The following is a 144,179-nucleotide window of genomic DNA, read 5'->3' as shown; positions in this document are numbered from 1 at the left end:
TTCCAAGGAATTCTCAAGAGTCTTCTCCAACACCACAGTTCAAAAGCATCAATTCTTCGGTGCTCAGCTTTCTTCACAGTCCAACTCTCACATCCATACATGACCACTGGCAAAACCATAGCCTTGACTAGACGGACCTTTGTTGACAAAGTAGTGTCTCTGCCTTTTTTTTTTTTTGTCTCTGCTTTTTAATATGCTATCTAGGTTGGTCATATCTTTCCTTCCAAGGAGTTAGTGTCTTTTAATTTCATGGCTGCAATCACCATCTGCAGTGATTTTGGAGCCCAGAAAAATAAAATCTGACACTGCTTCCACTGTTTCCCCATCTATTTCCCATGAAGTGATGGGACCAGATGCCATGATCTTAGTTTTCTGAATGTTGAGCTTTAAGCCAACTTTTTCACTCTGCTCCTTCACTTTCTTCAAGAGGCTTTTTAATTCCTCTTCACTTTCTGCCATAAGGGTGGTGTCATCTCCATATCTGAGGTTATTGATATTTCTCCCAGCAATCTTGATTCCAGCTTGTGCTTCTTCCAGCCCACCTTTTCTCATGATGTACTCTGCATATCGGTAGTCATAGTTAAAAGTAATCCCATATCTTCTCTTTTCTCAGGCTTTAAGAGTTAACAGTGTGTCCCCTGGTGTTACGGTATGAAGTGAAGAAATGTTTTCCTGCTAGACAAGAACACTGTTTTGTAGTCTTCAACTATATTCCCTCTAGGTCTTTTGTAAAGTTTTTTTTTTTCTTTCTTTAACTGAAAACTTTTTTTTTTTTTTACTCCTCCTGATCCCTTTTAGCTGTGTTAAGTCTCCTATGAGAAGCCATGACTAGACTGTATATTGCAGATGGGGAGAAATTGTGGTTTTCTCTAGCATAGAAATATTTTTGTAGTTTGCTTCCAAGACCTTCTCTTTCCATTAATAGTTGCACTTTAAGTGACCACACAAAATTTAAATGCCTTTAGACAAAAACATTAAGTTAGTGCCTTTAGACAAAAATTTGACTGAATTTTTCAATCTTCCTCTTTAGTCAGAATGTATAGTTAAGAACAGATTTTCCTGAAAGTTCTTTGCTTATTTTTCTGTTACATAGTTATTTTGTTTACCAAAATGAAGCACATTTGCCACTTTGCTGCCTATACATGACCTTTGATAAATCCTACTGCAGTCTCTCCATTCACTACCTAAAAGAATGGGTAGCCATATGCAAATTGAAGATTTTGCTGTAACAGCCTTGCAAATAATTATAATTTTTTTTTTAAGTAAAAAATAACTTGGCATAATTCTAACTATTTGAATGCTTCTCCAACCCCCTGGGTGGTCTACTTACCTCCTCTTTCCTTAAGCATTCTGGATGGCATTAACCTTTAAGAAACAGTAGTAATAAGTCTTTAGCGATGTCATTGTTATATTCAGAGATTTAAAATAATTTTGGTATCTCGTCAGTTCTAGTTTCCTTTGAGTGGCTTTTAATATCTTCCATTACCCATTCCCACTATACCAGATTTATTTCCAGCAATTCTTCCTAGTGCATTATCTGTTTCTGTTAGTTTTAACTTCTGAAGTCCCTTTGGCATTGCATTCATCATGTTCATTCTGTTTCTATGTGCTTCAGATTTGTTACCTAATTGTTCTGTAATGATGAATGACATAAAGCCAAAGAGATCTTAAAAGACCATCAAATTTAATTCCCTCCATTTATAGATGAGGAAGATAAAGCCTAAAATGTTAATTAGTTGCAGACTGTTAACCACAGACTTTCAGTAAAGTTCCAAGCCCTTCCATGGTTTCTTTCTTGTCCACATTCCTACTTACCCTGCTCACAAAATTCTGAAAGATTTGTCTTGATATTTTTATTATTCTTGTTCTGAGGGAATTTAAAAATAAATAATGTATTAAGGTTTTTATTGTACTTCTCTACACTGTGCAAACTTAGGCACCAATGATGCAGAGGTAAAGAAAGCAGACTGAACTCCCTGCCTTCACGGGATTATTCATTACAGGTGACATCAGACTTTTCCTGTAAAGAGCTGGAGAGTAAATATTTTAGGCTTTGCATATGTTAAGTTCTTTTGAAACTACTTAGGTCTGCTGTTGGTGTGTAAGAGTTGTCATAAACACTATGTAAATGAATGGATATGACTGTGTTCAGTAACATATCATCCACAGAAATAGATTGCCAGCCCACAGGCCTTAGTTTGCTGACCTTTATTCTAGTGACTCAGTAGCACTTCATAGTTCATAAAACACTTTGCTACTCATATCCTGTACAACAGCCCAGTACATAGGTCATGTATGATTACATGCATTTTATAACTAAAGACACTAAACCTGAGAGAGATAGGTACTTAGTTCAGATCTAACCTCAACCCAATGTCGCTTACCACAAATGTAATCCCATGCCATTGAGCTCAAAAATGACTTAGGGAAGGCGTGAACTCAACCTCTGATGATATGCAGGCAGACGAAGCTAGCAGATAAGCCCAGGAACTTTGCGAGCTTATTATAGCTCAGCTCTAACAGAAGGGTGATAGAGAAAGTAACAGGAAGCTTCAGGAAGGTATTTCATTATTAGGTCCTAGTTTGTCTTTCAGATATTGCCATAGTCATAAAATAATCTTTGTCAGCTTTACAGTTCAATCTGTGTTCAGAAATTCTTTTGTACTCCTTGTGATTGACATCATCCCTCTTCATTTACAGCCTTTCTGATTTTAGTTGGGCCACTCTGATCACTTGCTTACAATTTCTAAAGTTTTAAAACTGCCTGTTGGTCCGTAACATTTACTGGTGTAAAGCCCTCACACGTTTTCCTACAGACATTTAACCAAAAGGAGCTTTCGATTTAAATGTTAGCACTGGGATTAATGTAAGAGAAAATTAGGGTATACTTGCTAATAAAGCCTTATAAATTTAACCTCAGTCAGTTTTAATTTTCAGCTGTTTTTAGTATAAGAAAATAATTATTGTTTCCCTCAATTTTAAGGGATTACATGGATCGTCTTCTAGACGAAAGTGAGAGTGCTGCTTCCAGTCGAGCACCATCTCCTCCCCCAACTGCCTCAAACAGTAGCAATAGCCAGTCTGAGAAGGAAGATGGCACTATAAGCAGTAGTAATCAGAACGGTAAGCAAGCAGAGAAACACTTGTATTTCTTCATAATGATGGGCACTTTTCCTTCAATAGCCTGGGAAATTCGGTTTCCATGTCTGTTCAACCCCCAAAGCAGACCTAAAGTCATAAATTCCAGATGAAACATAATATCAGGGTGCATATATACTAACACAGAGAATATGTACCATCAACAATGACCATTTCTTTTAAGAAAATAGCATCTATTTTCTTATCAGGTTGGAATGTCTAGATGTAAGTATTCTTATTTGTTAAGTCTTAGACCAGAACTCCAGCCATTTCACATCAGAAGTACACAGATATGAAATACTTTGAGTACTTATAACAGTCTAGCAGGAAACCACTTTAAGCATATAAATGGAAAAAAGCAGATAACAAGGGCACCTTTTAAATATTTTTTCTCCTTGATAGCATAATAACCTAGAAAGGTAAGAAAAGATAAAACAGATGTGTCAGCCTGTGCATTAATATTATACAGAGACATTCATTTTTATGCCCATGAAAAAGAAACACATATTTGAGATTAAGATAGGTTCTGGTTTAAAATATACAGTGGACTGAGGATCAGTAAGGCCTGGTCAGAGAATTTTCTAGATTTCTACTTTAATTAAAATAGTCTTAAGGAAGACCATCTCTGAGCAGAAAGTAATAAATCTTCTCTGATCCTCTTTAATAGGAAACTGGTAAATTAGAGATAAGCTCTGCCCACCTGCATTCTGATGTAACAGTTTTAGGGGAGGGCCAGTGGAGAGCTAATTCCTTCCCCCCCTCAAAAACTAGAAGAGGAACATTGAACAATTTGACCTTTCTTCTGATCTTTGCTCTCACACTGGCATTTAATATACTGTGGTGAATATACTTTTTCACTTAATGATCCCTTTCCATTCCCTCATTACTTCCCCTCTAAGAACAAGCCAAACAAATATTAGGGCTCAGCAGCCATTTCCTGATTCAAGAACATTCAGGTTCACTGACATGATTTCTAACACCAGTCACAACTATCCTAAAGTTGAATAAGCAGCTGAGATTGACCTTGGGACTAGGGTGGAAAGTCAGGTAGGCAGACGGTTGGTAGTACAGTCAACCCTCTGTATCTGCAGGTTCCACATCTGCAGATTCAACCAAATGCCTATCAAAATACTTAAGGAATAATCTCTAGAGTATATGGAATACCTAATAAAATGTAAACACTATTTAAGTATTTGCCAGCACAAAGTAAATTCAAGTTTTTGCCTTTTGGAACTTTCTGGAATTTTTTTTTTTTAAGTGTTTTGATAGGCAGTTGGTTGAATCTTTTTAACCATTTGATGATAACATGCAGTTAGCCTAGGAAGAGTGGTTCATGAATGACTTAACACATTACCCCGCCCAGAAGTGATTCACATGCAATACAATTAAGATTTCCAGGCTTTTCAAGGAAAGGAAGACCTTTCCAACCCAATTGTCTTTTTTCGTAAGGGGCTTTAATTAGTGTCTTGAAATCTAATAGTGATTTTTGACCTAATGATCGTTTAACCTAGCTTCTTGTGCTTACTATGGAAAAATCACTCCTTTTATATCATATGGTGTGTAATCCCATAAGCAATTATGGTTTGAGTGCATTTCTGAGTTGAGAAAATAGAATACTTTCTTTCACCAAAATGTGTATTTGAGGCTCATTCTTTATAGTGAATATTTTTCAGGTAATTAAATTTTCATTTTCTCCAGTAGCACATTCTGTATTTTACATTAAGCATGCACAAAATTTGTCTTCCATTTTGCAGTCAACTGTAACATGACTTTTTGTTACATTATTAATTATGCAATTTCTTTTCTCAGTCTATTAGGAAGGAATTTGTGTTTGCCTTTAGCATTTTCAAGTGTATCCTTGTATAGTGCAGGCATTAATTTAACGTTATGACAGATTAATGTTAAGAATGAAAAAGTCATGTCATCTTGGCTTTTGTAAGGCAGTTAGAAAACTCAAGCTTCTATAGAAAGAATATAATTTTTTCATTGTTTTAGAAAGTTACAAACTGCTAGACCTGAATAATTTATGAATATCTTTGCTTTAACTCAGCTTATTTAGACTGCTGTTGGATCCATTGCTTATTTGTTGCCATGTAATACCAGCATGCTATTAATACATACCAAATCCTGGTCTTAATTGTTTACATTCATTAGCTTAATCTTCACAGCAACCCTATAAATTTGTTATCCTCATTGTATATGTGTGATCAGACTGAGGTACAAGAAAGTATAAATAATTTGCCTAAGGTCACACAGCTACTAAAGTAAATAGAGCCAGAATTCAAACTATATATATATATATACACACACACTCACATATTTGATACCTCACTTCCTTGATAAAAAGTTATATAGCTGTTTATAGCACTTTTATAATAATTTATGAATTTAGCTTTATAATATTAGCAGTTTCTTTCATGTCTCTTCCAACCAAGGGGTGTCATCTAATGGACCAGGTGAAACATTAAACAAAGAAGAAGTGAAAGTTGAAGGATTACATGTTAATGGACCAACAGGTGGAAGTAAGAAACCACTCCACACAGATATGGATACCAATGGTTATGAAACAGATAACCTAACCACTGACCCAAAAGTCGCCCATATGACTGCAAGAAATGAAAATGATTTTGATGAAAAAAGTGAGAGACCTGCCAAAAGGCGAAGGGTAAACAGCAATGGAAAAGAAAGTCCAGGTGGTTCTGAGTTTTTCCAAGACACAATCTCACATGGAAAATTTGAAGAACTTGAGAACACAGATGACTAAACTTTACTTTCTTTGGAGTAAATTCTGGTGTGACTAAAATTTTCAGGGTTGATGGGTTACCTTAAAAAGTTGATTTCCTTGAAGCAGTTGGTTAAAATTTGAATTGAGTCCTAACTTGAGTAAATAAGATTTCATAATTCTGCCTTTTGCAGATTTTTTGCTTTAAAATTGTAAAGGCCCTTTTAAGGAAATAACAAATAGTTTAATAAATTTGAATGAACTACAGATACATCTGTACCTTCTCATTTGATGTATTAATCCTAAAATTTCACTACAAGGTACTTTTGCTTAGTTTGATGGCAGAGAAGAAAAAAAGAAGTTCAAATTTCTGGTTAACACCAATTTTTCAGAGTTTCTTAAAATGTCTTTTAAAACAGTTTTCTCTCCATACAAATTGAGTATCATTATTAAGGAAACCCTATGAATCCTGAAAGTTATGCTAGCATGATTTTTTTTATATATAGAAGTTTAAAAATAAACCAAGTCAGGTTTGTATATGTAAAATTGTTGACATCAATGATGTCTTTCCATATTCTTATCTGGACTTAAGAAATACATTCTGTATTTTTCCAGATTCTTTGTAGCCTTTGAAAGATTTTTACAGTACATATGTCTTGACTGAGCTGTCCTTTCTTAACACAAAAGCTTGTATAATTTTCTTAACTTGTACAGTTGGTAAACTTTTATGAGAGGAATTGATATTCTGAGTCTGTCAGCTTTCATTTTATTTTGCTAAGGTTTTTCTAATGAATTTTTAAGTGTTTGTGTAGTAACTGAGTCATGTTTCTTATCCAGGTGGTAAAAGCATTCATAAAGGATTGTGAACATTTGTTTTTTCAAGTTTTTACTTAAGGACAAATAGTTTGAGAACTGAAATTAAGCATGATACTTAGATCACATAGTTTGTTTTGCCTTTGTTATAATTTTCAAAATTATTTTTGAAGCAAAACAGAAGTTTAATGTTGACTTCAAGTGCTTAAATGTATCATGCTGACCAGAATCCCATTCAGTTATTTTTATATGCTTTATAAAATTTCCCATTTTTGCATTAAACAGGGGAAAAGGTCAAGTGATACTTAGATACTGGCACACACAAGGAGTTGGCAGGCAACGATACTGATTTTATGAGGAAAAAGTGATAAACTTAAAACTTATCTGGTGATAATAGATCACCAGATAATTAGATTTCCAATTACAATCCAGCTTTTCATATTTGATAGTGCATTTCCAAAGTGAAAATAAGCTATTCAGTAACCATTGTTCTGTGTGATTAGAAATAGGATCATCCATTCACAAAGAGTTGGACACGACTTGAGTGACTGAACTGGACTGATTTTGCATCACCTTGCAAGAGTGCCATTTTATTTTTAGTGCAAAATTCTTATTTTAAAAAAATGTAGTTTTATACAGCTGATAGACCAACCTATATCCAAACTTTTATAAAAGATTATTAACTACTCTTATCACACAGACATATCCCCAGATACTTCTAGCAGTTCATTTTCAGCCATCAAAGAGCCAATGTCTTTTTAGAATATATCTTCTGTGGTCTTGTTTTTAATGGCTCAACTGTCTAATGCAATTGAGTAGAGGTTTGCACTGAGAAATTATGGTTTAGGCCTTATTCTCCATGAAGTATTACTATTAACCTATGTTCAGACTGCTTCCCTCACCAATGTGAACAACTTTTTTCCCCCAAACAGTGTTAAAAGCCACTTTACAACACTTGACTTTACATGATGTAGATTCACTGTTATTACGTATAGATCCAAGTAAATCAAAGTTTTGGGTGAATGTGGTGAGAAGCGTGAGCTTTTTGTTGTTTTTGTTTTACCTAGAACATTAATTTATCCAGAATGGCAGCTTTAGCAGATGGTCACAATCCATTTTCTAAATCAAACTTTATTATATGAATCCAAAGTATCCTAGCTCTTTTTCAAAGATGGTCTATAGAAATAGTGATGATGTACTTTTTTTAAGTTGTTGCAATATTAGAGATGCCATTTTCACCTTTTTTTAAAAGATGCATTTTGTTAGCAGGTTTGTGAAGTTCTTGCAAACTGATGTTACAGGAACATTTTAAATAAATTCTCAGGCATGTTTGCAAATACGGCACATGTTGTATACATGTTAGGAAATTTTACTTTTCTTAATCTTTTTAAAGTCTGCCTAATGAAAAACATTCCACTATTATAATACATAATGCTCAGCTTTTCATAGAGAAATATTTAATTGTATTTTATGTTTATACAGGTATTTGACACAGTACATTGTTCTTTATAATGCAGCCACTATAACTTGATAAGTCATTGCACTACTTTAAAAAATTTTAGTAATATCATGAATTTAATTTGCTTAAGATTTAGTACATTTCATAACTCTTGACAAACTGCATTGGGAAAAGAAGCCTTCAGTAATAGTTACTTAGTCTCCCTCACCCCATACCTACCCCCAGCAAAGCACTATCTTCATTTGGAATGGTATTCTGTTCTATGACGTGTTTTCAAATAGAGTTCAAAATTTGCAACTCAGTTCAACAAAACAAATCTGTTGAGCTTTAAAATGTATTTGAAATAATATTTAAATAGGCATTTAAAATTATGGATTAATGTTTTTAAATTTATGCATAATAATTTTGCACTGTAAAATAATTCCCTTCCCCTGTTCCCTGTCTGCCATTCTGAATATGCTTATTAAAATATTTTTTTAAACATATTTGCCTACATAATGTTTTGTGAATGATTTTTAGTAGATTGAGTAGGTGTTAATTATAGATTTTAAGTTTGAATGATGCAGTTTACAACGTGAATGTATAGTTTGTTCTTTCAGCTCCTAGACAAGGGTGTGAAATGGTGTTTCAGTGGCTCCTGACCCCTTTTACCTCATGGGTAAATGGACAGATGTTTTTTTGTCCTCCAGAGAGATCCTTAGGTCTGTGGACCTCTATTCACCCATTTCTCTTTCTCTGAACTACTTAAAAACATTTTGTTTCCTTCTTTTACAGTGCAATTTATATCACATAACAGTTTTGCAAAAAAAATTTCACTTTACTCTCAACAGAAAATTGAGTGGGCATTTTGAAAAGTGGGGGCTGAAGAATTTTCCAGGCAAGAAGTGTGCTGATGACCCTTGGGGTGTGTAACCAGCTCTGCTAAATATCAAATGTAACCATGGCTAAATACCAAATCAGAAATAAAGGTTTTTCTAACTATAATCCATATTTATGCAAAGTACCAGTGAGGAAAACCATATAAATCTCTCCCTAAAAATGACCTTCCTGTATCATTATGCTTACTGATTATTTAAACTTTTTATCATAAAATCAACTCTGCTGTTTAGTAATCAGGTTTATCCCTTGCAAAATCTTATCTGCCCCATGTTATGGACTGACTTTATGTATTTAAATATTTGCACTAATCTCTGTCTTCTAATACCAATTATCCATAACCTTATTTCTTTTTTACCCTTAGTATTGTGCTGGCATCTTTGACATCTGACATCTGTGTTTTTTCTTTACCAAACATGATTATTTTTTATCTCGTTTTTATACTAGGTCCTGTGACTTTTTTAGAATATATAATATACAGTTGACCCTTGAACTACACAGATTTGAACTGCATGGGTCCATTTACATGCAGATTTTCTTCAGTAATAAATACCACATGACCATGCTTGGTTGAATCTGTGGGTAATGAGACATTGGATGACAAGAGGAATACTATACAGAGGGCAGACCGTAAATTACACACACAGTTTCAACTGGGTGGAGGGTCAGCACCCCAGCCACTGTTGTACAAAGGTCACCTGTAGTCAAAGTGTCATTTTGCTTGTTCCAAGAAGTGAACTTGAATGTGCATTTAAAGTCTACTTATTCCGTGAAGAACATTGAGGAATTGCCATATAAACTGGGGTTGAACTTCTAATTCTCCTTTGTCCAAATTGATGGTAAAACCTTCTTCACATTTAGAAGTCAGTGATGACAAGTTCTCATCATGCTTCCATATGCAATATTCAGCAAACGTTGGGGCCTGTACTTGTGCCAGCTACTGTGCTTAGCTTATGGCGTCAGAGATGTAGCATGTTCTTCCCAAGGCATTAGGTACGTACAGCAGTGTGAGTGTATGCTGAGCCCAAGGAGGGCACCAGAACAGAGTAGACATGAGCTCAGGGCAATAAAGAGCTAACCACTGTTGGCCCATAATTCTAGCTAGTAAGGTCTTCCTTGAACTTACTGTATTTGTTAGAAATTAAGCAACTATAAGAGGAACTGAACAGCCTCTTGATGAGGGTGAATGAAGAGAGTGAGAAAGCTGGCTTAAAACTCAGCATTCAGAAAACTAAGATCACGGCATCTAGTCCCATCACTTCATAGCAAATAAAAAGGGGGAAAGTGGGAAACGGTGATAGATTTTCTTTTCTTGGGCCACAAAATCACTGCAGATGGTGACTGCAGCCATGAAATTTAGAAACACTTGCTCCTTGGAAGAAAAGCTATGACAAACCTAGGCAGTGTATTAAAAAGCAGAAATGTCACTTTGCTGACAAAGGTCCATATGGTCAAAGCTGATTTTTCCAGTAGTCATGTATGGATGTGAAAGTTGGTTCATAAAGAAGGCTAAGCGCCAAAGAATTGATGCCTTCAAATTGTGGTGCTGGAGAAGACTCTTGAGATTCCCTTGGACTGCAAGGAGATCAAACCAGTCCGTACTAAATGGGAATCCTGACTATTCAGGATATGGGAAAATGGGAAACCCTGACTATTCATTGGAAGGACTGATGCTGAGACTGAATTGTCAATACTTTGGCCACCTGATGCGAAGAGCGAACTCACTAGAAAGGACCTGTATGCTGCAAAGATTGACGGTAAGGAGAAGGGCAGCAGAGGACGAGATGGTTGGATAGCATCACTGACTCAATGAACATGAATTTGAGCAAATTCTGGGAGACAGTGAAGGCCTGGGGAGCCTGATACACTGCAGTCCATGGGGTCACAAGGAGCTGAACATGACAGCTACTGAGCAACAACAAGCAACATAAATGTGTGAGTCCCATAGAAGGCTTTTGTTTTTACCATTTCCTGCAGGGCTGACTATAACAGCTTGTGGCTTATTCAGGACTCACCCCCCATTATTCACTTTCCAGGGAGCACTACTATAAGGTGAGGAGACTTGATCTGAAGTTTGAGAGAGGTGAAGGCTAATGCACATTTGGCCTGATTAAAATTCCACTTTTTGCTATTATCACTAACACTTATGGTTGACTGTAGAGTTGGCTGAACATGTCTTTCTGCACACCAACTAGAAAGTGTGTTTATAGAGTTCAGTAAGTTTTAAATGGTCTTCCTCCTTTTTTCTGAAAGACCAATTGAATTAAGTGTATAAAAAGCTTAAGGTCTTTAAGATAAAAAGAGATCTGGACCCTGAATTGGGGTAGTTTCTTTCAGAACCGAAAGAGATCAAGTAGAGAATGGCATCAGAGCCACTTCTCCAAATTGCTAACCAGGAAATCTAGGTTTAGGGAGAGAACCTGCCCTTAGTCTACTCCTGTCACTAGGATGCTTTAGCTGAGTGAACGTGAGAAACCAGTTCCAGCTACAAGCTAAAGAGGTGCCAGTCATCCTGAGCATGGATACTCCGTTAATCCCCTCTGAACACAGTTGTAGACAGTGGGAGTTTATCTGGTTGGCTGGTGGATCTGAGTTTTCAAACACCCTGAATTACCTGCTTCGTTAACTGCTTTGCCTTGTGGCCTCCTCACTGCGTTGCTGTTTGCATCTGCCTCCACTGTTTAGTAGGCAGGCATCTGCATTTTAAAAACACACTCTAAAGACAATTGGGCTGTGTCCACAAATTTCATAAGTGGCTAATGCTAGTAATAATACTGAACCTAAAATGGCCAAACGGCTCCCTTAGCTGTCTTGCCTGCCACAATCCTCCGTCACACCTTTAAGTGAAAAGAGCAGGGTCTTCCCGGTTTTGTTAAAGGGATATGTTTCATGTAAATATTTGGTTAGGAAAATCAATGAAGGTCATACGCCAAACATAATAGTTATTTCTAAGTGCTGGGATTATGGTGGTATTAAAAACAAGTCTTCTATGGAGCGCTTGCCACAGGTGCCATTTTGATTTTGTAGGGTTATCCCCTCCTGATCATAAGTCTCATGAAAGAGGTCCATGTCTATTTTCTTCACCGTATACACAAATCCAACCACAGTGCCTCTTGCCTTACAGATAACTCAAATATTTGCTCACTGGGCACGTTAAGCTGCTTTTCCAGTTACTTACAATAACCACTTTTCCTATGTGCTTTTAAAAGGGCCAGGCCCAACTGATTAGACTCAGGAGATTTTCCCACTTGATTTCCCTGTACCTTTGGGGATAAATCCTAAATTGTACATGAAATATTAACCCCCCCCCCCCACCTTTCTTCATTTGTGAAGGTACATTTTCATTTAGACACTCCCATCAGTTAATACCATTGCTGGTAAAGACACTACCACTTGCCTTAGGACTTTGTTTTAGCTCTGACTGCAAGAATTTTGAAACTTATTTCCTCAAAAAGTTTCTAGTTAAAATTATGAAAACAGCATCTCCCATTGCTTTTGTTAACTCTATATACCTCAACATAAGGGCTTCCCAGGTGGTGCTAGTGGTAAAGAGCCCTCCTGCCAACGTGAGAGACACAAGAGACGTGGGTTCGATCCCTGGGTCAGGAAGATCCCCTAGAGGAGGGCATGGCAACCCCCTCCAGTCTTCTTACCTGAAGAATCCCATGAACAGAGGAGCCTGGCATGCTACAGCCCATAGCATTGCAAAGAGTCGGACATGACTGAAGCAACTTAGCACCCATACCTCAACGTTCTCCCTCTTCCTAAAGTCTATTGATGAGGGGTGGGGGTGGGAAAAGGTAGAGGGGTTACCTGGGTGAGTGGAAGAAACATTCAGCATGAATGTCAGTGGTTACATGGCTAGCCTGCATCACCATCTGGGCTCCACAGAGAACCCAAGTCAATATTTGTGGCTTGACTACTAGCAATATAACAGCCCTTCTTATGCTCTTTAGTTGAATTTTAGATTAAGTATCCTGTTGAAAAGTCATTTATAGTTAAAAGCTATTTCTGAAGCAGGGTCAGTATATCCATCACTGACTCAATGGACATGAGTTTGAGCAAATTCGGAGATAGTGGAAGACAGACACCTGGCGTGCTGCAGTCCATGGGGTCACAGAATCGGAAAAGATTTAGCAACTGAACAAAGCATTTACATGGTATATCCCCTAGGCCAGCAGTGAAAGCAGTGAACTTAACCTGATGGCTTGGAGCCTCACTGTTTTTAATCAGTACTTCTAAATATTTCTTTTCAGAACAAATAGCTGAAAGCCCCTCAGTGCCTGGCCTTATTTCCTTTATTTCTGTTTATACCTCATACTGTATCTCATTTCCACCAACAGACAGTCTAAAATGTGCACAATTGACCATTAACACAGATTTGAACTGTGTGGGTCCTCTTATATGAGGATATCTTTTTCCAATAGAGTATCTGCATTTTCATTTTGCAGATCTTTAACTGTGGAGAAAAATTTGTGTTTGATTAGAGATCACAATACCTGGAATCAAAAGAACTAGGGTTTGAGTCCTGATTGTATCCAAACTGGCTCAGCTTCCTGCCTTTGGGTAAATCATTTACTAATTCCTTTGTTTTTGAGGCAGACACAGCAGGACTCAGGTTTTCAACTGCTCAGGGTTGGGGTAAGCATCTCTAATAACTCCATTATTCAAAGGTCAACTGTGCTTAGAATCTTCCTGTTCAAACAGCAATTTTTACACCATGCCACCTCTTTGCATTCTACCCATCCAAATTCAGCCATATTTCAAGATTTCTCCTCTTGATTTGGCCATTACTTTGTAATCTTAAAGCTTCCCTGGTAGCTCAGATGGTAAAGAGTCTGCCTGCAATGAGAGAGACCCAGGTTCAATCCCTGAGTCAGGAAGATTCCCTGGAGGAGGAAATGGCAATCCACTCCAGTATTCTTGCCTGGAGAACACCATGGACAGAGGGGCCTGGCAAGCTACAGTCCATGGGGTCACAAAGAGTCAAACACAACTGAGTGACTTCACTCAACTTGTAATCTTATGCTAAAGAAAACACTAAAACTGCCCATCTGTAAAGCACAATACCCACAGTGATATCACAGATACTATAAATCACACATGGGAATGTTTATCCCCAGAACCTACTAGATGCTCAGTAGTTGCACAGATTTATAATCCCTTATCCAAAATCTCTGTAGCCCTAATTTTTCAGATTTTAGGGAGGTAATATGTATATTTTATAAGAGATCCATAGCAGAGTATAGAACCACTTAATGTCCACAATAAAACGTGTTCATGGCTTCCCTGGTGGCTCAGCGGTAAAGAATCCGCCTGCCAATGCAGAAGACATGGGTTCAATCCCTGATCTGGGACAATCTCACATGCCACGGAGCAACAAAGCCTCTGTGCCACAGCTATTGAGCCTGTGCTCTAGAGCCCGCGGGCCACAGCTTCTGAAGCCTGCATGTCCTAGAGCCTGTGCTCTGCAACTAGAGAAGCCACTGCAAGGGTAAGTCTGCATCGCAACTAGAGCAGCAATTTGCCGCAACCAGGGAAAGCCCACGCAGCAACAAAGACCCAGCACAGCCAAATTAAAAAATTTTTTTTAAAGTTGACTTTTAAAAAACATATTCATATTCATACAAATGTCAGGTCAAATATCATTGCCAAATGAGTCTGGCAATGAACTCAAGAAAAAAAGAAAATGATTTTCAGAGTAATGTGAATTTCAGAATTACAAACTGGTAGTGGCTTCAAATTTGGTAGCAGTCACTTAGCAGTTGATTCCAATTTCCTTTACTTTGTTATATAACGGGCCAAGAGGCAGGTAATCAGGAAGCCAAAAGTAAACTAGCACGATGTGCTCTGATAGGTACAACAGCTCCAACAGAACGCTGTACACCGGCCCTTCTGCAGAGTCAATAAGAAGCCTATAAATGAAGCAGCAGCCGGATGAAAGGAACCTGCCAGAGCCCAGAGTCGGCAACGATTTAGCACCTGGAACCTCCCACTCAGTCCTCACATTTTTTGGAAGGGAACACGTAAGGCCTAAAATGGGGAAATGACAGGTCTAAAGTTCAACAGGCTTAGGCTGAGCTTAGATAAGCTTCCCTTTGTTCTCTTCCTTCACAACGTTTAATAGTTTATGTATTCTTGGCTAGGACCATGGGATCAACCCTTAGCTTATCAGTTCCTCTGGCCAGGGGAGTGAAGTCCTATCAGCCACCTTGCAGGCAACTCATAAGGTGGCAGCCCCTTTTGGATTCATTTGGCTAGGATGGTTGGTGAAGAGCCATTCATTCAAAAAGAGCACATGCTGGTCACAGATGAAGGGTCAAGGTGGCTGAAACAACACTATTACAAATAATACTGTGTACCATATTGAGTGGTTGCCATTTCATGCACTGGGATCAGTTCAGTTCAGTTCAGTCGCTCAGTCGTGTCCAACTCTTTGCGACCCCATGAATCGCAGCACACCAGGCTTCCCTGTCTGTCACCAACTCCTGGAGTTTACTCAAACTCATGTCCATCGAGTCGGTGATGCCATCCAGCCATCTCGTCCTCTGTCGTCCCCTTCTCCTCCTGCCCCCAGTCCCTCCCAGCATCAAGGTCTTTTCCAATGAGTCAACTCTTCGCATGAGGTGGCCAAAGTATTGGAGTTTCAGCTTCAGCATCAGTCCTTCCAATGAACACCCAGGACTGATCTCCTTTAGGATGGACTGGTTGGATCTCCTTGCAGTCCAAGGAACTCTCAAGAGTCTTCTCCAACACCACAGTTCAAAAGCATCAATTTTTCGGCTCTCAGCTTTCTTCACAGTCCAACTCTCACATCCACACATGACCACTGGAAAAATCATAGCCTTGACCAGATGGACCTTTGTTGGCAAAGTAATGTCTCTGCTTTTTAATATGCTATCTAGGTTGATCATAACTTTCCTTCCAAGGAGTAAGCGTCTTTTAATTTCATGGCTGCAGTCACCATCTGCAGTGATTTTGGAGCCCAGAAAAGTAAGTCTGACACTGTTTCCACTGTCTCCCCATCTATTTCCCATGAGATGATGGGACCAGATGCCATGATCTTAGTTTTCTGAATGTGGAGCTTTAAGCCAACTTTTTCACTCTCCTCTTTCACTTCATCAAGAGACTTTTTAGTTCCTCTTCACTCTCTGCCATAAGGGTGGTGTCATCTGTGTATCTGAGGTTATTGATATTTCTCCCAGCAATCTTGATTCCAGCTTGTGCTTCTTCCAGCCCAGTGTTTCTCATGATGTACTCTGCATATAAGTTAAATAAGCAGGGTGACAATATACAGCCATGATGTACTCCTTTTCCTATTTGGAACCAGTCTGTTGTTCCATGTCCAGTTCTAACTGTTGCTTCCTGACCTGCATACAGGTTTCTCAGTCAGGTGGTCTGGAATTCCCATCTCTTTCAGAATTTTCCACAGTTTATTGTAATCCACACAGTCGAAGGCTTTGGCATAGTCAATAAATCAGAAATAGATGTTTTTCTGGAACTCTCTTGCTTTTTCGATGATCCAACGGATATTGGTAATTTGATCTCTGGTTCCTCTCCTTTTCTAAAACCAGCTTGAACATCTGGAAGTTCTCAGTTCACATATTGCTGAAGCCTGGCTTGGAGAATTTTGAGCATTACTTTACTAGCATGTGAGATGAGTGCAATTGTGTGGTAGCTTGAGCATTCTTTGGGATTGGAATGAAAACTGACCTTTTCCAGTCCTGTGGCCACTGCTGAGTTTTCCAAATTTGCTGGCATATTGAGTGAAGCACTTTCACAGCATCATCTTTCAGGATTTGAAATAGCTAAACTTGAATTCCATCACATCCACTAGCTTTGTTCGTAGTGATGCTAAGGCCCACTTGACTTCACATTCCAGGATGTCTGGCTCTAGGTGAATGATCACACCATTGTGATTATCTGAGTCATGAAGATCTTTTTTGTACAGTTTTCTGTGTATTCTTGCCACCTCTTCTTAATATCTTCTGCTTCTGTTAAGTCCATACCATTTCTGTCCTTTATCAAACCCATCTTTGCCTGAAATTTTCCCTTGATATCTCTAATTATCTTGAAGAGATCTCTAGGCTTTCCCATTTTGTTGTTTTCCTCTATTTCTTTGCATTGATCGCTGAGGAAGGCTTTCTTCTCTCTCCTGGCTATTCTTTGGAACTCTGCATTCAAATGGGAATATCTTAAATCAAAGTCACATCATTGCTTTCCCCAACCTACAAAATGGGAAACTAAGCCACCTTGAGAAGACGAAAGACCTTTCCAATCATTTGGATTTTGTCCACTTACTATTTTTCCAAGTCAGATCTTTGCATTGCTTTCAGGAAAGAGGTGCTGTGAGGTAAAAAGCACATGTTGCTCACTAACATTTTCTCCTAGACTATTTCTCACAAGTCAGTTCTGAAAGAACAAAGTCCCCAAACTGGTGGAGGGGGGAGGAGGCGGGGATGAGGATATGGCCCATAGGCTCTGGGAAAAGCTGGAATGCAAGACTCATTGTCTAGCAAGACATCAGAGGAACGCAGGGACAGGACAGGCCGCACACAAGGCATCGGAACAGGAAGAGAAACCACCTCTGTAGCAAAGTTTGGAATCTGTGCTGTCACCCGCCTTCAAAGGACACCTTAGAGTTAGTCACTAAGAGCGGCCATGAGGGGCTGAAGGTGAGAAGGTGCCCCGTCTACATTCCAGGCATCATACAACTCCCTCAAATCTTGTCTAACCTTAGAGAAGGACTAAGATTGAATGTTCTGGTAAGTGGCAAGATGGGGACTCATCTGATTTGATTTAAAGGAATATCTTGACACTCCCTCCACACCCAAACATTACACCCTACTGCAGCTCTAGGAACTCAGAGCATAAGGCAGGCCGTACACGAAGGCAAGTGTATATTCTGTGAAGCAAGAAATTTCTCACAATTTCCACCTTCCAGCAATGGGAACTTTCTGTGCCTGTTTTTTCACCTCTAAAATAAGTTTAATAACATGATACTTTAGAGATTAAAATGTATCAATATGTAAGATGCCCACAAAAAATGCCTACCTAGCACTTAGCAAATGCTCAGTAAATTTATTTTTACTGTGGATAATGCAAGTACTCTATTTCATTGCTACACACCAAATTTACCTTTGTGGAAAACACTTGGAAACCTAAGATAAATACCTTAAATATGTTCATGTTTGGTCTCCTGAAGCCAGATTTAGGTTAAAAAGAAAATAACTCACCAAAGTTTTACTTATAAACAAAAAATAGAAACAAATTTCATCATCACCTACTAATTCTATCTCCTAAAATAATGCAAATCCTGTTTCTCTTCCATGCTTTCACAGCCACGTTAGGGCCCCAGTTTCTCACCAGGACCATGCATCCTTCGCTAGCTGAGGTACTTACCTGTACAATCCCCCACTTCTTTGACCTTTCCCTCACAGCATCCTCATCTGACCTAAAGTAGTTCCTTGCTTTAGGCACAGTGGCAGCCAGTGGACCAAACCTGGCTGGCAGATCTGTTTTTTCATTTAAATGCCTTTAAGCAGGTAGGTACCACAAGCCCTACCGCTAACTATTATGTGTATTGATTGCGATTATTCAGATTCATAATTTTTACCTGCCTGGCCCCTGTAAGATTTGAATTCATCAGTCTACAGTATACAATCCAAACACTGCAGCTGGCGTGATCTTCCTAAAATGAAGAAAAGGCCATGTTTCTGCCTTGCTGTGCTCAATAAATGTAGCTACTGACTGGATGTATTCAATTCAATACTGTGTCCCTACAAACATATCCAGCACTGCTCTAGGTACCAGGGACACTAGAGCAAACAAAACAGACCAACATCTCTGCCTTCGTTGAACTTAAATTTCATCAGAGGAGACAAGTGCCGTGGAGGTGAGGAATGGGAAGAGGTCTGGGGTGTGGTGGGGTACCACTTTAGTCAGGCTGGCCAAGACAGGATGCCCCAGAGAGATGGGGGCATGCATTACAAGGACATGGGGAGAGGGTGGAATGCATTCCAGACAGAAACAGATACAATGGCCCTGGAATGTTGGAGGCCTGCACCTCCAGTACTTTCTCAGTTGAATCCTAGCTGTCCTTTAAGAATCAGCTCAAATGCTCTTTCTCCCAAGAGATTTTCTTACCATTCCCAGTTAAGATGGCATACTTCCTCCCACAGCTTCTTACATATAGCTCAGATAATTTCATGATTCTGTCATCATTTGTAGATATTGTCCTCAAAAATATTCGTTGAAAAAAAATAAGCTACCTGAAGGATAAGCAGATACGATGAGGCACTCTGATGAACTCTCCTGCTGCAGTCTCCTAAAACAGGGAGGTTATCTGCAATTCTTTAAGTAGGCTTTGGAATCAAAGTTCAGATTTAAGTTTATCAGCTGAGGGACAAATCCCTCAGCCTTGGTTAAGGTACCATTTGTACGGCAATACTGTAACGTGAAAACACATGAGATGATGTTTTAACTCCATGAAAGCATATAGTAGGCATAGTATAATAAGTAATACTGCTTTTCCTTCTTGTAAAAAAGAAAAGGTGGCTCAGAAGGCAAGAATCTGCCCGCAATGCAGGAGACCTGGGTTTAATTCCTGGGTGGGGAAGAGCCCCTGAAGAAGGGAATGGTTACCCACCCCAGTATTCATGCCTGGAGAATTCCACGGACAGAGGAGCCTGGCGGACTACAGTCCATAGGGGCGCAAAGTCAGACACAACTGAGCGACTGTTTCACTTTCCTATCATATAGCCCCCAGAGGCAGCTGCTGCCACAAGGGGGCACCATCAGCACAGCTGAAGAGCATGGCGGGTTGCTCTGCCTTCTCAGATTGAACCAGCCACCAGCTTCACCAGCTTTAAATCCACTGTGTATGAACTCTGAAGAATGCCACCAACAGACAGGCCTGTGGTGGGGATGAGATAGGTACCACCAAGTTCATTACAGGCAGACTAGGAGAAGGAAGAATCTAGTTTGAGAACTTCCCTGGTTGTCCAGTGGTTAAGAATCTGCCTTGCAACAGAAGGGGTGCAGGTTTGACCCCTGGTCCGGGAACTAACACCACGGGGAGCAGTGAGGGGGAGGTGGGGGGCGTGGCAACTAAGCCCCAAGTACTGAAATTGCACACCCGCATCTGGAATCCACAACTAGGGAGCCGTACAGAAGGAAAGATCCCACATGATGCAACTAAGACCCAACACAGACAAATAAATCAGTTCAGTTCAGTCGCTCAGTCATGTCAGACTCTTTGCAACCCCATGGACTGCAGCACACCAGGCTTCCCTGGCCATCACCAACTCCCAGAGCTTACTCAAACTCATGTCCATTGAGTCGGTGATGCCATCCAACCATCTCATCCTCTGTCATCCACTTCTCCTACAACCTTCAATCTTTCCCAGCAGCAGGGTCTTTTCAAGTGAGCCAGCTCTTCCCATCAGGTGGTCAAAGTATTGGAGCTTCAGCATCAGTCCTTCCAGTGAATATTCAGGACTGATCTCCTTTAGGATGGACTAATTGGATCTCCTTGCAGTTCAAGGGACTCTCAAGAGTCTTCTCCAACACTACAGTTCAAAAGCATCAATTCTTCGGCACTCAGCTTTCTTTATAGTCCAACACTCACATCCATACATGACCACTGGAAAAACCATAGCTTTGACTAGACGTACCTTTGTTGGCAAAGTAATGTCTCTGCTTTTTAATATGCTGTCTAGGTTGGTCATAACTTTTCTTCCAGGGAGCAAACGTCTTTTAATTTCATGGCTGCAGTCACCATCTGCAATGACTTCAGAGGCCCCCAAAATAAAGTCTGTCACTGTTTCCATTGTTTCCCCATCTATCTGCCATGAAGTGATGGGACTGGATGCCATGATCTTAGTTTTCTGAATGCTGAGTTTTAAGCCAACATTTTCACTCTCCTTTTTCATCAAGAGGCTCTTTAGTTCTTCTTGGCTTTCTGCCATAACTGTAGTGTCATCTGCCTATCTGAGGTTATTGATATTTCTCCCAGCAACCTTGATTCCAGCTTGTGCTTCATCCAGTTCAGCATTTCTCATGATATAATCTGCATATAAGTTAAATAAGCAGGGTGACAATATACAACCTTGACGTACTCCTTTCCCAATTTGGAACCAGTCTGTTGTTCCATGCCCAGTTCTAACTGATGCTTCTTGAACTAATTAACTAAAAACAAAAAGAATCTCGTGTGGTGGTGAAGAGCAAAGACTGATCAGGATTGGAATGTGGGTTCTACAACTCCAGTGCACAGCTGTGCCTCCCTGAGCTTCATCTGTAGAACAAGGTTGTGCCAGGTGTCTGCTAGAGGCTGGGTGCTGGTCCCAGAGTGAGCTCAGTCTTACTGCACAGATGGATGGATGGACAAGAAGATGTGTGTCCCTTCTTCTGCTGGAAGAAGTCCTGAAGGGCCCTGGTTTCTGCTCACCTGCTGTGGATACGCAAAGGCCCCAATTCTGTGCTCTACCTGTCTTGGTAGCACCTCTTCCACGCTGCTCCCCAGTAACTGATGGCCCTGTGAGTGGAAGCTGAGCAAGATGATAAACCAGCAGAGGAAGGGCTGTGTGAAAGAGCACATATCTCACAAATTAGAAAGAAAAAACTCTGAGAAGATATTAAAAGTTGATTACAACAAACACCTTAGGGACAGTCTCTCAAAGCTGGATATTCAAGCTGGAAAAAAAAAATGGAGTTGGAAGTAGAACCATATACAAAAACTAACTAAAAATAGACCTAAGATGTAAAATTATACAACTCTTAAAAGAAAATATAGAGAAAAGGCTTCTTGACAATGGACTTGGCAATTATTTCTTGGATATGACAACAAAAGAATAATCAACCTAAGTAAAAGTAGACAAATTGCACTATATCAAAATTTAAAACTGTACATCAAAGGACACCAGTCAATAAGAATCAAAAGGCAACCTACAGAATGGGAGAAAATATTTGCAGATAATATATTTGATAAGGGGTTAAAATTCAGAATATTTTATAACTGCAGAATATCTCTACAATTCAAGAACCAAAAAAATCCAATTAAAAAAAAAATGGACTTGAATAGACATTTCTCCAAAGAAAGTATATTACCTGACCAACAAGCATAGGAAAAAATGCTCACCAGTTGTCAGGAAAGTACAGATCACAATAAGATGATATCAGCTCACACTAAGCAGGATGGCTACCCATAAAACAGAAAATAACAAGCGCTGACAAGGATGTGAAATTGGAATCCTTGTGCACTACTGGTGGGAATGTAAAATGGTGCAGCCACAATGGAAAACAGTACAGCCACTCCTCAAAAATATTTAAAATAGTATTATTATCTGACCTAGCAATTCCAAAGAAGAATCAAAAGCATATTTGTACAGCCACTCCTATAGATTTTGTGTCCCATCCCCTGCTCCCAATTCATCTGTTAAAACCCCAATCCCTGACAAGATAGTATTTGCAGATATGGTCTTTGGTAGGTAACTAAAATGAAGGTGGAACCCTCAAGATTAAGAGTCCTTTTAAGAAGAATCAAGACAACTTGATTCCTCTCTGCTCTCTCCCATGTGAGGCTATGAGAAGATGGACATCTGCAAACCAGGAAGGGGGCTCTTAGCAGCTGCCAGATCTGCTGGCATTTTGATCTGGGACATCCCAGCCTCAGAACTCTGAGAAATAAATGTTTGTTATTTGCCATCTATGGCCATTTGTTACAGCAGCTCAAAGTGACAGCTTGGCATGTTTAGCAATTCTTATTCACAATAGCCACATGCTGGAAGAAACCAGTGTCCAGCAGTGGATGGACGGATATACAAAAGCTAGCATATACATACAATGGAAAATTATTCAGCCTGGGAAAGAAATTCTGACACGTGTTATGACACAGACAACCCTCAAGGACATTATGTTAAGTGAAATAAGATAGTCACAGAATGACAGATACTGTACGATTTTACTTGTATGAATTATCTAGAATAGTCAAATTCAGAGAGGCAGAAAGTAGCATGGTAAGTTGCCGGGGTCTAGGGGGCAGTGGGAAATGAGCTCTGTAATGGTTATGGACTTCAGTTTTACAAGATGTAAAAGGTTCTGGAGCCTGGCTGCAGAACAGTGTGAATATACAGTATTATTCCTGAAGTGGACACTTCAAAAGCATTAAGACAGTAAATTTTACATTATGTACTTTACCACAGTTCTTTTTTAATGCCTTAATGTACTTCTACCTGTTTTTGCCAGTACCAATAAATGCTTCTTGAATAGCATGCTTTGTATGGGGGTTATTTCCTAATAAAGTTATTCAGAGTCTTAAGCAACTGATTAAGGAGATGAAATGTTTTAAAGGCAATTTTTATATACATTTCTTTCCTTTCAGTTTACCACAAGTACACCAAAGACACTGAATATTTAGTCATATGTGCTACTCATGCAAAGTACTGTAGAGCTGTAAAGGAGAACTGCTCCCAGGTCATCTTCTCCGCGCTGTACTCACACTCCTGGTTACCAAATATGTGTTTCTGCCCCGTACCAAGCCAATCTGCTACATGGGTGACATGAGCTACAATTCAGTTCTGACACTGAACTTGGAGTTAGCATCAGATCCTGCAGCAAAAGGCTGAGTCCCACAAGACTATTCCTTCAACCCATTTCCAACACAAATCACAAATCCAGATTGCCACCTGTGCTTCTGACTAAACAGCTATAAATCACACTCTTCTTGGGTTCCATTAATTTGTGGGAGTGGCTCACAGAACTCAGAAAAACAGTTTACTCACTAAACTACTGGTTTATTACAAAAACATGTAACTCAGGAACAGCAGATGCAAGAGATGCAGAGGGCAAGGTGTGTGGGGCATGGTGCCAAACCTGCACACTGTTCCAGGAGCACCATCCTCCCAACACCTAAGCATGTTCAGTAACTTGGAAGCTGTCCAGATCTCATAGTTCATGGACTTTTATGTAGGTTTCATTATGTTGACACGATTGACTAAATCAATGGCCACAGATTTAACCTCCAGCTCCTCTCCCCTGAACTCTCTTCTCTTCTCTTGGAGAGAGCAGATGTATGGAGGCTGAAAGTTCCAATATAAAGCTCTCAGTTGGTTCCCCTGGCAACCTGCTCCCAGTCTTAGGGAGTTTCCAAAAGTCATCTCATTAACATAATCTTAGGAATGGTTAAAATTTAGATGCTAACAAAAGACACCCTTTTCACCTTTATGGCTCTGGAGCTATTTCATGAACTGGAAACAAAACTACATACTCTAATAGAAGATTTCCCTGTAGCTCTTATATAGAAAATTACACGGGTTTTAGGAGCTGTGTGCCAGGAATAAGGACAAAGACCAAATACATATTTCTTATTATAAATCATCATATCACACTGACAAACAGTATTTCTCTATTGTGTCTCAGTCAACTAACTGGGATGCCATCCTCTTAAATTCAGGCAGACTTACAGCTCTTGACCGTCTTTGCAGGCACTTAGAAAGAAATCTTAATACATGGGTTCAAGAAAAAGTATTTATTTGACACCTTTACAAAAATATTTAGGCACATAATTTTCATATTTATGTCACCTGATTTACATATCTCAATCCTCCGTACCTTTTAAAAACACTAAAATGGTCATTTGGTAAATAGAATCTATATTGAAAAAATACTGTGACAGGCCAACATTTGTAGACAAAAATCAGTTGATTATCACCATGAGAAAGAAATGCTTATGAACAAAATAATCTCTAAAAACATCTTTGTGAGACAAAAAAAAATCTAACCAGTAGATTTCTTTTTAAAAAATATTTTCAAAAAAGGAAGCTTAAAAAAAAAAACCCATCATAGAATATCTCCTCATACCATGATGAAGTGGCATCCTAACAGTAAGAACTAGAAGGTAGGCTTAGAAAACAGCGATGGTGCCAGAGGTTCACAGATACCAACAACTGACAAGAGCCTGGACGCAGAGGCAGCATGAAGCCAATGCATTTAATTCAGAGATGAGAAGAAATAAAGTCCAACCTACGTTATGGAAATGAACTGGGGCAGTTTTAACACAATCACCATTCTGAAGTGTAATTATTTATTTTTCTCTGAGATAGATACTAAATTTTTTTTTAATTTACCAAAATAAGAGTTATTTCTCTTTTCTTTTTTAAAGAATAGAATCTTTTGTGAAGGTAGAATCACCTGCATCATACAATAGCCCAACTATACCCACTAGATATTTTAAAAAGTTGACCGTGAGCAGAAACTCTTCTTTAACCATTCTAGAAGCAACTAAATTACAGGGTCACATTCAAAAAGAAATACATTGCCCAGGCCTCTAGCATTTAAGGAGCACAAATTAAGACTCTTAATCTTGGCCTACAGTCTAACCCTGAAATCATGACGGTAACATTTGCTGAATGCCTAATATGCATGAGGCATTGTGCTGAGGAGTTTGCATCCCTTATCTTATTTATTTTGAAGATTATTATTTTTCCCTCAGGGAGAGAAAAATCACTTACAGCCTTGTTCACAGGGAGGAACCAGTAGTACACAGCTATGTGGAAGCAAGAATACATGCAGGAGGGAGCAGAGGGACCCGGGTAGTCACAGAATTCGAATGGCCTGGCTCTCATCTCAGAGCTGGAGGACTAGTCTAAGTCCTCTTAGATTAAAGAAGTGCTTCAGTCAACTCCATGGGTGAGACACCCCTAATCACCAGTGCTGACAACTGTGCAGACAGCTTCTACTCATAAATCGCTGACTCCTTTCATCTGCTTCTTTCTCTCAATCAGGGTCTGGCTAAAGAATTATTCATTCCTTGAGAATGAGAACCATGTCCTCTTCACCTGAGCTGCCGCTGAGCTTCACATAATGCCTGGCATAAGATAGTCAATCTCTGCTTACTGAAAGATGCCATAAAAACCAAAATAAAGGGAGGCCTGCCCAAAATCCTGGGTACTACTCCAAAGTAGTCAAAAGTGAAACTCGACTCTTCTCTCCATGAAGATCCTATATCAGTGTTACTGCTGTGAATTTTTCATGCAAGGCTGATACAATAAGAACTACAAACAACAAATGGAAAACATACTTCTCTTTCTTAACCTACATGCAAGCTGGATCCTACAAATGACTGACTCCTACAGTCAACAGTCACATAAAGGAATTAAAAATCACTTGACATGCTGGCAACGTGTAGCCTGACCAATCAGGTTATTCAAATCAATCTGGCACTGCCTTAAAAACAGACTGGTCAAAGAGGGCATCGCTGTCATTAACTCAAAAAAAGGAGTCATTAGTCACAAATGTGTTTTCAACTTCCTCACCACAGCTCATCTGTCTCAAAAGGCAAATTCAGGATTTAACTATATCCTGCCTCTTTTGCTCCCAGGAAGTAGTTTAGTTAACAGATCTAAGAACTTTTGCCTTGTAAGATGCTGGAATACCAGGTACATCTCTTCATGTGCCATAACCAAGTCTGCACATAACTGAAAAGAAACTACAAAAATGGTGGGTCAGTCTATTGAATCTCCAACTTCCCCAGGCTTCTTGCTCTTAAGATGTTGGTGGCAGGTGAAGGGGAATCCAACAACCAACATGAACAGGGCAGAAAGGCTGAAGCTGCTCTACTGCTTCTGATCAGTCAGAAAGCTCAGTATAGGCCACAGGCCCTAAGGTCATGTGCATTTAGTGAAGTTATAACTAAGCACGATTTTCTCAAATAAGAACTGGAGAGATGACACTTCTTCAAGGAAACTGACTCTCCAAGAGGCAGGTCAACACTTCGTGAGGCAGGGGGACAGGGTGGGGGGGGTCTTGTGTGCACCTCTAAATGCACACAAACTACTTCTAATGTCAAAGTTCCCTCCTCCCAGTAGCTCAAAGAAGAAGGAACAGAACTACCAAAATTAGCTCCAAAAATGCCTTTCCTTTGTCCCAGGGTAAAAGTGGGCAGGGGCAGCAAAATTCATAGGCAGAAGTGCGTGTCATCCATGGCCAGCCTGGAGTAAGACAGAAGCTCACGCACGCACAGTGCCCATCACTCTCCCTGATGCACAAAGCCTACTCCTTGCTGACTCTAAATTCCATCAATCACTCACCTCCTCAAAAGAGCTCAGGCTAGCTCAGCTGACACCCCTACCTCCTCACTTCCTCAGAGGAGAAGTGGGGGTTATCAATGGCAGCACAGTTCAGTGGAAAAAAAAAACAGGAATTCTGACTTATTAGTGAGTCATCTTTCTCCGAGTCTTGCTTTCTTATCGCTAAAACAGGGATACGATGACATCTTGCACAAGATAATATCCTATTCTCCCACTTAAATTTTCTCAGCTCACATAATGTTAGGAACAGTGAGTCTCAGGACCCCTACATGGAGCTACTAACTTGAGAGTTGGCTATGAGGCTAATTCTAGGGGCCCAGCACCATTGGCTAGGCTTTGACAAACCAAAAATAAGGGAAAGATATGAATATGAAAAGGACCTCAATATAACTCTTTTTCACAAATAGGAAGAAATCAAAACCTTCCAGGTTCCCTGCTGAGACACCAGAATACTAGCTGTTTGGGTCAGCGAAGGCCAGTAGATTGCAAACCTAATGTAATGAAAGCCAGCATGTACACCAATGCAAAGGTAGCCAGCCTCTTCCACACTGACTGCACAGCCGGCCTGAGCAAGCGTTTATCTCCAAAGTCAGTGGATGGCTCTAAGCCAAGTCACACTGCTGTGTTTGAGTTAACACCCGACCTGCCCAAAGAGGCAATTCAGGCGAGACCCATCCACGGCTGCTCTCCCAGGATGCAGCATTGACCTTGAGAGAAGCGTGCCTGCTCATTAATGTGGGATGTGGTGGGAGTGTCCAAAGGAAAGAGGTATGCTCAAGCCATTGAAGGAAGAGGAGGGAAGGTGATGGCTCTAACACTGACAGTGCCAGCATCACAGTCCAAGCCCCGACCATACAGAAACATCTAACCAGCCTTTCCCCTCAAATCATACACTCAGAAATCTAAGACTAGTCATACTGATTCAAGCAGGAGTAAAAAGAGTAGCAACCAAACCCTTGCGGGAAGCAAGGGGTAAGAGATGAAGGTCATGTGCCCAGCATGCCAGTCACTGGGGGCAAGAACAGCTGAGCTCATGGTTTATGATGGCAGGGTTCATATGCATTTGATGTACACTGCAGCATTTGGTTTCACATCGCTGTGGAGCTGGTGCTTCTAACCCCACATACAGATTTGCAGTTTCTGAGAGCTGAGAAAAACATCTAAGACTTGTTCACAGTCACGACATCTTCTGAATAAATCCATGGAGCTAAATTCTCAGTCTTACGCTTGGTCACTATAGCAGGAGCGAGATCAAGCAACTACCTCCAAGAACATCTCTCCACCCCCAGCACTCAGCACAATGCCTGGCATGTATTACATGCATGATACATTTTAGTTGAATGAATGACTCTGACAGATGAATAAAATGAGTAAAAGGTCTACTTCCTTCACCCCTTCATTTTCCTCATCCTACACAACATAGAGGGAATAGGACATTTTCAAGGAATGCACCCTGCTCACCCCATGAGCTCTCAGGAAAGCCAATGTAGAAACCAATACACTTTGAAGCCACACACATTTCTTTAGTGCCAAAGATGTTCTCTTTGGCCAATGCAGTGATGATAGCCTCATGAAGAAAAGGCAATCGTTAGGAAAGAAAATTCAAAGAGTAACTTCAGATCCTCAGCTGCATTTCCAGCAGAAGCAAGGCCAAACTGCCTCCAGACTCAGCAACGACATGAACAGTGAGGCTCCTGACGGAACAGTTTAGATATGTGGCTCTCAGGGACACCTGGATATTAAACTATGGAATAAAATATTTTCAAAACGTGGATGTTTCACTGTCGGCATAAAAGAAAAATAAATTAAAAAGCCCAGTACATTTTCCAGTCTGATATAAATTAATTCTAATGGCATATTTAAAAGAGTCAATTATAACTGTCTCTCATAAAATTTTAAAAGGCAGCAATCAATCCTCAGATTGTACAAGTGCAAAGGAATGGTATTTTCTCCATGATCAAGACACCTCAGTATCTGTGTAAGAACTCCCAGTGTTCCCATCTGATCGAAAACTTGGGCCAATGCAGTTGATGCAACCCTTGTCATACTGCTCCTTTCCCCTTAATGTCCAGCTTGCTACTGGCTTCTGATTGTTTGCTCAGCTGCTCTTCAGAGAAGGTGATGTAGGAATATACCAGGCTCCCAGCAATGCTGCAAAACAGAAAACCACCATCAGGGAGGAAGGAAGGAAGGAATGGCAAATAGAAGGCAACCTGGAGTGAGGGTTGGAGCTACCTTTATAAATCACCACCACATAAAATGAAAACATACAGCATTTTCATTTACCAAACTAGAGACATTCCCTCATCATGGTACTATCCACTGTCGTTGATGCTTTGGAAAAACAAATGTTTGCATATACTTGTCAGCAGGAGTGCCAATTTTATACAGTCTTTCTTCATGACAATTTGTTGAAATAAAAACCTCAGAATTCTGCTTATCCTCTGACCTAGCAATCTATTTCATGGATGGACTGTATACATCTTCATAGACTTATTGACAAAGCATTTATCACAAAATCTGTAACTGCAGAAAATTAGCTAAAGGATAAGTGTCTCATAATAGAGTATTATATAAATTCATACAATAGAATATTAGGCATTCATTCAAATGACAGTAAATAAAGAGCTTGCCATGACCTTTAAAATGAAAAAATAGTTCAGCATTCTCCAACCCCATTTTATTTAAATGAACATGAGTATGTATATTAATGCATCAGAATAAAGTCTGGAGGGGACAAAATAAGAATATTAATGATAGTTACATCTAGACTGAGATTATAGGTGATTTCTACTTGTATTTTCTACATTTTCAAAAATAATCATTCGAGACAGAAATACTTTTTAATAAGAAAAAACATCCCAATAAGTAAGAAAACAGGCTTTCCAGGTGGCTCAATGGAAGGAATCTGCCTTCTCAACGCGGATTGTCAAGCAATCTCCTGTCAATGCAGGAAACGCAAGAGAAGCGGGTTTGATCCCTGGGTCAGGAAGATTCCCTGAAAATGGCAACCCACTCCAGTAGTCTTGCCTGGAAAATCCCATGGACAGAGGAGCCTGGCAGGCTGTAGTCCACGGGGTCACAAAGAGTCAGACATGACTGAGCACACATGCACACACACAAGAAACAAAACATGCAGACCCGGGGAGACTCAGAGCTGGGTTCTCTCCAACCAGAATCAAGTGAACAGTGGAGAATCTGCATCCTCTGAGCCCTCGGCCTCTGAGCTGGCTGCTGCCACCACTCACACACGTCTACCACACCTACCACCAGGAGGGTTCACTCTTCTAGGACAGTGATTATTTTGGGGACCTCAAGCCCACCTGGGCTACACAGCCTCCTGAAAGCTCTTTTGAGGGAATGTATTAAAAGTTACCTATCATGTGTGTGTTTAGGAATACATGAACCTTCCCAACTAGATTACAAATTCCCTTAAGGTAAAAATTAGTCTATGCCTTTGCATACTAATCAGTTACCTCCTTAAGGAGACAGGAGAATAAAGACAAGCCATTGGTAAGACAGGAGGTAAGCAAAGAGACTGAAAACGTTCAAAACAAAGTGGAATTATTTTACTCTTATCCCATGTGCTCTCACATGACTAAATCATGCAGCAGATTTTTATAGTCAGATCAGGGTTAGAGTCTCAGCTCTGCTTCTTACTATGGTGGCTGTGTGACCGTGGGAAAGTTATTTCACCCCTCTGAGTCTCAATTTCGTTTTCATGTGAACTCGGGGATGATTAAATGAAACAGTGTTGTAAAGGTGGCCGTCATAGACTAAGCACTCAACAAATACTAACTCCCTATGTTGCCTTCACAGATATCTATGTCCTTTCTATGTCAAGGTGAGTGTCGGTCTGTGCATATACTTTATTTAGTTTTTATTGAAGTACAGTTGATTTACAATGTTATGTTAGTTTCTGGTGTATAGCAAAGTTATGCAATTTCACATATATACACATACACACATTCTTGTTCATATTATTTTTGTTATGATTTACCACAGGACATTAAATATCGTTCCCTCATGTGCACATACTTTAAAAATAGAAGTGCCTCAGTCACAGAAGTTTGACCAGGATGTTTGTTAACCATTCTATCTGCCTAGGAGTTTTAGGAATTTGGCCAGGAGTAAATTTACAAAAAAATAAAAGGCTCCCAAACCTTGTTGTGATTTCTTTGGAATTCAATGGCATTGATAAGGATATTATTTGTTCTATTACTTGATGTGAGTCAGGTAGATGCTCTCTTTTAAGATCAGAATTCTGATAAGATTGACTTCATGTACAATACAGTTTTATTTTTTTTAAGGACTCAACTAGAGAAGAGCTAAAGAAATAGAATATGAAGCTAAAAACTTGCTTTCTACCTATTCTTACCATTTAATATCAGTGTTTTTGGAAAGGGGGCATTTCTCTCACATATTTGGAAACAGGGTTTTAGGGGTTTTTTTGCTTTCTTGATATCTCTAATACTCTTCCCCAACTTGGGGCTGAATCCAAACTACTCAAGCATTTCCATCATTTTCTCCCCTACTTCTACTCCTTTTTCTTTTCTGTCTCTTTAAACAAACAAACAACAACAACAAAAAACCCTTAAAATGTAGGTAGAGGACTCCTGTCAGAACTTTTAAAAAGGTAATATATATGTTTCCCACACCTGGAAGAAGTTCCTTCAAATGTCATTAGTCTCCTGCAAAGTAACTTTAGACCTCATGACCAGGGTCAATCAGAGAAGTTTGGCAGCCAAACTAAAACAGACAACCCTAGCTTAAAAACTGAGCAAAAGAAAACTGAGGTTATGAAAAGTGAACTATAAATAGCTAGTGGCTACCCATAATGGAACACAAATCTGCTGCTATATTCCATTTCAGTGCTCTTCTATAAGGAATTATAATATCGCAAAGGGCCAGCTAACCTCCCTACATCCTTTGAAAAGTCAAAGTTATTCCAGTGAGAAGTCAGTTATTTATCTCCATGAAAAGCCTGGTAATTATTACAGCAGCAGCAACCCACTGATAATGCAAAACATGTCCTTCTCTCTCTCCAAATGAGAGAACCACTAAGAAGAGCTCACGTCCTTACTTCAGGAGAAGGCTGGAACTATGACAGTCTGCTAGGATGGAATTATGCAGGAGGAGAAGTCTGGAACCAGGAAGCAAAACCTCCTTTTAAGGAAACAGGTAAAGGAGTCCCAAATGCAGGAACAGGGGACTCAGGAGCCAGACACAAGTGGCTAGACTAAAGTCCTCAGGACCCAGCTCTGGAGCCAGACTCTGAGCTGCATCATGGCCGACCCCAGAGACTGTACAGACTCTGGTTTGATGTCAGAAGGTACAGTAAAATGGGGTGTGTTACACAAAAGGAGGCTGACTTAAGAGTTTTGTAACCAGTGTGATGACATATACTGAAGGGTATGAAAATAGAACTAATGTATTCCTCTATTCACTTTTACTGGACTGCAGTTAAGTAAACTTGGAAGGCAATCATGGACTGACTATTTCACCAGCTGGATATTACATGGCAAGTTTCTCAGCCCCGCTATGAAATGAAATACTCACAGCACCTATCTCAGAGAACTGTTAGATTAAGTATGGCATACTTAGGGCAATGCCGAGGATAAGACTAAGCATAAAAAAATAGTCTGCTATCTGGTTATTATTATTACTAGTTGGATGCCTGTTACAGACCAGGCACTGATAAGTACTGACACAACTATAAATAAGACAAGTGATTTCTGCCCTCAGATAGCTGAGAATCTAAAGTGGCAATGGCAACATATGGTTCACTTAGGCTACACTGCAACTAATTAGTCATATACTGAATGATAATTCATTAAAGGGTGAGAACCTGGACTCTGGAGTTCAACCTACCAGGGCTGAAATCCTTCAATGACATGAGTTGTGTGACCTCAGCAGAGCTATGAGTGAATGCACCACATCTCTCTAGAAACAGGCCCAATGCATGTCTTCAGAATGCATTAGACTGAAACTTCCTAAGCTTCAGCCTCCTCATTTATAAAACAGTGATAATAAAAGAACTTCAGGGCTTCCAGGTGACCCAATGGTAAAGAATCCACCTGCCAATGCAGGAGACACAGGTTCAATCTCTGATCTGGGAATTCCATAATAGAATACGACTCAGCGGTAAAAGGGAATTCCCCAATGGCTCTGCAGGTAGAGAATTTGCCTACAATGCAGGAGACACAGGAGACTCAGGTTCTATTCCTGGGTTGGGAAGATTCCCTGGAGAGGAAATGGCAACCCACTCCAGTTTTCTTGGCTGGAAAACCCCACAGACAGAGGAGCCTGGCTGGCTACAGTTCAAAGCATCACAAAGAGTCAGACATGACTGAGCCACTAAGCATTAAGGGATGGACAGTCAGCAGCAGCAGGAAAAAGGTACCAACTACTGACAGGTGCATACCACAGAATCTCAAATGCAACATGGAATCTCAAGCAATATGTTAAGTGAAAGAGGTCAGAGGAAGAGCTGCATACATTTTGTATCATTATACAACATTTGGGACATCATATAGATACAAAATAGATCTTTGTAGGGAAGAGAGGTTCAATGAGAAAGGACACAGGGAGATCTGGGAGGTATTACATTTATTTTATACCTTGAATATAGTGCTGGTAGTTATATAACTGTATGCATTTATCAAACTCCCAGAACTGTACAGGAAATGAAGGGGATTTTACTGTATTTAAATCATGTTAATTTTTTTTAAATAGAAGGAAAAAAAAGAATCACAGATAAAAATAAACTCCAAAAGTTCTATGAATTCTAGCCTGAGCAGTTATGGAGATGCTGCTGTCATCTGGAAAGCCTGCATTACTTGGGCCAAAGCCACAGGCCAGCGCCCAACTTCTGGTCAAAGTACAGAAGCACACTCTAATTGTCACCACCCTTCATTATTCATTCCCCACTCGCTCTGTTGCTTTTTTGAGCTTGAGTGAACACGCAGTAACTGGCCAATGGAAAAAGGCACTTAGGGGAGTTGGAGACAGCCAGGCTCTTAATAGAGGCCTCCTACTAGAGGACAGGGAAAAAAAAATAATAAATTGGAGCCTGAGAACCTACCAATACAAACCTCTTACTTCCTAGAATTGAATCCTATCAGAAGGCACTATTTAAACTTTTTCTGAAACAGCAAAAAGAAAAAAAAAAAAAACCCAAGCAGGATGAAGATAAGCTAGATTCATTGGAGTATAATCAGAAAATTCTTTATTAGTGATTTCTTTCAAAGTACAATCAGCCAAGGATGGACTCACACCATTTCCAATCAACATGAAATCTACTAAGTAGCCAATCTAAGTTTGGTTTTTCACATTAAAAAAAAAAAAAAAGTAATGTTCGCAATCCATGAGTCCACTTACTAACTAGTGTAAGATGTAAAAATACCCCAAACCATAATTTTTACTTTAAAGAGAAAAAATCAAAGGAAAAAAAAAAAAAAAGGCAACATGTACTTTCCTTTACAGACACTGAAACGCAAGTTGTAATGGAAAGAAATGGTATTTGAAACACAAGGTCATCTTGACTCTAATCCTAACTCTGCAAATAATTTGAATGCTGACTGGCAAATAAGTATATTACTTACTTTCCTTAACCCTGTAATGAAACAGAGATTAAAGAGATATGGCCTGTAAAATTTATTACAATAAAATGTGAAGGCAATTAGAAATTATTAAAAATACTACATAAGGGAAGAGTACCAATGACTTCATTATCAACTAACCTTGCCAGCAAACGGTACTGTTTAGCCAGAACTATAATCACTACTTAACACAAAAAGAAACTTTCAAGACTTTAGATTTGACATATGTTGGGCTGACACATGAACCATTCCAACATACTCAGGCACTAAAGTTTTGTTTTTTTTTTTAAATAGCCTGCATGTGGGAAAAAAATATATATTTCTAATAAGATACTATAAGAGATTTAAACTGCAGATATCTGAAAATGCAAACAGCAGCTCTTACTTCATTTTAATCATCAAGTTCTTGCTTGAAAGAGACCAAAAAAAAAAAAAAAAAAAAGGCATTTCTGAATCAGGCCCATAATGTATCATAAAGCTTCTTTAATCTAGATTTTTAGAAATGAAGGAAGCTTAGGCTACATGCAAACTCAGAACTACTTCACCATGTTGATCCTTCCATAGTTGGCCATTCCTCACAACAATTAATGAAAGAAATTGATTATCTACTAAGCATAAATATCAAGCAATGAATGAATTGGATTATTTCACTCCAAAAACTCTAAAGATATAGGTTTCTAATGGAAATATGTAAGAAAACTGAAGCTCAGAAAGAAACAACGCTTTTGAAATCACACAAGTGTTAAGTATCAAAACTGCAACTGTGAACGCGACCTGAGACTCAACTGCTTGTCTTCCTTCCAGAACATGCAATCCTCAGGCATGTTTACAGATCCAAACTCCGATCAACATATCCAAACCCCACAAATAACAAATAATTTTTCCTCTAAAAAGACAAACAATAATAATGACAAATAAATGTCACGGAAGGGAAAATAAGGAATTATTATCTTATTAATAACATTAGTATTAATACACTGATTCATAAGAAAGGTGGAATAGGCATTATCACTTGTTTACATTTAAAGATATAAGAGCTCAAGAGAAGTTATATAATTTATTGTAAATTAAAAAGATACTACCATTAAAGACCTTTATAGTTTTCAAAGTGGTTTTTTTAATCACCAACCCATACAGAATTCATCAAACAAACATTAAGCAACGACCAGAACTCATTCTAGGAGCTTGGAAAGATGAGTGAACAATACAGGCAGAGATCTATACCCTCATGGAACTTACATTTTAGCAGGGGAGATAGAGAATGCATAGTATATATAAACATAAACAGAAATATACAATAAAAGGGCCTCAGAGTATCAGAAGAGGAAGAGCAGGTTGCAATTTTAAATAAGGTGGTCAGGGTAACCTTCCATGAGTAGGTAACATTTGAGCAAAAATATATAGGCCTAAGGGAACCAGCCAAGCAAGTACCTGGCAGTCCAGTGTTCCAGGTAAAGAAAATATTCTGTCCAAACACCCTAGAGAGACAGCATGCCCTGTATTTGAAAAGAATAGCAAGGAGGTCTGTGTAGATGAAATAGTGAGGGAGAAGAAAAGCAAGAGCTGAAATTGAAGGACAAGTGAGAGACAGACTTTGTAGGGCCTTATCAGGAAATTGGGACATGGAGAGGGGAGTACAAAGAAGAGTGACATGTTCTGCCTTAGCGCTGACAAGGAATACACTGTCTACTCTTGAGAACTGACTAGGGCTGAGGTGTGGGGATGAGCCAAATCAGAGACGCAAGTATAGAAGACTAGGCAATAATCCAGGCAACAGATGTTGGTGGCTGACATAACGATGGAAGGAATGCAGATGGTGAAAAGTGGTCTTTTTTGGATGTATTCTGAAGGTAGAACCAATCAAATTTGCTAACACACTGGATGTTGCGTATAGGTTGAAGAGTTGAGGATAACTCCAAGGCATTTGAATAGAGAGGCTAGAAGGATGGAGTGTCACCAGTTGAGATGTTCAGGCTGTGGGTGGAACAGACTTTGAAGGAAATACAAGGAGTTCAGTTTTGGACATATCAGCTGGAGATGTCAAGTGAGCTAATTAGATGTACAAGTCCAAGTTCAGGATGGAGGTCTTTAAAATTTGAGGGTTTCAGAGCATATAAATAATATTTAAAACCATGAAATTCAAAATTCTCAAACTGAAAAGCTCTTTCAGGCAAGTGACCCTCATCATTGTTAAAGATGAATGAAGTCTAAAGAAATGGAGTTACGTGTCCAAAGTAAGATGCATATAAAGCAATATAAAGACAGCTGGTATTTAGCCTGGAATTCTCTTAAGAACACTGCACTGACATCTAGCACAATAAATAAAAGGTTATTCTTTCAAAGCTAAACAAAAGGAGTTCAACGTCCAGAAAAGACTCCCCAAAAACTGTGCATAAAATATGAAACCACTTTCTCCCTTTCTTAAAAAGCATTATCAAAAAGACATTAACTATATAATGTACTGTAGGAACTCCACAAATGTCTGTTTAATAACAAGTGAATGAATCTGCCATTAAATAGCCCAAGCTAACTGTGACTATTTGACAATCTAAATCCATCTGTCAAAGTGGTTACAGTTAAATATTTCTACTTACCTGATATTTAAGCCAATGAAGTTTGTCCAAGTGAAAATATAATCTCCACCAAAGACCATTCCAATATAAGTTATTAATATATTCTAAAAAGAAAAGTGGCAAAACACTGTTACACAGATTTGAACTTTTTCAGTATTCAAATAAAGTCATCCACACAATGACCCAAACAAACATCCTTAAATTACAAAAGCAAATAAACAGAAACTAACAAAAACCCAACGATCCTAAAATGAGTGTAGCATGAGTATGAACATCAACTAACAAACAATAACATCAGTCTCTTCGTGGTCTCTCTCCAGAAGCTAAATGCTTTCACCAATACTGAAGAATACTAAAAAGATCATCAAACTTTCCCCTTTCTTGTCATATGGGCTGACATTACAAATCTAAATAAAGAATCACTGCTATTACCAGGGGTGTTTCTACACATTTAGCCAACTTCAAAAGGAATGTTTTTTTCCTCCCACAGAGGTAGCAGCTGCCTTTGTGAGGGGAGAGTGAAGGAAAATCTGCTTACAGGCAAGTATCTTACCCTGTTTTTTGAAAGGGAAAAAGGGGATGATGGAGAATTTGCCAACTCAAAGACTATTTCTAGAGGACTCTTTGTTGGTATCTTAAAAAAACACAGGGGAAGTCATCTCAAAGCATCACACCTAAAATCACCTCTCCCAACTCCCTTAATCTCTCAGGTGTAAACGTCTGCTTATCTCACTCCTTTTTCAGCTTCTGAGATCTTAGTTCCTCAACTAGGCCTCAAACTGGGCCCACAGCAGTGAAAACCTCTGACTCCTTTTTAATTATCCTCAGACCACAAAGATAAAATAAAAATTTCCAAAGTTTAAGCTCTTATTCAATTCCTCCCTAATCTTTTTTCCCATTCCTCAGTCACTGACTCCTTCAGTGCTATTACAACTGCCAAAACGGTAAATGTCACAAATATTTTTAGTACCTGGGCTCTCTTAGGTTAGGCCTACAAAGCAGAAAGTAAAGGGCTATCGTGTTTTGAAAAGGCCAAAAATAAACTTCAAAATTATTCTTATAGTGGAGTAGTACCCTTTGAGAGAGCATTCAAAATTATGTCAGCCTCTTCCAGGTCTAAATATAGACAAAGAAAGTCACTTTAGAGCAATTTTCTTATTATTTGAGAGGAAAAAAAAACACAAACATGTAACCGTAAACAAGGCTGGTAGGCAACTTGGGAAAATGTGTTAACAGGACCCCTCTTGGAATACAGAGATTCAGGGAAAAGAGAGATTAGTTAGCATAAACTGCCCAAGGAATTTCAGAAAAGGAAAGAACAGAGAACCGAATTTTTTGCTCAGTATCAGTCAGAAGTTAGAAAAACTATATATTAAACCATCCTAACCAAGATACTCTATCAGAAGACACACTCGTGCCCCCAAAGTAGAACTCGCCAGGAGGCACAGAAGAGTCTGTGCTGGTAGCTCAGAACTAAGGCTGCAACTCTGAGCCTTTAGTTTACCAGAGACTCAGCTGGAAACCCTGATGACTTCCATGCCCTACTTTTGAGATTCTGATTCAAAACATCTGAGGTGGGCCTAGGACCCTCCATGTTTAACAAGTTCTCCTAAGTAACTTTCCCACCACACTTAAGAGAAACAAGGAATGCTGACCCAAGGGTTTAGGGGGTTAGGATCCTCAAGCACAGAAGGCAGCTTAAAGCCTGCTGGAGAACAGTGACTGAGCTACACAGGTTGTAGCTGGGAGGCTAATGAAAGAAGCTCCACTCTGGCCCAACTCCAAACCAGCAAGAATATCAGGGTACTCCCATCTGTCTGAAGGTATAAGACATTCTTCAATAGCATAGCAGCTGTGAGAAGCAATAGCGATATAAACCACAGCTGACCCTTGTGCAAAGCTGGGGTTGGGGTGCAGTGAGAAATCTGAGAATAACTTATAGATGTGTGTGTGTGCATGTCAGTTGCTCAGGTGTGCCCGACTTTGCAACCGCATGGACTGTAGCCCACCAGGCTCCTTGTCCATGAGATTCTCCAGGCAAGAACACTGGAGTGGGTTGCCATTTCCTTCTCCAGGGGATCTCCCCGACCCAAGGATCCAACCCGGGTCTCCAGCATTGCAGGCAGATTCTTTACCATCTGGAGGTATCAGGGAAGCCCAACTAATGGATGGCCCTCCTTATCTGAGATTGGGCATCTGTGGATTCAGCAACACAGATGGTATAGTACTGTAATATTTACTACTGAAAAAATTCTGCATGTTAATACATTATTGACTGGGGGATTTCTGCAGACACTAGCGCCTATGGCTGGCAATTTGTTATGTAAGTGAATACAGAAATGTCTCTGGCCAATAGTTTTTGGGTAACGAAACGTTAACGAAACAGATTAATATGTCTCTGGTCAATAATGAGTACAGTGGACCCTAGCAGTTGAAACCTGCTTTGTTCAAGGGTCAACTGTAATCAGATACTCCAGTTTTTTTTCCCCTCCCTCTAGAGTTTAGAAGTAAAACTGTTCCCTTTGGACTAAGTTCATATGATTCTGTGGAGAGGCAGAAATATCAAAAGAAAAGCACTGGACTTAATGCTGATGAGAGCATTACTGTATCTGTACCCCACACTGATGACAATGAAGAATGTACACTAGGAAATTCTAAGCAATTAGGTTTAGTTATTTGCTAAATAACTTTCCCACACCATCCTTCTTCTTGGTTAAAAATAAGGCACCAACTCTCCTGTGTCTCGTGTTCCTGCTGTTTTTATTCTGAAGAGGCAAGCCATCTACTTTGCTCTTGAACTTTACAAAACCCAAACAGGGCTGGACAGGTCATTTGGGGCTAAACTGTCTCAGCCAGCTCAGGCCTTCCAATGCTTATCTCTAGCTTTCATAGAAGTCACACAGTTATTACAGCTTAATTTAGAATTCTATTCACACCAAACGCTTCAGTTCCATGTTTGACATCACAGACCTTCTGAGGCTTTAACCCAAGTCCAGTTCTAAAATGAGGTCTGATCAATGTATGACAAAACCCACTGAAAAATAAAAAATTAAAAAAAAATAAATAAATAAAAATAAAGTGAGGTCTGGTGTCTATGAATACAGTTCCATGGCGGGGGGTGCACAGGGGAACACAGCAACCAGGAGGAACCCTACTCTGCAGCCCCTTCCCTCACCACTGACAACCGAGGCGCCAGAAGTCAAGTCCCGAGGGGAGCTGTACTGTTTCCTCCCAAGGATCAAGGACCTACCTCTCTCTATTGTGCTCTTTTAGAAAGCAAGCCTACCTCACTAATGCTTTTGGAATTCAGGGATGCTGCAGCCTCTTGGATCTTAAAGTACTAGAATCACAAATTCAGAGGGAGGAGGCCTCAGGCTTCAAGCTGCTAACTGCAGCTCAATATTCAAGTCAGTGTGGCTCTCCTAGCTGAAGACAAATGAGCCTCTCTCTAATAAAATGGATTGGGAGGAAATGACATCACTGGTAATGTCAGACACAGCTTTTAAAAGTGGGCCATTTGAGGCTTGGCTCATGCTTAGGAAAACTCCCTTGATTAGCTTCTGGCAGGCATCCTTCTACGACACAGCCAGAGCTCAGCGAGGAAGAGAACAATTCTCGTCAGGAGTTAAAGGGACAAACCCACCAGTACCGAGCTGGTCACCTGCTCTGTCAGAAACAGGGCTGAATATCAGTCTCCTTCCTCCCCTCTGAGATGACGCATTCTCCTTTCCTCATACTCCTCAGACCTAAGCTGTCTCAAAGTAGAGATCATGTTCTCCCTGAGTTCTTCAGGACTGTTCTAGAAACCATCACCACACTTTGTCAAACTATCAAGGCAACACGTGAGGAAATAAGAATGAAAGGGTGAAGGCCACAGTCAGACTTATTTTAGAAGAACACTTATCAAATAAAGCAGGCACCCAAAAGAATACACTACCTTTTCAACTCACCTTAATACAGCCAACTATTGTAGTTGTAAGAGCAGAATTATACTGAGTGCAAAGTACTGTAGCATACATCAAGATAAATCTGGAAAAAAGAAGGAAAAGGTATCTTATAAGTAAAATCCAATTGCTTATTTTATAGTAACCCCTAACCAAGGGACAGAGAAGGCAATGGCACCCCATTCCAGTACTCTTGCCTGGAAAATCCCATGGACGGAGGAGCTTGGCAGGCTGCAGTCCATGGGGTCGTGAAGAGTTGGACACGACTAAGTGACTTCCCTTTCACTTTTCACTTTCATGCACTGGAGAAGGAAATGGCAACCCACTCCAGTGTTCTTGCCTGGAGAATCCCAGGGACGGCAGAGCCTGGTGGGCTGCTGTCTATGGGGTCGCACAGAGTCAGACACAACTGACAAAACTTAGCAGCAGCAGCAGCCAAGAGAAATGATCAGTGTTGGCCATGCCAGTACATTCTACTAGACACTGGCTGTGAGCTTTCCCAGCTCACTGCTGCTTCTATTGAAGCTTTGGATTTTTTTTTTTTTTAATTTCATTAAAGAGAAACACATATCCATTTAATGATCAGGTGCTTTTCCCAGCTATTGCACCAAAACCTTGAAACCACCGTTCACAATCATGAGTCATCTTTTTGGATCATAGTCCTAATTCACCTACCTGAGATACAAGGCTCAGGGCTTACAGACCCTGGCTCAGGTGTATATGTAACGTGAGGGCAATATGATTCTGGACCAGGGTGAAGGCAAGAGATACTTTAAGGATGGAAGAAAAACAAATGAGAACTACTTTAAGAGGGGATATAGTTCACTTAACAACAGTGGCAGCAGTCAGCACTCCCAGATTTTACAATGAGGCTTCGGAGCCTGACTTGGTACCAAACTACCCTGTCAACTTTATTTTGAAGCATCCAGTCACCATGTAGCAAGCCTGGGCTAGATCCAGTCACTAACATCAACTGAAATAACTGGTTGAGGGGAAAAAAAACCATTAGGGAAATTTGGAGGTAAGGAGAAGAGGCACATTTGCAGATACCCTCTTGCCTTCTTCAACATGGTAGGGAGAAGTCAGTCCCAAATTCAAAAGCTGCTACTGTTGCCTACTAATTCTGCAAACTTAGACAATTTATTTGAATTCTGAGCCTGTTTTCTCAGGCAGTTAGGAGTAGGGAGCAACAATATCTGTCAAATGGGTAATGTAGAAATAAAATTAAATAATGCATGTTGAAATACAATGGTGCTTATCACATACTAGCTTATTGAATAAATATTTAGTTTTTTTCCTTCATCCTTCTAAAAGCATGACTTTGAGATCAGTTTGGTAGCCCTGGGGGTACATTCCCAAGGATGGTGAAACCACTAGAGTCTGGAGGTTTATCCTAAGCAGATACATTCAAGAGATAAGAAAGAGGCAGAAAGACACCAGACTAAATTTCTTTAGGAAAACTATCTGCTAACAAGGCAGCAAAGGCTTACCCCATCACACAAGAGAGGGTGAACTGCAGAAGAAAGAGGGTGTCAGCCCAGCCTTCAAAATCCAATGCCTGTAATAAACAAGAAAGCACCGGATTTTAGAGCAGACCCTCCAGGTCGGCTGTGTTGTTCGTTAATGAAAACCCTGTGCGGTTTCTCCCATCACACAGTCACACACATACACTTCCATGCATCACTCCAAGGATAGAGAGTGATGTTCAAGAATCTCATATATATGGAAATGAATCAACTAGCAGTTTTGTATGGTTTTCTCCTTTCCAAAATGTAACATCAGTGAGATTTTATACTTCTCCATGTTGGTACAAAGAAACTGCTATTTGCTTGAAGGCACAAGCCTTGTCTTGCTAATTTCAGCAATCTTCCCAGATGGCTGGTTAAATAACGGCATTCTCAAATGGTAAAACATACTTCTTCCTTGTAATGTGTGAAAGCTCAAGTATAGTCTTAGTTACCTAAATTCAGCTGAGGCCTGTCCAGGAAGAATTATTATTTTAAAACAGTTGATTTTATAAAAGCAAAGTTTCTGTTGTTCCCCTTTGTTTCTAAGCCAGAAGTCAAAGGAATAACCAGAAACGACAGTGTGCACTGATCATCTATCTCTCACCCGTGAGGGAGGGCTTCTCTCTCAAGTACATAATTTCTCTTGCAATATGAGTTTGTCAAGCAAATGTGAGGAACATTCCACTTTTTAATCTCTCTGCCAACCTGTCCAACTTCAGCTCTTGCCACTTCAACACAAATCTCAGAGCTCCAGGGCTCCAGCAATACCAGGCTCCTCGTGGTTTATAAAACATAACATGCATTTCACACTCACATGCCTTTGCCTGGAATGCCCTGCCCCTCGACAGTCACCTGACTCCTGCTCACCCATCAAACCAGAAGCCAAGCAGTTCCTCTGTGGAGCTTTCCCGGATCAAGAACTCCTTCCCCTGTGCCTCAGCACTACTTCTCTCCAGCATTTCTCTCTCTGAACTGCAAGTCTTCCTCCACCGTGTCTACAGGCTGGGAGCTCCCTGCTGGGAGGACCCACTTCACATTATCGGCATCACAGCATTTGATAGACAGTAGACATTCAACTTGTTTGTGATTCTTTGTTGAGGTGTAACATAAAAAAAATTAAATTCACCAATTTTTAAGTGTGTAATTCAATGAGTCTTGACAACTGTATAGGCATGAAACCACCATTACAATCATGATAAAGAAAGTTCGGCCTAAAACCATAGAACCTAGAGGAAAACGGAGGGGAAAGCACCCTGGCCCTGGTCTTGACAATTTTCTGGCTATGACACCAAAAGCACAAACAACCGAAGCAGAGCTAAGAGGGACGACATCAAACTAAAAGGCCTCTGCACAGCAAAAGAAACAATCCACAAAATGAGACGGCAACCTATGGGATGGGAAAAAATATTTGCAAACTACGTATCTGATAAGAGGCTAATTGCCAAACCACACAAGGAACTGATAAAATGCAACAGCAAGAAAAATCCCAAACAATCCAATTAAAAAAGGGGTAAAGGAATTGAGTAGATATCCCCCCCCACAAAAAAGGTATAAATGGATAACAGGTACAAGAAAAGGTGCTCAACATCACTTAAAAAGTGCAAATTAAAACCACAACGAGATAGCACCCCACAACTGTTAGAATAGCTGTCATCAAAAAGACAAGAGATAAGAAGTGCTGACAATCGTGTGGAGAAAAGAGAAGCCTTGTATTGTTGGCAAGAATGTACATTTTACAGTCACAATGAAACACACACAATGGAGCATTATTTAGCCATGAGAAAGGAAATCCTGCATTTTGCAACAACATAAATGGACCTTGAAGGCTTTATGCAAAGTGAGATAGATCAGACGGAGAAAGACATATACAGTTTGATCTCACATGTAAAAATCTAAAAAAGCCAAACGTGCAGAAACAGAGCAGAATGGCAGTTGCCAGGCACTGGCGGGGGAAAGTGAGATGTTGGCTTTGTAACTTAGAAGATGTGCGTGTTCTAGGGCTCCAATGTGCAAGCACGGTTTTATGGTTAACAATACTATAAAGTTTACATACTTGAAAGTTACTAAGAGAGTAGATCCTAAGTGTTTTCACCACAAAAAAAGAAATGGCAGTTATGTGAAGTGACGGTAGGGTTAACTCATGTTACTGTGGTAATCATTTCCTAATATATAACTATTAAATCAACCACTGTACAAAAAACTTACACAGTATTAAATGTCCACTCTATCTCTGTAAAGCTGGGAAAAAAACATTTGCCAGCCTAGAAAGGTCCCTCCTGCCCCTTTTTAGTCAATCCCTCCCCCATTTACAGCCTCTGGGAACCTCTGATCTCCTTTCTATTACTGGAGTTTTGCCATTCAATAATTTCATATAAATGGCATTGTACAGTATGCACTCTTTTATAGGTGCCTTCTTTAACTTGACATAATACTTTTGTTTCCTTCAGTAAATGTATCTTTTTATAAGGAAATGTCAAATTGTTTTCCGAAGTAGCTAAAACATTTTGTATTCCCACCAGCACTGTGTCAGAGTTCCCACTGCTCTACCTTCATTTGGTTTTAAAAAACAAAATAAATGGAACTGGAGAACTTGATACTGTTAATCTGTTTGTTAGGGCTCCTGCAGCAAAGTACCACCAACTGAGTGACTTAAAAAACAAAAATCATTTATTACAGTTTTAAATGCTAGGAGTCCAAGATCAAGGCGTCAGCAGGGTAGGTTCCTTCTGAGTGCCGTGAGGAACAATGCCTCTGCCCTAGATGCCGGTGATCTGCTGGCAATCTGTGATGCTCCTGAGCTTACTGAGGCATCATTCTGATGTCTGCTTTCATATTTTCATGGCATTCTATGCTACTGTCTGTATCCAAATTTCTTCTTTTTCTAACCACACCAGTGATACTGGATGAGGACATACCCTACTCCACTATCTTCTCATCTTAATGAATTCTATCTGTAATGACCCTACTTCAAAGGCACTGAGGTTCTGGGGGTAGGACCTCAACATGACTCAGAGGAGGAACACCACAGTGCAATTCAAAGTACATTTCAAGTTAATTTTTGTGTTATCTCCTGAGGTAGGGGTCAGGTTCATTTTTCTGCATACAGATGTCAAACTGCTATAGCACCATTTGTTGAAGAGATTATCCTTTCCTCATTGATTTTTAAGGCAACTTCAACAAAAACAACTGACCACATGGTCTATTTCTACTTCTTGATTCTCTGCTCTGTTTCATTGATCTATTATTGTTTTGTAAAGTTTTCAGGGCGCAGATATAGACATATTTTGCTAAACTTTTCCCTGAGTATTTCATACTTTTGAAGCTTTTGTAAATGGTACTATTTAGTTTCCAAAAGTTCACTGCTGGTAAATCACAGTTCAGTCGATTTTTACATGATGACCTTGTTATCTTACAACTTTGTAAACTAGTTAGTAGTACTCACTCTTTTCTAGATTCTTTTTTCTCTACATATATGATTATAGTTTTTATAGAGGTATTTTAAATTCTTCCTTTATAATCTCTTATTCTTACTTTCTTGCACTGATGAGGTCTTCTAGTACAATGCTGAATAGAACATTATATAAGAGTGGACATCCCTGCTGTGTTCTCCGTCCTAGAGAAAAGGGACTGAGTCATTCTGCACTAAGTACGATGGCAACGTATTATTTTGGTAGATGTCCTTTATTGGATTGAGAAAGTTCCTTTCTATTCCAAGTTTGCTGAGAATTTTAAACCCATAAATTGGTGTCACTTTCATCAAACACATTTTCTCTAACTATTGACATGTTTCTTCCATTCTTGCTGTTGTTTACTAAGCTGTGTCCGATTCTTGTGACCTCATGGACTGTAGCCTGCCAGCCTCCTCTGTCCGTGAGATTTCCCAGGCAAAAATACTGGAGTGGGTTGCTATTTCCTTCTCCATCGAACCTACATCTCCTGCATTGGCAGGCAGATTCCTTACCACAGAGCCACCAGAGAAGCCCTTCTTCTATTTTACTCTTGCCAATATGATGAATTACACTGATTAACTTTCCAGTTTTAAACTAACCCTAATTCCTGAGATAAACACAACTTGGTCATGAGATAGTGTCCTTTTTATGTACTGCTGGATTTTTTTTAGACTACAGTTTTTTTTCCTCTCCTTATCACTTTTTTGTCAGCTAGTGGTAGAGGGTATACTGGCCTCATAAAAAATTATTTTGGGAAGCGTTCCTCCTTTTCTACATTCTGGAAGAATTTATGTGGAATTAGCATTGTTTCTTCCTTAAACATTCCAGTGAAGTGATCAAGGCCTGAAGTTTCCTTTTTCAGAAGGTTTTAAACTACAAATCCAATTTCTCTAATAAAGATGGGGCTAAATAGCCCTATTAATTAGGACTTTTTATTATTTTAATTAAATCAAGCAAGCTAATTATTTTCTAGAGTAAGGCTATTCATGTTACCTATTTCTTCTTGAGTGAGCTTTTACAGCTTTTCTTTCAAGAATTTGTACACATCTCAGTTTTTCAGTTTATGGCATATTGCTCATATAATTCTCTTATCCCTTTAATATACACAGGCTCTGTAATCATGCCCTTTGTTCATTTCTGATGTTGGTAATTTGTGTACTCTGACTTTCTATCCTGATTAATTGACCAGGGTTTAGCAATTTTATTGATCCTTTCAAAGAACCAGCTTTTATTTACATTGATTTCTCTGCTGCTTTTCTGTTTTCTATTTCACTGATTTCTGCATCTTTCTATTTACTTTGGGTTTAATCTGCTCTTATTTTCTAATTTCTTAAGGGAGACGCTTTAGATCACTGAATTTAAATCTTTCTTGTTTTTAATTTATTTTAATTTCTAGTTTAATTCTGTCCTGATCAGTAAACATACTTTGTATGGTTTCAATTCTTTTAAACTACCAAGACTGGTTTTACGGCCCAGAAAGTAGTTTATGTTGGTGCATTGTTCCATGTGTACTTGGAATGAATGCGTGTCCTGTCGCTGTTTGACATAAGTGCTCTGCAAACACCAATTAGACTGCGCTGGTTGATGGTGCTGGTCAAGTCTTCTCTATCCTTAGTGACTTTCAGTTCAGGTATTTTTATCAATTACTTAAAGGAGAATATTAAAATCTCCAACAGGTTGGTCTATTTATCCTTTCTGTTCTATCAGTTTTTGCTTCACATATTGTGAAGCTCTCTCACCAAGTATATACACATTTAGGATTGTTATATCCACCTACAGTAACCCTTTTAGCATTATGACATGTCCTTCTCTATGGTAGTTTGCATTATGTTTATTCTATTTGAGGTTTATTGACTTTCCTGTGTGTGCAGGTTTAGAGATTTCATCAAATTTGGAAAAAATTCAGCTATTATTCCTTCAAATTTTTTTCTGCCCCCCACTCACCCCTTTTTTAGGACTCTAGTTACACAAATGTTAGTGCTCTTAATATTATCCCACACGTCACCAATAATTTGTTCATTTGTTTTCTAGTCTTTTTCTGTCCTTCATTTTGAAAACTTTCTATTGCTGTTTCTTTAACTCACTGAACTTTTCTTCCTGCATAGTACCTGATCTGTTGCTTGATACTTTCTGCTTTATTTTTTAATTCTGATTACATTTTTCATCCCTAGAAGTTCCACTTGAGCCTTTATATATATTTTTTTTTTCTCTCTTTCTCCTTTCTCTCTCAACAATCCTTCACTGTTTTCAATGTACAATTTGACATCTACTAAAATTCAGTCATGCTCCAGACCACACGGTGGGCCTCAGAGCACTGAGCTGAAGATGGTTCAGTTGAATTTGTTGATAATGAAGGGATAAACAGTGGCAATAAAAATGTACTGCCTTAACAGCTAAAAACGTACTGCCATGTATCATGGAGCACTTTATAGTTGGCAAAGTGCTTCTATATACACCCCATCATTTGATTTGTACAACAAGCCTGTGAGGTAGAAAGGCCAAGTCTTATTATTCCCAGAAGACAATGAGTGACTGTCTTTAGGTAACACAGCTAATCCGTGGTAGACTTAATATATTTCAAGCCCAAAGTTCTCTACACTGAACATTAAACTCTATTCAGAAAAATGCCGCAAATACATAGGGCACAGTGCCCTTTGGGAATATAATAGCTATATCTGTATAATACTAAAAATAAACCTCATGGACATAATTCCATTTATATATAATTCAAAAATAGAAAAATAATACTCCTAAGATTTTTTTTTCTTTCCCTACATACTCAGCCTATTTCGGGAGAAAGCCAGTCAATGGGTCAGGCGGCCTGTTGCATCCCCCCGCTCTGCCACAGGAATGGGTCCTGGCTGAGACAGAACAAGCAGCCGTCATCTGAGAGTACAGCTGCAGGATAAATGCAACCCTAACAGCATTACAGCACAATGGAGTCCACTCTCCCTACCACAAAAACAGCATTAAAAAAACAAACAATAAAATCTACAACTTATTAAGCTATTATGCTCTAGGCTAAGAAATATTAAGTAACTTTCTCCAAATTACTCAGCTAGTAAACGCCTATGCAGTTCTATAACCTATCATCTTTCCATCTGTACTACTGGCGAAAACCAAAGACAAGGCAATATAGTCTGAATTTTTTTCTCCCAGATGGTTCTACATGGCTACTGAGTCAAAAAGCCAAAGTTCTAATTCCAACTCTGCCATTAATTTCCTGTGAGGCCATTAGGAAGTCATTAACCTTTCTAAGCCTCTACCTATACTACAAATATAGAAAACTGCTCCATCTATCTATCTCTTGTGAGAATCAGTTGAGAGAATAAAACACAGACACTTTAAATGTATACATAATTTACATTCAGAGAGAATATTCACTTCAACTTCTACCACTGTTATCTCTCAGTGATAGATGTGCAAGCAAATTTTTCTTCTCTTGAAGACAGGAAGTAAAGAAGGCACAGTGAGAATGTACTTTGTTATTCAGGGAAAAAAAACTTTAAAACAAAACGTCTGCCACTAGAAAACACTGATAAAGAGCCATTGTGAAGAAAATGACTTGCTTGGTCATTCTGTGTTATACAGAAGTAGATGGGCTCTCTGCCACAAGGCCGGCAATCTTCAATCCTGGCTGACTGGGGGCTATGATTACAGATCGAACATACAAAGATGCTTTTTTTTCGTCCTGTTTTGCACATCTAGCTCTTCAAGTGCTGGTAGTATAATGTAATACACACCACAGGCATGGAAAGAATTCTGCGGCCTAAGTTTAACTCAGATGACCATTATATTTACTACTATGGGCAAGAATCCCTTAGAAGAAATGAAGTAGCCATCATAGTCAATAGGAGCCCGAAATGCTGTACTTGGATGCAATCCCAAAAATGACAGAATGATCTCTGTTTGTTTCCAAGGCAAACCATTCAGTATCACAGTAATCCAAGTCTATGCCCCGACCAGTGATGTTGAAGAAGCTGAGGTTGAACGGTTCTATGAAGACCTACAAGACCTTCTAGAACTAACACCCAAAAAAGATGTCCCTTTCATTACAGGAGACTGGAATGCAAAAGTAGGAAGTCAAGAGATAACATGGAGTAACAGGCAAATTTGGCCTTGGAGTACAGAATGAAGCAGGGCAAAGGATAATAGAGTTTTGCCAAGAAAATGCACTGGTCATAGCAAACACCCTCTTCCAATAACACAAAAGACTACACATGGACATCACCAGATGGTCAATACAGGTTTCAGATTGATTACATTCTTTGCAGCCAAAGATGGAGAAGCTCTATACAGTCAGCAAAAAAAAAGACCGGGAGCTGACTGTGGCTCAGATCATGAACTCCTTATTGCCAAATTCGGACTTTAATTGAAGAAAGTAGTGAAAACCACTATACCATTCAGGTATGACCTAAATCAAATCCCTAATGACTATACAGTGGAAGTGACAAATAGATTCAAAGGATTAGGTCTGATTGAAAGAGTGCCTGAAGAACTATGGACGGAGGTTTGTGATACTGCACAGGAGGCAATGATCAAGATCATCCCCAAGAAAAAAAAATTCGAAAAGGCAAAATGGTTGTCTGAGGAGGCCTTACAAGCAACTGTGAAAAGAAGAGAAGCAAAAGGCAAAGGAGAAAAGCAAAGATATTCCCATTCGAATGCAGAGTTCCAAAGAATAGCAAAGAAAGATAAGAAAGCCTTCCTCAGTAATCAATACAAAGAAACAGAGGAAAACAATAGAATGGGAAAGACTAGCGATCTCTTCAAGAAAATTAGAGACAGCTAGGGAGAATCCCAGGGACGGGGGAGCCTGGTGGGCTGCCGTCTATGGGGTCGCACAGAGTCAGACACGACTGAAGTGACTTAGCAGCAGCAGCAGGGAACATTTCATGCAAAGATGGGCACAATAAAGGACAGAAATGGTATGAACCTAACAGAAGCAGAAGATATTAAGAAGAGGTGGTAAGAATATACAAAAGAACTATACAAAAAAGATCTTCGTGACCCAGATAACCAAGATGGTGTGATTACTCACCTAGAACCAGACATCCTGGAATGTGAAGTCAAGTGAACCTTAGGAAGCATCACTACAAATAAAGCTAGTGGAGGTGATGGAATTCCAGCTGACCTCTTTCAAATCCTAAAAGATGAAGCTGTGAAAGTGCTACACTCAATATGCCAGCAAATTTGGAAAACACAGCAATGGCCACAGGCTGCAAAAGGTCAGTTTTCATTCCAATCCCAAAGAATGGCAATGCCAAAGAATGCTCAAACTACTGCACAATTGCACTCATATCACACGCTAGCAAAGTAATACTCAAAATTCTCAAAGCCAAGCTTCAACAGTACATGAACCGTGAACTTTCAGATGTTCAAGCTGGATTTAGAAAAGGCAGAAGAACAGAGATCAAATTGCCAACATACGTTGGATCATCGAAAAAGCGACAGTGTTCCAGAAAAACATCTACTTCTGCTTTACGGACTATGCCAAAGCCTTTGTGCAGACCACAACAAACTGTGGAAACTTCTTAAAGAGATGGGAATACCAGACTACCTTACCTGCCTCCTGAGAAATCTGTATGCAGGTCAAGAAGTAACAGTTAGAATTGGGCAAGGAACAACAGACTGGTTCCAAATAGGGAAAGGAGTACGTCAAGGCTGTATACTGTAACCCTGCTTATTTAACTCATACGCAGAGTACATCATGAGAAATGTTACACTGGTTGAAGCACAAGCTGTAATCAAGATTGCTGGGAGAAATATCAGTAACCTCAGCTATGCAGATGATACCACACTTTACAACAGAAAACAAAGAAGAACTAAAGAGACTCTTGATGAAAGTGAGAGAGTAGAATGAAAAAGTTGGCTTAAAGCTCAACATTCAGAAAACTAAGATCATGGCATCTGGTCCCATCAGTTCATGTGAAACAGATGGGGAAACAATGGAAACAGTGATAAACTTTATTTTGGGGGGCTCCAAAATCACTGCAGATGGTGACTGCAGCCATGAAATTAAAAGACCCTTGCTCCTTGGAAGAAAAGTTATGACCAACCTAGACAGCATATTAAAAAGCAGAGACATTACTCTGCCAACAAAGGTCCGTCCAGTCAAAACTTCTGAATAGTGGTATTGGAGAAGACTCTTTAGAGTCCCTTGGACAACAAGGAGATCCAACCAGTCCATCCTAAAGGAAATCAGTCCTGAATATTCATTGGAAGGACTGATGCTGAAGCTGAAACTCCAATACTTTGGCCACCTGATATGAAGAACTGACTCATTTGAAAAGACCCTGATGCTGGGAAAGATTGAGGGCGGGAGGAGAAGGGGATGACAGAGGATGAGATGCTTGGATGGCATCACCGACTCAATGGACATGAGTTTGAGTAAGCTCTGGGAGTTGGTGATGGACAGGCAAGCCTGCAGTCCATGGGGTTGCAAAGAGTTGAACATGACTGAGCGACTGAACTGAACCAAATGAAGATAATGGCAATATCCTTCAAAAGGTCCCAAGCATGCACTGATGCATTCGGTGCCCCCAACCCTGCAGCAGGCCACTGCCAACCCACACCTCCACTGGAGGCTCCTGGTTACTCAGAGGCAAGTCTGGGTCAGTCTCTTGTGGGGTCACTGATCCCTTCTCCTGGGTCCTGGTGTGCACACAGTTGTTTTGTGTGCCCTCCAAGAGTCTGTTTTCCCATTCTTGGGGCACTGGAGCAGTGGCGGCACGGTGCTGGAGCAACTTTGAGGAGATACCCCATGTCCATGGGCAAAGGAGAAGCCCCAACAAGACAGTAGGAGGGGCGAAACTGTCTTTAGAATCAAACTCCATACCTGCCAGAGATGCTCAGAGGACTCAAATAAACCTTGTACACACCAGGACCCAGAGACCCCACAGAGACTGAAACAGAACTCTGTTTGAGGGTCCCCTGGGAGGTACGGGTCAGCAGTGGATGGCTACAGGGCCAAGGGGCTCTGGGTGCATTAGACCCGGGTATGGCATACGCCCTCTTGGAGGAGGTCGCCATTAACTCCATCATACAGAAAGATCTAATCATTTGTAAATAAAGAATAACTGATCCAGTCCACTCATGTTATGTTTGAGAATACCAAGGCCCAGAAAAAGCAGAAGGGCCCTGTCTCTATGTGAGAAAGAACACTTCAGGGTTTGAGAGTCAGTCTATAATGGTTCACAGAGTGACCCAGAAAAGATTAATAACCCTGGACAGGTTTAAACAACAGCCTAATAATTCTTCATTATTTAGTAGCAATGCTTAGTAAGAGATACCTTCCGGTAGATAATCTGTGCAGGAACTTTTCCTGTAAAACTCATCTGAGCCATGTAATTTAACCAGTGATAGAATGAAGACAGTATACAGTGTACCAGGGCCCACAGTGCTGGCCTTGTGAGAGCTACAGCAAAGGGTCTGTTCTCCCATCCCTACGTGAGAACACCTAACTGGGTGTGCTGTCAGAAAGCCAGGCTCCAGTTCCCGACACTCTGAATCACCGGCTTTGTGCTGCACACATTCCCTTTTGGAGGCAGCGACTAACAAGTTTAAACACAGTCCTTTCTATCTGACACTTCAGAAAGTCATTAGTTAACTAAGCTGGCTTTACCACAGTTTTTGTTTTTGTTTTTTTCTAAGGAGTATGTTTTAAAGTTAGAAGATATATGTTTAGAAAAACTAAATGCTGAATATATTGGTTCCTTGGTTTCTGGTAAGCCCAGGACTTCGAGAACTTAAGCTTTTTGAAAAATTACACCACACACACACACACACGGCTTCTCAGAACACCTTACCAAGGACTAGTATTACATGCTCACTGGGATGAGTTGTACAACTGGATCTTGCCTTTCACTTTTATGGAAATTTAGTTATTTTCTTCACTGGCTTTCAATTTTTCCTTAAAAGCTGTGCCAGTCCCATTAACTGCTCTGTGTAACTCCTGCCTCCCTGGGGTGTTGACCTTTCAGAGCCCTCTTACTGAATTCTTGCTCCAACAGAGGGATGTCTCCCCTTTTCTCCCTACTAAAGTTAACAGTGGGATTTTCAGAAAAATAATTTGGATCTGATTTTGCTTCAATTTGAATCCTGGGTCAGGAGTCTGAAACTCTGAAACAGTGAAAACAAGTTAACTTGCCCCACTTCACCCAGTGATTTTAAAGTTTAGAATTCATACTGGATAGCCATTATTTACAGAAAAAACTTTTTTTATGTTCCTTTTATAAAATGCAATTTAAATAAATTCTTACAGTTGTACAATCAGAAAAAAAGTCAGTAATGAAGTCTCCCTCATATTTCTGTTCTACACTTTCCTGTTCTATCTCTCAGAAGCAAACTGGTGATTACTTTATTAGTTTCATGTATATTCTTCCATAGTTTCTTTACTTAAATAATAAGTAAATTAAATGAATGTGTACATATATTTTTATTTTTTCCTTTGTATTTTATTCTAAAGCTAGTACACCAGATGCACTATTTTACACTGCACTTCTTCATTTAACAATTTATCTTGACAACCTTCATTCAATAGAGAGCTTCCAAACAAAATAGCTCTAGGTCAGGAAAGCCGTAAGCCCAATAGACGAGAGTTTATCGGCATAGCTTCCCAGGAGTCAGGGAGCAACTGGGACTGGGCCAGCTGTCAGGAGAAGCAGCTCAGTCTCCACACTGGCATGCCCTCTACGCCTCAGACACGCTGTCTCAGCCCTGAAGAGGCCCTACCTACAGAACCCATCAACTCAGTGGATCCACCCTACTCAGTTACCGCATGACAAAGCAGGCCTAGGGAGCAGAGGGCACCTGCCCAGAGCCAGATGGTGCTCATACACAGACCTGGAGGTGGCTGGTCTTCTGCATTCTGGCCCCAAGTTCTCTCAGCTGTACCACTTATGTCACAAACTTTTAGGGATGTGTCCTTATCAAAATAGTAAATTTCAAATTCCTGTGCCTAGCACTGGTTCCAACTTAGAACGAAGTGGGGTGTGGTGTGGCAGGAAGAGGGAGACACTAGCTGTAGAGTCAGGAAATCTGGGGTCTAATCCAGAGCCCTTTTTGGGCCCCAGTTCCCTCATCCGTGAGATAAGAGGCTGGAACCACACGCTCTCTAAAGGCTCTCTGCTAAAAGCTCCAAAGTCCTTGACTAACACCTTCTAACCACACGGAAGATTTTGGTCCTTGGGGCTGTGCCTGTGCTCAGGTTGTCAATCCCACCTGGAACGTACCTTTTGTTTCTCTACCTTTACATCTTTCAAGGCCCACTCTGACTTCTCCTGATATTTACCTCTTCAGAAAACGTGCCCTGTGAACAAGCTCCTACCTCAGCCCTTAGAATACTTGGCCTAGACTACCCCTTCTAAGGAGCCACACCAACTGGTCTCTGAGTCCAAACATTCAGTGTCTGCTCAAACGAAGCCTATAGAGATGCTTTCCCTAATCATCTTATCCAAAATAGTACTTCTCTAATCACTCTCTTCCTTGTTTTATCTCTCTTTATAGCTCTTACTATATAATTTATGAGTAGTCTATCTTACACCATTGGAATGTAAGCTCCTTTGAAGGAGCTTAACTTAAAACAGCACCTGACATATAAGAAGCACTCAATAAATATATGTTGAATGAAGTCATTATTTGTAAATAATTAACAACAAAGCCAAGCTGCAGAGAGTCCACTTCTGATATTAATCTGAGACATTTCTTCCATTCAATAACTTGTTCTGTATGCATAGTCCCGAACAGGGGAAAAAGTCAGTCAGGGAGTCAGCAAATGGCTTTGGGAGATAGATGTGGTCAGGCAAACAGCAAGAGATCTCCTTGGAGTCAGAAAGACGGTTTTAGGGAATTCCCTGGTGGTCCACTGGTTAGGACTCTGCGCTTCCACTTCAGGGGACCCAGGTTTGATCCCTGGTCAGGAAACTAAAATCCCTCAAGTTGCATGGTATGGTCAAACAAACAAAAGGCAGAGTGGTTCTAGTACTAAACTCTGTCATCAGGTAACCTCAAGCATGTCTTTAACCTCTACAAACCAGATTAACAACCTACCACACAGGTACACAATGAAGATTAGGGAAAAATGATTAACACGGAAGCATCTTATCAGGTACAAAGCACCATATCCTACAGGTGAAGTATTACTTGAACACCAGAAGTAGACTGAAATTGTTAATACGGAACAGTTCTATTTAAAGCTAAACTGTCACACCAATAAGTTTCCACTCTTTTTAAAAAAAAATACATGCACATACATGAATGTTTGCCCACTTATACATATACATATATTGAAGGGGAAATCCAACCTAAAAGACACACACTGAACATGACCTGGGCTTAAGGGAAAACACTTACTTGAAATCCTGCCACGTATTCTACTCTGTAATGTGAACTCTTCTGCCAGAACTTCATACAAGCAGTCCATTGACTATCAAACTGAACCTTTCAGTGGAAAGAATCAACTGCAACCTCTGGTAGGATACCATGAGCCTGTGGAACATGTTAAGGCATCTATGGCTTCCCCTCAGTGCTTCTGTGCTGATCAATAAAAGCAAACCATTCGACCACTTCTGTAAGTTGTACCTCTCATGATGACACTCACAGAACAGGTCAGTGTTACTTGCTGCAGTTGGTGGATCAGGAAACCAAGCCCTATCTTCTCTAACAAGCCAAGCTTGATATTTCACCCACACCTGCATCTTCCTACAATATTGACAGCACTGACTGACTGGCACACACTTTGGGGCTGGATCTTACACACCTCTGTAGCATGTCAAATGTCTTCCTTGAGTGGCAAAGACGGTGTTGTATTTCTCACATATCCCCAAGAGAACTTAGCACAGGGCTTTCACAGCACAAGAAATATGCTCAGAAATACTGAACTGACTGAATCTGAACTGAATTTTAAATTGTAGTTATAAGCATACAAAAGTTTAGAAACAAAGGAATTTAGAAACAGAATCAAAATCAGAATTCTTGGAGTTCCTAAGTGCCGAATTTAATTCAAAACCTACCAAAGAGTACTGATTATTCATATCATTTGTATTTTCATTCTATTTGTAGGCAAAGTTCCATAAGATAGTCATTCCCTCTCCAGCAAGGAGGTGAAATTGATCCACTTACATTTTTCAACCCACAATGCCCCCAACAGTTCTCCCACGGAACCTGTTTCACTGATGACTCTGATGCTGACAGGTCTGCTCCCCAAGACAACTAAATGATCCTCAGAGGCAAGAATACCACCTAAGTCATCTTTCTTTCATATCACCTGAGCCCAAAGACACAGAACAGCACTAAATAACTACCCGAGAATGTCAGAAGGAGAGAAAGTTAAGAAAAAGAGCTCGAGATTTTAAGCCTGCCAGCCAGTAAGGTCCATCTGTACTCCAATAAATACTTTAAAAGAATCATAGTAATTGATAATAAGAATGAGGATGAACAAACATGTGAAACCCAAAAACACTGATGGGGTTGATCACAAAGTAAATGAGTTCAGTCTCCCTAATTAGTTTATCATCCCAACTTGAAAGCATTTAGATAAATTCTGTCATTCTTTAAAAGTATTATTCTTTCAAAAAAAAACCTTTCGTGACCTTTGCCTGGCATTTTTATTAAGAAAAACAAAAAGATTACTCAAATTCCACTCCTCTGCCTTAAAAAAGAAGAGTAAAATCTAAATCTCATCCCAATATAGGAGGCAAAGTCATTTTTTCCACTATAAGTAAACACTTATATTGAAGCATGTAAAATTGAAAGTATGTTAGTGAACTTCAAAACATGCATGAATTTTGCTACAACCTAGCAGGCAACTTCTAGTTAAATGATCATCACTCTGGAATGAAGAAATACCTCCTTCAGTCAATTTTTTCAAGTAGCTACAAGCTACTAGTCAAAGTTTCAAATTAATGAAAATTACATATTTTCATTCATGTAGAATGCCTAGCCACATTAATTCTTCCAACTTTCTCATGTACAAATTGGTCTGAAGATTTGGAACATTTGTACTGCCACGAGGTATTGAGTTATTTTACATTACATTCTTGCCCCAAAGCTAAAGGGTGGAGGGGTGCTTCTGCTCGAGTTAGCTAGAGGTAGGCAGAGCACTGAAGAGACCATGGTCCCTGCAGTCAGGCTTGGGTTTAAGTCCTGACTCTACTACCCTGATGACAGTATGATGATGGGCAAGTTATTCAATCTCTCTGAACTTATATTTCCACAATGATAAAACAGGGTTAACTCAGGGACTTCCCTGGTGGTCCAGTGACTAAGACTCTGAGCTCCCAACGCAAGGGACCTGGGTTTAATTTCTGGTCAGAGAACTAGATCCCACATGCAGCAACTAAAGATCCTGCATGCCATAAGTAATACTGAATATCCCACATGCTGCAACTAAGACCCAATCCAGCCAAATAAATAAAATAAAAATAAATTTTAACTTTTTTTTAAAAAAATAGAGTTAATTCAAACTTCCCATAGCTGTTACGGGGTCCATAAAGTGAAAGTCGCTCAGTCGTGTCCAACTGTTTGCAACCCCATGGACTATACAGTGCCTGGAATACTGGAGTGGGTTAACCTTTCCCTTCTCCAGGGGATCAAATCCAGGTCTCCCGCACTCCAGGTGCATTCTTTACCAGCTGAGCCACAAGGGAAGCCCAAGAATACTGGAGTGGGTAGCCTATTCCTCCTCCAGGGGATCTTCCCGACCCAGGAATAGAACCGGGGTCTCCTGCATTGCAGGTGGATTCTTTACTGACTGAGCGATCAGAGAATCCTTGGGGACCATATTACATTATATATACATAAAGTGAGTAGCACATAACAGGAACTCAATAAATGTTAGTTTCTCTTCCCACTTTTATCACAGCCACAAAAAAAAACTTAAACACTCTATTCATTAAAACATTCACATATGTTCTATGCCAGTTTTATGAGAAAGAGCTCTTGATTTAAAAAAAAAAAAATAGCTTTATAAGCAGTCACTCTTCTCCTACTGAGAAGAGTGATTTTTTTTTAACAGCCTAACTATTTCCAAAAACCTGTGCTTTACTTTGGTTCTGACTGATTTGTGGAATTTGTCACTGTCATTAGAATAAATAATCAACACATTTATTCTGAAGAAACTACTAGCCAGGGGAATCATTAGAAGGAATTCTGGTACAGAAATCCTTGGCAGAATTCTAGATTTCCATTAAGTTCTCAAAATTTTGTGAATTCTAACAAAATGTTACCAATTTTTATCCTATGAATATGCATTTGTTTCAGAGAAAAATTCCTGTCTGGATTTAGCTTGTTATGTTATTCTGGATTTAGCTAGACATTTGCAGAAAATGAGTTAACTACTATATTAGTTGCTATTTATGTGGTTAAGTCACCACTGCGCTAAATATCTCCTGAGGGGAAAAAAAACAGTCTGGGATTTAAGCCAGCATAACAACTGTCACCAAAACGGAGAGCTTCTGGAGATGCCAAGCATCTTGTTTAGGTTTGATGAATTCTACTACTTCAGGATGTTTTGTTTTTCAAGGATAGTTGCTACTATTCCTACTCTGTAGTTCAGCAGAAATGTAAAAGTTACCTTCCTCTAACCTTCTGGCATATAAGAGAAGGACGACAAACAGCATGCACTATTTTTATGTTGACAGCCAGAGCTATTTTAAGCTATTTTACTACTATCCAAAAAGGTTAGCATGACATTAGTAAGCTAAAAAGTAAATTCTTGGTTTTTGGTCACTTAATAAGAACATTACCTTTTAACAACCCAACTGTCTATCTTTTGGTCATACAAATAAAAATAAAATTCCAAAACATAAGGCATGATTGAAGCCATAATTAGAAAGTCTTACCTTTTGGGCATCTCCCGTAAAATATGCAATGGCCAGGGTGGGCAGAATCATGAACAGGGCATTGTAATAGAGCAGACCATATTTTCCCAGCTCCTAGGAGAGTAAAAAACTAGGTGGTTCATTTGGTTCCAGCAGATAGATCGAGACAACCCTGAACAGAGCACCACCCCCATTATACACACACACCACTCTCCCCACAGTATACATAGCACATTAAGTCAGAAGTTTTGCAAACACTAAGAAATAACCTAAGCTTTCAAAATAAAAAAAAAAAAAGCAAACTTACAAGATTTTTAGTTTATTTGACATAAGTTCCTTGAGTACTTAAAATCAGAGAAATAAAAATGATATCAAGTGGCTGTCTCAAAACAGCAAGAAGAAAAGAAGTCATTTTGAACAAAAAACATACATCTCTATAGAGACATGTCCCTGGAGCCCTTCCCTTTCCAGAACGGAATCAAAAGTCCCCAGGTTAGTCCTGGGCTGTTCCAGAAACATAACAGTGTGATTTAAGAGAGAAGGAAGGCCAGATCCACACAGACTCACACCTAGAACAACATAGACAGACATAACTTCCCAGTATTTCTGAAGTTATTTCTGAAAATGTACATGGGAAATACAATGAAGATCAAGATTACTCAAAAAAAAAAAGGAGACAAAAAGAAAAACTTCACCATTACCCTACAATTCCCAAAACATGGTATGATTAGCTGTGCCCTCAGCTACTTGGGAGCAAAAAAGGACTGCACACATCTTCAAACACAGGGAACCTATGAGAACTCTGGATCTACTTGTGATTCACACAGTTCTGGGACATTCAGCAGGAAGCCATCACCTGAAAAAGCAGTCCCAGAGTTCCGGGGATAAAGGAGTAGTGAGGAGAGGGCCATAATATCTGCCTAACTTCTGGGATTGAAAGATCACCAACTGATACGAAAAGTCAAGCTACTTTCTCAAAAGCAGATTTTTTTTTCTTCAGTGATTTTTTAAAAACTTTTTATTTTATACTGGCATATAGTTGATTAACAATGTTGTGTTACTTAGTTTCAGGTGTACACAAAGTCATTCAGTCATACATATACATGTTATATCTATTCTTTTTCAAATTCTTTTCCCACTTAGGTTATTACAGAATATTGAGCGGAGTTCCCTGTGCTTTATCAAAAGCAGCTTTGAAAAACTGGAAACAAAGATGCAACGATAGAAAACTAGTCGATTAGACTATGATACACTCATACAATGAAATATTATGCAGCCATTAAAAATGGTTAGTAACACTGGTAAGGAAGGTGTTCATGAAACAGTACTAAATGAAAAATACAAATTAGAAAAAACATTATTTATCACCTCTCTTTTAAGTTTTTCTCATAGTTAAGTGTGTACATGCATATATAAACACACACATTCCTACAAAAGGGTATCTACCGAAACAGTGCTTCTCACTCAATGGTGGAATTAAGAGAGATTTATATTTTCTTCCTCTTGTTTATCTATGTTTTCTACCACTTCTATTATAAATACATGTTATTTGTATGAATTCTTTAAAGTTAAAAATGCTTTAAATTCAGGAGCTGCATTCAGGTCTGAAATACAGCACTAAGTCCTTAGGCCATGGGATTCATGCTCAAAGAACCATGATTACAAGTAGTTCTGAAATTATAGGTAATAAAACTCCAGATATACTGAAAGCATCTCAGACAGCAAGACAGCAAGAAAAAAGCCACAGTAGGGCAAGGCAGCCTGTAACATCAGGCGCCCCCTCAGCAAGAGCTGTGTTATCCAGGAAGTAGAGGATGCCTACACACACACCCCACCCAGACAACTGACAAAGGCCAAACTTGTTTTTTCTTTTTACTTGCTGCTTTGAATCTCTTTTCTCCTGTCCTCTTAAACAGAGCACATCGACTAAAATTTAATTTAGGGCATCATCATAAATATGCATTATATACTGTGTTTTTACATGATGTTGCCATTTTTGAGTAGCCCACCTGACTGTCACAGTTTTCCTGTTTCTCCTGTTATTAGCCAACCTTTTATACTGCTGGTAAGCCTCTTCCTCTAGAAAGGACTGTTGCTCCTAATCCATGAACTATGAAAAACAGATCAATATGCTTAAAAGTTCTAATATAAGTAAGTCATAAGTCATTTCTGAATGAGGAACTAAAGGACACCCCTTGGAATAAAATAAAATACAGAAACCATCTTCGCTTTTTTCTACATTCTAGGACGTAGTCCAGTAGTCATGTATGGATGTGAGAGTTGGACCGAAGGATTGATGCTTTTGAACAGTGGTGTTGGAGAAGACTCTTGAGAGTCCCTTGGACTGCAAGGAGACCCAACCAGTCCATCCTAAAGGAGATCAGTCCTGAATATTCACTGGAAGGACTGATGCTGAAGCTAAACTCCAATACTCTGGCCACTGGATGCAAAGAACTGACTCATGTGAAAAGACCCCGATGCTGGAAAAGATTGAAGGTAGGAGGAGAAGGGGATGACAGAGGATGAGATGGCTGGATGGCATCACCGACTCAATGGACATGAGTTTGAGTAAACTCTGGGAGCTGGTGATGGACAGGGAGGCCTGGCATGCTGCGGTACATGGCGTCCACGCAGTCCAAAGAGTCAGGACATGACTGAGTGACTGAACTGAACTGAGGTTGTACTCTAGGTTGTGCTATCTAACACAGTAGTCACAGGCCAAATGCAGCTATTTCAATTTAATTACAATTACACTAAACTACTACTGCAGTTCCTCAATTAGGCCATCACGTTTCAAGTGCTCAACAGCTATGTGTGGCTAGGTGCTACCATTAACGGACAGGAAGAAATAACACATTTCCATCATTACAGAATTGTACTGGACAGTACTGTTTTAGACAGCTAAGGCTGGTGGACTAATAAAATGTTATTATTCCTACCTATTTCCAAAGCAGCAAAAACACAGAGCAAAACTAAATCTCAAACTGCTCCCTTTTCTCTAGCTATAGTACAAAGATAAAAAAGTTTTAATAGTAGCTTCCATTAAAATGCAACCATCACATAGTCATCAAGGCAAATAAATGGAGAAAAAGACATAAAAGGTGTGTTCAAAGAAAAGTTGTTGGAAATAGCGATCTGTACTGTCCCTAGATCTTCTAGGTTAATTTAGAAATGATTTAAAGTATATGGGAGAATATGCATAGGTTACATGTAAATACTATTTCATTTTATATAAGGTACTTGAGCATCCAAGGATTTTTGTAATCACAGGGGTTCCTGGAACCAGTCCGCCAGAGATACTGAGGGGCACCTGTCTGCAGGACAAATATGCAAAGTCCATTCTTGTTATGCAGCTCCTTCTAAATCACATCTGAAATCTGCTCAAGGGCTTCCAGATACTTCTCTCTTGTCCAGGTCCCTAACCAAGTCTTCCAGGACATAGCCATGAACACTCATGACACTTTTCTCTAATGAACATTTCTTATATCACTATCCCACTCAAAGTCAATATTCACCCAGTCCCTTCCAGAAAAGCCAACAGTAAAATCTAATTGCTAATTAGAAAATAAAGTTTCTTACATGAGCACCAAGGTCCAGGCATTTTACCCTCAGAGATTCCCTAGTCTTTCTCATCTTTCCTAAGTATCTTCCTTTATTCTCCACTTTTTCCCTGAAGGACTGACATGACCATTCCCAGTATCAGTAAACATCTCTTAAAGAAGCGTTAGATTGTTACCTACTTTTGAATCTAATTTTTGTTTTACGTAGGCACCATTTGCTGCTGTCAGGACATCATTTATCAGAATAAAAACATATCCTTCAAGATCAAATGCCAAGTCAGAGCTGCAAAACAAAAACAACACTTTAATAACAACTAACATTTAAGGAATATGCATTAAATTTTAAATAGATCTGAACTACAGTATTTCCAAGAACATATGCTTATCTCTGTAAGTGAATATTACACATTTTATCAGCTACTAGTATTTCCTGGCTCCAGGTTACAGTTTGCAATTTCATAATCAGTAAGGCAGTCTGCAGAAATGAGAAGCACTAATGCTTAAACACAGTCATTAGAAATAATCAGCCTTGTCAGTTAATAGCACACTATTCTTAATTCAAAGTCGGGCAAGACAGAATCAACCAAATTTACCATTACAGTACATCTGAAGCAAGCAGAAGGCATCAGAGCTCAATTTCACAGATAAGGAAACCAAAATGAGAATGAAGTTGTTAACATGTCATTTTTCAAAGGTTCACACAAAAGATAGGGTTATCTTGCATAGATGGCTGGGCCACTGGGTGGAATTTCTGAAGTGTGGATTGCGGTTAGTTCTGAGATCACGTTACACTAGTGTCTAAGTACACAGTGTAGACTCAAATACTTAAAATAATTTCCCAGTAAGCCTGCTACATATAACTAGTGAGACTAGGGAAACTGAAGTTTCTTAGTATTTTGCAGAGCACCAGGCAGAAGAACTTAGTAAACTGAAGAGAATAAGTGAAAATCTAAGAAGAATACGCCATCAGCATACTTTACCACCCTAGCTAAAACAGGGGCCCCACATTCTGTGATTCTGCAAAGGTGTTATCTCTTTGGAGTTCAACTACTCCATGGGACAGACTTCTGAGCAGCTCTATGCCACTGCAATGTCGGGCAGAACTACCTAATAACCACTCCCTCTTCCAAGCAGCCTGACAACTCTCTAACTCTTCCTCCAAATTTCTTTCCCAAGTAAAAGGTTCTAATGAGATAAGGCTGGGCCAGATAGCAATCTGACTCAGAAACTTTTTGCAGGTTAGAGTTATCTCGGAGAAACTCCTGTGTTTGGTTCAATTTTGGATCCCACCAGCTTCGGTGGGATCCAAGCTTAGCAGGGCACTTTTAAAAAGAATGGTAGGCGATTCACACAGAATTTTTCTCCAAGAAGGCAAGATTACCTAGAGGGAAAAGCAGTCAGAGCTATATAACAAAATTCTAGTAACTAATTACTTTTTTTTTTTAGAATAAAATTTAACTTGGAGGGTTAGGGTGGAACAGAATTGACTTATATTCCCCCACACACGCACCTGTATTACAGGGATATGATAAAGGTCAATGAGCCAATTCAAGAAGCACACTGGAACTCCCGGATGGAAAATATATGTCAGGTAGAATCTGCAACATTAGCAAACCCATACGTGCAAGCTCTGGGCTGAGTAAAATGTTGTAGAAGACTTCTACTCATCATTTCCATTTTCTGGGTCTTTGTATATGTGCTGCCAAAGCGAGTACTACTTTCTGAGTCTCTGGATATACATTTTCTTCATTTTAAAATTAAAACTTAAGAACAACGGAAAAAAGCTTTAATAATTTAATAGAATATCCAACTTTGGCATTTGTGACTCCTTAGGTGAAGCCAAATAAAGCAATTCTGTTATTTATTATCCCATAAGGCAAATAATTCACAATCATTTGCCTTCTCTCTGACACCATTTTCTTTAGCAGCATGCAAAGGAAAAGAATGCTACACAGTTTATAAAAGAACACAGGCTCTGCAGTCAGGCATAGACTCAAATTCCAGGTCTGCCATTTAATAGCTATGTGACCTCGAGCAAGTTATGGAACTTAGATTTTCATTTCCTTAACATAAATAGGAAAATAATACCCATACCGTTCAGTGTAGTTGTGAAAAACACATAAATAGTATGTGTAAAATACCAACATATGGAATGGCATATGGTATGCACTCAATAAATAGAAGACAGCATAATAAACTCTAAATTACATGAATTTAACTTTTAAGAATCCCAAGAATCTGATTTTGCTAGCCTTAATCTTCATACAACCAAAAAGATTTAACGTTTTGAAGTCTCTGAATACCTTTCAAAGACATGGTTCTTATTTAGTCTATAAAAAATTCTTTTCATTGGTAATTAATCATTTATTATCAATAAGTATTGACAAATTCTAAAGCACTCTCATAGGTTTTATATGGGCCCACATCTTACCTTGCAGCTACAAAGGCTCCAATAATCATTGCAAATACAGTCATCTTAATACCCCAAGAAAAAGTCTTCCTATAAAATAATTTAAAAATATAAATGTGGCTTTAGTTATTTACAAAGACTCATTTTCCAACAAAAATATGTTTTCTTCCCAAAAAAACTATAAACAAATGATTCCAAGGAATTGGATATTTAAAAGAACTAATGAAGCAAAAACTTATTTTCTTATATAAATAAGTATGCTTATTTCCTATTCTTATGTTATTATTATTGAGTTTACATTTTTGCAAATCAGATTTCTTTAGGCAGAAAATAGTCACACACATTTGTAGTAAAGCAGCGTAGTCATGAATATGATTTAAAACCCATACTGAACTTCTGACTCAGCTTCACCCAGTGACTTCAGTTAGGTATAGGAATTCTTGAAAGCATTTCTCATGTTCAGACAGGCTTCCATAAGGAAGTCCTAAACAATTAATTCCTATGGCAAAGGAAGCAAGCTGCTTAAACTCAAAAGATAAAGTAAAACAACACAAACAATTGGAATATCTTACATATGCTGGACACCTTTTCAGGGAGCTAAAAACTTGTTAAAGGCTAAATGTATTAGAAATTTAGCTCACTTGAGTAGAACTCCTTCAGCAAACATTGTAAACAGGATGGAGAACCTTCTCAGAACTGTAAACATAGGCAAGCTGAAAAAAAAAACAAACAAAAAAATACTTAGGTAGAGTAAAATTTGATTCTCCAAAATTAGTATTTTAAAATAATGCTAACCTTTTCCATTATAAAAAGTCCATGCTGATTATCTGTCACTAAATCCTTACTTCTCTATGGAAAGTATTTAAAAGTCTCAAAGGGTTGCTTTTATAAAACTACTAGAAGCGAAAAACTAATTATAAAATGGTAGAAAATATACATATGTTATCAGACTAGTAACAGTCACTTTTTAATTTTACCCAGCTTATTATGTTAGACACACTCATGTTGGTCTTTAAAAGATCTTTCTTTTCTAGACTGATCTCCCTTCCAAGCCCTAACCTTCAAACAACATTGGTGATCATTTTACTCTATAAAACATTCCTTGATTGTCCTTTTGTGGCAGTAATTCTTTCTTCCTCTAAATTCCCAGAGTATTTTGCTTGCACTAATCAAACATACAGCTTCTTGCAATATAATTATTTCTGACTCTATCATCTCACTCCAAAGTGCCTTATACTTGGCTAGCAATCAAAGATGGGGCATGAATAGATGGAGAGATGACTGACAATGGAAGAAAAAGAGCAAACTCTATACACAAGTAGCACTCTGCAGCAGGTGTGTATTTCTTTCCAAAATGGGTAATGAGATGTATGGATAAAAGGATGCCCCACACACGATAAACATGACTTCCATAGAACCCTCCCCAGAAATATCATCGTGGTCATTCTGTCAAGTTTCTTGGGTCTGAGGAAATGAAAAAACCTTGGTCTCTGACCCTCAGAGATCTCTGCATTCTGTTTTACAATCACCCATTACACCAGAGGTTTAACTCACGTGGCAGTGGTGAAACCTTGGGTTTCTGTTAAATGGTTTCCCCGTGTGTATATTTTTAACATCACATGTTCCATAAACTCCTTAAGTGGAGAAGACAAGAATTGGGAACTTACAGGGTAATAAGAGTACTGTCAAGGAGTAGACAGCTATTGCTTCTTTCTAAAAGTGAAAATGCTGCCTCTACAGTCATATGACCATGGAAAAAAAATTAATATTTTTATCAGGGTTCTATCAGATGTTATTTTAACTACCTCATGTTAATGAAAAGCTACATCTAATCTTGTGAAATTTGCCTAAAATATAATATTTTAAAATTGTACTAAAGAATTGAAATCTCAGAAGCCTAACATATATCCTTCACTATTATATGTCTGGAAAAATAATGAAAATCTCCCATCACGGTATTTTATAACATTTTAAAGCTTCTATCATCAAAGTGAAAGGGAAAAAACCCAAAACAAACAAAAAAGTCCTCTTCCTCTTCAAACTTAAAGAGATTAAACTAAAACCTTTGGTGTAATCTTTATTTAGTAACAGAAGCTTTCTGGTCCTTTCTTTTTCCAGAATCAGTAACAATGTGTTAAACATTTGACATTCAAGTACAATTTTAAGAATACATTATATTAACCTCATTAGTAAAATAAAGTTATCCATACTTCAGTTTCTTTGTGCTGAACAGTCCCGTGATTTGGTTCCCAAAATATAGTAGAGGTAGTGGAAACGTCTAGAAAATTTAAAAAGGGATAACAAAACTCAATAATAAAGACAGCTACAACAAGGTCCTTTTCAAACAGAAACAGTTTTGTTTATATGATCAAATTCTTTCCACATAAAACATAAGATTAGTTCTCACACACAATTTTGGCTCCTATAAAGCACCCAAACAACATTACTCCTGGATAAAGAGCTCTGTGTAGAAAGAGAGAGGGAAGAATGGAGGGAAAAAAGAAACAGAAATATGAATATGATCAAATCATACAGGACAACATCTTTGCTTTAAAAAAATGATAATGTAGAGCCAATGGGTCTAATGTTAGCAGAAAAAGGAAAGGTATTGCATCTTCAGGTGAAGTCAAGCAAAGACAGACAGACCAAGGAATAAGAAAATAAACCCAAAGAATAATGACTGCAGGATACACCAGCTAGATTAGATAGACAAATGCAGAAAATGCAAAATGGCTGTAATCCCAACAAGTGTTTATTAATTAAAACAGAATACAAGATCTAGGGGCTTCTTTTTTTCCTTAACTTTAAAGAGATTGTGGGACTTTTAAAAACACTTATTACTACATTCATTCTTTACCTTCCTTATACCCACTTTGGACTGGGCAATTTCAAGGGTGCAATTTTGAAATATGTAAGGCACCGATGGAAAATATACATAGTGACTTCATTTTGAAAATAAAAGTATTATTATTATTATTATTATTATTATTTTTACCTTTCGAGGTACATTTCTGTCAAAGTCAGGAAACTTGACCACCCTGAGTGCCTTTCCCACCCAGAGAACTGCCACTGTAGCCACCATCTGCAAACAGAGAAGACAGGTTCACTGTTCCACACAGAAAGGCACACTCAGAAGTTCCAAGGACACAAACCGCGTAACGCTGAAGGTTCCAACTAACCTGGCCAAGTCCAACACATAGTGAAGAGGGAAATCTACAAAAATGGTAGAGAGAGGGGAAAAAAAAAACACACAGCGTCAGAAAAACCCGAACTCAATCTTACAAATGCAACCTTACAATGCATTTTGATACAAACACACCGACGTCCGCCCCTTATCCAAATGACAATCGGTGAGGAAAATCACTGATGGTTGTCAGGCAACACCGCTGATTTTGTAGCTTCGGGCTGCCACTTGTCTCATCTTGTTCGTTTATACAATTTCAGTCCGTTTTCTGCAACGGATTTTTCTTGGAAGTTAAGACATACATCTTTTAAATGGCTTCGCACCTTTCTAAAAAGGTACTTCTGCCTAGGGGTCCCAGTGGCAGCATCACAATTTTAAATGGGCTTGAGGAGGCGTAGGTCCCCAGAGGCTGTCAGCGAATTCGGGGAAGCTTGAAGCCCCGGACCCTGGCCCAGGCTGTGGAGAAGGGCGGCAGCCCCCTCCAGCTCCCAGTCAGGCATGCACAGGAGTCGAGGAGTCACGAAGCAACTTCGCTCCGTCGCTCGGAAGAGCGGGGTTTCCAGGGCGCTGCACCGCGGGCAGGGCAGGAGCTTTCCGAACGCACGCCCGGCGGTCCCGAGCTTCGCGCTCGGAGCGGGACCCCCACTCCGGGCCGCCGTGCAAGCCGGCTCCGCTGCCGCGGCCGCGTGTCAGCCGCCTGCCCGCCCTCCCCGGCTCCCGCCCAACTTTGTTCAGCTCCAACTTTGCAGCCAAAGTCCAGGCAGCCGGCGCCCAGCCGCTGCCACCGCCCGCTCCTTTCCTCTCGGCTCCGCGGCCTGGGCCGCCGCCGCCTCGGCCCTACCTGTAGTTGGTGAGCACGCTCTTGTTGACCACCACGATCAGGAAAGAGCTCACGCCGTAAAAGCCGGCGGCCAGCAGCTTCAGGAATACGGTCAGCGTTTCGGCCGACGCCATCCCCAGCTCCTCCTCATGTCTGTGTGTGGAGGATTTCGCGGGGGCTTCTCCTTTAACCCGGGCATGCTGACGTCTATGAACTTCCGCCATGGCTGCGGCGGCGGGGCCTGCGAGGGAAGCGGCGGGCAGCGGGCCCGAGCGGCGCAGGGGTCTGCGGCGGCAGCTCGCGGGGAGCTCGCGGGGCCGGGGCCGGTGCTCTAAACCGGTTGCGCTCGCCGCCTCGGCTCCCCGCGCCGCCGCCGCCTGTCTCCGCCCAGGGGCAGGGACACTGGGGTTCACACGCCCGGGGACTTTGGTCGGGCATTGTGCAACGCGGGGTCAGAGGGTAGGGCCCGCTTCTGGCTCGGCCTGGGCAAGGGCTGGAGAGGGCTCCGGGAAGGGGCACTGACGACCCTGAGTCCCGGACCGAGAGGGAGAGGAACCTTAGGGGAACCACTCGGGGACACCGGGGCTGCCGGCAGCACAGCACAGTCGCGGAAAGAAGCTGCCTAATAGCGCCTGCGCGCAAGCCTGCTCCGGGTCTCTCCGCGGCCGCGTACCTGGGATGCGGAGGCTGGCGGCTGAAGGGCTGAAAGCCGTATTTTCTAGATAACTCCGGCAAGTGAAAATAAATAAATAAAGACCCGCCTCCAATAGGTAACAGGTGGTCGGCTCAGTAGTTAACAAGGTGCCTGTGTCTAGACTCACTTGAATGCCCTTTTGGTCTCTCTTACAGAAGGTCCACGCTCTTAAAAATTAGCAGATATGGAGCAAGTGTAAACATTCAACAGCTATTTTAGGCATTTCTGCGTTGCCTCGGATTTCTTACGGTTTCTGAATCCAGAAAACTGTACCATACAATGCAGTCTTATTTGCAGATCAAGGGAGATTGTTTAAAGAAAAGTATTGCGGTATCCAAAAAGTAGAAAGATAATCAATTGGCTTGCGGATTGGTGAAAGAGCAGAGTATTAAGAGCTCAGTTCCTATTCTAGGTTTCCTAGAAATGCCCCCTCACCAGCTGTGTACTCTTGGGTCAGTGAGTTGACCTCCCTAAGCCTGCCTCGCCTCATCTCTGGATATAAAGCTAGTTTTCAGTAAATGGGAGACATTATATATAAGAGAAACAAATCATTATTACCAGCTTAAGCAAAGAAATGACATACCTAATTTTAATGTCAAGAAAGAAAAGTAACTTTGAATTATTTACCCCAAAATTTTGTCTATAACTTTTCAATTTTTTCCACATTTAAAAATTATAGTAAAATTTACATAACACAAAACTTACCATCTTTACCTGGTTTTTATACAGTGAAATATGCTTAATATAAAATTTAGTATTTTAACTTTTTTTGAGTACACAATTCAGTTTAACTTTTTTTGAGTACATAATTCAGTGCTGTTAAGTATATTGTTGCACAACTCTTACTGCTACCCTTCTCTAGAACTTTCACATCATCTCTAAGAGATTATGAAACTACTAAACAGTAACTCCCCATTACTCCCTCCCTCCATCCTCTAGTAACCACTATTCTATTTTCTGTCTCTATAAATTTTATGATTCCAGGTACCTCATATCAGTGGAATCATACAGCATTTGTCGTTTTGTATCTTCATTTCATTTAGCACAGTATTTTCAAGGTTCATCCATGTGTAGCATGTGTCAGAATTACCTTCCTGTTTGAGGCTAGATAATATTCATTGTATATACATCTTTTGACCTGTATGTTTTAAATTATCCTGATAACACCTGTGTTCTTTGAATGTTCCTTAGTGAAAACTAGCACAAGAATGAAATTTTTAACATGGTCTACAAGGGCTTAAGTGACATGGCTCCTGCCCTCCCCACATATTCCTCCCTAGGTTTTGGCTAACTACACCCAGTTCCCTGAAGAATATCGTAGGTTCCTGTTGCCTGTTTTCCATCCTTACTCCCATATTCCCTCCATCTGGAATGCTTTTTCCTCTCCCTCCCCTGCCTCCTGAAGAACTCTTTACATTTCCTTCAATATTTATGCAAAATATTATCTCCTCTCTGGGTACCTTCTTTCATACTGCCTCTCCTTGCCCTCCATAGAAATGTCATCTCTTGTGCTTCTCCCACCCCAACTTTGTTCATCCCCTTTTATAGGGGCTCTGGAATTAAGTGTTTGCCTGACAGTTTGTTCCACTTCACAGTGAGCTCCTGGGGGTTGGGTGAAGCAGGGACACCTAGCACTGTTCGGATGTTTTTGCTAAATGAATCAATGATATAACTTCAATGATGAGGAAAAAAAATGGTCAAATTTCTTCCTTAATGCTGGCAGTAGAAGAAAAATATTTGGGAAGTTATATTTTGAAAAACATCCCTTGTGAAAAAATTATTTTGAAAATAATAATGTCCCTCATAACAAAAGCAAACAAGCAAAAGAGACTTGTATCACATGTTCTCTTCCTCTCACCCCAACCCACTTTTCAGAGAAAGTGACTGCTAACTGTTCAAAGGCTGTGCACTTAGAGCCACTCTCTGTGCTTACATGCACACATACATATACAGTTACATGCATACACATATATTTACATATGTGTATTGTTATACATCTTTTAACATAAATGAAGAGAATCATGTGAGAAACACTGATGATCAAGCCAGACACTATCTCTGATGCTGGTTTTGCGACCTTGCGCAAGTTACTTGACAATATGGTGCTTCAGTTCTTTTGTCTATAAAATGGGGATAACAATAGCATCCACCTCTTAGCGTGGTGATGAGAATTAAATGAGTTAAGTTAAATGTTTAGACTATACACTTTACAAGTGTTCCTAATAATAATAATCAAGGAGATCAAACCAGTCAATCCTAAAGGAAATCAACCCTGAATATTCAGTGGAAGGACTGATGCTGAAGCTGAAGCTCCAATACTTTGGCCATCTGATGCGAAGAAACAACTCATTAGAGAAGACCTGATTCTTGGTAAGACTGAAGACAGGAGGAGAAGGGGCCAACAGAGGATGAAATGGTTGGATGGCATCACCAACTCAATGGACATGAGTTTGAGCAAACTCAGGGAGATGGTGAAGGACAGGGAAGCCTGGCATGCTGCAGTCCCTGTGGTCACAAAGAGTCAGACACAACTTAGCAACTGAGCAACAGTATAATAATTACTATTAATACCATTATGCAACCTCTCTCTTTTCACTTAGTATTCCTTGATGGCCTTTCTGTGGCAGTAAAGAGACTACCTCATTCATTTTTAATGGCTGCCAAGAATTCTGTTGGCTGGATGCACCATAATTCATGAGGTCCATCCCATGGACATTTAAATTATTGCCATTTTTTCAGTTTATAAACAATGTGTCTTTGATTATCCTTGTCCATTTCACTTTTGCAGGTATCAGTTTCTAGAAATGGAATTGCTTAAAGACTATTTTTTTAAAAAATTAATGAACAAATTTTTCCCCAAAGAGGTACCAATTTTATATTACCACTAACACTCTAAAATCAGATGGGGATAATGAAAACCACCAAAAAAGTACAGATAATAGTTCAAGTGCTACTCTGTGGAAGATGAAATGCCAGGTACAAATTTCTGCAGTAACACAAAATGAAATAAAAATAAATTGCTTAAAAAGTACCAATCTGAGCAATTACTATTGTTTTTCTCAGCATGTTTACATACTTCATTAACAAGTATTTACTAAGACCTACCATAGGCCGAGAACTGTGTTGGATTTTCTCAACTCCAGTAATGATGTGGACACTCAGTAAAATGCTATTAAATCTAATAGAGTCACACATTCTCAGTACATGCCCATAAAGATAAGATCAGGTTCCAGTATTCTAGCAGGATTTTTATTATAGGTATTTAGACTTGTAGGCATTTTAGGCACTCAAATCTGTTTCCTAACCTTAGTAATATTAATCACAGAATTATATATAGGAAATTTATGCAATGTCTGATAAAATTTGATGAAGTTTGAAACATATCTAAATAAACTGTACAAGATTGGAAAACCTAGATTTAAATGTTCTCATTGATATACATGCTTACTCTATAAACATCAACACTGTAGGCTGATATATTTTATATCTTGCAATATGTGATTACCAGTAGAAAAACCTTCTTTGTATTTAAATCATGTCTTTTGCTTTAGCCATTACAGTTCTCCATGGGGGAAATTGATCTGTATCCTATTTGTTAACATGACTCATATTTCTGTGTTTCTTTTCCCTACACTTCTCCCTTTCTGTAGTTCACTTGCTCTTCTGATACTGGAATTTATTTAGCCCTTTTTGGTGTTTACTTTTGTTCACCAATTTCTTGTTTCACTGCCAGCCTAGATCACACCCAATAACCACTATATTGCATCACTGATTACACCATAGCCGGGGAGCAAAGGTTTTAGGTGTCTCCTAGCTGAACAATGCTTTTAAAGTGCATGGAAGAAGCATGCAGCTTCTCTGCAGGGCCTCATCCTTTTCTGTGTTGGGTTGGAAGGAGATCTTATTGACAACCAACCGTGAACCTGGCAATGTGCTGCAATTTAAATTCATTATCTCCTTTCCTCCTTACCACTTTAGGAAGTAGGTATGGTGAAACAACGTAATAACAGGAAAACAAAGACCTAGTGGAGGTCCTGAGTCCCACAGCTCTGCTGCTGCTGCTGCTAAGTCGCTTCAGTCGTCTCCGACTCTTAGCGACCCCATGGACTGCAGCCCACCAGGCTCCTCCGTTCATGGGATTTTCCAGGCAAGAGTACTGGAGTGGGGGTGCCATTGCCTTCTCCGCCCACAGCTCTAAGTGACTGTAAAGATTTGGCCCCAGTCCATTCAACTTTTGGCTTGTGCTTCTCCACTAGACACCCCTGTCTTATACAGGGTAGGTGGACATACTTGCTTTTAAAGTTCTCACAATGCCATTACTTCCTTCAATTACCAAGGTTAGTGTTCAGTAACACTGTGAAGAAGAATAACCAGGATATAGAGACACCAATCTATTAAATTAATTATCACTCATGACCTATTCACAAACACCATACCAGATATCAATTTATGCATTGAAACTACAGAGACATTTCCAACTCAATTTATTTACAATGGAAGCTTACACAAATTTATTCAAAGTCAGTTGCTTTGAATATTCTGTCTCTGTGAACTGGCCTCACTATCCACCTGTTCACTGGATCTATAACTCCCTCCAACCACCTTCAAATTCACACCAAATTAGTTTCATCCCCTCCAAAATCCTGAAGCTAGTCACTCCTAAGCCACCAGTGACCTGCAGGGAAGCACACCCCACTGACTCTGTCTTCTCTTATCTGTGACCACCTCACAGCATCTGCACTACAGACCCTCTCCCTTCCTTTAGCTGCATTCTCCTCCCCTAACTCCTGGGACACCACACTCTCTGCTTCTCCTCCTGGTTCTCTGAATGCCCCTTCTCATTCTTTGCTGGCTCATTTTCTTCTACCATATTTTTAAAATAAAGTTTCATATCCTCCAAGTCTCTATCTTGAGTCTTCTCATTTGATTCCTCAATAATCACATCCCATTCCATGGCTTCAGTTATGATTTAACATTTTGTCAACACTTCCTAAACCTACTCATGTGTGTTCTCTTGAACTCGTGATTTGTATATCCAACTGTGTCCTGAACATCTTCACTTGGATGACTCTCTCTGAGACTCTTCAACATGTCTGAAACTAAACTCATCCTTACCCATTGAGCCCCAGCAGACAACTCTGTTTTCCCCTATTGTATCAAGTAATAAATCCTGACCAGCTGAGATCCTGGCTTTCTTACTTAGCCACCCAAAATGTTTGCTACTTCATGTTGTTCAGACCCAATGAGTATAATTCAATCCCTGTATTGAACCAGTTGATTTTGTAAGAGAATGTGAAGATGATTAATATCTCTGTAGACTATATTATGGTGGAGAGTAGATTTGATATAATCCCGAGGCAAAAGTGTGATGATGTACTCCTGACCCTGCCACTGAAGAAGTAAACTGCTTCTAGTTGATCCTTATAAACTGATGAAGAAGAAAAAGCATTTGCCGCATCAATAGCTGTGTGCTAGGTGTCTGAAGCTGTAGTGTTGATCTGCCTCAGTAGAAATGCTACCTGTGGAACATTAACTAAAATTGGAGTCACTTCCTGATTACGTTTATAATCATTCTCAGATATTGGTCAAGATTTGCCTTTTGTATTGAACGAACAGGTGATTTAAATGGAAATGTGTTAGGTATCACCACCCATGCATCTTTCCAAGTCTTTGAGGACAGCACTACTCTCTGCAGTTTCCCTAAAGGTATGCGATTCCCTTTTGTTACTATCCTGGAAAGATGGGAAAGTTCCAGAGGCTTTCTCTTTCTACCATTATGGTCTTTATTCTGTGGGTCAAAGAGCCAATATAAGGATTTTCCTAGTTGCCAAGTATATCTGTTATGTTTAAATGTATATTTCTTCTATTTATACATTCACGAATCAGATAAGGCTCAGCTGGTAAAGAATCCACCTGCAATTCAGGAGATGTAGGTTCAGTCCTGGGTTGGAAAGGTCCCCTGGAGAAGGGAACATCTACCCATTCCAGTATTCCGGCCCAGAGAATTCCATGGAATGTATAATCCATGGGGTCACAAAGAGTCGGACATGACTGAGCAACTTTCACTTTCATTGGATCTACAGACTCACCAGGCCCACTGCGTTTCAGATTTGGGCTAAGACTCCAATTGTTACCTGACTCAGCCCCCAGTTTCACTGGAGTCCTCCGTAATATAGGGGCCCAGGAATTAGTATCAAGTAGCCAGTGTTCCATAATCCCCAAAAGGTCTGGGTATTTCCTTTTCCCCAGTACATAGTCACTCTCATCAATGACTGCAGGCCCTTTGAGGAAGATTTGGAGGAAGTTATACAGTGTATTCAGTGTTGGGAAGACTGAAGGCAAAAGGGGAAGAGGGTGGCAAGAGATGGTTAGGTAACATAACCGACTCAGTGGACATGAACTTGAGCAAACTCTGGGAGACGGTGGAGGACAGAGAAACCTGGCGTGCTGCAGTCCATGGGGTTGCAAAGAGTCAGACACAATTTAGTGACTAAACAACAACAATACAGTGTATCCCTGTCCCATGATACAGGAAGGAAATTTGACTCTCTCTTCAACGCAAGAGTTCTGGCTGTTATTGGCTTATGTCTAAAATCTGAGTGAGAAACTCCATTTCAGAAACTTGTTAGATTTTTAAATTTTATTATTTATTATTGGGTCTTAATTGTGGTGCGCAGGTTTCTCTTGTTACGGAGCACTGGTTCAAGGCATCCGGGTTTCAGTAGCTGTGACTCTCAGGCCCAGTTGCTCCAAGGCATTCAGAATCTTGCTGGATCCAGGATCAAACCCATGTCCCCTGCACTGGCAGGTGGATTCCTAACCACTGGACCACCAGAGAAGTCCTCAAGTTGGATTTTTTTTGTTGTCAATCTGTTTTCTCCTGTTATATAGGTTAAGCACTACTTTAGTAGACTGCCATGCTATTAACATTCTTAGGGATGTTGTAATCAATTAACCACTGCCAAAGATTCCTGGGGATTAAAACATTCTGGTTACCACTATGTTATTTCTTTCCTTTTATGGTAAATATGCCCCTCTCACCTATGGTGGTTAAAAACTGCTACTTGTCTCTGATACTCCAGGATTTCTATCATAAATATCATAAACAGCGAGTACACCTCAATAGTGAAATTCCCCACCTTTATGCCTGGTTTACGGAGAACAGCCATAATAGGACTTCTTGAGGACATTTGTACTCTACACACAAATATGTTTTTCAACATGCTGACAATGGGCATTTCCTCTGGATCCTCTCAAGATGTAGTAGAGAGATGGGTATGTAGATCACTCATGATAAAGGCACTCCAATATTCCTATCTCCCTATAAACCTTGGAATTCCTTCCTCTACAATGTAATGGGGGAAGTTCTGGCCTCTCAGTCTCATTAAACAGAGGCCACTTTTGAGCCCAGTTCTCTGTCAGCTAACACATTTTTAGACTATTCCCACCTTTATGAGCTAAAACATTAAATCTAGAATCTCAGGTAAGAGCACTCATGTCAATACATTTAGCTCAAACCAGTACTATAGCTCATCTTCCTTAAAACTCATTCCTTTACATATTCTCCAGGTTTACACTGATAAAAATTAGGAAATTCTTGCAAATTTTTGGTTTATAAACTGCTTCCTCCTGGGTCAGACTTTGTACTTGCACCCCTGGAGCATAATGATATCTGACCATAGTAATAGAGATATTAGATAGTTTTGAAGCAAGAAAAGGTTGTTAATATCCTCAGGCACAGGAGGACAAGCTTCTTCTACTGTTAGAAAGAGTATGACCCGGGAATTGAAAATTCTCAACTTAATTTAAATTTGGCCAGATAGATCCTTATTTCAAGATTTAGTGTCCCTTTGCTTCCATATCATTTTTCCTAACTTCTTCATGAGAGAAATAACAAAGCTATAAATTCAAATAATGTAAATTCTGTAAAATTGACAACTAAATATTTACTCACTTTTAGCAATACCAGCCCTGTGGCTATGAGAAATAAGACATTCCTTTAGGACTGCAATAGAATCTCTCTAGCTCTCTCATGAGACTTTAACAGAGAATATAAGGAGTGTAAGGACCCAAGTCTGATACTTCTTTCTGTGTTTAAGTCTACTCAGAAGAATCTGTTTCACACTGCAGTCTTCATGGTCACTATTACTGCTGAACAGGCAAGTACAACAGGCACATGCTCCAAGGCACTTGTGTCAGCGGGCACATCCTCACAATTAACTACAGTGATTATTGAATCAGTCGTGCTACTTCTGCATGATATGGGTTACCAGCATCCATTTCGCATTAGCAAGGAGCTCAGCAACTACATTGAAACCTGAGGACAAAACCAAACCAATCCCCAAATCCCATCTTTTGGAATCATTACGAGTAACAATTTCTATATGAATCAGATTTCCATTAGGAGAAAGAAACCACACTAGTTATTTGATTAAAGACAATCTAATATAAAGAAATATTAACTAGATAAAATGAAATGTTAAAAAAAACAAACAAACCCATAAGGTGTCATGGAGGTAGCAACTCCAGGAAGGGAAAGAGTAATAAAGGAAGAGACTGGAATTATGAAAACCAATAAGAGGGAGACCTGTGGGTCCAGTAGTTAAGAATCCTTCTGCCAATGCAGAGGACAGAAGATTCCACATGCCTTGGGGCAACTAGGGTCAGGCACCACACTACCAGAGCCCGTGTGCCCCAGAGCCTCTGCTCCACCACAAGAGAAGCCAGTGCTATGAGCAGCTCGGGTGCCATAAGTAGACAGTAGCTTGCATTCTCTGCAACTAGAGAAAATCTGCCAGCAGCAATTAAGCCCCAGCATAGCATCCCCTCCCTCAAAAGGAACAGTGTGGAAAAACTGGTGAAATTCCAAGTTAAGTCTTAGATCAGTGAAGTTTTTTTTCATGTGTCTTTTTTGACCAACCTACCTAAAATATCATACCTCCTGTGGCTTTCTGTTCTCTAACCCTACTTTATCTTTCCTTGCAGCTTTGCCACTTCTTGATCATGTTGTATTAATTTATTGTCTGTCTCCTCCCAGTAAAATATCAGCTCCAAGAGCAAGAGTGGAGGCAAGTTTTATGAAACCTGAAGCTTTTGTGGTCCTCCTTAAGAAAAAAAAATGCAAGGGTAAGAATGTAAAAATAAGGTATCAAAATGGGTATCCGTTTAATGTATCAGAATTAACAAATTTTTAAGATCTGACAAGAGGGTGATGGACCTGTTTGGGCTCAGAATTAGGAAGAACTATGAGATGGTCCAGGAGAGGGAGGTCGTAGATGGAAACTTGGGTAGAGTAAAAAGAAGAAACTAAAGTGAAGATGGAAGTTTTACATATATATGTAGATGCAAACAGGCATTTCTAAGAAAGGTTGGAGTATTTCAGGCTTCTTCTGATGATCCTGAAAAGGGCAGGTAAATAACACAGCTGTGTGTTCATGCTACCTCATTGTTCCTACTTCCAGTTGATATTCACTAGCAACACACCAGCATTCAGTTCAGTACAGTTCAGTCACTCAGTCGTGTCCAACTCTTTGCGACCCCATGAATCGCAGCACACCAGGCCTCCCTGTCCATCACCAACTCCCGGAGTTTACTCAAACTCATGTCCATAGAGTCAGTGATGCCATCCAGCCATCTCATCCTCTGTCGTCCCCTTCTCCTCCTGCCCACTCTTCAATTAGAACATAGGAATATGTCTATAAATGCTGATAAACAGTAACTTCCTCAGATCCTCTGAGACTTGACCTACTGCTAATGGTCACCTTTACCCCTCCTCTGAAATTCCTCAAATTTCCCTACAAACCAGCAACCAAGTCTCAGTTCAATTCAGTTCAGTTGCTCAGTTGTGTCCAACTCTTTGCAACCCCATGAACCACAGCATGCCAGGCCTCCCTGTCCAGCACCAACTCCCAGAGTCTACCGCAACTTATGTTCATTGAGTCGGTGATGCCATCCAACCATCTCATCCTCTCTTGTCCCCTTCTCCTCCTGCCCTCAATCTTTCCCAGCGTCAGGGTCTTTTCAAATGAGTCAGTTCTTTGCATCAGGTGACCAAAGTATTGGAGTTTCAGCTTCAACATCAGTCCTTCCAATGAACACCCAGGACTGATCTCCTCTAGGATGGACTGGTTGGATCTCCTTGCAGTCCAAGGGACTCTCAAGAGCCTTCTCCAACACCACAATTCAAAAGCATCAGTTTTTTGGTGCTCAGCTTTCTTGATATTCCAACTCTCACACCCATACATGACTACTGGAAAAACCATAGCCTCGACTAGACGGACCTTTGTTGACAAAGTAATGTCTCTGCTTTTTAATATGCTGTCTAGGTTGGTCATAACTTTCCTTCCAAGGATTAAGCATCTTTTAATTTCATGGCAACCAAGTCTAGGAGTGGCATTTTGCTTAAGCTATAAGTTTGATTGGCCAGTGCCTATACTGTGCTCATTAATACATCTTCTGCATATACCCCTGGTTCTACTAAGCAGCTGACATATCTGCATGGGAGAAATCATGAACTGGGAGGAGGCTTAGTCTCACCCTCCTGGTACCCATGGATTAGCCTAAGAACAGAGCAATGCAACCTTATAGCTTGGATTGATTTTTCTCCTTAGGGCTGAGCTTTCTCGGAGTAGAGCACTGAACAGGTGCTTCACTTCCCAATCAGACTACATGTGGGCATAAGCCAAGTCTGTCCCAGTTACTGTTGCCTTTCCAGCAACTAGCACAATGATGGCACATAGACATTTTTTATTAAAAAGCAGTAAAGAGGAAGAAGGTAGAATCTTAAAGATGACCACCTGGAATGGTCATCTAAAATATTACGAAAAAATCATTAGAAGTATTCTCTGGTATGCAAGTGCGAAATCTGAAGCTGGACAGGTTAAAATAGGACTGGTTGTAAAACTCTGGCCTCATTTATCTTCATCCAGTATTCTTTTCATTGCACTGGGCTCCCTGTTATCTCCAAGGATACTCCACTATGAATTTATTATAATATGGAGAAATTCAGAGAAAATCAATACTGTCATCCACATAGGAAGTGGAAATTTTAAGTAAGCTTTAGGATTACACAAGGATGTCATCTCATACCACAGCTGCAGAGTGTAGTTTTCTTCCTATTCTTGGAACTGGTGGGCAGAGTGAAGTCATGCATTTGAGTAGAGTGGGAGAGTTTGGAACAACCACTATGGAACATGCATGCTGAGAGCTGAGGGAATGAGGTTGGAATTAAATAGGATGACTGTGCGTGAAACTACTTAGCATGTTGAATGAATTTCTCAGCGATGTTGCAACGATAAAGAAATATTAAACCCAAAATGTTAATAGTGCTGAGTTAGAGAAATCCTGCCCTAGAAACGTTTTAAGTGTTTAATGGCCACATGTGGCTGGCAGTTACTATACTGAACAGCACAAATATAGAATTTTTCCATCATTGTAGAACATTCTACTGGAGAGCTCTGGTCTAGAAGGTTTTCAAGATCCTTTTTTAACCTCTGAGATCCTAAGCAAATCAATGAAAGAAAAGAACAACATAGTAAGTATTGAGAGAAAGAAAAATAAAGGAATGTAATGAAATAGAATTGTCTTTGGAGGCATCAATTAATTATTGACACTAAACATAAGTAGTTCATATCTGAAACACAGAGGGTGATATTTTGATTCTGCTTCTCATGTAGCAAAGTATAGTGTTTGGATCAAATTAACTATTGACTAAAATTAATTAAGCATGTTGACAAACTAAATGCCACTTTGGAATCTACAATGTGATAGTTGTCTGACTAGTTATTTGTTTTTTTCCTCTTGTCATAGAGCTGCTATAATTACATATACAGTGTCCTACCTGTTTGGGAGGCAGAGAAAATATACAGTGAAAGCTTTCTTTAGAGTGAAATAGGCAGCAAATAGGATTTACATTTAATAATATACCCCAGTTTTAATAATGAGTTGTTTTGAGTCTCCCTTTTCAAACTGAAATAAAACACCTGCTTGTTCATTACCACACCTGCGCCTAATCCTGAGCACCTGACTCTTGGAGATAAATGAAATGAAGCTGGTGTCTTTAAACAGCCTGCAGGCAGAGGAGAAATGTTTAAAAACATTATCAAGTGTAGAAAAAAGGGAAAGTGAAAGAAAGTGTTCTTTCAGTGGAGCACTGGGAACTGTTGAATGGATCCTTGGAAGATTAATTGATTCTATGGTAGTACCCACGTTTGATGGGCTTTCTGCTTAGAAGAGGTTGGGACTTACCTGGTGGTACAGTGGATAGGAATCTGCCTGCCAATGCAGGGGACACGGGTTCGATCCCTCATCCAGGAAGATTCCACATGCTGCACGGCAACTAAGCCCCTGTCCTACACTACTGAGCCTGCAATGTAGAGCCCGAAAGCCACAACTATTGAGCCCACGTGCCTGGAGCCTGAGCTCTGCAACGAGAAGCCACTGCAATAAGAAGCCCGCCCACGGCAACTAGACAGTGGTCCCCGGTTTTCACAACTAGAGAAAAGCCCAAAGAAGACCCAGCACAGCTACAAATAAATAAATAAAATTATTTTTAAAAAGGATAATCCCTCGTTTTTTTCCTTATGGGATGTTAATAAGCTTGGTATTTATTATGAGCATGTTCACTTTAGCATTCTTTTGGCTGATATATAAATCTGTCTTCATATTTTCTTTTGAACTAGTTTTAACATCTCATTCTTTACTCATTAATTGTTATTGTTCAGTTTCTAAAATTGTGTTCGATTCTCTGTGACCCCATGAACTGCAGCATGCGAGGCTTCCCTGTCTTTCACTTTCTCCAGTAGTTTTCTCAAACTCATGTCCATCAAACCAGTGATGCCATCCAACTATCTTATCCTCTGTCGCCCCCTTTCTCCTACTGCCCTCAGTCTTTCCCAGCATGAGAGTCTTTTCCAATGAGTCGGCTCTTTGCATCAAGTGACAAAGTATTGGAGCTTCAGCTTCAGCATCAGTCCTTCCAGTGAATATTTAAGGTCGATTTCCTTTAGGACTGACTGGCTGGATCTCCTTTCCTTGCAGTCCAAGGGACTCTCAAGATTCTTCTCCAGCACCAAAATTCAAAAGCATCCATTCTTCAGTGCTCAGCCTTCTTAATGGTCCTACTCGCACATCCTTACATGACTACTGGAGAAAATCATAGATTTAATTAGAGGGACCTTTGTTGGCAAAGTGATGTCTCTACTTTTTAATATGCTGTCTAGGTATGTCAGAGCTTTTCTCCCAAGGAGCAAGCATCTTATAACTTCATCACTGCAGTCACTATCTACAGTGATTTTGAAACCAAAGAAAATAAAATCTGTCATTGTTTCCACTTTTTCCGCCATGAAGGGATGGGACCAGATGCCATGATCTTAGTTTTTTGAATGTTGAGTTTTAAGCCAGCTTTTTCACTCTCCTTTTTCACCTTCATCAAGAGGCCCTTAGTTGCTCTTCAATTTCTGCCGTTAGTGTGGTAATTATCTGCATATTTGAAGTTGTTGATCTTTCTCCTGGTAATCTTGATTCCAACTTGTGATTCATCTCGTTAATTATGGATTGATAAAATCTTTAACCTGTGTTCATTTCATATTTCTATGAGAGTCACACTTTTTAACTTCTTGAAAGTTATACTTAGGAGAAATCTAACTTGCTCAAGCAATGCTGATGGATCAAGTCTAGTGAATCAAGTGGGTTCAGAGGAAGCCATAGATTTTTGTTTATGACCACACTACATGCTTACAGGATCTTACTTCCCAGGGATTAAACAAGGGCCCAGCAGTGAAAGTTCTGAATCCTAAACACTGGACCGCCAGTAGAAGTTAACCTGAAGAACTTTCTGACAGTGTGTACTGAGTACTTCCAACTGATCCTCAAATCTGCTCACCACCCAGCTCTGGACTCTGGGAGGTTGATTTCTGTGGGTTACATTATGGGCTCTCCTAACTCAGGGCTGGGACTAGAATGAAGCAAGAGAGACACCTAGGGCACCACATACAAAAAAACACTCATTCTCAGACCCTGACAGAAAGTGCTTCCTTGAATGCGGTGCCCTAGGCACTTCTCTAGCTTCACTCTTGTCTCTGTGCTATGCTTAGTTGCTCAGTCCTGTCTGACTCTTTGTGATCCCATGGACTGTAGCCTGCCAGGCTCCTCTGTCCATGGGATTTTCCAGGGGAGAATATTGGAGTGGGCTGCCATTTCCTCCTCCAGGGTATCTTCGCTTTTCAAGAATCGAACCAGCATCTTCCACATTGCAAGCAGATTCTTCACCACTGTACCACCTATGAAGCCCCCACTCAAGGCTCAGCCTGTCTTAAACCCAGACTTCACATTGATTTTAGCCAATAGCATTATAGTCACAAGAGGGAAAGGGGAGAGTGAGGTAATGATATTTATTATAACCCCTGTAAGCAGATGAGTAAAGTATGCGGAAGATGTGGATTCAATCCCTGAGTTTGAAATGAGCACAGTAGTTTGAACGTTCTTTGGCATTGCCCTTCTTTGAGATTGGAATGAACACTGACCTTTCCCAGTGCTGTGTTTACTGCTGAGTTTTCCAAATTGGCTAGCATATTGAGTGCAGCACTTTCACGGCATCATCTTTTAGGATTTTAAATAGCTCAGCTGGAATTCCATCACCTCTGCTAGCTTTGTGCATAGTAATGCCCACTTGACTTCACACTCTAGGACATCTGGCTCTAGGTGAGTGACCACACCAATGTGGTTATCAAGGTTATTAAGACCTTTTTTGTGTAGTTCTTCTGTGTATTCTTGCCACCTTTTCTTAATCTCTTCTGCTTCTGTTAGGTCCTTGCCATTTCTGTCCTTTACTGTGCCCATCTTTGCATGAAATATTCCCGTGGTATCTCCAATTTTCTTGAAGAGATCTCTAGTCTTTCTCATTCTATTATTTCCCTCTATTTCTTTTCATTGTTCACATAAGAAGGCTTTCTTATATCTCCTTGCTATTCTCTGGAACTCTGCATTCAGGCAAATATTTCCTTTTCTCTTTGCCTTTTGCTTCTCTTCTTTTCTGTTATTTGTAAGGCTTCCTCAGATAACCACTTTGCCTTCTTGCGTTTCTTTTTCTTTGGAATTGTTTTGGTCACTGCCTTGTGTCCAATGTCCACAGTTGTGGACACAGAAGAAAAGTCCACAGTTCTTCAAACACTCTGTCTACCAGACCTAATCCTTTGAATCTATTCATCATCTCCACTGTATAATCATAAGGGATTTGATTTAGGTCATACCTGAATGGTCTAGTGGTTTTCCCTACTTTCTTCAATTTAAGCCTAAATTTTGTGATAAGGAGCTGATTATCTGAGCCACAGTCAGCTCCAAGTCTTGTTTTTGCTGACTGTATAGAGCTTCTCCATCTTCCACTGCAAAGAATATAACCAATCTGATTTCAGTGTTGACCATTGGGTGATCACATGGATCACAGCCTTGTGTAACCTAGTGAAGCTATGAGTGATGTCATGCAGGGCCACCCAAGATGGATGGGTCATTATAGAGAGTTCTAACAAGACGTGGTCCACTGGAGAAGGGAATGGCAAACCACTCCAATATTCTTGCCTCAAGAACCCCATGAGAAGTATGAAAAAGCAAAAAGATATGACACTGAAAGATGAGCCCCTAGATTGATAGGTGTCCAACATGCTCCTGGGGAAGAGCAGAGAAACAGTTCCAGGAAGAATGAAGAGACTAAGCCAAAGCAGAAATGATGCTCAGTTGTGGATGTGTCTGGTGGTGAAAGTAGTCTGATGCTGTAAAGAACAATATTGCATAGAAACCTGGAATATTAGGTTCATGAATCAAGGTAAATTGGACATGGCCAAGCAGGAGATGGCCAAGAGTGAATATTGACATTTTAGCAATCAGTGAACCAAAATGGGCAGGAATGGGCAAATTTAATTCGGATGACCATTGTATCTGCTGCTGCTGTTGTACTCAACAACAGTACTCAAGAAACCAAGCACCACACTCAGAGAGTTGGAGAACTCAGGTTTGTTATGCCAGAGGGCCCAGAGGCGTTAACACTCCAAACTCTGAGCCCTGAACAAAGGGGTTACAGAACTTTTATACATGGACAGGCATGATTAAGTGGGTTTGCAGGGGCTGAGGTGATCGCAAAGAGTAGGAAAAGGATGAGTTTTTAGTACTGTGAGTCCCCACTTTCTGAGACCTATGTGATCTAGACTTTGCAAGGAGCAAGCTGAGTTACAGAGAAAGAAAGAGCAGGAGGTTACGTAAAAATTTTAACTTTCCTCTTCACTGTGGGCAAGAATCACTTAGAAGAACTGGAGTAGCCACCATGGTCAACAAGAGTTCGAAATGCAGAGTTGGATGTAATCTCAAAAACTAACAGAATGATCTTGGTTCATTTCTAAGGCAAACCATTCAACATCACAGTAATCCAAGTCTATGCCCCAACCACTAATGCCAAAGCTGAAGTTGAACACTTCTATGAAGACCTACAAGAACTTCTAGAACTAACACCAAGAAAAGATGTCCTTTTCATCATAAGGGATTGGAATGCAAAAGTAGGAAGCCAAGAGATACCTGGAGTAACAGGCCAGTTTGGGCTCGGAGTACAAAATGAAGTAGGGCAAAGGCTAATTGAGTTTTGCCAAGAGATTATATTAGTCACAGCAAACACCCTCTTTCAACAACACAAGAGACAACTCTACACATGAACATCAACAGATGGTCAATACCAAAACCAGTCAGTTTCTTATAGGGGTGGGTAATTTCATACTAATGATTGGGAGGAGTATTCCAGCTATTTTGGGGAAGGGGTAGGGATTGCCAGGCATTGGGCCACTGCCCACTTTTTGGCCTTTATGGTAGGACTTGGAGCTCTCACGGAGCCTGTGAGTGTGTCATTTAGCTTACTGGTGCATTTAGCTTACAAAGAGCATACACTGAGGCTCAGGGTCTGGTGGAAGTTGCCTCATCTGCCATCGCGGACCAACTTGGTTCTAATCGGTTTATGTTGTGTCCTCAGGCTAGTCCATTCTTTTAAACATTGTGCCCTGCCCCCTTCCCTACTGTTTCAGAGTTGCTCACCCAATGGAATGATTGAGTCAGCAGAATGCACACATTTACCCAACTTATTGCTGCTCCCCCTGAATTGGGTCAAAGAAAAATCAGTTCCCTAGTGTTTACAGTCTTTTAACAGATTAGTTCTATGCAGCCAAGACACTTGAACTAATTACTAATACCCCTAATGAAGCTTCTCATTGCTCTTAGTAGAGAAAAGTGGGGTAGTGAGTAGGGCAGAAAACCATGGGTATTAGCAGAGAGAAGTCCCTCTCTCCATAGGGGAACAAGAAAAGCAGGGAAACACGTGTTCCTGTCTAACTTTCCCTTGCCTTTTGAATTTAATCATTAAGTTATGTTTAATCAGGGGTGTGTCTAGCACTCTTTAGAGAGAATTCAGCTATCAGTGAAGTCCTGCTCCTATATTTATGAGATTGCTCCAACAGTGTACCTTTTTTTGAATTCTCCTGGGAATATCACTTAATAGTGTTAATTTTGTGTTCAGAAGGCTCTAGAATATACAGTAATCATTACATAACAGAGAAGAACAAAGTGATTCAATATTGGATCTGTTCCTTCAGCTCCAACCTTTGCGCTCTGTTGCCTGTGCTTAGTCATGCTGGCTCTGCACCTTTGAAAAACAGTGTTACCTATAACCTTAAGTATACATGATAGCCCATTCTCAAAGTTCTGCCTCCCTTGACCTTTAAAGGTGTAACACCTTTCATTCATATAAAGTTGCAAAACAGATAATAGCAGTTGTCTTGTTGGAGGTTTATAGGAACCTCATTACCAGACCTGCGCGGACAGCTGCAAGAGCAAGGATTATCACATCTTCTCAGTTTGCAACAAGCAGCCACCTCTCCTCCCTTTTCAGTATAAAGGAAACCTGAGTTTTAACTCAGATAAGCGGCAGTTTGGGACATTAGCCTGCCACCTTCTCAGTCTGCTGACTTTCAGAATAAAGTCACTATTCCTTGCCCCAACACTTTGTTTATTGACCTGTTATGCAGTGAGCAATACAAGTTTGGACTCAGTCACAATCATATTTATTAAATTAATTCCAAGACCAAGATGTATCAAGATTAAAAATTTCATTTCCTATTTTATTTCCCATCTCAAATTATGGTCAGCCCACTTCCCAGTATAAGTCAACAGAGGTGCTGTTATGAGATTAATACACTTTACTAATGAAATGCTAACACAGAAATGCCCAATTTTGAATACATTGCCCCCCACTCTAAAATTTCTTGTGAGAAATTAAATTCAAAGATTAAAGTCCAAAGAGACTGTAATAGTCTGACCTTGTTACAGAAACAGTTTTACCTTGTCTTGCTGCTGCTGCTGCTGCTAAGTCACTTCAGTCGTGTCTGACTCTGTGTGACCCCATAGAGGGCAGCCCACCAGGCTCCCCCGTCCCTGGGATTCTCCAGGCAAGAACACTGGAGTGGGTTGCCATTTCCTTCTCCAATGCATGCATGCATGCTAAGTTGCTTCAGTCGTGTCTGACTCTCTGTGACCCCATGGACAGCAGCCCACTAGGCTCCTCTGTCCACGGGATTCTCCAGGCAAGAACACCGGAGTGGGTTGACATTTCCTTCTCTTAGTGACCAACGATATCAAAAACTTATTTCTTGATCATGTTACATGAGGGCTACGGGTTGGCTGAGGCTCTTCTGGCCTTTGTAGGATTCAACTTGCCTTGTTTGCAAATGTCTTCTCATAGTGGACCTGGATTCAAGAATGACCACTACTTGAGACATGCTGTTCTCATGGTGGAGGACAGGAGCAAGAAGAGCAAAGCTGAATCTTCTGAGTCACATCTACTCACATTCTATTGGTTAAAGTAAGTCCCACGACCAAGCCCACTTCAGTGGAGTAGGGAAGTACACTTCAACTATGAAGATGGAAAAGGTATGGAAGAAATCAATAACTGTGAACAAATTGGAAATATTGTAAACAAGTGTTTAAAATTTTTGCCTTTATGAATTAAAATCTTCAGCCTCTACTTCTCTCCCATCTTTCTTACCTTCTCTTCTGCCCCATCTCTCTGACTTCTGCACTCTTCTGCTTTTAAGAGATCATGTGATTATATTAAGCCCACCAATAATTCTGAATAATCTCCATATTTGAGGTCAGATGGTTAGTAACCTTAAATCTGTCTTCAAAGTCCTTTCACAGTTGTATCTAGTTTAGTGTTTGGAAAACAAAGGTTGGGAATCTTGGGTAGACATCTTTGAAATGCTACTTATCACACTGGCTTCAACAGTGAAATAAGAAGTTATTTGTGAACTCATCTAGTCCTGGGGCATGTCACTGCCTTCTAGGAAATTAGTTCATTCAAATTATCCACTTCTAGGGGTCAATTCTGAGAGTTTCTTTCTTGATAGGAAATCAATCCTTTTTATTTTTTTTTAGATTTGCAAATGTGTTGGCATAAATCTGCATGTAATATTTCTTATGCTTCTTTTGCTTGCTCCTATATCTCTGGTTATAGGCGCATAAACTAATCAAACTGATCACATGGACCACCCCCTTGTCTAACTCAGTGAAACTATGAGCCATGCTTTGTAGGGCCACCCAAGACAGACGGGTCATGGTGGAGAGTTCTGACAAAACAAGGTCCACTGGTGAAGGGAATGGCAAACCACTTCAGTATTCTTGCGTTGAGAACCCCATGAACAGCATGAAAAGGCAAAAAGAAAGGACACTGAAAGATGAACTCCCCAGGTCGGTAGGGGCCCAATATGCTACTGGAGAAGACTGGAGAAATAATTTCACTTATTTCTGGAGAAAGAATGAAGAGATGGAGACAAAGTGAAAACAACACCCAGTTGTGGATGGGACTGGTGATGGAAGTAGAGTCCGATGCTGTAGAGAGCAATATTGCACAGGAACCTGGAAGGTTAGGTCTATGCATCAGGGTAAGCTGGAAGTGGTCAAACAGGAGATGGCAAGAGTGAACTTCAATGTTTTAGGAATCAGTGAACTCAAATGGACTGGAATGGGTGAATTTAATTCAGATGACCATTATATCTACTACTGTGGGCAAGAATCTCTTAGAAGAAATGGAGTAGCCCTCATAGTCAACAAAAGAGTCCTCAATGCAGTACTTGGGTGCAGTCTCAAAAATGACAAAATGATCTCTGTTCATGTCCAAGGCAAAGCATTCAATATCACAGTAATCCAAGTCTATGTCAAAGAAACTGAAATTGAATGGTTCTATGAAGACCTACAAGACCTTCCAGAAGTAACATCCAAAAAAGATGTCCTTTTCATTGTAGGGGACTGGAAAGTAAAAGTAGGAAGTCAAGAGGTACCTGGAGTAACAGGCAAGTTTGGCCTTGGAGTACAAAATGAAGCAGGGCAAAAGTTAACAGAGTTTTGCCAAGAAACTACACTGGTCATAGAAAACACTCTCTTCCAACAATACAAGAAATGACTCTACAGATGGACATCACCAGATGGTCAATACAGATATCAGATTGATTATATTCTTTGCAGCCAAAGATGGAGAAGCTCTATACAGTCAGCAAAAAAAAAAAAAAAAAAAAGACCGGGAGCTGACTATGGCTCAGATGAACTCCTTATTGCAAAGTTCAGACTTAAATTGAAGAAAGTAGGGAAAACCCCTAGGCCATCCAGGTATGACCTAAATCAAATCCCTTATGCTTATACAGTGGAAGTGACAAATAGATTCAAGGGTTTGGATCTGATAGAGTGTCTGAAGGACTATGGATGGAGGTTCATGGGATTGTATACATGGCAGTGATCAAGACTATCCCAAGAAAAAAAATGCAAAAAGGCAAAATGGTTATCTGAGGAGGCCTTACAAATAGCTGAGAAGAGAAGAGAAAGGCAAAGGAGAAAAGGAAAGATATTCCCATTTGAAAGCAGAGTTCCAAAGAATAGCAAGGAGAGATGAGAGATAATTGCAGTGATCAATGCAAAGAAATAGAGGAAAACAATAGAATGGGAAAGACTAGCAGTCTCTTCAAGAAAATTAGAGATACCAAGGGATTATTTCATGCAAAGGACATAAATAGTATGGACCTAACAGAATCTGAAAATAATAAGAAGAGATGGTAAGAATACACAGAAAAACTATGCAAAAAAGATCTTCATGACCCAGATAACCATGATGGTGTGATCACTCACCTAGAGCCAGACAACCTGGAATGAGAAGTCAAGTGGGGCTTAAGAAGCATCAATACAAATAATGCTAGTGGAGGTGATGGAATTCCAGCTGAGCTCTTTCCAATCCTAAAAGATGATGCTGTGAAAGTGCTGCACTCAATATGCCAGCAAATTAGGAAAACTCAGCAGTGGCCACAGGACTAGAAAAGGTCAGTTTTGATTCCAATCCCAAAGAAAGGTAATGCCAAAGAGTGTTCAAACTACCACACAATTGCACTCATCTCACAAGGTAACAAAGTAATGCTCAAAATTCTCCAAGTCAGGTCACAATAGTATGTGAAACAAGAACTTCCAGATGTTCAAGCTGGATTTAGAAAAGGCAGAGGAACCAGAGGTCAAATTGCCAACATGCATTGGATCATAGAAAAAGTGAGTGTTTCAGAAAAACATCTATTTTTTCTTTATTGACTTTGCCAAAGCCTTTGACTGTGTGGATCATAACAAACTGTAGAAAATTCTTAAAGCGATGGGAATACCAGACCTCCTGACCTGCCTCCTGAGAAACCTGTATGCAGGCCAAGAAGCAACAGTTAGAACTGGACATCGAACAATGGACTGGTTCCAAATTGGGAAGGGAATTCGTCAAGGATGTATATTGTCACCCTGCTTATTTAACCTATACACAGATTACATCAACCGAAATGCCGGGCTGGATGAGGCACAAGCTGGAATCTAGATTGCAGGGAGAAATATCAAAATAACCTCAGATATGCAGATGACACCACCCTTATGTCAGAAAGTGAAGAGTAACTGAAGAGCCTCTTGATGAAAGTAAAAGAGGAGAGTGAAAAGGTGGCTTAAAACTCAACATTCAAAAAACTAAGATCATGGCATCTAGTCCCATCACTTCATGCAAATAGATGGGGAAACATGAAAACTGTGACAGACTTAATTTTCTTGGGTTCCAAAATCACTGCAGATAGTGACTGCAGCCATGAAAGTAAAAGATGCTTGCTGCTTGGAAGAAAAGCTATGACCAACCTAGACAGCATATTAAAAAGCAGAGACTTTACTTTGCCAACAAAGGTCCATATAGTCAAAGCTGTAGTTTTTCCAGTAGTCATGTATGGATGTGAGAGTTGGACCATAAAGAAAGCTGAGCACCCAAGAATAAATGCTTTTGAACTGTGGTGTTGGAGAAGACTCTTCAGAGTCCCTAGGACTGCAAGGAGATCCAACCAGTAAATCCTAAAGGAAATCAGTCCTGAATATTCACTGGAAGGACTGTTGTCGAAGCTGAATCTCCAACAATTTGACCACCTGATGTGAAGAACTGACTCATTTGAAAAGACCCTGATGCTGGGAAAGATTAAAGGTGGGAGGAGAAGGGGACAACCGAGGATGAGGTAGCTGGATGGCATCACCAACTTGTTGGACATGAGTTTGAGCAAGCTCCAGGAGTTCGTAATGAACAGGGAGGTCTGGTGTGCTGCATTCCATAGGGTCACAAAGAGTCGGATATGACTAAATGACTGAACTGAATCTCATATGTGGTTGTTTCTTTTCTCATTCATAATTATATTCCTTTTTTTGCTCTTTTCTCTTAAATCAGGTTTGAGAATAGCTTATCCATTTTAGTGTATTTTACTTTATTTTTTAAAACAGCAGAATTTATTTATTTATTTATATGTCTTTCATTTATGGCTGCGCTGGGTTTTAGTTGCTGTGTGGGCTTTCCCTAGTTGTGGTAAATGGGGGATACTCTCTAGTTGTGGTGCAGAGGCATTTCATTGCAGTGGCTTCTCTTGCTGTGAAGCATGGGCCCTAGGGCACTCAGGCTCAGCAGTTGCCACTCCCAGGCTCTGGAGCATAGATAGCCTCAGTAGTTGTGGTACATGGGCTTAGCTTCTCCATGGCAGGCATGATCCTCCTGGACCAGGGATGGAACCCATGTCTCCTGTATTGGCAGGCAGATTCTTTACCACTGAGTCACCAGGGAAGTCTCATTTTAGTGTATTTTAAAAACGAACACACAAAACAATAACTTTTGTTCTTATTCACCCTTTTATATTTTATTTTTTTATGTGTTTTCTATTTTCCAAAATGAGAACCTTGGGATCCTTTTCATTGAAATCTTTTCATTAAGAAAAACGATGTAAAAAGGAAGAAAGAAGAAAAATAATAAAAGGAAGAAGAAGAAGAAAGGAGGAGATGAGAGAAGAAAGAAAAACAAGAAATGTAACTTTTGTTTTAAGCTATTGTGCCATAAAGTCTGAAATGAAGTGGCTTCTTTTTCATTACTTTTTACTTTATAGTTTGAATTTTGTTTTCTTCCTTATCCTTTATTTTTAAGCAGTTAATATATTTGGATTCTGTTTCATTTTGATTGCTTTTTATTGAGTTATTTTTTTTAAGTTCTCTATATTCATTAAAAAGAAAAAAAAACAAGTGTTTCTGTGTAGGCCTGCACATAATTCATTTTCTATATACAAGCTCAAAAATTTATTTTCTCTGTTTCAGAAAAACAAAGAAACCAGAGTCTATATTCATTACATTAATTTTATTAATTGCATTATATAATTACTCTGTATCCATACTTTTTTTGTTTTACCCTTTTTAACTCTTAAAGAAGGGAATTTATGCCTTCCACAATAATTTTATTTTTATTACATTCTCCTGAGATTTCTAATAGCTTTTGTTTTATATAATTAGCTGTTTTGTTGTTTGGTACATATATAGTGCACTAAAGATGCTGTTATATCTTTTACAGATAGTGTGTTTCTCTTATTACATAAGGTGTAAGGTCCTTCTTTGTCACATTTATTGTTTCTAATCTTAAATTTTAACATGTGATATTAATAATGCCACTGCAGTTTCTCTTTGTTTCATTAATCTGGTATCTCTGTCTCCATTCCTTTATTTTCAAGCTTCTTTTTATTGCTTTAACTATATTTATTATAAACAGAATATATTTATCCCTTTGTGTCAAAGGGATTGGTTCTAGGACCTCCCACAGATACCAAAACCTATGGATGCTCGACTTCCTTATATAAAATGGGGTAGTATTTGTGTAAAACCTATGTACATCCTCCCACACACATTAAATCATCTCTAGATTACTTACAATACCTAATACAATGTAAATGCTATGTAAATATTTATAAATATAACATAAATGATATGTAAATAGCTGCTGATGCTAGGCAAATTCAAGTTTTGATTTTTGAAGCTTTTCAGAATTTTTTTTTAAATAAGAATGTCTATCTGTGGTTGGCTGAATTCACAGATGTAGAACCCATGTATACATAGAGCTGATTGTTTAATTGTTATTTTTTTTAAACTCAGTCTGAGAGTCTCTGTTTTTTAAAGGGAAAATTCAGGCATTTCTCTGGTGGTACAGTGGATAAGAATCTGTCTGCTAATGCAAGGGACATGGGTTCGATCCCTGGTCTGGGAAGATTGCACGTACTTCAGAGCAACTAAGCCCATGTGCCACAACTACTGAGCCAAAACACAGCAACTATAGAAACCTGAGTGCCTGGAGTTAGGGCTCCTCAACAAGAGAAGCCAACCGCCATGAAGGCTTCACACCTCAATGAAGAGTAGCCCCTGCTCGCTGCAACTAGTATAGCCAAAAATAAATGAGTAAGTTTTTTAAAAATAAAAGGAAAATTCAAGCAATTCAAATATAGTATGACAGATATTTGATACCAATATTTTATGATTTTATATCATATTTGTTCTTTTTCATTTTTATTATATTTTAAAAATTGCATTTCCCCTTATTTTGGAAGCTTTCTTATATTTTCTACTCAATTAATACTTACCTATTCTATCAGTTCAGATTGGGATTGAGAGTCATACATACAACCAGTATTTTGTGTGTGTGTGTGATATACTTGAATCTACTTAAGTGCTTTTTATTATTTTTTTAAATCAAATTATCCCTGTCTACTCCAGAATCTTTATCTGTTCTACTTATTTTATAGCTGATTGCTAAATGAGCTGGACTTGGCAGGATGAGCAAACAGGAAATACTTTTTTTTTCAAATTTTTTCTTACTGCTAATCCTACAAAATTACCACGTTTGCTTATTCCTCCCCATCCTTAGGTGAAACCTCTGTTAGTTCTCACGCCCTTTCCCCTGTTATGTCCTGCCTGGACGGCCACCATTTGCTTGCTGTGACTCTTTAGATGGGTTGCTATTTTTCTCATATGGCTCAGAGAAGCTTAGGTCTGTTCATGGCAGTATTTAGTGACCACAGCTGTGTAAATGGTAGAAGGTAAAGTCCTTTTCATTATGGACTGGTTCTATAAAAGCAAGCAGAATATAACCCTCTGCTGAGGCATTTAAAGGAAAAATTCTCTGAGTTCCAGGTTTTTCATAGGTTTAGTGTTTTCTTCTTAGTCTCCTGGGGACCAACGAGACCAGGAACACTTAGAGAGGACCAGAGACAATCTTTCCCTGGGGTAATCTACAGATTCCAACTGCCAGCCAGTCCCTAGACACAGCACAATTTCCATTATTGCCTTCTAACTCAGAGACTGGTCTCCAGAGCCATATTTAGATCTCAGCATTAGAACAGAAACCTTGTCTGAACTTGCACCCCACTTTCTGCAGATCCCAGCATCTGTTTGGCTAAGGAGATAATAGATTAAAGCTGAGAGTAGAAGAGAAAGGTGGTGAGCTTATGTCACCATCTTCCCACAACCCACTGCTCCCAGCTGTCCAGCTATTTCAATGGCCAATCCTCAGTGAGATGGAATTTTTAAATTGAGTTAGTGCCCTTCTGAAGAATAAAACTCACATGCTGCAGCAGAAACTTCCAAAAATAACATACAAAATCCTCAGTTCCAATTTAAGTTTACTTTGGGCTAAAGTCTGAAGACTGACTGTAGTTAGGTTTAGCCTCTAATTTAGAAAAGGTTGTAGTGAGAGACCTTTGGGAACATCTTTTGAGAAGTTATACTTACATTAAGAGCAGGGGAAAGGATGGGCTTCCCTGGTGCCTCAGATGGTAAAGAATCTGCCTGCAACACAGGAGACCAGGGTTTGATCCCTGGGTTGGGAAGATCCGCTGGAGAAGGGAATGGCAAGGCACTCCAGTATTCTTGCCTGGAAAATTCTAAGCTTAGAGGAGCCTGGCGGGCTATGGTACACGGGGTCACAAAGATTCAGGCACAACTGAGTGACTAACACACACACTTACGTTAAGAACAGGAGAAAGGATGGGAATAAAAGGGGAATTTTAAATAAATGCTTACCATACTCAAGAGACTCCACATTGTTTATTTAATCTTTAAAACGAAAGTGAAAGTCATTTAGTTGTGTCTGACTCTTTGGGATCCCGTGGACTATACAATTCATGGAATTCTCCAGGCCAGGATGCTGGAGCGGATAGCCTTTCTCTTCTCCAGGGGATCTTCCCAACCCAGTGATCAGACCCAGGTCTCGCATTGCAGGCAGATTCTTTACCAGCCGAGCCACAAGGGAAGCCCAATCTTTAAAATAATCATACTGTAAAACAAGGTATTGTTGTCCTCATTTTAAGGCAGGAATATAGGAAAGTGAGACTCAGATAGTTGACATTATTTGCCCAAGTTGACTCATAACTGCCCAGATTTAGGGTCTACACCTGTTTCTCTTGTACTGAATATCAGGAAACCCTTCCATCATCACTTGTGCTATTACTAGGTATATTTTCTATTTCTTGTCATTTTTACTGTTAGTGGTTAAGAGTCTGTGTTTTTTCTTCTGAGACCGCAGGGTAATTAGGGAAACTATTTTGCTTTGCAGTAAGCCATTGGGATTACTGCAGGGAATATGGTGGTGGGGTGGAGATTGGGAGAGAATGGATGAAGCAAGCAAAGAGAGCAAGGTCGATCCCTGTTTTCTGAAAAGATGACTTCATGACTTTGAGCTGCAGCTGTTGCTGCTTCTCCTCTCCATGTAACCAAAAGAAAGGTAATTAGCCAGGAAAATTTGTGTGTTCCCGCTCTATTACTCCCTACATAACTGAACCCACTACCTTATCTTGAGTTCTTTTTCTCTGGTTCTTCTCTCATTTACAGAGTCTCCAGTTAACATTCTCTTTCCTCCATCTTCATTTTCTCTCCTTGTCATCCTATTTGAGAGCCAAAATCTGCTTCTACTCATGAAGAGACGCCCAAGAGTAACACTGATGACACATAATAAAGAAAACCTCCAGTCGGTGGAAAGAGAAACACCTGAACAAGTTCACTTCCTTACTCTTGAAAGTTTCCCAAAGACCTCCAAAACCTTCCTTTAACTGAAATGCTTCTAAATTAACCTACTTCTCCTCAAGTACTAACAGTTAAGACTTTAAAAAGGAAAAGTCCTTAAACAAGTAGATTACCAATGAACTCCTGAATTGCAACTTGTTTCTGAGTTCTGCTTTTTTACTGTTTGAGTTAATGAGAAATTAATAAATAGAATAGCAACTGATTTAAAATTTTCAATCTTTTATAGGACTTACTACCAAAATTATTTACTTACTAAGGATCAGTTGTGCTTTTAAATTGTTTAACAATTCAGAAAAAAGTCAAAGTCACACTTGAAAAAGGCATTCTATAGTAAAGAAGTTTCAACATTGACTAACAAAAAGACATTTGAAATTTTGCAAAGCCTTTTAATTTCATGAATTGCTAATGTAATATTGTAATAGTTTCCATCAATTATCCAAAGTGCTTTTATACAATTAATTCCACATCTATCAAATTAATGTCATACTGTTTTATTTGATATCTAGTTATGTAACAAAGTTTTGATGTTATTTGGCTTCCAATAGCAAATATCCAGAATCAGTCTATACCATTCTTGGTCCTGAATCATACTTAACTGTAGGAATGCTGATGACTGAGGAATCAAACTGAGATAATAGAAATTTCTGAACTAGTTCCTCTTGGTGATCATTGTTTCCTAATTTTATCCTCTTATTTACTAAAAATATTATATCACTGTTGGTTTGTAATTTCAACTTCTATTCTTTGTTCTCTTCTACCACCCACTAGAATATTACCATTTAGACAAGAATTTCTTCTATGATCTTCTAACTTCGTTATTTGCTTCTTGTTACCCCCAAAATGCTGAATAAACAATATTTTATGAGGTGCTTATTTTTCACTTGACAAGTTTAACAAATCATCCAATGGTGTTACATTATTTATTTTATGGACTTTGAGTATACTTCTTGAAGGCTTTGAGTAATATTTGACAGGTGAGGCACTGAATTTGCTCACTGGTTTTACTGTAGAAAACATTTTTTCAAATTTTCCAGTTTTAGCACTCATTTCTTGAATAACAGTTTTATCAAGGAAACCCACAACTTTTTTTTTTTAAGCTGGAAAATGTCTGTGACAAATTATAGAGTTTATCCCAAGATATGTTTTCAAATGTCTGCATCCTAGTTTTCTTCCTTAGTTTATCATCTACAATACTATGGTTGACTTCAAAAGATAATGCTGGTATATCTTTCTTCTGTATTGTAGGCAGAGTTCTTTGGGTTTTGGAAGGAGTAACATATTGATCTCTAGATACAGATTTAAGCATTTCACAATTTCTTTCTAAAACAACATTTGATCTTTCATATGGGCAACCATTTCCATTTTCCATAGAATGGGGAGGAAGCCTATTTTTTGTCAAAAGTAACATTTGTACATATTCAGCCTCATGGAAAATTATGGGGTTTGTATCATTTTTCCCCTGTGGATTAAAAAAAAGAGTCTGTTATCTGTCTATTGAGGCAAGAAGGCTAAGTAGTTTTTAAAACATAAAATAAAATGGCAAGATATTCTAAAAGTAACTACATAGAAGCTTTTAATATAAGCAGTAATAGTATTTAAATATAACAAAAAGATGTCCTTGTATGTTATACACTTCCTTCTCTTAGTACTCTGTTGCAATGTTAGGGGTAAAATCTGAACTTCTGGTCTCCCAAAATTCTTTTTGAAATAGCGTGAAATGTAAAGATATGTTTGGTGCTGTCACTGGAAAATATGATATTTGGTAGCACGGAACACTGTCCTGGCATCTCTTAGGTTTCCATGGCCAGAAGTAAGCAGCATACCAAACAATAGATTGAGTAAAGATCAAAAGAAACTGATTATATAACTGATTACAAGCTAAAATTATAAAGTCTGAATAGCCTAATAAATTCAGAAAGTGTAAAATTTTTCTTTAAGAGACTTACATTTATTATTGTATCCCAACACATAGCACAATTTAGCACAATAAAAAGTGCTCAATATATTATATCTGTGAAATAAAAGAGCCAAAGCAGTAGACTGACTTAAAAATAGAGTATTTTTTATCACAATAGTAGCCAAATCTCTATGGAAGATCTACTCACTGAACTCTCTTACACATTTCCATTATAAGGAAAAAAAAAGATTAAATCCACAGATTACTCATCAAATATAAATATTACCAGTATTTAGTTTATAAACTTTAAGTCAATGATTGCTACTTTTCTTTTAGAAATATAGTTAACAAAGTAAGAAATTGATGATCATCTAACTGTATATTAATTACCTTAGTGTGAAAAGCATATTAATGCTTATGATTACTGAAAAAATGACAAAAGATCTAGTTTTTAAATCCACCAGTGATGCCAATGTTACCTATTTAGCCAAAGTAGTAGAGGTTTGTCAAATTTTTGGTCTGTCCAGTACCTTAGGGAATGTACCCTTGCAAACATGTTCAGTCCCTAAGTCTGTCTGACTTTGCGACCCCAAGGACTGCAATCCGCCAGGTTCCTCTGTCCATGGGATTTCCAAGGGAAGAATATTGGAGTGGGTTGCCATTTCTTTCTCCAGGGGATCTTCCCGACCCAGGGATTGAACTCTCATCTCCTGTATTGCAGGCAGATTATTTACCACTGAGCCACCAGGGAAGCCCAATGTACCCTTAGGTAGAGGCAAAAACTCTCTTTATCATCTTCCCTTAAGGTTAGGGCATAGGCATGTGGCCTAGGCTCTGCCACTTGGATACACTTAAGACAGTCTTCAGTTCAGAAAAAGCAAGCACTGTGAAAAGCAGGCATTGCGAAAACTATTGTAGTGAGGCTGGTGGTAGATATAGGTAGCTGAAAGGCAGCAGTGGGCAAAGATCTTAGAAGCAGTGTCTATTGCCCAGCATCAGAATTGTAAACTTCTTTCCTCTATGACAAGAGTCTGGGCCCCAGTAGAGCAAGCTGCGGCTGTACCAGGGTGAGTCCTGATTGGATGGCTTTCAAGCCGTATTGTCTGTCCAGCATTCCTAAAGACTCTGAGCTATCAAATCACCTTTAACAAATGCTTCTTCTAGTTGAAATAGAATAGATTGATAGTAAAGTGAAACACAATCAATCAAATCATTTTAAAAAACACCATCTTTATTTTATATTTCTTTTATAATCAAGAAAATTTGATAAATCCTTCATAAAAGAAAAACACAAATTTTTCAGCTGGTGCCAAGGAATCCCCTGGTTTGGAATGGGGGTTCTAAAAAGAATATAAAAAATCCATGTTGTTGTCACTTCAGAATATGAAGCCAAGAGGTAAGAAGAATTTATCAAAGATTCTGGTCACTAGGATATGATATGCCTACAAGTAGTAATAATTTTACTGAACAGTAGTATAAATAGATGTTTTTATTACCGGGTGAGAAGTTACTGTCTTTACCAGACTAACGTCGATTATCTTGGCATCTGGCTTTATCAGTTCATCCTCAAAGCACAATGGGAGCAGGCTTTTCTGTCTTGCTGAATACTCATTTTGTTGATCATTTCTGATGGATTCATTTTCTTTTGTACCAAAGTCATTGCAATCAGAAGAAGATTTTATTCTGAAAATGAGTTCAGCATAAATGTTTGTAGGACTGGTTTCAGCTTATCAGTTCTTGTCTACCTATCCCATTCCTCAAAATAACTGCTGCTAACATCTTCCTCAGATTCCCGTACCATACTTTCAACCTGAGAAGACCATCATTTGCTGCTTTGTTTGTGGTGGAAAAAAGCAAAAGCAGGAGTGGAAGTAAGACAGTAATACATGTGCCTCTTTGGTTTTGAGTGGGGAGGAAGTACATTATGTAGGTTGAGGAGACCAACAAAGGAAGACAAGTATATTTGCCACATCTTTTGTTGAGATTCTGGGACAATAGTTCTTTTCCAGGCAGCTTCCTGCCAACACAGGATCACCTTAGCTTTATTATCAGGATGAAATGGTGTGGTCAGGCAGAAAGATATAGCTTTCATTCCAGATCTCCATGGGTCCACAAGTGACATGAACACTCAGATTAGGCTTGCCAACAAGCTTACTATCACAGGGGTAAGCCACAGCAAAGGCTTCCCTTGGGTGAGGTATAAATCGACAGTCTAAGAACAGATGAAGACGCGACAGAAACTCACTGAGCTCTACTGTTCTAATGATACCTGAGAATGGACCCTATCCAAGTTCAGAGAGAATAGGCTGTAAGTTCATGAACCACAAGTGTCAGTAGCCACAGAACATCTAGAAATGAGGTCAGCAGTCCAAAGGCACTGATCAGGATCGTTGGCCAAATACCTTTTTCTCAATGTTACAAAGTCCAGTGAGTCCCTCACTCAGATACCATCATAGAAAGAAACAGAAGAGCTGTTTTAAACCTAAAGTGGCTGTGAATTTTTACTCCAATAACATAATCTTCTGAGTGACCAACCAATTCAAGTGATTTCCTAGGTTTTTTTTTTTTCCAGTTTGAGCTGAAATTTTAAAAGATTTTCATAAAAGGTACATATGTATTATGGTATTTACAAAATATTTTGTATGAAATATTTTACATTGAAAAATAACATGCAAAGTACTTGGTTTCATGCTTGATCTGTAGAAGCTATTTAGTAAAAACAAATAAACAGAACTGGAAAATACTGAGATCAAGAATCTAATGTTTGGCTAAGACAGATCAAACATAAAACTGGTCTTGGAGATTTTTGTTGAAGAAAGGCATTCCTGAATTTGCAAATCTCTCTAATATGTAAACTCATCATTAGTCAGTGAAAGTGAAAGCTGCTCAGTCGTGTCCAACTCTTTGTGACCCCACGGACTATACAGTCCATGGAATTCTCCAGGCCAGAATTCTGGAGTGGGTAGCCGTTCCTTTCCTCAGGGGATCTTCCCAATGCAGGGATGGAACCCAGGTCTCCCGCATTGCAGGCGGATTCTTTACCACTTGAGCCACCAGGGAAGCCCAGTAGGAAGCCTCAGATGGTTAAATACTTCGTACAGAGAGAGGTCAGTTAGCATATGCAAAAGGTCAGTTAGATCTTGCCACTTGGCATGAGTAAAGTGTCCAAGATTGAACTCTTCCAAATATGACTGCTGGCCACTCCAGCATTTCTCTACTTTCTTAAATATGTTCCCAGACACACATGCTGTAAGCAGTAAATTCAGCTTTTTCTCTTGCTCTCAAGCAGTTTGTATTCTAGTGCAATGTTTCCCTATCTTTCCCACATAGTGACATTTTAGTTAATATTCTTTGTTCAGTACACCGGGATAAATAAACACTTGAGGACACTCCTAGCCTGGCTACCATAGAGCCACCTGAGCAGTCTTTAAGTGCCTTTAAGATTTCAGCACACCTATAAGTCTCCAAGCACAACAGATTGCCATGGTATATTAAAGTCAGTTCACTCAGTCTGTTCTGTTTTCTTCTTTACACCAATTATCTCCATGTTGGATATCTTTTTTCTTCTGTTAATGTATTATCTTGTCTAATCCAATCATATTTTTATCCTTTCATATTGCATTGCATGCAATTTTCCTAAACTTGCCCTTCAGATCTTCAGTTTAGCTTACTCCATGTTTATTCTACTCCCCTACTTTTAATATACCTGTCAGTTCTGCATCATCACTACCTATTTCCTTAAAAATATTGTTAACTCTAATAGCACCATTTCATCCTCAGCAACTATCTTTTGTATTTTCAAATCTTATTTCATAGGATCTTTATTTTCTTTGATTTCTTGAGCACATGAAGCAATAATGTCTAACTTTTCTCCTATTTCATAGGTTACACATTCTGTCAAAATGTAGCCATTAACCATATTTTAAATTATTCCCTTTTTTTTGTTGTTGCAGAATTGTTGATAGGGGCCATGTTTGGTTTTTATTTTTTTCATCTACTCACCTTTGAATTAGGACACTTTAATCTGGCCTTGATATTATCCCCCGAATAATAGGGTTACATTTTCTTGGTATGTTCTCCCTGTTTACCTGAGTATTATTAAATTCTCTCCTTAAAGATTAACAGGTAAATCCAGATATTTTTACTTTACATTATCAGTTTGGGCATTCAGCTATCTGAGTCAGCTGGTGAAGGAGGTGGAGCCCTGAAAAATCATGGGGAAACTTTTCTGTGCACTGAATGTTTTGTGAAACCTCTTCAATGACTCTAACATGGTAGTGTGGTGGGTTCTCTGTCCATTTACAGGTGAGGTGCACTGAGTTCCAGTTCTTTACCTCTCTCTTGGGGTAAGCAACTCAGTCTGGTGAGGAAGTCAATCAAAGAATGGCTGCATGGCTCTTGGACTGTTGGGTGGGGGCATGTTTTTTTGTTTGTTTGTTTGTTTTTTTTAGACCGTATCTAGGTGGCTATTACTCACACTTGCAAAGATGATTCCTAAAAAATTGTATCTGGTCTCTTCTGTTACCAATCCTCCTTTCAAGACCTTGTTCCTCCAAGTTAGGAGGCTTTCCCTCTAACTGAGAACATCTAAAGCAATCTTAAAAATACTGTTAACACAGACTTGGAGTGCTGTGATTTACAGTGAGGAAAAGGATCCCAAAGGGGAAGATTTCCCATATTCATATGATTCATCATCGTTTATAAACCTTTCTCTTTGAGTGTGTGAGTGTGTGTGTGGTGCGAGTGGGGTTGGGTAGGGGAATGGTGCTTAACAGAAGTATTTTCAGAATATTTTCTACTGGCTCCTTCAATATTGCCCCCCCTCCTTTATTATAGAACAGGAATTGTGCGTTGACTTCTGTGGTCTTTTCAGACGTTCATATGTAATACATAGCAGATTTTCTTTGAGTTTGAGATAAACTGTCCTAGTTTCAAGTAAATGAATTTTTCTTCTCTGTTACTTACTTTAGCCAGGATAAACCTGTATGTAGGTTGCCAACTTTCCCAGAAGTCTTAATTTGGAACTTTAATAAAAGAATACAACACTTTTTCTGTAGAGAGACTCAAGAAATTTTATAAAGGGAAATTTGCTTTGCTGAAAGAGTAGAACAGTCTGCCACTGCTATTAAGGAACACTTCAGAGAGAATGTAATATCTCAGTAGAATCTTAAACGATAAGTGGTAAACAGAGGGTTGCCTACTTAAGAATCCTCCCCCCCGACTTTTTTTTTTTTTTTTTGCTAACAGAACTCTGATCCTATTCATTTTTATCCAAGCAACCCTATACTTCAAGGGAGGTTGGGCTCCTTCCTAAATCAAGGGAATGAATCTTGAATAATCTAAAGCTGTGCTTTTCAAAATGTGACCTACAACCTATCAGTTTAGATACTAAATCAATATAGCATCTCCTGACCAACATCTTAAAAGTAGAAGAGAGTGTATCACATAGATCCTTAGTAACTATTCAAAGCACTAAAATACTGCAATCAATTTCAACTAGTAGAAAGACAAATAATTAGGGATCTATGAATCTGAATCTTCTGCTCCATAGATAGATTGATAAAGACATCAGTCTTGGTAATATAAAAAGTATTAATATTTCATACTGTGGATCATATTAAAAGCAGATAATGATTTATTGGTTTTTAATTTTTATTTTTAAAAACTTTTTATTTTGTATTGGGGGTATAGCCAATTAACTATGTTGTGATAGTTTCAGGTGAACAGTGAAGGGACTCAGCCACACATATACATGTATCCATTCTCCCCCAAACTCCCTGATTTATTGGTTTTTAGGTATGGGTGCATGAAGCTTTTCTAGTCAAGGAGACACCAGAGGAGGTCTTCTGGAGGGTGCTGGAGAGCATTTTCGTCATTCTTACAAAAGGGTCAAAGAGTTTATCTCTTTTTCATTGGGTGTTGTTTCCAGTTTGGTTGAATAGTAGTCACCATCTTATATGGCAAGGCTGTAGGACATTTTAAATTTATAAGATATAGACATCTTATCTAGCAAGGCTAGAAGGACAAACTACGTGGTGAGACAATTGAGGGAGGATTGATAAGCTGGATGTTCGATGACATCATTAAATACCTAAATTAACCTGGAGCTACCTTACTGATGGACGTCTTGCTATTTGAGACTATTCAAGATAAACAGGAATCTATCAGGTGCAGAAGTATGTTCTAAACATGGAGAATAGAATGGGTCAAATCACACAGCAGTTGGAACAGACTATTTATTCACTGTGATTAGGATCAGTAAAGGACAGAATACATGGCTGGAAAGATATTATGAGCTGTACTCAGGAATCTAGACTTTACCATTTTTGTAATAGAGAGTCTTCAGATGTTATTGAGCAGCAAAATAATGTGTTATATGATTAGATACTGCTATTTCTTGGTTAAAGGTTTCTTAATGTTTATATCTTAAAGTTGGATGCAGTTAAGTTTCAGTTATTTCAATATAAACACACAATATCTATACCTGTAAATAGAGTCTTCCTTCTTATATGCATTAGACTGATTGCTGGGTACAGAAGAAAAGACTGTAGAACCCGATGTTCTTCTACATTGAGGTCTATGCTGTGAATATAATTCCTGGAAGGGCTTAGCATATTCTGTCTACACATGAAGAAAAGGAGAAACTATTTTAGAAATTATTTTTCCATGTCTATATTGATAAATAATTTTTACCTGATTATTCACATTTGGTATACCTAACTATGATAACAAATAGCTGTATATACTAAGTTGCTTCAGTCTGTCCAATTCTTTGTAACCCCATGGACTGTAGCCAGTCATGTTCCTCTGTTTATGGAGTTTTTCAGGCAAGAATACTGGAGTGGGTTGCCATTTCCTACTCCAGGGGGTCTTCCCGACCCAGAGATCAAACTTGTGTCTCCTAAGTCTTCTGCATTAGTGGGCAGATTCTTTACCACTGAGCTACCTGGGATACATATACATATTTGAATAGTGCTGGGCACTCTCAAGTACTATACAGATTTTTACTATTAATATTATTTGCCACAAGAAAAAAGAAAGGCAACTAGGAATTCTAGAAAAAGTACACAAGACAGTCAAGGTCTAAACATAAGGGAAACTAATGGCATTATTTTTTAGTAACTGATGGAGAATAAGAAAAGAGAGCCTATTGTGTTTACATTGTACTCAATGAGAAGAAGCACAATCCTAGCACATTACTTTATTCTACAATAAACAATTTAAAAAATATTAAGTGCTGATTATAGTATTTTTAATTTTAGAATTAACCTACAGGCAAAATATAAAGACTTAATCAGAGTTGAAAAATGAATATAATCATTAACCTCAAAATGTAAGAATAAATATGCACTTGACCTAGGGAAGAAGATGTGGAGGAAAGGCTAAAACTGCTAAGATCTTTCATGTGATGTACAAGAGGAATCGGGAGTTACTGATTATAGTTAATAGGAAAGAAGAACATATTTAGATATACTATTTCAAGGTACAAAAGTTAAAATAGAAGAAGCAGAAAAGTAACTATCATAGATCCAGAAGAGGAAAGAGGAGAGAGGTGAGATGTAGAGCAGTATAAATAAGCTAATTCAAATTTTTATCTCTGATTATGTAGTAAATACTGCTTAAAGTGAAGTTGTTCAGTCGTGTCTGACTCTTTGCGACCCCATAGACTGTAGCCTACCAGGCTTCTCCATCCATGGAATTTCCCAGGCAAGGGTACTGGAGTGGATTGCCATTTCCTTCTCCAGGGGATCTTCCCGACCCATGAATCAAACCCGGGTCTCGTGCATTGCAGGCAGACACTTTACCCTCTGAGCCACCAGGGAAGCCCCAATACTGCTTAAAATTGATAAATAAAAAAATAGCAGTAGAAGCTCATTCTTTAGAATTATAGTTAAACATAAGAGGAATTGAAACCACCAAAGATTAAACTTCATTGCTTCTGCAAAGAGGAAATTAGAACAGGAAGAATAGGTGGAAGGACTTAGTGCTCTTATTAGCCACATGTCAAAAGGATAAAACTAATAATCTAGACATTGTATTTTATCAATATTTTTTAAAATTACAAAAAGCAGTAACTATTCAACAAAATGATAATTTGTTATTAATTATGGTGCAAAGTATGTATTTCTTCATGTTTCATTCTCCATATTTGCAATAAACTGTGTTGTTAATTATAACACCTAAGAGACTCTTTTTGAATTTCCTTTGATGATTCTCTGTATTAATTTCTCTTTCTAATAAAACCTGAATGATATCCAGGCATGCTCAATGGTCAAGGCTGGTTGGTCACTTTACGGGATGCCTGTGTACTTCAGCTCAAGCGGTCAGCGAGAGTCAATAGTGTTGTTACTATAGACTTAGAGAACACACTTGGGGCTGCCAAGAGGGAGAGGTGTGCGGGAGGGATGAATTGGGAGCTTGGGGCTACCAGATGCAAACTATTATATGTAGAATAGGGCTTCCCAGGTGGTTCAGTGGGTAAAGAAACTGTCTACAATACAGGAGAGGTGGGTTCCATCCCTGGGTCAGGACGATCCCCTGGAAGAGGGAATGGCAACCCACTCTTGCTTGGAGAATCCCATGGACAGAGGAACCTGGCAGGCTATAGTGCATAGGGTCACAAAGTGTCAGTCACAACTGAAGCAAATAAGCACGCAAGCACCCACATATGTAGAATGGATAAACACCAAGGTCCTACTGTGTGGCACAGAGGACCATATTCAATATCTTGTGATAAACCATAATGCCAAAGAATATGAAAAGATGTATATGTATGTATAACAGAATCACTTGGCTATATAGCAGCAATTAACACAACATTGCAAACAAACTATACTTCAGTAAAACAAATTAAAAAAAATTTCCCAATAGAATTGTTTCTAAACCTAATATAATCATCATTATTGTAATTATATGAGCTAAATAACTATAACAAAAACGGTCTTGGCTATTTATCAAAAGATTAACAAATGGATGTATATTTTCATATTCTAAATTAAAATAAAATATTTAAGTTATGTATGTATAATTTTCTATGAGGCTGTGTCTCAACAGACTTTATGATAAATGCTAGTACTTCACACATTCAAAAAATAATTTTTACTGCATTACCAGTACAATAAATATATTATTTTCTTTATTATTTCCATATTTAAAGTTTTACATAATATAAGAGGTGAAATCATTTAAAATTTTGTCTTTCTGAATCTTAAAATTCATTTGAATTTCAGATTTGTAGAAAAATGCATAAAACTATTAGAGATAATCTGTATTTCTATTAAATAGTTGTAAGTATACAAATTAAACCTACCTCAGGTATATCCTTAAGATAATGAAAAGATTTAATAGATCTTGATTTTAGATATTCTTCCACTGGCTCTAAAGAAACAAATCCAAACATAAATGATATTTCTATATTATTAGATTACTTCTAATTTAACTCAACAAACCATTTTCTCTACTTGTAAATTTTTTTGGAAATGCAGTTTGTTAGAGCTAAATATATTCTAGAATAATTTGCTTTTAAAACAAATTTCTATTAACAGAATATAACTTTCAGTTACTGTTATACAGTATAGCTCTATTTTGTTAGAAAAAACTGATTTCTAAATAAACAGAATCATAGTTGATAGTCAAATAAATCTCTTCATTAATTTCTTTGAAAAGAGAATTATTGCCTTCAACCTGAATCCCCCAACCCCAATTATGAATTTTCCTAATTTGGATTATCATTTAATGGATTTTTTAAAAAGTAGGTATAATGTAGGGTCAAGCATACAGACTTTGGAGGAAGATAGCCTGGGACTTCTTGGGTTTCCTGGTGGCTTATTGGTAAAGAATCTGCCTGCGATGCAGGAGACACAGGTTCAAACTCTGAGTGAGGAAGATCTTCTAGAGGAGGGCATGGCAACCCACTCCAGTACTCTTGCCTGGAGAATCCCATGGACAGAGGGGCCTGGTGGGCTGTGGTCCACGGGGTCGCAAAGAGTCAGACGTGACAAAGAGACGGAGCAGCAGAGAGTCCCAGACTTGAAGCTTGCTTCTGTCAGCAGCAACAGCAGCAGAGACTGGGACCAGAAGCTACTTTTCTGTTTGTGAGTTAATTAGTTTCAGAAAGATCATTTTACCTCTCTGAGCCTTAGTTTCCCCATCTGTTAAATGGAAACAGTAGTACTGATGTAACAGGGATGCTGTGAGGATTAAGTGAGATAACAGATGTAACAAACTTACATCTGGTATCCCTTCAATCAGCAGTTATTTGTTGATCAACTGCAATGTGCCAGAAACTGGTGCTGGACTCTGGAATTGTGATTTCTGTCCAATGATGCACATTTTAGTGGATAATGCCGAAAAGAATCAAATAAAGAAGAGTGAACAATTGAGATGCACGCTGTGATATAGACAGATTTTGGTGAGAAATAGCATTAGAGGGAGGTGTAATTTATCAATAGATAGAGTAGTTGCCACGGATTGAAAGTTTGTGTTCCTCCCAAAATTCATATGTTGAAGCTCTAGTTCTCAATGTGTTAGTTTGGGGAAGTGGGCCTTTGGGAGGTAACTAGGTTTAGATGAGGAGATAAGGGTAGAATGCCTGTGATGAGATTAATGGTCTCTCTCCACCATGTGAGAATAAAGCAAGAAGGTGACTATCTGAAAACCAGAAGGCTCTCGCCAGAACCGGACTCTACTGGCACCCTGATCTCAGACTTCCATCCTCCAGAACTGTGAGAAATAAATGTTTGTTGTTTTAAATCTCTCAGTTTACAGTAGTCTGCTCTAGTAGCCTGAATAAAGAGAGAATTGGGGACTGAGAGATGCTGTAACAAATACCAAAAAATATAAAAGCACCTTTGGAATTGGCTAGCGGGGTAGAGGTTGAAACAGTTCTGAGGTGCATCCTAGAAGAAGCCAATACAGTCGTGAAGAGATTTTAAAGGCAATTCTGGTAAGAAGTCAGAAAGAGAGAAGAGAGCTGTAGAGAAGGCTTCCATTTTTAATAGAAAATACATGAATCACCAAATGCAGAAATGTTGGTAGAAATATGAATGGTAAAGGCCATTCTGATGCGGTCTTAGACAGAAATGAGGAACACTGGAGAAAAGGTAATCTTTGTTAAAAAGTGGCAAAGAACTTAGCTGAATTGTGTTTCTATTGTAGTTTTTTGTGAGTGATGAAGTTGGATAGCTGAGATTTCTAAGCAAAGTGTTGGTTTCTCCTGGCTGCCCGAAGTAAAATGCAAGATAAGAGAAATGAACTGAAGGCAAAATCATTAAGCAAAAGGAAGCAGAACTTACAAATTTAGAAAATTCTCATATTACAAAAGTGAGAAAGCATGCTCAAAAGAGAACATTAAGGATGTGGTGCACATCTGATAAAGAGTTAAGGAGATTAGCACGGGGGTGAAGCATGGACCTGATCAGACATCCCAGCAAAGACACTGCCAGTTTGAAATGAAAGGGATAAAGATAGGATAAAATGAAGAAAGACTGTCAGATTGGCTTTTACAGGATAGGACCACAGAACAATCCACTGCAAATATGTTACTCCTTAAGATAAGGGAAGAAAGACTATGAAGGTGACTCAGAGATCATCAGGCCTGCCCCAGTTTCTGCCTGCCAAACCCTTGGGAGGAGGCCAACACTCCCACTAGATAAAGTCCTGGGGAAGGAATTCTGGCCTACCAGAGTCCCAGTGGGGTGGCGGGAGAGGTGTGACCCTTCCCTATCCAGCAGAGTTTTGAGAGCAGGACCTCTGCCCTGGTTGCTCAGGAAGGCAGAGCATGAAGCCAAAGAGGATTATTCTTGAGCCTTAGTATCCATAAAGTTTGTCTTAGTGGGTTTCAAACTATTTTTTTGATCTATCACTCCTTTCTTCTTTCTTATTTCTCCCTTTTGGAATGAGAATGTCTATCCCATTCCTGTCCCGTCATGTATTTTGGAAGCACATAATTTGTTTGATTCCACAGGTTCAAGCTGGAGAAGAATTTTACCTTAGGAGCAATCATACTGAGTCTCCCCACAGCTGATTTAGAAGATATTTCGGTGAGACTTTGGACTTCAGTAATAACACAAAACTTAGTATGGCAGTAAAATAATTAACATGTTCTAAGATTCTTTTATTGTTCAGAAGGAGGGTAACCCTATAGCTTGATAATCATTTAAATGATTATAGGATAATCATTTTAGGATTCAATCATTTAGGATTAAAGGATAATCATTTAAAGAATAGAAAAGGGTACATAACTTCCAAACTAGTAAAGGAGAAAAGTTTAAATTAAAAAAACTCAGTACTAAATAAGACATAAGAGGACCAAAAAATAATCAATAAGAGAGACAGAAAGAACAAAATAAGATGGCAGATTTAAATCCAAAGATATGAATAGTTACATTAAGTGCAAATGGACTAAGTGCTCCATTTCAAAAACAAAGATTACAGAGTGGATTTAAAATTTAACAATTTGATGTTTACAAGACCTGTCTCTTATATAAGAGATAGATCATAATGTTATAGAAATCATGGTAACAAGATGATGGAAAAGATATATCATGTAAACGTTAGCCAAAAGAAAGCAGGGGTAACTATAGTAATTTTTGATAATAAGATAATCACTTCATAATTTAAAAAGATTTAATTCACTAGAAATATGTAATAATTCTACAATTTCATACAATTAATAAGACAGCCAAAATAATATTCAAGATCTTTAAAGCAAAATTCGGTAACACTACAAGGAAAAGTCAATAAGTCTGAAATTTCTTGGCAACTGACAGAATAAGCAAGCAGAAAAATCATTAAGAATATAGAAGAGTTGAAAAACACAATGAACAAATTTGACCTAAAAGACATATATTGAAAACTGCACCCAATAGCTGCAGAATATACTTTATTTTCAAGCACATACTAAACATTTCCAACAATTGACCATGTACTGGGTGAAAATGCAAATGTCAACTAATTACACAGGACTGAAATTCTATGGAGTATATCCTCAATCTGCAGTGTAATTGTGGTAAAAACATATAAACAAAAGATAATTAGAAAAGCCTCATATATTTTGAATTAAGATATAACTTCTAAATAACTAATGGGTCAGAAGAAGAAATCATAATGGAAAACAGAAAAAAAATCATGATACTATTGAAGAACAAGGTGGGAAGACTTGCTTTACCAGATATCAGGAGTTATTTTAAGCTATAGAAATTAATGTTATATGGTATTGATATTGAAATGGATAAATAATTGAATGAAACAGAATAAGAGCTCCAGAACAGAGTCCAGAGCATTAGGGAAAGAATAGCCTTTTTAATATCATGCTGGGATAGCTGGGTATTCACGAGAACAAAAACTACATTTGACCCTTGGGATGTGCACGCATGCTCAGTTGTATCTGACTGTTGGCAACCCCCCGGACTGTAGCCCGCCAGGCTCCTTTGTCCATGGGATTTCCCAGGCAAGAATACTGGAGTGGGTTGCCATTTCCTCCTCCAGGTTATCTTCTTGATCCGGTGACTGGGCCCAGTGATTAAACCTCTGTCTCCTGCATCTCCTGCATTGGCAGGCATATTCTTTACTACTGTACCACCTGGGAATCCAGATTTGACGTTTGCCTCACTCAAAATGTAATTCCAGATAGACTTGCAAAAGAAGAACAAAAATCTTTTGCAAGATAAGTAGCAAAAGATATTCAGGACCACGAAGTAGGAAAAGATTTCTTAGATATGGAACAAAAAGTACTTATCAAACAGGGAAAGATTTTGTATATTTGACCTTATTAAAGTAGAAGAATTCCTGTTCATGAAAAAGACAACATAAAGAGAAAGAAAAGAAACTCACAGAAAAGATGAATATATTCACAATACACAAAACCAACAAGGAATGAGTAAAAAGAATATATTTAAAAATCAAGGAGAAAACAGCAAAAAGCTAAATTTAAAATAAGGTAAAACTTAGATGATTTCCAAAAGTATAAATCCAATTTGTCAATAGTTTATGAAAAAATTTTCAAACTTACTAGTAGTCACAGAAATGCAAATAAACCATAATGGTATACTATTATATACCTAGTAGATTGCTAAAATTAAAAAATTGCAATTTCAAGTGTTAGAAAGCAGAATAAAAAGAACCCTCACAAATCTGATGAGAGCATAAGTTGGTAAAAACACTTTTACCATTATCCAATATATGATGGAAAGTAGTCATCATCTATTGTTGAAGATAAGCAACCCTAGTAATGTAAATTCTGGATATACACTATCAAGAAACTTTTACACAAATGCAGCAGGATGCGTTAAAAAGTATTCATTTCAGCATTGCAATGACAAAGTAAATCCCCAAATTTCAAGGGTGGTATGGATAAACGGTGATATAGTCGTGCAATGGAATACTTAACAACAATGAAAATGAAAGAACTATACCTCCACACAACAATGTGAGTGAATGTTACAAAAAATGCTAAGAAGAAAGAAAAAGAAAATACAAATGAATGCATATGGCATGGTTACAATCATGTACAGTAAAAACCAAGCAAACTATATTTTGTAGAGATTCAAAAAATAGATGGTAAAAATGTAAAGAAAAGGAAGTGATGACCACAGAAATCAAGACAGTAGTAACTCCCAGGGACAAAGAAGGGAAAAGTGATTTGGAAAAGGTCAAATGGTTTTATGGGATGTTGGCAATGGTCTATTTCTTGACTTGCAATACGGTTATATAGGTGTTTATTTTTATAACTGACTGTTATACTGCATATTTTATGCTATATTCACTTTTTAGAATGTATGCTATTTCATAACTTAAAATGGTTTAACAAAAAAAAGAAGGAAATTGATTAGAAAGAAGGCAAGAATGAAAGAAGAAATACCTGTCAGCAAGCTACTATAGTTGACACACAAAAAGATGATTTGGATTAGAGTGGTGATAGCAGAAACAGTGAAAATAGATTAATTCAAGATGAGTTAGAATGAAAAGAACTTGTCGATGTATTGAATTTTGGAGAGGAAGGAAAGGGGAGATGAAGGATGGCTTCTCGGCTTTATTATTTTGTTTTATTTATTTTTACAAGATTTTTTATGTGGATCATTTTTTAAAAGCATTTATCGAATTTGTTACAATATTGTTTCTGTTTTGTGTTTTGGTTTTTTGGCTGTGAGGCATATGGAATCTTAGCTCCCTGACCAGGTATCAAACTTTCACCCCCTACACTGGAAGGCGAAGTCTTAACCACTGAACCACCAGGGAGAGCCTGGCTTCTAGGTTTTAGACTGGAGTCACTTGGTGCACTTTGATCCAAAGTAGTGAGAATGGAATGCTGTTAAGGGGCAGCGGGAATGGGAGAAACTTTTCAAGGACAGTTAGGATAAGGAATCATGAGACCAGTTCTGGTTATAAGGTTTAAGATGTAGTGAGAAGTTTAAGTGGAGATATCAAATAGGCACTTCAGTATAGGCATCCGTTTTTCAGAGGATTAGTCTGGACTGAGATACAAATGAAGGATTTAATGGTATTTCTATGGTATTTTAAACTATAAGACTGGATTAGATTACCTAAGAGGAGACAGTGTAGAAACAGAGGCAGGCTCAAGACTGAGCTCTCAGCAAATACAGTACTTTAAGGATGGAGAAGAGAAACTAAGAAGAGAAACTGAGAAGAGGCGAGATAGAAAAAATAGAGGTGTTGAGAAGTGGAAGAAACCAAAACAAAAATCCTTTGGATTTAGCAACACGGAGACCATTGGTACCCTTATTCAGGGTAGCTTTAGTAGGATGGTAGAGGCAGAAAAACAAATTGTAGCAGGTTGAAGTTTGAACAAAAGTTGAAGGAGTAGAGACAGTATATGTAAACGAATCTTCTGAGGAATCAGATCATGAAGAGTAACAGAAATGAGGCAAATGGGACAACACGGAAGCAAGGCATCTCAGTCAAGGTTGTTGATGAGAACAACACAATCAGACGTTTTTCTGATAATGTCAGAGAAAGAACAAAGATGACATGAAATACCCAGATTCTCTGAGGAACTGTGATGCTGGTTCCTAGCTTACAGATTCCTTAAGTTTTTAGGAAAGTGAATTCTTTTACAGTCCCTATAAAGTAAGTTTCTACTAAGCAAGATGTCCAGGCTTGAGTGATTATTTTAAAAACAATAATAAGAAAATTTAGGATTGAGTTGAAAGGAAATCCAAATATTTTCTTTCTAGCAAAATAAACATAAAAATATTAATTTTTTGTGAATTGTACAAATTGCCTATTCTGATATTTATCATCTCTTTCTCCTAGGAAGTCCTTCTTGATAGCTCACTGAAATCTTTCCCAAGCATTTTCAAGAAAATGTTTTCAACAGAAGCATCAAATTGTAAGAACTTATAAGACAAATTATAAGAACTATAAGACAAACTAATAAATGATAAAGTAGTAAATAAAAGTATTCAATACATCAAAAGAGAGGCAAATATGCTACACAAAACATTACCTATTGACTTGATTTCCTGAGTTTTTATATTTGTTGGCAAAAAGGGTGGTCTTAAATTTGAGTTTTGAAAATCACTTTTTTTAGGTTCAGGCATATTTTTGAAGGAGACAGATCTGAAAGAAAGAAAATTAATCTAAATTAAAATAATCAGAAAATTTATAAAATAACTTAAAGCATACATATGAAGAAATGTGGTCAAGGCCCAGTTATATAGATTTGAATGTTGTTTTAATATGTTATCATACAGTGTAAAAGACTGGGACTGATTAAGCAGAAACTGAAAATATTAGTAAGAAAGAAATAGAGAAAACTGCTGGTGTTACAGGACTGAGGGCACTCAGGAAACTACTGTTCAGAAGCTATATTGACCCTTTTAGAAAAATACCTTAGAAATTTGTTAAATTAAATATTAGGAACACTGCCAACTCTAGTCAAGCAGTGGGATATGGATTTAGGGTCAGTTCAGGTTCCAGAAGAGTATACCAGATAGGATTCCGACATCTACTTACTGTGAACAAAAACTTCTCTCCTCTAAATTCTTTGACTATTAATGGTATATAAGGAAGTTAATACTACCATATAATTCATGGTATTTCTGACCTTTAAATACTATGACTTAGACCTCAGACACTCATCTTTAGTTTATATCATCTAGTCTTCCACCTTTAAATATTATCTATAGACTGGTATTCTCCAGATTTTTAATACAGATTCCAAACTCTTCCCTGAATTTCAGATGTATGAATCAGCTGCTTCATGACTTCTGCATTAGATGTGTTGTGGGAATTTCAAACTTATATTCAAAACCAAATGTTTGCTTTCACTTCCTTTCCAAACTGTTTCTCACCCAGGTTTTCTCAATTCCATTCAACCAGAGGGTTAGGCCAAAATTCTGCACTCAAGTTTGTTCCTGTTTGTTTAAAAAATTTTATTGGAGTATAGTTGCTTTACGATTTTGTGTTAGTTTCTGTCGTACAGCAAAGTGAATCAGCCAAACACATACTTGTGTGTGCATGCTCAATTGCTTTAGTCACGTCTGACTCTTTGTGACCCCATGGACCCGCCAGGCTCCTCTGTCCGTGGGATTTTTCCTGACAAGAATACTGGAGTGGGTTGCCATGCCCTCCTCCAGGGGATCTTCTGGACTGAGTGAGTGAACCCTCGCCTCCTGTGTCTCCTGCATTTCAGGCGGATTCTTTCCCACTGAGGCACTGGGGAAGCCCACATATACATATATCCACTCTTTTTTTGGGTTTACTTCCCATTTAGGTCAACAAGGCCATTGAGAAGAGTTCCATGTGCTATACAGTATGTTCTAACTAGTTATCCATATTATACATAGGATTGATAGCGTATATATGTCAATCCCAATCTCTCAATTCTTCCCACCCACTCCCTTTCCCCTTGGTATCTGTGTATTTGTTTTCTATATCTGTGACTCTATTTCTGCTTCATAAATAAGATGGTCTATACCAATTCTTTCAGATTTCAAGTGTATTCTGCAGTCATCTTTGACTTCTGTTTCTCTCATTCCCCATTCCTGCTACCTCAGCAAATCTCACTGGATCTTTCTTTGAAACACATTCCAGATTGAACAGCTTCTTTCCTCATCACTTCTGTCCTAGTTCCCAGGCCCTTTCATGTCTCATCTGAACTACTTCTCCACATCTCTAGCCTTTTTCTGTCTGCTCTCTCTGCTATCTCTCTTGCGCCCAGCAGTCCCAATACAAGCCATGGTGACATCCATAAAAGGTAAATGAAATTGCCATTTCCCTCCTACCATTTCCTGTCACACTGAAACAAAATTCCAAATTCTCATTGCAAGACAGAAACTTTCCTCAGTTCTTGTATTTCTAAGTAGAGGAGCTTCCATTGAATGCCCCTCCAGGCTTCTCTGTGCACCCCTTCACCTCTCCCCTCAACATGGAAGCAGAGTGACTTTTTGGCTGTTTGGTTTAAGAAAAGGAACTTGAGCTCATACTTCAGGACGTTGGCCCTTGCTCTGTCCTCTGCTTGTAATATTCTTCCCCTAAATATTGAGAGGCTTACTCACTCAAATCATAGGTGAAATATTTCACCAGTCTCTACTCAAATTTCCACTTTTCCAGAAAGGTCTTTTTTCATCCCCTCCCATCTAAAGTAATCCCTATCAAATCTAATTCCCTTAATTTACTGTATTTTTCTTCATAGCATTTGTCACTAGTAAATTACATTATATGTTGATTTATTTATTTAGTTTGTTGTCTATCTTCCCACCTTATCCTAGAATGTAAATTGAGGGCAGGGTCTTTGTTTAGGTCACTGTGGTATTCCTAGCACCCAGGAGAGTGACTGGCTCATAGTACCTATGTACTAAGTATTTGTTGAATGTATAAATTGTTTTGGTAAATTTCCATTGAACTTTCTTAAACTCTTATAACCTCTAGTGAGTTTTCAGTTTATTCTCTTTAGGATTTTCAGTAAACAATCATTTAATCTTCACAAAATAATTCATCTGTTCCTTTCAAAACATTTAAATTTGTATCTCATGTTCTTATGTAATATCATTGACAAATACTTCCACAATAGTTAGGTAGGTATACTAGTAAGAATGGGCATCCCATTTCTAATTTAAATGGGAATGTGTCAAGTATTCCACCCTAATGGTGTTGACTGTCTTGTTAAGCAGATGATTTTTTTATCCTTATCTAACAAAGGTATTTTTCCAAATACATTTGCAGAATGTATTGTTCACTTGCTAAGTTGTGTCCGATTTTCTGTGACCCATGAACTGTAGTACAACAGGCCTCCCTGTCAGGAGGGAGGAAGGGAAGAAAGAGAAGGTGATGAATTCCAGGCTCCCTCATTCACCCCCATGCAGTAGTTCTGGGAAGACCCATCTGTGATAGTGGATGTGGCTATTTTTCCCCCTTTCCTGCTCCCTCCCAGCTCTAATTCCCAGTGTCTGATCACTTGCACAAATAGAACCTTCTGTTGGATGAAGTAAAAGCAAACTACGGGACGTCAAAAAAATAGATAATGATAAAATGTAAGAAAATAATGAGGAAATGATGCGCTTTCAGTATTTGTTTTAATATGTCATTGAATTTTTAGTTTACATATTTAATTTAAATAATGACTGTATTTAACAATGTATCTCACAAAATCCCTGCAAATTCATCACTCAACTCTAAAGAATTGGTGGGAGCTGGCTCTATCACAACAGTGTCCCCTAACAGAAGGAAAAAAAAAAGATTAAAAGAGGGAAGAGGAGGAGATGTGGTGGAGGAAGACCACACCCACCCCCACTTACAGGTCAGGACAGAAAGAATCAAATTGCTGGCCATACTCTTTTCACTTCAGGTCCTACAAGTCACTAGACTTACATATGGGGGAATGGAAAGCCTTGACTAATATGTAGGATCAAAATACTAAACTGCACAAACTTTTAATAACCAAAAATGGCCAGGATGAAATGGAGAAATATAGAACTGCTTTATATGGTCCTGAGTTGAGAACAATGAAACGGTTAAGTTAATATTTTATTTTAGATTTCTAAAAAATCTATAAGTGAAATACTGTAAGGGTTTTATATTCTCATGGTCAGACTTGAGGATCAAAGTTATCTTTATGAGAAGAATTGGAAGTATTTCATCTTTGTCTATGCTCAGAAACCACTTAAACAGTTCTTTGAAGAAACTCACCCTTGACACAACTTCAAGGTGGTGCTTTGGTAAAAGAGAGTTTTCTGACAGCTTTCTCAAATATTTCTAGCTGTTGATTTATTTATGTTTTCTTCTTGCTGTTAATTCTGTTTTCACCATTCATAGTTTCCCAGACCTTCCATTACCAGACTCATGTTTCAAAGCAACGTAGTTATAGGCATGCTCAGTTGCTTTAGTCATGTCCAACTCTTTGCATCCAACGTGGACTATAGCCCGCCAGGCTCCTCTGTCCATGGGATTCTCCAGGCAGGAATACTGGAGTGGGTTGCCATGCCCTCCTCCAGGGGCTCTTCTGGACCCAGGAATCAAACCTGTGTCTCCTGCGTCTCCTGCAAGGCAGGCAGATTCTTTACCCACTGGGAGCCACTGAGAAGCAAAGTTCTCATAATTATCTTAATTTTTTCTACATCCATGTTTATAGCTCCCCCTTTCCCATTACCAGTACTGTGCCTTTTTTCTCCTTCAATTTCTCAAATTATGGTCATTTTAACATTCTTTGGGGAGGTCTTAAACATGCTAGTTTTGCAAAATACTCTCAAAGATTCAAAGTGCTTATGAGAGGAAAGCAAAGTTTGGTGGAATTCCTGGGAGATGACAGCTTTATTTACTTATTTATTTATTGGTCCTTTAGTAAATGCACACTTAATTTATAAAAAAGAATCTGAACTAAGTGCTAGGTACTTGTAAAATTAACTTTACACAAACTCTGTCTTCAATTAATCACGTCATTTTTAGCTTACATAATCCCTTATCATGTTGTTCTCTTCCTTTCTTAAAATTTTATTATATGGGTTAATTTTGTGGACTTAGTTTAGGTATAACTAATTTATAAATCCTGCTACCTAGGAGCAGGTAGACTTATAGGATAGATAAAATAGCTATAAAATAGGTTCCTTCTAAGCTCAGAGGCGCCTGGATAAGAATACTCTATTAGTCACCGAGGAATAAGCCATAATTTTGTTTACCGCTCAGTTTAAGAGAAGCAGCGAGGTTTCTGTCATTCTACCCCAAGATCCTTCCCTCCAAGCAGATATGAAGAGCTGTGAAAAGTCAGATTTGACCCTACTTACAAAGTAACAAGTTGGCCTGATACAATTTCATCTCTTTTGGATATGAGACTCCTGGGTCAGAGACAAAGGACTATCACTCACAACAATAGGAGTGGAATCTCCTGCATTAATTCTCTGAGCCCCAGCTCCACAGGGCAATGAGCAGAAGGCCAGATGACATCAGCACACACGCTGGGTTATGTCACAGGAATGGAACCTTGAGTTTAGGGAACATAGATCTTTTTAATGGACAGTAATATTCCTGCTCTTGCTCAGAGGAGGGCACTTTCTTTGTGTTCCAAGGCTGTCTGCTATACAAATGTCCTAGAAAAGATAGGAACAAAGGCAGCCAGTGCTTTTGCTCACAGATGTACAGAAATATAAGGCACCTATGGAGAGTTAAGTAATGGAGGGGATAAGAGTCTAGGAATAAAACTTGTGTGTTCCTAGTACTGTGTTCTCAAATATGTTCTCAAATATGAGGAATTGGACTTGGAGTTAGAAATTTGGTAGGTGACTTCACTAGCATAAAATTATAAATCTGTTTTTTGTAAGTTGTATTGGTTTGGGGCTATGTGGATTTTTAAAACATTAAACCCTTCCCCTACCCCTTTTTGTCTTACAGTTAGAAAAATCCCCTGTGAAATTATATCCTGTTGCAGTTGAGTTAAAGGGAGCAGAGAAAAAGGCCTTGATTTGTGCTGCATGGGCTGGAAAAGGAAGGCTGTTGCATGGGCCGGGAATGGACCATGCGAGTGGCCCGGGCACACGAAAGAAAACCAGAGAAAGGCACAGCTCAGATGGAAGCATGGCGGGTGAGCCAAGGCTGCCTCTTCTCAACTGGAAATCTCTTATGGAACACTTGGCCCGGTAATTCTTTGGAATGCTTTGTGTTTTTATAGAGCAGCCATTTTGAGATGGAAACCCAGAGTTTCAATCAGGTGCCATGGGAAAATTTCAAATACATTTTTGTATAATAAAGACACTCAGTTTGGATCTTTATTTTATTCATATTTAATTTAAATTTGGATAAACATATTTCTCCAAGTAGATTCCGCAGGGAGAATAAATAAGTAGATTATATTCTAAAGTCTTTCAAGTCCAAAAACTTGTTTCTGTTTTCTCAAATATAAATGATGATTCACCCAAACAGCAGACTCCTGGATTGCCATTCTATTTAAAAGTTGGAAAGGTTTTATTGTTTTCTAGCCTCAGAGATACAGATGAGACATGAATCTTATTTGCTGTATTTTCCTTTGTAAATAACTGCTGTTTTCTCCCCTGTCTGAAATTGAGTAATTTTACCATAAGTCTAGCACTTGATAATGCTTTAGATCTGAAAATTCAAGTCTGTCTTAAATGACACTTTTTTCTTATAATTCTTTTATTTCCTCACCATCTGTTTCTTGTCTCCTGATTTATGTATTAAATGTATATTTTCATATGGAGTATCCTAAAACTGTACATACATGTCTCTTTTTAACCTGATTTTCATTTTGGAGGGGGGTATTTTTATAAGATTGTGTCTTTATTTGATCATCTAGATTATCAATGCAGTCTTCATCTGTATTCTGTTTTTAATTTCTCTATTCAGTTTTTTATTTAAAAAGTCTTTTTTTCTAAATCCCCTTCCCCCTGTTTGAGAGAGATTTTCTAAAGTTTCCTTCCATCAATGTATTTCATTAGGAGTCACCAGTTAACGAGAGTTTAGTTTCATCTTCCTCCTTCATATGAGTCCCTTTAAATGGCCTGTGGTTTTTCACTCATTTCAGTGAGTGTGGGTTCCTGTAACAACTATGAAGGTCAAGCTATTTGGGACTCAGGTAGCATTAGGCAGTGAGAGAGAAGATTCTTTTGGAGTGAATCAGTGACAAACAATCCCCATCTTCTTAATCTCTATGCCAGGCTAATGTCACACAGAGTATAAGACATGTATATTGAATTAAGGAAGACAGAATTTGACTGATTAAATTTCATTATAGGCTGTAATCATATTCTCTGTCCATATTTCATTATCTTGCCTGTATGCAAGTTTATCCTTCTATTCTATCATAAAAATACTTCTAAAAGGAATATTCTTTTGGATTTATTTTTAGGAAAGTAATTCTTCTAATGAGAAGCTCCTATTCATCTAAAGAAAAGGCATTCTTAATATGTCTACTTGCCCCTAACTTGTTTCCTAGTTCTTACCACTTAATAAGTGGTAAATTTGGCATTTTCACTTGAGAATCCAGTATGGAAGAGATCACTTTTTTCTCTTTTAAAACTTATGTTCCAGGTAATTTTCTAAAAAGACTTTTGTAAAACGTCCAGTTATGAAAAGTTGCAAAGAAGAGTAGCTTTGGTATTTGCTGACAAGTCTTAAAGACAATAGACAAATGAAAGGCAAAAGACTGAGAGAGATTTTCAAATGATTATAAAACTCTCTGCCTATCAGTAAAGTAATCCCAGGAATGTCCTTCCAGAAAATTTTGGGTGTTTGTGGCCATCACCTTTATCAGTTTCCATTTATACAAGAAAAATGCAGAAATCTTGAGCTAATAGTAACATGGAAAAGATGTCTCTGGGAGTAACTGAGAAAGAAGCCCTATGAATTTTAATGATTCTCAATCCTAGCTTTTCTCAGAATCATCTGAGAAATCTTAAAGATAGTAATGCCTGGGCCCTACTCCAAACTAATTAAAGTTGAATCCAATTATTTTAAAGCTCCCTGAGTAATGCTAACATGCAGATGGGTTAAAAACCACTGGTTTGAAAACAAAACTCAACTATAGTTCAACCCTAGGCACGTTTCATCTAGGTGATCATAACACCAGGTTAAGTGTTGCTATGATATCCATCAAATTAAGAACAGATGTCAGTGTTGACCAGCATGATTACAGCGGGGGCACAGCTAGAGCAGGGTGGTTCCTGTGCCAACAGCATCAGTGTCACCTGGAAACTTAGCCAGACATTTGAATTATCAGGCCCCAGCCCAGACCTATAGAGTCAAAAACTCTGCCAGTGGGGCCCCACGATCTGTATTTAACAATTCCTCCATGTTTGAAAGACTAGAGCAGTGCTTCTCAACCGTTAGTGTCCACAGAAATGACCTGGGGGATCTTGTTAACTGCAGCTTTGGTTTGGGATGAGGTCAGAAAATTCTGTATTTCAAACAAGCTGCCAGGTGATACCAATGCTGTAGGATGGAAGACAACACTGTGAATAGCAGTAGACTAGAGATCAAAAATGAAAAACGCATCCAGTTGGTAGGAGTTACTCTGGTACTGGTGGTCATGATCATGTTGTAAGGTTAAGGCTGGCTGAGCTGAAATCTGTGTGAATCAGATCTGACATCTTGGCTCATGTAGGAATGAGGTTTGTAAGCACTGGTAGAGGTTGGTATCCTGTTATAATTAATGTAACTTATAAGACTAGGGGGCTTCCTAGATGGCTCAGTGGCAAAGAATCTGCCTGCCAATGTCGGAGCCGTAAGAGACACAGGTTCGATCCCTGAGTTGGGAAGATTCCCTGGAGGAGGAAATGGCAACGCACTCTAGTCTTCTTGCCTGGAGAATCCCAAGGACAGAGGAGACTGGTGGGCCACAGTCCATGGTGTCCCTAAGAGTTGGACACAAATGAGCATAGTGAAAGCTGCTCAGTCGTGTCTGACTCTTTGCGATTCCATGGACTATACAGTCCATGGAGTTCTCCAGGTCAGAATACTGGAGTGGGTAGCCTTTCCCTTCTCCAGGGGATCGTCCTAACCCAGGGATCAAACCCAGGTCTCCCGCATTGCAGGCGGATTCTTTACCAGCTGAGCCACAAGGGAAGCCCACAACTGAGCATACATACATGTATAAGACAAGGAGCTGCATCTCCCAATTTGGAGGAATTAAATCTGTGCAATATAGTCAAGGTAATCAGCATATCACTGTTGATATGAGGGAAAAACTTGCCCCCTTATACTCTGCTATTTAAGTAATCATTCTGTTATGGCTGAAAAATGACTCGTTGCAAGATGACTTGTTTCCTGGAAGAAGCAGTTTTTGGAGATACTGTGAATTCTAAAAGGCTAGGTTCTCTGAGGAGCTCTCATAGTTTTTCATAACCTCTTTTACTACCTAATGATATTTCTAGAATCCAAGTATGCACTTCCCAGTTTAAGCCCTTCAGTGGTTCCTCACTGAAGGAGATTGTCCAGAGTTCTTCACCTGGCTCATAAAGCCCTTGGTAATCTGGCCTTTCTTTACCCTTTTAGCCCAATTTCTTACCAATCTGTCTCTAGTCTCTGCCTCATATCCCTTTCAAGTCTAGTAACACTAAACTACTTCTGGTTCCTCAAATGAGCTGCACTTGCCTTTACCTCTGGCTGACCCTTTGTCCTGGAATCTCTTTCTTTTAAATCTTGATGCCTCTTAACTAACTCTCTGGGTCTCACCTGAGGGGCCACCTCCCCTAGAAACTTTTGTTGATTCTCACATTAGGAATCTCTGTAGCAACTGGTGCTTTGCCTGTTCACTTATCTGAATCCCCACTGATGAGGTATACTTCACAGTTGCTGTCAGATGCCCAGAGCATGGCAGTCACTCAATCAACACTTGTAGAATAATATTAATAAATTAAATTACAGTAGTATGTGATAGCAGCACCACTATTAAAAATTAAAATGATGTTATCTGTAAGAATTTTTTATTTGAACTTGGTTTAGGGCCAATCATTCAAGCAAGAGTGACAGACAGCACAAAATCGCTACATGAGAAAAATTATTTGAAAAGAGGAAAATGTTAGAAGTAGTCTTAGAAGGAAATCTCAGAGCCTAGATATACTGCCAGTTGGGCTTATCTATATGTACTAGATCCTCTTAATTTCTTCAACCAAATTTTCTTTCTTTTGGCCTGGGTTACACTCTAATTCTGATGTAAATTCTTTTGATTTTCTCGTACTTTTTTTTTTTTTTTTTTTGCATGTGTGCTAGTTTTGGTCCTCTGAGCACTGATCAAACAAAGTTTACTTGGTCTTTGAATCTTGAAACTATGTGCCAGTTTGTTTCTATAATTTAGACACTGATTTCAAACTTCAAGTTAGCCAGACTTAAACAATTCAAAGGAATGTTACTCAGCTATAGATATTATCACTAGAGACAGGATCAATGATGCCTTTATAAACTATAATCTACAGACAGGAAAGGGAAAGCAATGATATCGTCCTGGAAAATGCTGCCGTAAGACACACTGCACATTATCTTTAAATGTATCTAACGGGTCATTGGCCATATATTATGCTATCACATAATGGCTTACATATATATAATAAAAATATAAATATATACAAATATAAAATATTTATAATTTTAATTAATAATACACAATATATAATAAGATATATTATTTTTCCCTTCTCTATATGCCCAACTTCTATTTTATGCAACTTTTTCTATGTATTATTAAAATATTCTAGTTCAACATGGATAGATCTATAAATGATTTTGAAGTAGAAGTATTGGCTGTATCTACATAAAAACAAAGTAGTAGTGAAAGAAGTTTGTGATAAAGCGAAAGTATATAAACCATTAATATTTATTTGTGCTAGAAACAAACTCCTTTTCTGCACAATGGAAACATATTCTGACACCCTGGTAAATCACAAATAACAAAAATACAGTTGAGTAAGCTGTACTTTGAGTCTAAATGGTCTTGTTTTACTTTATATTCAGACATGCTTGTTCAACTATCTTTTAGATACCACCACCTGGATGCCCCAAAGCTCAGCATTTCTCATTCTAATCTCTTACCCACCCCAATCTGCTTTTCAACCTGTGATCTCTACCTAAGTACGAAACACCAAAATATATCTAGTCACCAAGACCAAAAGCTGGAAATCAGTCTGTAGAATGTGGTAGAGATAAGAGCATAGGCTCTGAAATTTAAATCTAACTAGTATTTAAATCTAGCTTCTGCCACTTGCTAGCTGTGTGATTCTGGGAAAGTCATTTTAGCTCACCAAGACTTGGGTTTGTCATCTGTGAAACTGCACTTAATACATTGTTTTTGCTGTTTAGTTGCTAAGTCATGTCTGACTATTTTGTGACCCCATGGACTATAGCCTGCCAGGCTACTCTTTTAGTGGGATTTCCCAGGCAAGAATACTGGAGTGGGTAGCCATTTCCTTCACCAGGGAATCTCCCCGACCCATGGATCACACCTGAGTCTCCTGCATGGCAGGTGGATTCTTTACCACTGAGACACTGGGGAAGGCCACCAGAAAGGTGAGCTACTACAGAATAAAAACAAATGAGGTAAGAGCAGTATTCACTCTACCACAAATGCCCAACTGATTTGAAGTCTCATTGATTCTACATCTTACTATTTCTTTTGTCTTGGATCTCCTCCACATTTCTAGTGCCTAGAAAAATTATACCTCATTACATACATGCATAGTGCCAGTGAAAGACCAATTATTGCATATTCAGGCTACCCCTTGTAAGTACACAGAGAAACTGCCTTACTTAGTTTTCTAGGAATATCTCTTTTTTTTGCAGTATATTGGTTGAAGCTTGAAATAAATCCTGATATTAACTTGGAGTGATATAATAAAGCTCAAGAAGTCTTTATTTAAATGTTTAGAATTATAATTACTATGTACAATTATAATCTACAATGGTGAAATATAATAAATATTTTAAAAACTAGTATTGAGAATACAAATCTAGCATACTGTAACTCATAACCATTATGAAATATACCTATGTTGACAAAGCTTACATTTAATATAGATTGCACAATCTAAGTCAATAAATATAATGCTTTAAAACTTCAGACTGAAAGTTTCAAGTAGTTATAACCTTTTTGGTTTTTTAGTGCCATATGATCTGTCTGTTGTGATCTTTGAGTTTGTCTTAGACATGGAGGTAGTAATATCCTTTTCAACTTCCAACTGGAAATCAAACGTCAGGGGTATCACTGAAATCTTTCTCTTTACTTGACTCTGAAGGCAGTTTTTCTGCAACAAATCCAAAATATAACACAGTGAAAAAAAGAGTACATTTCATATGAGGAAAATCCTGTATGTAAAGGACAAAATTAATCTCACTTTATACATACACCTTCATGCACAGAATTTATGTGGCAGGCAACAATGGAAAAATAATGCAGACTGAAGATTGGAGGCCTTGTGTACAGACTCTTTTCCTATTTATTAAGTGAGGGTGTTGGACTAGATGCTCATGAAGGCTCCCTCTGAAGTTCAGATTCTAAAGTTCCGAATTTAAGAATGACCTATATATTCAGCAAAGACAATTATTAATCCATAGGGTTATTGAAGCCATAGCAGGCAGGTTCCTCCAACCCACTTCTCTCCCTGGAGCCACATACATGGTGGAGCCAGAGCCAGAAATTGAGTTAAGAAAGCAATCAAAAGAGAATTCCATTCAAGTATTTATACAGATCGACTGAAGAGTAAAAAGGGTAAAGCTAAAGATTGAGTTAAGGAGCTGAAAATCTTCTCTAAAAAGTTCTCTCAGAGAACTGCACAGAGGAATAAAGAAATAATAACTTGAAAAGGAAATCATAAGATATGAGCACTTCGGTTTCTGCCAGTGAGGGATTAAGTGCTACAGGAATCACCCTTCTGCTATAAACAACTGGAAAACCAGACAAAATATATGAAAATAACTACAATCAGGCATTAGGAAACAGGCAGAGCAGGACCATGATCCCTGAGGAAAGAGAAACAAATGAGGTAAACCCTACAATAGCCTAGCTTACTCTGGAAGGCCGTTTCCAGACTGAGGCACAGGGAGGGGGAACTCAAACCAAACCTTGTGGCTCTAACCTGGTTGATTCTGAGAGACAGACACTGCACTGGCAGACACACTCTTGGGCGTTCACCCCAAAGAAATAAAATTTACATTCATAAAAATCCTGTACATAAATATTCATAGCAGCTTTACTTCAGCTTATTTTTTAGCAGCCTTATTTTCCAAAGCAAAATACTGAAAACAATGAAATATTTTTCAGTGGGTAAGCAACTGAAACTCTGTACATTCATATAATGGAATACTACTCAGCAATAAATTTTACATATTATTTACCATTAAAAAAAACGTTATTACTTCATGCAAAAACTTCATGGACCTCAAGAGCATAGTGAAATAGTCAATCTCAAAATTTTACACACTGAATAATTTCATTTATATAACATTCTCAAGATTATAAAACTATAGATATGAAGAATAGATTCATCATTGCTGGGGATAGAGACAGAATTGGAATGGGGGAATAGGCTTTCCTGGTGGCTCAGTGGTAAAGAATCTGCCTGCAATGCAGGAGATGCAAAAGACGTAGGTTCAGTCCCTAGGTTGGGAAGATCTCCTAGAGGAGGAAATCGCAACCCGTTCCAGTACTCTTGCCTGGAAGATTCCATGGACAGAGGAGCCTGGCAGGCTATAGTCCATCAGGTCACAAAGAGTTGGACACAACTTAGTGACTAAACAATAACAAGTGGATCCAAATACAAAGAAGTAACATGAGAGAGTACTTTTATTGGATGGAGGTGTAATATGCTTTGATTATGGTAGTTTCCACAATCTGTAATGTGATAAAATTGCATAAAACTACAGATACAAATGAATAAAGGTTCAAAAAGGGAGATGACTGGGTAAAGTCTGTAGTCTGGTTAACAGTAATACACCAGTGTCAATGTTGGATGTGACTCATACTGGTTTTGGCTAGTGAACTACAACCATGTAAGATGTCACTTTTGGGGGTCAACTGAGGAAAGGTACATGGAACTATTTGTACTATTTCTGTAACTTCCTGTGTGTGTGTGTGTTAGTTGCTTAGTCGTGTCCGACTCTTTGCAACCCCACAGGCTGCAGCCCACCAGGCCTCTCCATCCATGGGATTCTCCAGGTAAGAACACTGGAGTGGGTTGCCATTTCCTTCTCCAAAAGGAACTATAGAAAGAAAGAAAGTGAAGTTGCTCAGTCATGTCTGATTCTCTGTGACCCCATGGACTGCAGCCCACCAGGCTCCTCCAGCCATGGAATTCAGTCTACGATTATTTCAAAATAAAAGGTTTTAAAAAATAAAGCAATTACCAAACTGATTTATATATTATATTTCATTTTTTTGACAATAAAGAGAGATAATCTATCTTCACAAATATATGTGTATGTAAATATGTACCTGTATGTTTATATTATACATAAATATCTATAAGATATTTATGTAAGATAAATGTATGTATATAATCATATATTCATATTTGTATATCCTTGTAAGACTACAAAAGATGTAGATGGATAAACCTCAACTGCTAAAAGGAGTCTGCCTCAGAGGAAAGGATTAGAGGGAAGAGGCCAAAGACTATTAATATTTCTTTATATCATTTTCCCTATGTACAATTTTCTTTATACATATCTATATATATTGCTTAACTTGTTTCCAAAAATATAACTTGAAAACTAAGAAAATATTTTTTAAACGACTTTATATACTTTTAAAAGAACTTCCAGAGAATTTTCTGTCAGTCACATGAATTAAGCACAGTTACACAAAATGAGGAAATACATGGAAATGCTTTGTGCAAAGGAGACTCTCAGAGAAAGTAAAAATTATTATTACTAATTATAACAACATTTTATGTATAAAGAAATTTTGTGACAAATTTAATAGATTTATCACTGATTATACTTTTAAAGTAAATTACAATTCATTTAAAATAAAAAATTAAAAAGCAATAAACTTTGGGGTGTCAAAGTATAACGGGTTTGTTTTAGTTAAGTTACATTTGGTTTGGTATTGAAAAATTTTGATAGCTATCACAGAACAAATGTATTCCATTTTTCCATATTCCTCTACTTTATTTTCTGAATGAAAGGAGAAAATTATGAAATATTTAAAAAAATCAAATTATTTTTCAAACAGTAATGCTTTCATTTTCAGGTTTGCAAATATGTTTATTCACTTAAGAGTTTCTCTCTGTGGTGTCCTCCTTGATTTCTCAAACTCTACTGCTCTTTATATATACTTCATTTATCCACACTATATATTAAGACTTATATAAAGACTTATATTATAAGTCTTTTTGTAACTAAATTAAATTGCTCACATGTAAAAAATCTGGTGTTTCAGAACTGTATTCTTTATTAATATCTTATATTTAATTTTATAAGAGTTTCACTCTTTTGGGTCTTCCCTGGTGGCTCAGTGGTAAAGAATCCACCTGCAATGCAGGAGACTTTGAATCCCTGGGTAGGGAAGATCCTCTGGAGAAGGAAATGGCCACCTACTCCAGTATTCTTGCCTGGGAAATCCTATAGACAGAGGAGCCTGGCAGGCTACAGTCCATAGGGTTCCAAAAGAATCGGACATGACTTAGCAGTTAAACAACAAACACTTTTCAGTTTACTTTCTAAGAACTTTATTTCTAACTTGGTAGCTACATCACATATTTTCTTCCTTTTAATGAACCAACTAAACAAGTTTTTACTTTTAACATATAAGTAAAAACTATATTAGTCACATTAAAAAGAATATTATTTATCTGTAGAGGGTCTTAGTCGTGGCATGTAGGGTCTTTAGTTGTGGCACGTGAACACTTAGTTGTAGCATGTGGGATCTAGTTCCCTGATCAGGGATTGAACCCAGGGTCTCTGCATTGGGAGCATAGAGTCTTAGTCACTAAACCACCTGGGAAGTCCCAGGAGTGATCACATTTACTGTTTGACTGCTTAGGACTTTTTTTAAAAAAACAGGTTAGATACATCATAACCAAACATTACAGCTGGCTGGAAGTTAGCTCGTATATTTAATCAATTCTTTATAGTATTACATAGACGACTCTTTCAATTATTATTGAAATTATTATTTCAATTATTACCTTTTAAAAAATTGGTCTATAGCCCATTCACATTTGAAATGATAACCTTTTAATGATAAAATTTAGTGAATTTTAGCTTGTATTTTACAAACCTTTGCTCTTGTGGCCAAGAGGGTCTTTGCTTGCTCATCAAGAATATCCAACTTCTCTAAGACTCTTTCTGCCATTGTCAGTCAGTAAATTCCTATTTAAAAGGAAGGGGGAGGGTGGTGAGGAATAAATCTCCAAAACAAAATTAAACGTATAATTAATTATTTAGGCATAAATTAAGAGACATACCTTTTCAACAGTGTTTCAGGTAAAGAAAAGAATACAGTTCTTTTCTAGATCATGGAACAAATCACAGAATTGTAGAAGTACTCAAATGTTTTAGACAGAAGCTCATATCATCAGAATTCCCAGAAGCATGTGGACCCCAGGAATTTTTAAAAGCATGATTAAAGGTGAGTTGAAGAAAGTTCAAGATTACTGTATGAGAACTAGATGTGACTCATACCTGAAGCAAGGGCATGCAGTTTGATTTATATCTTCTTGTTGTTGTGATTTAATTTTAATGAAAGTAAATAAGGAGAGCTCACATTTATAGAATTAATTACATTCAAATTAAATTGGTCGATGATCCAAGACTGTTAATACAGCACTTAGCAGGCAATCAGTCACACAGAAGGAGCAGCAGCCAAGCTGGGAAGGGTCTGTTGCCATAATAGTTCATATTTCCAGTTAATTAATTTGCTACAAATCTCATCTGGGCTCAGATGGTCCACATTAGTTTTAGGGACTTGAATGTTAGCCACTAGAACCTGGTCTAATTTATTTCCATTTTCAGATGAGAAAATTAAAAGCCACAAAGTACCTTACAATGCAATACAAATATCTAGGGGCAGAGTGGAGACGAGGATCAGGAATACCAACCCCAAACTCCCTCTACTTTATTTATTTATTTTTAAAATTTGAGTACACATTCATGCATTCAACATATTGTTGTTCACTGAATTGAATGGGCTCCAGTGACATTTATTTAGATGTCTGTAAAACTTCACAGAAAGTATTGAATTCATCAATATTTCTAGTGAACATCAATGTCTACACTAAGATTCTTTTTAGCTAAAAAACTTTTTATGCAATGTCTCCCATATTGTATATTATTCAGTCAACATCACACAGAGGCAATAAAGCATGAAAAGACAAGAATTAAAAACCATATGCCAAAAGCTCAAGTTATTTTGTACTTGGTTTCTTTTAGCTGTCTTTTCTATTTTATTTCCTTTACCATCTATTGTGCTGGTGAATTCCTGATGCTCTGCTGGTGTCTTACCATCCCAGTAAGTCCTCTGACATTTTGCTACATCTAAACACTCCACCTCCATCCCATGATGTAGTCCTATGTGACAAAGAACTTTTGTGAGCTATGCAGATAGCCTGCCATGGTATGAACCACATAACCTTGGGTTGCAGCTTGGAAAAGAGAGATGTAGGGTAAAGGTGTTAGCACCGTGTGAATGTCTCAGATTCTCTGGGTCTCCTACAGGAGAGTAGGAGAGAAATTAGAGATTATCTGGACACTGTATACTGTCTTCTCAAATTTAGAAACCACCCCTCTTATATATCCTAAAAACAACTACAGGAATTTTAGCTTCTGTGTTTCTCTTAAACATAATATGACTTCAAATATGGGGAAGGATATTATAATTCTCAGCAAAATTTATTTTACTGGGGACAAAGATTTCTATTTCTAAATAAAATACACAGAGGTAAATAACTAGAAGAACCAAAGGAATGCATTTCCCAGTTTGAGGAAGACGTAAATTACATGAGGGAATGGAGACTTGCTGCTTACTGTGGGAGGGACAGAAAGCAGAGCTTTTAAAGGGTAAAATGTCTTATGCTTTTTACTTTTACAGTCCCTCATCTTCAACATCACATCAGACATTTTGAGCTATGCCACATCATTCTATTTTTTTTATAAACACACACATAGAAAACGGTAATTTGAAGGAAATTTTTATGTTTTTAATCTAAAATTATTTTGCTATGAGCAAATTATTTAGCTATGATATGATTTCTGGCAAATCACTGTGCTCATCATGAGTTTCTTTGAAGTGAAGAATACGAAGCTTGACAATGAAACTGACAGAATGTTATTAGTTTCAGTTTCACAGTCTTATATTCATATTTTGGAGGCAACCTTTTCTTCTTTAGCTTGCAAATGTTTTCACAGCTCTTTGGCAACATGCCAGTGGTTCCCAGTGGATGAAGGGCACTGGGGGAGACTGCAGGTGAGGTACCACCACAGACTAACTTGCTTGCCTTCATCATCATCCTGGTACCAAGAACCTAGCTGTGACTCTTCAAGTAAATGCTGAGAGCAAAGGCTCACCAGGTCTAATACGATGATGCATTCCAGCTGCTTTTGCATGAAGTAAAAACTAACCTTTTAATCAAGAGCATCCAGACTATATTAAATGTCCCTCAATTTGACCACCTGTCCTTTCTTCATTTAATCTTTAATTTTAATGAATTTTAATGTCTATTTTAAACCAGCATACTGGCTTCATACTTTGGTTTCATATTTATACTTCTATGGGCATAAATTCTACTTCACTATTCTATTTCTATCAGCATACAATTTCATTTAATGATAAACATTTCATTTGGCTTCTAGCCACCAACTCCATTACATGAAACATCCTGTGCTAGGTATTCTATCATAGTAAGTTGTCTAAGTAAGTAAGTTGTTTCTTGGCAGACATTTTTCTTGTGACACCCATCTTCCTAGGCAAGGCAAATAGTCTCTCATATTTTACCAAAAAGAATAGGGACCATCAGGGAAGAACTTCTTTAACTTCCACTTCTCATACCAAAGTCTCATTGACATCCATCCATTGCCATCTCACTTGTATTTTAATTTTAATATAAGTGTTGCCTCTCCCATCCAAAGCTAATTCCTCCCATATACCCTAGACTCTACTATCTCTAGCTTCCTAAAAGAATTATTTCCATTTTTCACTTCCTCGTCCCTTTGTCTTTTGTTGTTTTTCTTAACCAATTCCTTTTCCTTAGCATGCTCAGGGCTCTTCTACTTAAAAAAAAAAAAGGAAAAAATGCCTCGATTCTCCACACTAGCCATCACACTCTCTCTCATCTTCCCTTGATTGCCAAATTCTTAAGATAATTGTTTATACTGAGGTTTTCTAATTTTTTACATCCCTTTTCCTTCTCAGTCAGTCATCATGTGACTTCTTCTTAACCTATTCCTCTAAATCTGCTCTCATAAGTTACCAGGGTCACCATTTTATAAATAGGTGATACTTTCCTGCTCGTATTTATCTTATTTGAGTTTTTAAAACTTTGGCTAATGTTAACCACTGCTTTTTACAGGTCTCCCTTCTCTTTGTTTCTATGACAACAGTCCCGTCGTCCTACCTTCTCTAAACATTCCTTGCCAATATCTTCAACTTGCTGTTTTTTCTCATACTACTTCCTAAATACTAGCATTCTTAAATGTTCAGCCATTTTTCCACTACTCCATATATTCTTTCAGGATGACCTCCCAAACTCAGGTCTTCATCTACCACCATCCATTTCCAAAAAATATCTCTCTTCTCAATTCCAACCTATACACCTCACTCAGTCTGGATATCCCATAGGTGACCCAAATGTAGGACTAAAAGTAAATCCATTCTTCTGCTCCCTTAGCCAAAAACCTCTTCCAACTTTTATTATCACATAGATTATATCTTAGGCATCTAGCCCAGAAATTTAGGAGTTGTAATGGTTTTCAATCCTAGTTACACTGCAGAATGAACTCAAAAGGTTTCAAGAAGTACAAATTCCCAGTTACCGCCTCAGACCCACTAAGTTAGGGTTGACAGAGGTAAAGACCAGGGATATATTTTTAAAAGCCCTTCTAATGCAGCTGTTCCCCAAACCAGAATTTGGTCACCACTCTCCAGGAATAGCCATAGTAAAATAGCTGCACTCAGCTAAAAGGGAGGCTGGGACTTGCAATCCCTTTATCTCTGTGATAAAGTCAGGTAAACATCAGGATTTTCTTACTAAGAGACAAATGGAAAATAAATATCAGAAGCTCTGTCATATTTATTTTGTCTTCTCTCCTGATGGCTTCTCAAATTCTCTGTTAGGTTAATGGCTCCCATTACTCTAAAATGTTTTCCTATTTTGAGTACAACAGAGTAGAAGATAGGTATCTCTCACTAGAAGTTAAAATTAAAAAAAAGGATAATGGCAAATTTTCTGTTTTGGTTTATAGATAAAGTAAAAGCTTAAATCACTGGAATTTTGGCTAAGAGATGGGAACAAAACTAGGGAATAATTTGAGCTTAAAAATAGAGGTATTTACAATTTATTAGGGCTTCCCTGTGCCTCAGATGGTAAAGAATCTGTCTGCATTTCTGCCAGTGCAGAAAACTCGGGTTCAATCCCTGGGTTGGGAAGAACCCCTGAAGAAGGGAATGGCAGCCCACTCAGTATTCTTGCCTGGAGAATTCCACGAACAGAGAAGCCTGGTGGGCTACAGTCCATGGGATTGCAAAGAGTCAGATACGACTGAGTGACTAATACCAACACACTCTGAGAAAACTCCTTCCTACCCTTTCCTTAAATATATAATAATCACTTTCTCTTATATATTCTACACCCTATATATCTTTTCAGTTTTGTTCCTCTTATCCATTCACATTGCTATTTGTCTCAGTGTAAGATTCCACAACTCCTCTGGGTTATTGCAACAGTTTCAAAATATCTTTGTACATTTGTTCCATCCCATCCATTTTATTCTTACTTTTGCCTGAATTATTTTTTCAAGAAAAATACAATCACATGCTTCCCTGATTACACTTCAACCCCTCCCTATAGATTTCAGGACAAAGGTCAAGCTCCTTGCTTTATCCTATGAGGCTCAAGATTTGGCCTCTAACTAAGTCTTGAACCTCACCTGCCTCCTCCCATGTATCCTTGATCTCCCAGTCCGGATGAACAACTTGCAGTCCTTGAATGTGTTGTAATTTCCTTCACTAGTTGCTTTGTCTTTGCTGTTTCCTCTGCTTACCATGCTGTTATCCGTTCTCTGCATTTCTAAGTCCAATGCATCCCTCGAGATCCAATAATAACACCTCTGCTGGGAGGCTTTCCTGATAAGCTGTGATTTAGATGTCCAGTGTCTACATTCACATGATAGTCTATGTATACTGCTGTCCTAGTTCTTTACTCACACTCTCTTAAAGCATTTGATATACGTTATCCCCGCTCTACACTATTTATTGAAGGCCAGAGGCAGATCTAACCCATCCTTGCATCCCAAATACTTAACAACCGGAATAAATGGATTAACCACCAGCCATAGAGGAAACGGAAAATGGTAAATGAAAGGCAGAGGAACCAGAGATCATTGCCAACATCCGCTGGATCACTGAAAAAACAAGAGAGTTCCAGAAAAACATCTATTTCTGCTTTATTGATTGTGCTAAAGCCTTTGACTGTGTGGATCACAACAAACTGTGGAAAATTCTGAAAGAGATGGGCATACCAGACCACCTGACCTGCCTTTTGAGAAATCTGTATGCAGGTCAGGAAGCAACAGTTAGAACTGGACATGGAACAATAGACTGGTTCCAAATAAGGAAAGGAGTACCTCAAGGTTGTATATTGTCACCCTGCTTATTTAGCTTATATGCAGAGTACATCATGAGAAACACTGGGCTGGAGGAAGCCCAAGCTGGAATCAAGATTGCCGGGAGAAATATCAATAACCTCAGATAAGCAGATGACACCATCCTTAAGGCAGAAAGTGAGAATTAAAGAATCTCTTGATGAAAGTGAAAAGAGAGTGAAAAACTTGGCTTAAAGCTCAACATTCAGAAAACTAAGATCATGGCATCCGGTCCCATCAATTTATGGCAAATAGATGGGGAAACAGTGGAAACAGTGGCAGACTTTATTTTTGGGGGCTCCAAAATCACTGCAGATGGTGACTGCAGCCATGAAATTAAAAGACGCTTACTCTTTGGCAGGAAAGTTATGACCAACCTAGACAGCATATTGAAAAGCAGAGGTGTTACTTTGCAAACAAAGGTCTGTCTCGTCAAGGTTATGGTTTTTCCAGTAGTCATGTATGGATGTAAGAGTTGGATGGTGAAGAAAGCTGAGCGCTGAAAAATTGATGCTTTTGAACTACGGTGTTGGAGAAGACTCTTGAGAGTCCCTTGGATTGCAAGGAGATCCAACCAGTCCATCCTAAAGGAGATCAGTCTTGGGTGTTCATTGGTAGGACTGATGTTGAAGCTGAAACTCCAATACTTTGGCCACCTGATGGGAAGAGCTGACTCATTGGAAAAGACCCTGATGCTGGAAAAGATTGAAGGCAGGAGAACAAGGGGACGACAGAGGATGAGACGGTTGGATGGCATCACCGACTCAATGAACATGAGTTGGGGTAGACTCCGGGAGTTGGTGCTGGACAGGGAGGCCTGACATGCTGTGGTCCATGGGGTTGCAAAGAGTCGGACATGACTAGCGACTGAACTGAACTGAACTGAACTGATGCTTGCTTTTAGTCTGCATTTAGGAGTATGCATAAATCTTTCACAGAGTCCTGTTGAGGTTCTCCTAGATGAAGCCATAACATTAAAAAACACTGCTTTCTCTCCCACCTTCAAACTTAGAAAGGCAGCATAGTACACCGGTTAAGAACATGAAATCTAAAATTGGGCTGCTTGGGTTTGAATCCTTGGCTCTGCAACTTACCAGCTGTGTGACTATGGGCTAATTGCCTACCCTCTCTGTATTGTCCCATTCATAAAAAGGGAATAATAGAAGAACCCACTTCACTTGGGCTTCTATGAGGTTTAACTGAGTGAATGCAAGTGACACATAAAGTGTTTGAAAAGTGAAAGAAGTAAATATAAGTAATGATACACTTACTGGTTAGGGATAAAATGTATGAGATTACCTGTAAATTCTGGAAAACGCAAGTCCCACATCTGCATATCATTTTGTTTTTTTCTGCATACCTGTCACCATGCAATCACCAACGATCTCCATATGTCTGATGGCCTACTTCACAGGATATATCTTCAATTATACTGAAACTAAATGCCTGGAACTTGGGAAATAAAATTTATTCAGCAAGTCAGTGTCTTCTATTTAATCCAGCAATTCAGTACATTCTATTTAATTCAGAAATTTAATATCTTCTGTACCACATCATTTTCTCATAGTTTTACTTCTCAGTTTTTTATTCAATTCTTTTTTCTGAGTTCAGTCAACAAAAACTAAAACTCATTGTCTCATAAGACATTAGTGTAGGTGTTGAATATATAGTAAGTGTTTAGGGAGACAATTTGATGTTATTTTGATAAGCATTATGATGTTGCCACACTAGAAAGTAAAAGTGAAGTTGCTCAGCTGTGTTCAACTCTTTGCCACCCCATGGACTGTAGCCTACCAGGCTAATCTGTCCATGAGATTTTCCAGGCAAGAGTACTGGAGTGGGTTGTCATTTGGAGACTCATCAAAAGACAAAATTAGTTTGTGTTCAAGTAAATAGATCTAATCATCCACCTTTCAATGATATATTAACTAGGGGTGAAAAAGATGATCTCATTTCTTAAATATGCATAAATACACCTGAACCAATCTTATGTACACTTACAGTTGCTGGGAAATTCTCCTTTCTGGAATGGAGAGTTCTTATGTGGTCACAGAAACCTAACCCATAGAATCTTGGGGTTAAAATGGACCAATAGTCTTTCACATAATTCCATGTACCGTGAGGGTGCATTGACCCCAACTGGACAAGGCCTGTCTGATCCTGGCTTTTACTTTCAATGGTATTGTCTTCCTTCAGACCTTAAGATGTTCATTTTCCCTTCTCTCAGTTACTGCACTCTAATCTCCCTAATTTGCCAGCCCCTAACTTTCCTCCTCATCCCTCAAATATTGGTCCTTCAAAATGCCATCAGAGCTGGCTTAATTAAACAGGACACTGATCGGGTCCAGCTCCAGACCTGAAACCTCAGTTTGCGCCCCAATATCTGCAGAGTAACACGCAAGCTCTGCAGATGACATACAGCACAGTTTAAGAAAACAGTCCAGGATCTGGCTCACTCCACCTTTCCAGTTAATCTCCCCCATAACCCAGCTTCTTCTGCCATACTTTACCATTTGTTTTCCCAGGACACATCCTGCCCCTTTCCAAGCATGTCTTTCACTCCTGCTTTCTTTTCTTTCTTTTTAAAATATTTATTTGTTTGAGTGTGCCAAGTCTTAGTGGCAGCATACAGGATCTTCAGTCTTCATTGCAACATGGAAACTAGACATGTGGGATCATAGTTCCCTGACCAGGGATTGAACCCAGGTCCCTTGCACTGGGAGCTCAAAGTCTTAGCCTCCGAACCACTACAGAAGTCCTATTCCTGCTTTTCATTTCATTGGGATGTTCTTTCCTAATGTCTTCTAGTCAAAAGCCTATCCTTTCTCAACTCCTAATGTAAAGGGTGGGCTTGCCAGGTGGCACAGTGGTAAAGAATCCACTTGCCAATGTAGAAGAAAAAAAGACACGGATTCAACCCCTGGGTCAGGAATATCCCTTGGAGTAGGACATGGCAACCTGCTCCAGTATCCTTGCCTGGAAAATTCCATGGACAGAGGAGCCTGGCAGGCCACAGTCAGTGAAGTCACAAAGAACCAAACACGAATGAGCACGCAGCACGGCAGTGTAAAGGCGGGCTCTTTTGCAAGACTCTCCGTGACATTCTCTCGTTCTTTGCTCCAGTGGCAGTTACATTTTACTATGTGCTATTGTATTTTGTCCTTCATGATAGAACTTGGCACGTTGTACTACAGAGATTTACCATTTGACAAATCTCCTCCTCACTCTGTTAAATCTCATTTAAAGCAAGAACTGATTTACCTGCTCTGAATCTCAGCACCAGACAAAGGATTTTACAGCTAACTGGGATCTGAAAATTATAATTTAGTTTGGACATGTCTCTGAATAAAGCATTTTATGGGGAGCAATCCCAGTTTTATCTGTGATGGATGATATTAATTCAGGATGATTTACTGGGGATGAAATATGAAGTTGAGTGAATTATAAGATTTGGTTCTTGCCAAATCTAAACCTGGTAAAATTATTTTCAAAGGAAACTGAGATTTATGTTCTTAATTACGGGCTCAGTAATGACAGTTTTTTGAAAAAGAATCTAATGAAATAGAAAACTTGCCAACTAGGGCAGAATAAAATTCCCAGTCACTCTCAAAGTAAATCATCCACTGGCTTCACTGCAAAGACTTGGCTACATCAACAATTTCAAGGTTGCAAGGCCAACATTATAAGCAATCAGAGACTGAGTCATTACTAAAAATAACAATATCAAACTAAAAAGTTACTTTTTAAAAAGCATTAATTCATTTTAACAGTACTTTTGAACTGGAAAAACGTCAAAAATCAAACAAACAAAAAGCCCAATGCTGCCAATATAATAGGCTCTGCGAAGAAGTTTTCTTCATCAGGTTGCAAACATCTCCTATTAAAGGAAAAACTAAAGAAAACTGAAACTGGCTTTAAACTCATAAACTAAAGAGCTGGACTGAGCAACTATCCAGAAAATGGAGGCTCAAATTAACATTTACTCCTTTATCTGGTTTCATCAGGTCATATGTTCACTCCTTGCAGGAAAGACCCCTTATACTTGTACTTGACACAGCCCACTGAACACCGTGCATACATGCTAAGTTGCTTCAATCGTCTCTAGCTCTTTGTGACCGCATGGTCTGTAGCCTGCCAGGCTCCTCTGTCCTTGGGACTCTCCAAGCAATAATACTGAAGTGGGTTGCCATGCCCTCCTCCAGGGGCTATTCCTGACCTGAGGATTGAACCCATGCCTCTTAAGTTTTTTGCATCGGCAGACAGGTTCTTTACCACTAGCGATACCTGGGAAGCCCCATTAAACATTGTGCTGAGCACCTAGAAAGCACTTGTTGTTAAGTGATTATGTTTTGCTCCATTTGAGAAAACTGGCTAAATTTCTTTACCTCACATTCCAAGTACAGACAAAAGAGAATTCCTTTTTTTTTTTAGTCTAAAATGTTGACTCATATTACAGGCTGAATTATGTCACCTTCAAATCTGTGTGTTGAAAACCTAATCCCAAGTATCTCACAGTGTGGCTGTTTTTGAAGCCTTTATTTTTAAAAAAGTAATTAAGTTATAATAGTTAAAATGAGGTCGTTAGAGTGGGCCTTGATCCACTGTGCCTGGCGGCACACAGGAAGAGGAGATTAGGACACAGACAACATGCACAAAGGGAAGATCAGGTGAGACACAGGGAAAAGGGGCCCATCCGCAAGCCAAGGACAGAAGCTTAAGAAGAAACCAATCCTGCAGACACCTTGTCTTGAACTTCTAGTCTCCAGAATTGTGAGGAATAAATTACTGTTGTTCAAGTCATACTATCTGTGGTGTGGTGACCCAAGGACAAGGGAGCACATAACCAAGGAGGGTCTTAGAATGCAGGAATGGGAAAACCAGACCCTTATTGTCCTTCCTTCCCCCATGCTGTAACTATTAATGAACCAGTATAACCTCCCCACCTACCCCATAGGGAGGAGGTATTTGCCTTACTCTCCCTCCCACCCAGTATAGTTTCCTCATCCAATAAGCAAATGACCTGCAAGATCCCTATCCCAACTCCTGTACCCTGGGTAGAAAGTGGACTAAGGACCCCTATTCAACACTGGTTCTCCCTTGAGCTGCCCTGCTGTTCTAACAGCATCTCCCACTCTAATAAACTTTATTTCCCTCTCATTCTGCCTCACATCTGGAAATTCTTTTCCAACCCGCCCATTGACCATGACATGTGGTATTGCAGTTGTGGCAGCTCTAGCAAACCAACACAGCCCACAAATCATGAGAACTAACTTAAAAAAATCATTATTAGAAGATTTCAAGATTAATCCTGGCCTCTGCGCATAGATCCATACTATATAATTTATTGTCCCCTTTGTGTTATGAGAGCAGGGGAGAAAATTGACTCTTGGTTTTCAAACATTACTAAAATTTGCCTGGCACCAATTTGAGATTGGATGGTAAGTTTCTAACAAAAAATATCAAAGATGTTTTAAAAGTATGTGTATAAGCTCTGGGGAGTGCCATTGCAAGCAACCAATGAGATTACCATAGGAAGACTCCTACTGGCAAATTTGAAACCGCATCACAATTATTGCTGGAGTGATCAACTCCAACCAGCCCCGTCCACAACCGTTCTGTCTGTTTCGGAAGTTTGAGATGCACGGTTTATGATGCCCGGAGCCCGCCCGCAGTTCACCTTCCCCGGGAGCCTCCATCTCAGCAGGGCCGCGCAAAGAGGCTCGGGGTACCTGGAAATCAGGGAGCCCTTCGCAAATACCCTCTGCCTGTGGTCCTTTAAGAGGAAACCAAAATATCAAAGATGTTGTGATTGAGGAAACTCCTTAAAATTAAGTATAGAAGAGGCAAAAGTCGTTTCAAGGAGGCTGCGAGAAGCCCCTGAGGCCTGCCTCCCACCTACCTCCCACACTTACCTGGGAAACCTTCTGGGGGCAGCTCCGCAACCCAGCGTGACAGGGGCGCCTCGGGCCCAGTCCCTCCCCAGCCAGATCCCGGGGGAGAAAGTTCTGTTATCGGCTGGGGAGGAAAAGGGCCTAAGACTTAATAAAAGCATGCGTTTCTCATTTCGCTTTCCAGTTCCATACAAATTTTAGCTTCTAAACTTCCAGCGCCTCCGCCTCCCCGAACCGCACCTACTTTCTTCTCTCTTCTGGCTCTGGTAACTGTTTTCTGCCGGATTCAGGCCCTTGGCTATGCGTCCTGTGTCCATAGAAACAGTTTCCTGAGCTTTCCTAGCCTTGAAAAGGTCTCTGCCTCCAGGGGATTTCGCCCACAAACTTTTGTGACTAAGATCCAAAGTGACTCACCAAATCCTTACGGATATAAAGCTATTATGCTGAAGAGTGGAAAGAGCGAGAGGATAAGGAAAGGAGAGAAGTACAAAGAACTGGGGGCAGTGACTCCGCTTCTCTTTATTTCCTTCTGGAAACGCAACAG

The 144,179-nt window shown here is 38.9% G+C and overlaps 3 protein-coding genes across 15 annotated transcripts in view; 1 reads left to right on the top strand and 2 right to left on the bottom strand.

Moving 5' to 3' along the window:
* MIER1 (MIER1 transcriptional regulator) overlaps positions 1 to 8,617 on the top strand; it is a 69,385-nt gene extending 60,768 nt beyond the window's left edge. For all 12 annotated transcript variants that reach the window (XM_065911246.1, XM_065911260.1, XM_065911240.1 and 9 more), the window contains 2 exons: positions 2,984 to 3,123; positions 5,574 to 8,617. In XM_065911246.1, the coding sequence (XP_065767318.1) occupies positions 2,984 to 3,123; positions 5,574 to 5,902 (469 nt within the window). In that variant the 3' untranslated portion in view covers positions 5,903 to 8,617. The remainder of the gene's footprint in view (positions 1 to 2,983; positions 3,124 to 5,573) is intronic.
* Positions 8,618 to 24,519: 15,902 nt separating this feature from the next.
* On the bottom strand, positions 24,520 to 70,329 carry SLC35D1 (solute carrier family 35 member D1). Of its 2 annotated transcripts, XM_065911238.1 has the most exons (12): positions 69,985 to 70,329; positions 69,139 to 69,172; positions 68,955 to 69,041; positions 68,170 to 68,237; positions 66,601 to 66,672; positions 65,981 to 66,049; positions 63,730 to 63,832; positions 60,011 to 60,103; positions 42,703 to 42,770; positions 41,219 to 41,297; positions 37,290 to 37,372; positions 24,520 to 29,245 (listed from the first exon to the last, which is right to left on the bottom strand). In XM_065911238.1, exons 1-12 carry the CDS (start codon positions 70,185 to 70,187, stop codon positions 29,137 to 29,139), a joined length of 1,068 nt encoding a protein of 355 aa, XP_065767310.1. In that variant the 5' UTR covers positions 70,188 to 70,329; the 3' UTR covers positions 24,520 to 29,136. The 2 variants fall into 2 exon arrangements, with proteins under 2 accessions (XP_065767310.1, XP_065767309.1); XM_065911237.1 differs by lacking the exon at positions 68,955 to 69,041.
* A 28,639-nt stretch (positions 70,330 to 98,968) lies between these two features.
* C1H1orf141 (chromosome 1 C1orf141 homolog) lies at positions 98,969 to 143,806 on the bottom strand. Its single transcript, XM_065928529.1, is given in 9 exon segments — positions 98,969 to 99,190; positions 99,192 to 99,557; positions 101,492 to 101,646; positions 106,481 to 106,616; positions 109,306 to 109,373; positions 116,461 to 116,573; positions 128,037 to 128,194; positions 132,169 to 132,260; positions 143,657 to 143,806. Coding segments are annotated over 8 exon segments (1,293 nt in total). The 5' UTR covers positions 132,244 to 132,260; positions 143,657 to 143,806.
* Between the last annotated feature and the right edge of the window lie 373 nt (positions 143,807 to 144,179).

Source organism: Muntiacus reevesi, chromosome 1, assembly GCF_963930625.1.
Source record: "Muntiacus reevesi chromosome 1, mMunRee1.1, whole genome shotgun sequence".
Classification (NCBI taxonomy): Eukaryota; Metazoa; Chordata; class Mammalia; order Artiodactyla; family Cervidae; genus Muntiacus; species Muntiacus reevesi.
Note: the sequence above shows the minus strand (reverse complement) of the source record. Positions and strands in the feature narration are given on the sequence as shown.

Bases quoted from the DNA above. Each gene is read 5' to 3' on its own strand.
- SLC35D1 (XM_065911238.1), bottom strand. From the start codon at position 70,187: ATGGCGGAAGTTCATAGACGTCAGCATGCCCGGGTTAAAGGAGAAGCC. The intron at 63,833-65,980 runs GTAAGATGTGGG...TTTGTTTTGCAG, and splicing joins GGAGCCTTTGTAGCTGCAAG to CTCTGACTTGGCATTTGATC. The intron at 37,373-41,218 runs GTGAGTTGAAAA...TTTTCTTTTTAG, and splicing joins CAATAGTTGGCTGTATTAAG to AATATATTAATAACTTATAT.